This window comes from Phycodurus eques, chromosome 11 (genome assembly GCF_024500275.1).
Source record: "Phycodurus eques isolate BA_2022a chromosome 11, UOR_Pequ_1.1, whole genome shotgun sequence".
In the NCBI taxonomy this organism is placed as follows: Eukaryota; Metazoa; Chordata; class Actinopteri; order Syngnathiformes; family Syngnathidae; genus Phycodurus; species Phycodurus eques.
The window spans coordinates 18165315-18309493 of record NC_084535.1 but is presented as its reverse complement, the minus strand read 5'-3'; the positions used below and the strand labels follow the sequence as shown (position 1 = coordinate 18309493).

General features: G+C 41.1%; 3 protein-coding genes across 15 annotated transcripts in view; 1 reads left to right on the top strand and 2 right to left on the bottom strand.

The window, feature by feature from the left end:
• Positions 1-11619, top strand: part of LOC133409534 (signal-induced proliferation-associated 1-like protein 2) — a 104385-nt gene extending 92766 nt beyond the window's left edge. For 4 of the 7 annotated variants that reach the window (XM_061689663.1, XM_061689661.1, XM_061689668.1 and 1 more), the window contains 5 exons: positions 1845-2064; positions 3333-3464; positions 5555-5684; positions 8803-8878; positions 10088-11619. In XM_061689663.1, the coding sequence (XP_061545647.1) occupies positions 1845-2064; positions 3333-3464; positions 5555-5684; positions 8803-8878; positions 10088-10234 (705 nt within the window). In that variant the 3' untranslated portion in view covers positions 10235-11619. The remainder of the gene's footprint in view (positions 1-1844; positions 2065-3332; positions 3465-5554; positions 5685-8802; positions 8879-10087) is intronic. The other 3 variants (XM_061689664.1, XM_061689666.1, XM_061689667.1) reach the window with 2 other exon arrangements.
• A 55970-nt stretch (positions 11620-67589) lies between these two features.
• On the bottom strand, positions 67590-125457 carry disc1 (DISC1 scaffold protein). Of its 7 annotated transcripts, none has more exons than XM_061689889.1 (16): positions 125290-125457; positions 124863-125042; positions 115825-116681; positions 114784-114853; positions 113194-113350; positions 110869-110953; positions 107214-107446; positions 106196-106288; positions 104640-104694; positions 100328-100430; positions 97413-97601; positions 85475-85535; positions 80175-80418; positions 78180-78224; positions 72689-72815; positions 67590-69473 (listed from the first exon to the last, which is right to left on the bottom strand). In XM_061689889.1, the coding sequence occupies exons 2-16, from the start codon at positions 124933-124935 to the stop codon at positions 69280-69282; spliced, it is 2586 nt and encodes an 861-aa protein (XP_061545873.1). In that variant the 5' UTR covers positions 124936-125042; positions 125290-125457; the 3' UTR covers positions 67590-69279. The 7 variants fall into 7 exon arrangements, with proteins under 7 accessions (XP_061545873.1, XP_061545875.1, XP_061545876.1 ...); XM_061689891.1 differs by having other exon boundaries at positions 125311-125457; XM_061689892.1 differs by having other exon boundaries at positions 72689-72812; positions 124863-125456.
• Positions 125458-127691: 2234 nt separating this feature from the next.
• tsnax (translin-associated factor X) lies at positions 127692-143966 on the bottom strand. Its single transcript, XM_061690651.1, has 6 exons — positions 143660-143966; positions 143111-143197; positions 139503-139617; positions 137582-137712; positions 130929-131038; positions 127692-128754 (listed from the first exon to the last, which is right to left on the bottom strand). Exons 1-6 carry the CDS (start codon positions 143673-143675, stop codon positions 128377-128379), a joined length of 837 nt encoding a protein of 278 aa, XP_061546635.1. The 5' UTR covers positions 143676-143966; the 3' UTR covers positions 127692-128376.
• Positions 143967-144179: the final 213 nt, after the last annotated feature.

Below are 144179 nucleotides of genomic sequence, written 5' to 3'. Positions count from 1 at the left end.
GTCCCTTCCACAGACAGGCTGCCTATTGTGCGGTTGACGTAAAGGAAAGGCGGTTTGCAGCTTATTCTACCGCACGGCTTCTCTTGTGGGAAAGAAACTGGCAACTGAATAGGTGGTTGTCCAACACATCCTCCCAAGTGGCACGTCAAAGGCTTCCATGTACCGCTTATTGGCTTTGTCCATTGAGGAAAAAGTCAGATAAATCAGGAAAAAAAAATAGATGGATGTGTTCGTGCACCTGATATGAGCATGGCCATTTAGGCAGTGACAATAACCATTGGCACCTGGAAACAGATTAAACGTTATCAAAAATATATTTTCTTTAAAATGTCGACGTCAGGACCACAAATCCCATTCTGATCGAAGCCATAAAGGCAGTAAAAAGCTGGTTTATGCAACGCTCTATTGCACATGTTTTTATTGACTCCATTTATTTGTGCTCTAATCTGAGCTACTTTTGGTCCATGCGAGGGACGGTTCTGAATCCTAGTTAAAGTTGTTTTGATGAGTGAGAACTTTACAGGGTTTAATCTTGTCGATTTGGACGGGAGAAGTTGCAATAACAGACAACCTTGTTAAGTAAAAGTCTCTGAGTGCTTGTAAGGAGGCAGTGTGTGTACACTCCTTTGAATTCCAGTATATCTTCACTCTAAAGATGTACTTGTTTGTTAACTTCTCACTGCGGGGTTCGTGGCAGCGCTGTCTTTGAAATAGAGATGGCTGGGTGTTGGCTCGCATCGAAGCCAGTCAGTGATGGTTACAGTTGGGAGGCTAAAGGCCGACATTTACCCATCTGGCTGACAGCCCTGCATATCATCTGTGGCTACTTTTGATGCCTCTCCAGCAATATTTATGTAAGATAAACAGGCCAATGACGGATTGGGTTGCTCAGTGTGGTTTTGCATGTTTCAAGAGGAGATCCCTGTCAAAATTCTGGCCACGGCCTTGAAACTCTGTGTGTATCCATTGTGAAATACTGCTCCACAAACCGACATCCCCCTCAGGAGGAAAATGCTTTTCCAACTCTCATGCCGTGGTTGTTCTTAACCTTGTATGGTGATTGCTGCACTGGCCTTTGTGAGACCATTCTCAGTCTATTGTGGAGAGCACACACACACACACACACACACACACACAAAGCAGTGTGCACAGTATATGCCACCAAAAGTAAGTATACACTAGGCTCAGCAAAAATGTGTTTGAGTAGACTCCACTACTGATAGTAACTTGGTAAAAACCTACGCCAGAAGCATTTAACAGAGCTGCAACACTTGCAATGTACAGGCAAGTATTTTGTGATGGAAATTAAACTGTTCTATTCTGTTGTATTATATTGTAGATTTAAGCAGAGTGGAACCTCTGATTTGTTTTTGTTTGATCTGAAATAATGTGAAGTGAATTAATCCAAACTGTCATAAAATATAAAACTATCATAAAATGCTTAACTGTAAAAGCAATGTCTTCAGTTGAATTTTGACACGAGTGTAAAAACTAGTTAACCACTGTTAAGTGTAAACTGTAGAAACAATAAAATGTTACTTTTATACTACGTGTGCCGACGAGACGCGTCCCTTCACATTAACACTTAGCACAGCTGACTTTTTGGTGTGCATTGTGTTCCTCTTTTACGATGAATGTTGACTTTAGCAATATTCTGTTGAGCAGCCAAGATATTTGTACCGCTTTCCTGCTGCAAGTATTCCTGTTGATTACTGATGTTATCACCTCTGTTATCGCCTTAACCTCCCGCTGTGCTGATTAAAGCACATACAAAGTGTTTTGGTCTTCTCGGTGACACCCTTTTGATAAGTTGTTCTTTTTGTTTTTTATTTTGTTCCACCCAGCTATCTGTGACGGGAAGTCTGTCACCGCGTCATTCCCTGTACCGGACATTATCGGACGAGAGTGTATGTAGCAACCGCAAAGGCTCATCCTACGCCAGCTCCCACAGCTCAATGCTGGACCAAGCCATGCCTAATGACATCTTATTCAGCACAACACCACCTTACCACTGCACACTGCCTCCTCGCATGAGCCACAACCAACCGCAGTCCAACCTGAGGAGTAAGTACAAGCTTGGTACAGAAGACACAGACTGAGTAAATATAAAGTGACACAATATTTACTACAATTGTGTGGTTTTATGCAAACAAGTCATCATATTGAATTACCTCTTCTCAAAAGCGAGGCTCTCTTTCAGATGAGAGTCAGCATATAGGTACTTGTTTGAAGAGCTACTTGTATCAAACTATTTCACTGGCCCCGCCAGCAGAACACTTGAACAAAACTCCTTGGCATCGCCACCTAATTGGAAGTCTGTGTTAGGTGGCATGATGCCTACAAGAGGCTCGCCACGCCGCCTGCAGCCAACCGACACCTGTCACCGCTGGCTCATCTTGCCACAGCGGTCTCTGAATATATAATAGTAAAGAGGTGGGATGTTTCCTGCTTGCACCACTGCAGGTCTTTGAGCTCAGCTCCGACGTGACTTGAACATGCCCATGTTTCCATCCTAGGGTGACAGTGTGTGTCAGACGCGATGCTTCATTCACTCATCAGTCACTGTCTGCTTCCCCTCTCTGTCCCTCATGTCTCATTTCCACATTATTCCTCAGCCGTCACAGGCTTCAGCTGCTAAACAGAAAACAGCTTTTGGGGGGGGGGGGGGGGGGGTGCTTGGCTCCTTAGCCTCGTCTAGCTGTCATCCTGATGGATTCCTGATTGTTTTGAAGGGTGGTTGAGAACAGAGGCTGTCACTTATTTTCCAGTCTAAAACAGCTTAATTTAGTAAACAGTGAATCCCTCAACCTGCTGGCTAAATAAAACGGAAGCATCAGCTTCGGCTCTCTCACGGTCTCTCTGTGCTTCCCAATGGTGGCCTTTTGATTGTATTGGATATTTCTTAGCGTTGAGGCTAGTGTGAAGACAGTTGCGGGGAAGGGCAATATGGAGTGAAACATGAGGATATTCACTTTGACAAGTAATTTATTGCCTTTCAGTCAGCGTTTTGCTATTGTTATGCAGAGAAGTTGGTTTAATGTCACCCCACGCAATTGTGCACAGGCTTTCTCTCTAAAGTTAGTTTGCAGTTTGAGGCATTCAGCTTCCATATTGACTTAAATGCCAGATTTTAAATGAGCTGTTTAACTAAGCGTACTTTAAAGCTTGGTGTTGTTGATATACATCCTAATGAAGTGAGATTCCTACTCCCACTCCACCTGATGTGCACTCCCTTCCTGACCCTTCACATATGACCTGTTGCAAATTGATGGGCAACTCCAAGATGAGCACCAGGCCTAGACACTGATCTGGGCACCCGCCTGTCTCTGCAGATGAGTTTTGGTTCTCTGACGGCTTCTTGGCAGACAGGTCCAAGTTCAGCGACCCTGGCCTCGTGCCCCTCCCAGACACTGCCACAGGCCTGGACTGGTCTCACCTGGTTGACGCAGCAAGAGCCTTTGAAGGTAACCTGCCTTCCTCAAGCTGCTAGCGCCCCGTAGACCCCATCTGCCTTTTGTCTTCGCTGCTTAGCTTATGTGTTTGTCTGTCTGCAGTCTGCAAGAACTTTCTCTCTTGCATGTGTGGGTTTAGAATAGTGTTTGTTTCTTCCTGTCTCTCCCTGGAGACAACCTTTGGGAATCGTTTGCTTTTTACCCTCTTCTCTAAGCTTCATTATGATTTCTGTCAAGCGATTACGCTTGGAAATGAAGCCTATTTTTTACACTGTAAGCCAAACACATAACTACTCAGTAAGTAATCAGCCTTCAGGTGGACTTTGGCCTCTTTACACAGTGTGGTCGTTTCATGGAAATTGGTTGTGTAGCTTTTTCTCTGCCAAGAATAGTGCTTGTATGGTGGTAGACACCTCTCTCCCAGATTCATGGCATATACAATGCGTTAAGCAGCGCGCCATTTGCAAACTTGTTCTGATACTAATATAATAATAAAATTCTCTTCCACTCCTATCCTCTAGGGGTTTTAATGTGCATTGCAAACTAGTTGTCATCCACAATTACAGATACATTACATAGATTCCTGGATGCTCCTCTCCCCCAGATACAAATTATAATTTAATATGTTCTTCCTTGTTCAACTCCTCATCAAAGTTAAGTGAAATAATGTTTTTGCATAATAATGTTAACATACGAAAAGGAGCATGGCCTACAAAAATACCTCGACCAATCCTTTTTTCCCCCCAGTTTATAACCAACTGTTGTCTTCTCAAGATGTGCACAGTGACTGGTCCCGATCAAATCAGAAAGCGCTTTGATGGCATTTAAGAAGTGATGACACGTGTCATAATTTCCTCATGGTCAGCATCATGCTCTTTTTATTTCGTTCAAGTTAAAGTACTTTCTTTTACCAGCCTGCTTGCTAAGTATTTCCCATTTGTCACAGAAACGCCAGCATGCCAGAACTCCCTCTGACCCCAGAGTCCACTGAGCGTGCAATGTAGCATGTGACTACTCATTTGTCATAATTAATAGTAACTCCGGATTCAGATTTCTCTCTGATACATTTTCTGCTGCATTGCCCCACAGCAATGCATTTAAGTGGAATAGAAACAGTGACGATTATTCGGGGTCTGACAGGCAGCCCAACTGGACAAGAACGGCAGCGTGTACGGATGGAGGCTTGTTGTTGGAGCAGATTGTGGCTCGAGGCTTTTGTTGTGTCGTGTACATGTATGCTTAACTAGCACAGCTTGGAGCAATGCATTTACCGCAACTACTCACTTGGACCCTCAAAAACACGCGCAGAGGTGATGCACAAGCGGTTTACTACATTTTAGCAACACAAATATTTCAATAATATTTCAATCGCCGCACTTTTCAACTTTGTTTCATCTGTTTGTCCATTCAAGCTGGACGATACGTTCCCCAAAACACACAAAAAAATGCTTTTCTGTGTCTTTAATCAATCAAATAGATTCGTTGAATTTGAAGAAAATATTCATTCATATGTAAATGAAGGCTTGGTGTCCTTTTCCTGGTTCGTCTGAGCATCCACCTCCAGACTCAATTAGCTTTTTGTCTCTGACTGGATTAGTGCAACATTAAAGGAAGGGTTTTTCTTAATCTTACCTATGAATATGCAGATTCCCCTATCTTCTGTCTCACACCATGGGCGCAGGACAGAGAGGATGCTTTTACTCAAGAAAAGAGCATTATGCCTCAAAAACTGAGCAGTCCAGAGCGTAACTTGCTAAATATGGCTTTTCCGGTGGGATTTGAGGAAGCTTAACGGCCTGATACGGGAAAATAAGCATGCTTGATTCCTCTCAGCCCATTAAGAACCAAACAGCTGCCAGAGGAAAACTCTGAGGGGGTGGACTCAATGCTCTGTTTACCACCTTGTTCCATATTGTCTGCCTCCTAATCGCTCTGCGGGAGAGTGAGAGGCTCTATGATGGTTTTTCCCCCACATCCTTCAAACAAAAACATACTTGGCTTGAATGAGTCGCGCTCTATTCTAACCGGAATATGTGCATTGTTTTTTTTATTTTTTAATAGATGCACATTCTGACCTAAAATGTTACCTGTTGTGCCTGTAGACCAGCGTGTGGCATCTTTCTGCACCATGACGGACATGCAGCGGGCCGAAGCACTGGAGCTATCAAGAGAACTGACCAGGCGTGTTGTGGAAGCGGAAGGGGCGGCACTGGAGGCAGAGTACGTACCGACGTGAGCGTAAAAGCCCAAGCAGCCACTTTGTGAATGACTTGATCTGCTCTCATTTACAACCAACACTGCTCTCAATTGGCTGTACTTAAGTGAGGACAGGGGAAGCTCGATTTACGAACTTAGTTGGTTCTTTAACGTTCTTTATAAATTGAAAAGTTAGTAAATTGAACATAATTTTCTTAAAAGAAATAATGTTAATATGAATAATTGCCTCCAGCCTTGACAAAATTGCCTATTTTAGTAAAGGTTTGTGCACTTTGAACACAATAAATCTCCACAGTACTGTATATCAAACCTTTGAACACAATAAAGCTATACAGGACTGCATATAAACAATGACAAGGGGTGATCACTCATAAATCTTTTTATTACCCAAGTTAATAACAACAACAGAAACAAGCAGAACTGTTCTCCTGATCCAAATGCAGCTGATAGTGTCACGAGTCCCTCTGGTGCACTCATATCCAGTTGGAAATCACAAAACCCCTTAATTTTAAGTTGTTATAATTGTGAAGAATAAAAAAAATTAAATCCACTTTACATTGACTTCTTGGCTTGCATCATATTCTTCTCTTAACAACAAGTCGGCATGTAAGTGCCTCGCCTACAGGCAAATGAGCCCGGAAATGCTGTCACTCGCTAGATGTTTATGGGTTGAGCCAAATGAGCAACAGGTTTTCGACTTGGTCTAGAGGTTTCTCTCAGTCCTTTCGGAGATACTTCACTCCCTCGGTCATGTCAGCAGCAACAAAATTATTTTATTTTTTTTCCACAATAGTGACAATTATGGAGTTGTTTCTTCCATATTGTAGTGCATCTGCTAGCAAGCATTGCAATACATGCCCCATTGATATACTCCTCAAAAATAGTCTTTTTTTTTAAGTCCACAGTGAGTCCCTCCCTCACGCCACGCTTGTCCATTGCTTTTCTTGGACCCAGATTGAGTTAGCAAAATGTGAAAATAAAGGCGAACGACATCAAAAAGGCACATGACGCACTAAGCAAAGTAGTGACCGGCTGGGAGCGGTCCGCTTCCCCACGATGGGTGCACCACACAGCTCAAAATGGCTGCACCGCCCGGCACAAACTCGGTGAATGAAATGTTCTCGCACTGCAACAAGGTTCGGCCATCGGGCAACATTTTTGTTCAATCTGTGGTTCATAAATGGAATCGTTTGAGTATTGAGGTCTTCAAAAATCGGGGTTCCGCTGTCTATATAATGTATTCCAGTATACTGGTTGTTGTCACTACACAAGAGCTATTCAATGTAATCCATGCATAGTTTTCACATAAAATGCCGCTGCCTAACCTTGCTCCTTTTGTTTGTAGTCACATCTGCACATATGCATGGAATAATATAATATTGTTCACAAAATATTGGTTCCTGTGCTGCCCTGTTGATAGAATGGCTGCTGTTCATTTTATTATATAACCCATTCGTTTTTTCTGCTGCTGACTATTGTTGTTGCTGTTTGCATTCATTGCATTTGCAGTATTCCTCCTCTTTTGCGGTGATACATTCCATAAGGCAACATGAAAACTGAAAATCCCAACTCTAAAAATGTGCTTTTCAGTAGTTTAAGCCCAAAATTAGGGTTTACAGCTATTCAGAAGAATACAATTGAGTCAAATTGGATGTCACAATATAATGGGGAATCCACAAATAAAAATAAGTGCATTCCAATAAGAAATTGGTGAGGGATTACTGTATATTAGGGATGAAACAATATTCACGATACCGCAATATTGTGAAATTAAAAGTGATTCAATATCGTGGTGGTCTTGCGTCAGTATAACATAATGAGCCGTTGTGTTTAAAATGTAGTTTTGGGCTGGCTATATGCAGCCACACCGCTTAGCCAGGCTGCTGGAGCCAGACTACATCGCTCCACTTCCTCATTAAGAGTATAAACGCACCCGATTTGACACGTAACCCACGTGACCATGTGGGTACATCACAAAAAAATACACTGATTGGCTGACTGGCCCACGTGACCAAAAGGCTGCGTTGGGAGGGATGAAGAAACAACTCGGTGTCGCGAGTTTCTCCCAAGGCTTCAGTGTAGCCACTATGCCGATCTGAACATTGCCTCGCAATCGAGAGGCGCCATGTTGTTCACGCCAACCTCCGTCCCAGCAAACGCTGACCCACGGGCCGGCATCGGCTGCTAGTGGACCTCCAGTTCGCATCCCTGGCGGTTGCGGACCGCCACCGGAAAGCCCCACTATCCGGCCCTCCGCCACCGCTCCCCCTCGAAGAAATGATCCGCCGAATTATTTAAGCATATTGTAACAGCAGCGCTCTTTGCTGGTATACTAGTGAGTGTCTATCTCAAGTCGAAAGTCTTGGGTGAATGAAAGAACATCACACGGAGAGAGAATAACGATTCTGACTCCCCATTACAACATATCCCTCCTCCTATAAATTACAGTAGTCCCAAAAATGAAATAGGTCCATTCCGTCCTAGTAGAGATATCAATGCAAAAATAAATCTGACATACTTCCCTCTCTTCAAATGAAATGTCCACATTTCAAATGAAAACATTACAGAGGCTGCTCAGAAAAATAAATAATCCTACAATATCACTAAACGGATGATTCTGATGCCTTTAAGAGTGCTCCTGCGTTTATGACTTCAATTGAATTTTTGGACTCAAGCAAACTACTGAAACCTCTTGAGGACTCGGCAAAAGTCAAGAAGAAGAAGAGCGAGAAAAAGGTTTTTCGGTTCTCCTCCTTTCGCCTCTTTGCCCCACCTGTACCATGAACCTTCCTGCAATATCGTGAGCTTTCCCTTGTTATCGCAATAATTATCGTATCCTGAGATTAATACCGTGATAAAACCGAACCGTGAGCTATAGATTGCTTTACATCTCCCACTGTATATATGCAGTATATTGTACCGAGAGTTTGCCATTCACATCTGCCTATATAGTATTTATTACTCATGTAAAGTTGCCTTCTACACTCATTCTTCTGTCTCATTTGCTTGGTTTTGAAATTTTGGGATTTCTTGATAATGTTATTCTTGTATGCTGCTGCCGTCTACTGTAATTCAAGAATTTCCCCATTGCATGACAAATAAACTTTTTTTCAATTCTATTCTCGCTCTGCAGCTCCCCATCTACACTCACTGGAAAAGTGAACCAGCTAGAGGTGATCCTAAGGCAGCTTCAGCATGATCTCCGAAAGGTAACTTCACTCACATCAAAATGTTTCTCTTTAGCTTTTAACCGTCGTTTGCGCCCGATGTCCATGCCAGCCCAGCTCAGAATAGACTCAGGAGTGGCCTGTGAGATCCTGCGGAATAGCAGCTTGTCCCTTTTATTCAGTAGCCTGCTTTTCTTGCCACTTTGTATCAGGCCTTCATGTTTCCCCACTATAATCACTCGCTTAGAAAGATGGGAGGAAGTACACTTTTATCAAGCTAAAAAGGCTGCTTTGCTATGTTAAATTCTCTTTTATGATGAAAACCATTTGTAACGTCGGCACTTTCATCCACCTCTTCAAAAAAAATGGTTAGCACGTCTGCGTCACGGTTCTGAAACTAGAGATTGAATCTCAGCTCTGGCCATTCTTCCCGTTCTTGCTTAGCTACTCAGCCTTCCTCCCACGTGGATGTTAGGTTAATTGAATCAGAATCAGAATCAGAATCATCTTTATTTGCCAAGTATGTCCAAAACACACAAGGAATTTGTCTCCGGTAGTTGGAGCCGCTCTAGTACAACAGACAGTCAATTTACAGAACACTTTGGGGACATAAAGACATTGACAAAAAACAATTGTGCAAAAAGATGCAGAGTCCTCTAGCACTTAGAGCAGTTCGAACGACTAATATTGCAATAGTCCGGTGCAATGACCATTGTGCAAAGGGCGCTGAGACTTCAAGAAGTGTATGCGGTATAAAGTGACGAGTAGTGCGATAATCTGGGACAATGTTGGTTGTGCAAATGTTACAGATACTCCTCAATCAGTGTGCAAATGGAGCAGATGCTACTCTGGCATGAGTGGCCAGTATATGCAAATAGTGCAGCAGTGGCGAGACAACTACAGTGAGTGCACGAGTAATACGTAATTGGCCCCACAGAAAGACTAAAGACTAAATTGTCCACAGTGTGAATGAGATCCTGAAAGGTTGTTTGTCTTCAGGTGCATATAAAAAAAATTAGCTAAGGAGACTTGTTTTCATTAGCATTGGTTTGCCTCTGTGCGAATTCTTGTCTATCATTTTGAGCAATCAACGTAGTATTATTTTGATAAGTTGGTGTTCTTCCTAGGATGTTTCCTCAAAACCTTTTGGTGAAAATCCCCACATGAGCGTAATACAAACGTCTTCAAAATAAATGGCCAATTTATGATCGTCGCCATTTTTTTAAGTGCTCTTCTTAACTGTGTGTTTAGGAGAAGGAGGACAAAGCGATGCTGCAGGAGGAGGTACAGCACCTGAGGCAGGACAACATGCGGCTGCAGGAGGAGAGCCAGACAGCATCTGCTCAGCTCAGGAAGTTCACCGAGTGGTTCTTTCACAGCATCGACAAGAAGCCCTGAGCTGGAGGTGGACGAGGTGGACGTCGCACACTCGACTCCTACTGAAGGCTCCCAGGCTCGTCGACAACACTCGTGAATTGTCCTGGGAAGATTATAGAAAGAGCTCAAGTATGGAGAGACATCATATGTGAGCAGCCCTCCTCATATACAGTGCAGAGCTGTCTGTGTGTGAGATTAACAGTATCTCCATCACGCCAGCTGAGACTCCTCCTGGGAAATCCCCTCATCTCCGGTTGCGGGGAGGAATTCTTCCACGAGATCCTCTTACAATAGTGGAATGTCAAGCTCATTTACTGTAGTCAACTTGTAACCTACCTACGTACTGTACATCGCGTCAGTCTACTGTACCTGCAGCTGTACTCCGCTCCACACGCTGTCACAGCTGGCTCAGAAAGAGGATTTCATGAAATGGTACACGCTCATCAGGAAATCCACTCCTGGGTGAAAAGTACAGCGGAATAATGAATGTACCTCAACTTGAGATTTTTTGGTTCCCTAAGTGACTAAAAAAAGGGTTTTACATTTGCGCCTTTTTCTTTCTTTTCATTTCAACTCAACTCCACTTTTTGTTCCTTCAGTGTTGTGATGAAGTGTCACATTTCGGCAGCAGTTTTGATGTTCAAAGGTGCTTTTCCCTACACACGATTGTCGGTAGTCTCCATTCACTGTCACACTGTCCTAGCAATAACAAGTTGTAGTTATGAAACTGTGTTAGGAATAAAACTTTGAAGAAGTTAGCACAAACATGAAGCAGTTGTATTCTAAAGCAGGAGATTGTGCCTAAAACTCTTGGGTGTAAATCGGATTGTTTCTCTTGGCTTTTCTAAACACATGCCTTGTCTGTGGCTCACTGATAGAAACGTGCGTGCATGCGTGCGTGTGTCTGACTGTGCCCGTGTGTGTGAGACTGTGTAGTTTATCGCAGAAAAATGTGTTCTTATGCAGTGGTTTTCAAGAGCATAAGACAAAGCGCCAGTGAACCACAAATACAATGCCAAATGTGTTTATTTCTGTACATATTGGCCACAGAAGTGTCTTGTATTTAACACTGTTATTTAAGCTTATTTAACCTAAAGTTGTTTATTTTATTAAGGTTAATTGATTTTCTTTTTCTGCACTAAGGAGATATAAAGCTCTCTGTATGTTGTAAAGTGTGTAGCTAGGCAGGGCAAAAAAAAAAAAAAAAAAAAAAAAATAGAAACATATATTTAAATATATAAATGATGACGTTAGAGATTCCAACATTTGGATGCTGCTAGATTACAGTTTGATGGTTTGTATGCATTTAAACATGTCGCTCTGTCTCATAGTCGGTCGGGGAGGAGGAGACACTGGTTGTTGCTTTCGTGTTTTGGTCTATTTTTTTTAATAAATGTAGATGGAAATATTTGTTTTTAGAGTTTCTTTTATTCATTTAATTCCATAAAATTTGGAGAGAGGAAGAACCCATTACACTTTGATGAGGATCTGGATAAAAGTCCACAGTCCATCCCCCAGATTCATAAAGACCAACTGTCTGTTCCTCATCTGCCAGGGACCAGAATGTAGGCTGCAAACTAACAAACAAAATAGACTTTTAATGGCCCAAAGATAAATTCGCTTATTACCTTTAATTGAGCCATTTGACTGCGATAGCTGGCAACAAAACCAAGGTGTACCACACCCACCTCTCGCCCAAAGTAAGCTGGGAGAGGATCCAGTTCGCCCAGGACGGATGTACGTTAATTGTAGCATTGCTAAAAAGATGAGCAAAGGCGGCCTAAGAGTGGTAATGACATGAACCTCACAAGGTCACCGAGACTGCTCAGAGAACTGGAGGCACAAAACTGAAAGGGAATCAGACAAATTGTTGTGTTGGGTCAACAAGATGAATGGGTAGAAAAAAAGGAATTAAAAAAGAAGTGCTGTTTGTTCGTTCTGTGTTTAAGTTGTTTATCAAGTAGCCACTGTTTCTTGATGATGTCCATGTGGAAAACAATCAAAATGCCTTCTGTGCTGTTCTTTGCCTCTTTTCATGAAAATAAAATGTGCTCTTCTGCTAAAACTGCTCTTATGGAAACATCCACGCGAAACTCTTCAGGGGTTACAATTGCTTTAGGGCTTTCCGAAGCTTGAAAAAATGTATTTGCAGTGAAAATGTACTGTCGTATTGTGGCCAACCCAGCTGCCAGGCATTGTTAATAACACCTGACGTTGAGATCTTAACTGTTGCATTAAGAAAGATGTGTAGCAGTAAGACACAACATGTCTTGAATGAAGGTAGTAATGCATTTGTTTATGTGGAAAACAAGTTTTAATGAGTCTTCTGTGTTCATATTAGGACATACAAAATAGATGAACATGAAATTGTAATGTGTTTATGAGATGCGAGTGGCTTTAAATAAATGGCAGATGTTGCGTTCACTGCAGGGAAAGCGAGGACCTGCTGCATAATTAATCACAAGCCCCTCGGAGTGTTCACAGAAAAACAGTCCAATTTGCCTGCCACTTCCTTCCAGGAGCCTCCAGGCCGGTACAGCCGGAGTGTGTGGCCTAGTATGTCAGGATGTTCTCAGGCAGCTGGTGCATTATGGTTAAAGCTAGAGCAAGTCGTCTTGTCCTGTCTTTTATCGGTCTGTCTGATGCTCATGTGTGATGGAGTTGGACGCACTCTCATAATACATCCATTGCAAACCGAGTGAGCTCATGACGTGAGGACGAGGCTTCAAAAATGAACAGACCTGCAGAGGTCATGTTACCAGACCGCCTGCGCTGACTCCCTCGGGAACCTCGTGATCGCTATCTGACCTCAGTCCAGCAAGAGATGGCAGCATGGCCGTGTTCGTGCATGTGGAGGCGCTCTGGTTCTGAGCAGTGAGATTAAGTAGATAATCTCCATGCGTATGCACGCTGCCAGGACAGCAGATGGGGGGCCGCTCCGGCCCAAGGTGCAAGTGTTGCCAGTGTTGTTTCAGATGGGGGAGATTTGCAGGCGGGCGCTGCGAAGGCAATGATCGGGAGTTCAAACGGCAGCCAAAGACAGGTGCCAAATGAAGCGAGATTCTGAGAAAGCTGGATTCCAATTCATATGCGGAGACAGGCAGTGGCAGAGTGGGACTCATGTTGACAAGAAGAAAAGTTGAATCCAATTGGCTAAAACCTTCTCTAACTAGACCTTACAGTCAAGGAAATGTTTGAATGTGTGAGCGGTTTATGGAGCAAACCTCAGCACTTCTCCATATCCGCACATACACTCACACACACGCTAGAAGCTCACCCCGAAAAAACAGCATTTGAGAGGGACACGGTTCTCCCTCAGCAGATGCTCTCGCCTGCTGTGAGTGTCACCATAGTTGGGATCATGTTCCCCGCAATAGGACTCAAAGTGCCCAAAGCACAGCTGACACAGTGCAGAAGGTGGTGCTGCGGGGAGGGGGGGGGGCGGAGGTGGTGGGGTTTGGTGTATCTATCGACCATATGAAGGTCGCCCTATGTTAATTGTTGGTATTGTATCAAATCTCCGCATCAGTGTTAAGATGGAAAAACAGCAAGGAAGGGAAATATTCATCAACATATTTTTGTCAGGTTATTTTAAAAAAAAACTGAAAAAAAATGGTGGGAACCAACCTAATCTTTAACATGATTCATAAAACTTAACTTCATGACATTTTAACATCAGGCAGACACACAATGTAGATGCACACAATGAAAGTCGTTGACAACAGCCAAATAACTACAAAAGAACCATCCATGTCAATCTACATACAGTTGCTTGTGCATTGCTTTCCATACATGCATCCATTACAAAAGTTCAACCTGAGTTTCAAAATTTTGCAAAAACACACTTGAAATCTCCCAATTGCATGTGAGAAAATGTGTTATGGTCCAATAAAACCAAGGTTGAACTATTTGGCCATAATTTCAAAAGTTATCTTTAGCGTAAACACAACAGTGCTCATCACCAAAAGAGCTCCATACAGTAGCTTCAGCGAAGCATGGTGGTGGCATCATCATGTTTTGGGACTGGAGGGGGTTCTGCTTGAACTAGGGTCTTAGTCAAGGTGGAAGGAATTATGAACAGTCATAATATGACTCAAGTAAAAGTAAAAAGTCGTCATGCAAATATTTACTTGAGTAAGAGTAAGAAAGCGCTCAATGAAAAGACTACTCAAGTATTTGTAGTGTCCGGTTGGGACTCAAAACGTTCTTTTGCAGCAGACGAAGTCTGTTAGTTCCATAATTGAACAGTATTGTTTACTGGTGCAATCAACAGACAGCGAATGGTAGCCTACCTGTATTTCCATAAATAGCAACTGCTGTTTACTTGGGCGCTGGTCATGTACCCGTCTCTCGAACATGCTATACTGATTTTGGTACAGTATTCGGTTGTTTTTTTTTGTCGAGCCCTTTCAGTAGGGCATCAAATCATAACGGAGGTGACAAAAGGAAGCGCACTAACCTTGCAGCTCGTGAAAGTGACCCCGACTAGGCACCATGGCACAACAGCTTTTTCCAACCAACACGCCATTATCCACCCTCCCAAGCACCAGCGATCACGGCACTTTTATGGCAGTATTAGACCATCACAGCAAGGTCAACTTTAAAACTTTTCAAACATTTTCCAACTTTTTTACATTTATTTATAATATTTGTTTACCGGTGTTTTTAGGCCACAAAGAAAGGTTATTCAAATCAACGGCCATACGGCTTTAACGGACATTCCCCTTATTAGTCCGTTAAACCAATGTTGCACTGTAAAACATTTGTTTATATAAATATGATATGACATGCATCAACACGAATGAACCCTAAACATCGGCTATCGTCATCTTTGGTGTCTTTGTGGTGCCATCTTGTGTTAAACAAAAGATATTATAGACGTTTAAAGTTCCTTTCGGGGGCTTTGCCATTTGCAGTATCGGAGCCAGAGGGACGTGCTTCGACCTCTTTTGCGGATATACCAGATTTTATGACGGTGTGAAAATAACAAACCTAACATACATGTTTTGGGGATGTGGGAGGAAGCTGGATTACCCAGCGAAAGCCCACAGAACCACCGGTTGAGCATGTAAACAAATCGGAGGATGGTCGAAACTCAGATTAGAATGCCGGACCTCAGAACTGTGAGGTAGGCGTGTTAGTCACACGAAACCATCAGGATCTGGACTTAAATCTTCCTCCCAGTTCAGCGAGGACTGGCTGAGTAGTTTTTGGGTATTACTGCCAACAAACATACGAATACAGGCTGAAACATAACCCTTTTGTCTGTAGCCAGGCCAGAACTCTCAAGTGATGTGTGCCTGGGAGGCGTAACAGCAGGATTAAGTTTCTCAGTAGGATTGCTTATCTGTCATCTCTCCACTTTGAAACTCCCTCTGGCCCTCTGGGGAGCAGGCAGGCCTCATCCCTCCCCTCACAGACAGACAGAAGCGGAAGGAGCTCATCCAAAGCAGCATACAGTCAACTCTGCCATTCGCCTCTCAGATCCCAACAAGCCATTGCTATACATGTCAATCAAGTCACAGGTGAAAACCCTCCTAATGAGACCAGAGAAGGGTGGCACCCTATAAATGATGGCCACCCTGCTGGCCCATCTGGCCTCAAACACATCAGAAGGAATGAGAGAGGAGGGAAAACCTTTTCAAAGGTCATGCTTGTCTCTTGTGGTGAACGTGTAAATGAGTTCGAGAGACTGGAACAAATAGATACAACAGGGCGGAATTATCTCGGTGTGCATGGATGTCCTTGTCTCTCGTTCCTTTTCAGCCTTCGAGCGACGAGCAATGCAATCGATTCCCAATCGGCGTCCTCCTCCTGTGTGTGGGTGGCTTCTGCTGAGGAGGTGTTCATACGCTAATTTTTTTAAACATATTGATTATGCAAAGTTGCACAAATCTGGGTCCCGGCCTCTGTGGCGATAGGAAGGGTCATGGGAATATCGATATCCACGGGGCGAATGCAAGCTGTGATAGTGGGGGCGTTTCACAGTGAATAACAAACAAGCCCCATTGACCCATCATGAGCTATCAAAGCTTAAACTGGAGCCGTGGTTGATTCAACGCGTGGGAGCAGGACACCCGACGCAAATTGTGATCAAATGATAGTGGAATGAAAAATACCATTAATCATTTTTATGCATGCTTTCCCATCAAACTGTATAATGTGAAGCAAGCTTTGGCCACATGAACATTATTATTACCTCATTGATTCTGCACCCTTATCAGGCTTCTGCACAAAATCCGATGAAGCTCTATCAAACCCACCACTGCATGCTATTAGTGAAGTGTCACAGCACCATTTGGACTGTTGATTTAGTACCCTGGAGTAGTGCTTAGCACATCTACCTCACAGTTCTGAGGTTTGGGCTTGGAATCTCAGCTCAAGACTTATGTAGATACTGCAGAAATACTGAAAGTAGCTAAATGCATTTGCTACAACTTACAGTAGATGTACAGTATGGATCCAATAAAGTCCAGATGTGAAAAGAGTGTGCCGTATTATGTCAGTAGAGCAATGATGATGACGTAGTTAATGTTCTTTACTTGTCTCCTCAATGACAGAGTATCACAGTGTATGATTTGGACTCGGTAGGCTGAAGTAAGTGGACGGGCAAGAACAACTGCATCAGTGGTTCAGGCCAGACGAGCAGCAGACTTGGCAGATGGGAGCAGCCATGTGTCAGCACTGATAACCTCAAGCTTGTGGCTCAACAATGGCCACCATCTACTTGAACATCTGGCTTTTGGACTGTTCTGTCTGCTCAATTCTGTTCAGTTCCCTTGAGAAGCTGCTTGATGATTTATATATATATATATATATATATATATATATCCATTTTATGAGCCGCTTCTCCCCACTAGGGTCGCAGGTGTGCCGGAGCCTATCCCAGCTATCATCGGGCAGGAGGCGGGGTACAACCTGAACTGGTTGCCAGCCAATCGCAGGGCTCATACAAACAAACAACCATTCACACTCACATTCACACCTACGGGCAATTTAGAGTTGTCAATTAACCTACCATGCATGTTTTTTGGGATGTGGGAGGAAACCCGAGTGCCTGGAGAAAACCCACACAGGCACGGGGAGAACATGCAAACTCCACACAGGCGGGGTCGGGGATTGAATCCTGCTCCTGAGAACTGTGAGGCAGATGCTCTAAGCAGTCGTCCACCGTGCCGCCCCTTTTAAAATTATAATATTAAATTGGTCCAATGGTAGAGCAAGTAATTAACATATCTTCCTCACAGTTAAACATGTTTTATTTTAATTTGGGCTCAGGTCTTCCCCGTGTGGAGTTTGCGTGGTCTCCCTATGTTTCCGTGGGTTTTTTCTCCCACATTCCAAAAACATGCATGTGAGGTTAATTGAAGACTCTAAATTGTGCAGATTTACAGTGGTGATTGATTGGTCAAACAGTCATAAGTGAGGTTGCTGAATATGAAAAAAAAAACATGGAATATTGCATATAATACATCTCTGAAATCAGTCAAAAAGACGACGTCGAAGCGACTCTTCAAATTATCCAACAATCCATCTATTTTCTATAGCTCTTGTCCTCATAAGGGTCGTGGGTGAGCTGCAGCCTATCCCAGCTGACTTTGGGCAGGAAGTGGGTTAGACCGTGGACTATTTGTAAGAAGTGGCTTTATTTTATTTGCTATAAAAAAAATAGTTATCATTTTGAAATTGTTGGCTAAATGCAACCTGCAGTTAAACACTTAAATGTCATACTTCATGGGCATTCAACTTTACATGCTCCGCTGTAAAATGATTCCTCTGAATAGTTCATTATCCGCTTCAATAAGTACAAGCTAAAGTTCACCTCTTTTCGGTTGAGTGAGTGACATCTTAATTTATGACGTGGAAAGAAAAAAATTGAAATTACACTCAAGTGGGATGAAGGAACCCATATACTACAAACTCACCTGATTTTTCCCTTGAAATAACACTTTGAATACTTGGGTATGATTTGTTTTTTCATCCATGAATGAATTGTGTGTGAGTGTATAAACAATCAAACACTGAACTGGACTTTTCCAGCTCAGGTTACACATGCACAGAGTAATTAAATCCATGAGCAACGCCTTAAAGTGGACTTTTGACCTGAGGCATTATTTTGCATCGATTCCCAATGCGATCAATACGGTAGAACATAAGAATGAAATGCAAACACCCGTTTTCTCATGATGAAAACATTCAATCTCAGCAACACAATGCTTAATGTCACTCCCTGGAGTGATATCACACTCATGATGCCGCCTGTCTAATTGATGTGTATATAATTACAAAGACTCACAATCCAGCAAGTCAGCGCTTTCATCACCGAGGTTATACACTTCTCACGTCTTCATCATCTTTGAGATAAACACTTGTTGAAGGCATTAGGCTGCCAGCGCAGACACACACAAAAACAACCACACTTTTTTTTTTTTTTCATCCCTTTCCTCTTCTCGGGCTTGTGGCAGATGTAATTGTTGCCTTCCTCTCCCAGCGTCTAATCGTCATCCTTCATCTCATGCCATGTGACTATACTCCCTCCCCGGGGAGCTGCAGGGCAGCGGTGGCTCATGCAGCTGGAGGAGCTCAAACCACAACAGTAACTGCAAGGAGTGAGGTCATATTTCCATCCCACCACCCACAATGCATTGCTCCATGGTAAATGGTTAGATCAACATGAGGAGGAAATAGAACATTGGCAGACTGGCCTCAGATCAGCTGGACATTGTGAACTTTGACTTTGTATATTGTCGCCTAAATTTACACTTCACCCTGAGCGTAGTGATCCCACGAGAACTAAGAAATTGTAAACTATCGCATTAAATTAAAATGTATTCAACTGTGTACCCTGTATGTTCTTTACTACAGTTAACAAGGATATTTGACTTCTAAAGCCGTCAATGGCAGTGGAGCCGCATGATCCCTGGATGAGTGCCATACATATACACACCTACTTACATTGTGATGCCAATGAATGGCGGGTTCAGTTTAAAAAACTCCAAAAACATGGCCGACATGCTGTGCTATATTTAGAAAAGACATAAAGGGGTTGGGTTAGGGCTGACTACAAAATACTAATTGACAAAATGGTGCAGAACCTTTTACATAAAAATTATATTATGATAAGTTAAAGTGCCGTCTTTCAGTGTCTATTGGACTTTATTCTTTGGAGAAAGCTCTACTGCGAGAACAGGCTGTTTGGATATTTCTAAAAAGTTTGTCTTCTTACTTTTCACTCTTGTTTCATTCACAGTGTTGAGATGCTACACTTTGGCTGACAGCTTCAAAAGTGTATATACGTGTGTGCGCATGTGCGTGTGTGTGTGTTTGTGTGTATGTATATATATATCCATCCATCCATTTTCTCTACCGCTTATCCTCTCTAGGGTCGCGGGGGCGTGCTGGAGCCTATCCCAGCTATCAGGGGTACATCCTGAACTGGTCACCAGCCAATCGCAGGGCACATATGAACAAACAACCATTCGCACTCACATTCACACCTACGGGCAATTTAGAGTCTTCAATCAACCGACCACGCATGTTTTGGGCATATGGGAGGAAACCGGAGTACCCGGAGAAAACCCACGCAGGCACGGGGAGAACATGTAAACTCCACACAGGCGGGACCGGGGTTTGAACCCCGGTCCTCAGAACTGTTAGGCAGTCAATCACTGTGCCGCTCTATATATACCAGTATGTTTTTGTGATGTATGCGTGCGCGCGTGTGTGTGCGTAGGTGTGTGTGTCTGTGTGCATGTGAGTGTGCGTGTGTGTGTGTTGGGGGCGTGTACGCGTTGTTTGCCCTTAGCTGTCATTCTCCTCAATGTATTGTGCAGTACTTTCAAACAGAAAATGAACATTCTAACAGGGCTTCACCTTCTCAGACACACAGACATGTTTCTGTCCTCCTTCCTGCTTGTAGTTTTCATCTCAGTATATGAACTGATCCAAGGTGTGGAAAATGTGCATTCCAGGAATAATAGCTCTACTGAAATTATTCCAAGAATTTGAATAATTAAATAATTTAAATCATTTTACTAGCGTGACGTGTCTTTTAACTTGGACAGTTGGATAATATGCTGTAACATGACTTCTGGCTCTATTTGTTTTTGTGGATTTTCTTTTTCTTTTTCTTTTCTTTTTTTTAAAAAAAAAGCTAAATTCCACTCCAAACCATAATATTATTATGTGGGATTATTGGACTTTGGACCTGCATTTAAAATCATGAACATCTCGACCAAAGACAAAATATCACTTCTCAGGTTTCAATGCATTAGTTTTTTTGTTAGAAGGGATGCCCAGGCAGTTATATAATCAATAGATGGAAGTGTTGGCAATCCCTCCACTCTTTCAGGCATCATGGATGCATCGTGGAGGCATCATGAAGCATCATTATGCCAGAGTGTGGCTGATGTAAACAAATTGCTGCACTGCTCCTCCAGTCCTTCACACTATACAAACAACATACAAGATCTAATAAGCCACCATCTGCTACTACAACAGACCTGGCACCTGGCAGCGTGTAAGATGAAGTCACATCATATATTCACACATTCACATTCATGATGCCCTGTGCCAAAAACATTCTTATGATGATCCCATGCAGTTCACATGCTAACACTGTGTCGTAGCAGCATTGTCAGATTTTAACAGATAATTAGCAAGTCAACAAGGAAAAGCTTGTTTGGAACCTGTGATTTTGTACTTCACTGCTTTGGGTGTTTTTTTTTATTGGCGAAACATATATACCGATAATCCTGATTTAAGCATTTTTCCATTTTTAACCTGTTCTACTCAAAGTCAGCAAAGGTCTGATTATCAGATGTCACTAAAAGAGTATCCCGGACGATTATCCTGTGGTGTAGGGTGTGTTAAGGATGTTTTCAGGCTCATCAGGCCAACAATCATAATTCTTAAAAATGTTTCGCTATTTATGAACGCAGATCTTTATGGGCCATAGTCTCCTGTTCATAAGTAAATCATTTTTTACATGTCGGGGCTTGTGGAATTTCCATCTACGCGTATTCTTCCGTCCAGACTTCTGACACACACATACCCCATAATCTGGGAATGAGTGCGGAAGCACTAAAGAGGCATGATTCACTGACATTACAGGCTGCCTGGAAATCCTGGAAACATGTACAAACCACAATTCCAATGAAGTTGGGAAGTGTAAATTATATATAAAAACAGAATACAATGATTTGCAAATACATTTCAACCTACCGTAGATTCAATTAAATGCAATACAAAGACATTTAATATTAAAACTGATCAACTTTATTGTTTTTCTTTTGTAAATATTCACTCATTTTAAATTTGATGCCTCGAACATGTTCCAAAAAAGCTGGGACAGGGGCATGTTCACCACTGTGTTACATTGGCTTTCCTTTTGACAACACTCATTAAGCCTTTGGGAACTGAAGAGACTAATTATTGAAGCTTGGAAGGTGGAATTCCTTCCCATTCTTGCTTTTTTTCTTTTTTTTTTTAAACCTATCCTGTTCAGCTGCATGGCCTTGCAGAATGGTGCATCTGTATGCCTTTGTGCTGAAACAGGTTTGCTGTGCAACAGGGGTTTGAAATACTTCCTCTGCTTATTTTAATTTTTATTTTGTATTATTCTGATGTGCCGGCACGGTGGTCAACTGGTGACCACATCTGGTTCACAGTTCTGAGGACCGGGGTTCAAATCCCGGCCCCGCCCGTGTGGAGTTTGCATGTTCTCCCCGTGCCTGGGTGGGTTTTTTCCAGGCACTCCGGTTTCCTCCCCCATCCCAAAAACATGCGTGGTAACCACAGCAGAACAATCGTGAGACAGTCTAGATATTTGAACAACAACAGTCATTTGTACAACCCCAATTCCAATGAAGTTCGGACATTGTGTTAAACATAAATAAAAACAGAATACAATGATTTGCAAATCATGTGCAACCTAATACACTACAAAGACAAGATATTTAATGTTCAAACTAATAAACTTTATTGTTTTTTTAGCAAATAATCATTAACTTTTAATTTTATGGCTCCAACACGTTCCAAAAAAACTGGGACAGGGTGGAAAAAAAGACTGAGAAAGTTGAGGAATGCTCATCAAACACCTGTTTGGAACATCCCACAGGTGAACAGGCAAGAGTGCGGGTACTAGACTGGCCTGCCTGCAGTCCAGACCTGTCTCCCATTGAAAATGTATGGCGCAGTATGAAGCGTAAAATACGACAACGGAGACCCCGGACTGTTGAACAGCTGAAGCTGTACATCAAGCAAGAATGGGAAAGAATTCCACCTACAAAGCTTCAACAATTAGTGTCCTCAGTTCCCAAACGTTTATTGAATGTTGATAAAAGAAAAGGTGGTGGAACACAGTGGTAAACATGACCCTGTCCCAGCTTTTTTGGAACGTGTTTTTTTTTTGCTAAAACAATAAAGTTTACCAGTTTGAACATTAAATAGCTTGTCTTTGTAGTGTATTCAATTAAATATAGGTTGTATTCTGTTTTTATTTATGTTTAACACACCGTCCCAACTTCATTGGAATTGGGGTTGTAGATGGAGGGTGGGGGGGTTGGGACACCCAGTGAGGACATGCAACAACTAACCAAGAGAAGAAGATAAGAGAGGACAGAAAAGGGCAGAACAGGAAGTGGGAAAATGAGCGAGGCAGTGCTACTGACGAGTGGTGCGCTGGCATTCTTTTTTAGTGTCTAAACACCTGTAAGAACCTGTGAGTTGATATGTTAGTATAACCTCTGTTGTTGTTAGTAAGTAATTAAAGCCTATAGTGTGTCTATCGACCTTATTAGTGAATGAACACCATATCACATGCTAAATCGGATAGGTAATTTGTTTCAGATTTTGACAAATGGGTTTGTTGTTTGAAGAAGAGATCCGTTTTTAATTTCGTGATATAATCCATAATCTTAATTCTCTTTGCCTGTGAACGAATTCCATTATCATGAGTTAAACATACAAGCACAAGTAGCATGCGAATACATAAGCATACGGTGGGTGCAGGGAAGGGGGCGTGAGCCTTCGGTAAGCGGGGGATGCCGTAAAGAAGGGATAAAGTAGTACCAAAGAGAAAAATAAGTAAAAAGACAACAAGGGAAATGACCCATGTCAGTGAGTGGAGGGTGCAATAGGAGGTGCGCAATTCCCCTTTTTTTTTCCCTAAACAAATTACTACACAATTTTCTACACTACATACCAAATATTAGCACATACTTGAAAGGAATACTCATCTATTAGAAGAGCCAAGGGGTGATTTTGGAATCACGGAATGGTTGACCGTCTGTGTATAGTTTGTCCACAATCAGTGAGGCGCTTTTTCCTTGTTGCCGGTAATTCTTCATTAGAGGGTATAGGAGTTTGCGTCGCTCGTTAATTTTGCGTGGAAACTGGTCATTCATCCCGAACTGCCCTTCACCTCCCGCCCTTTTCACTTTACAAAAACTTTCTGCTGGAAATGCTCGTATTTGGCAATGATTGGACTGACTCCCTGCTCGTGGTCCTCCTAGCCTGTGCACTCAGTGGAAGGCGATGTTAGTGAGTGTCTCCTTCAGGATTTTCAGCACTGTCGACATGAAGTTTTTTACTTGAGCCTCTGGATTATCAGGTGTACTCTCAGAAATGCCGGAAAAGATGAGGTTATCCCACATGCTTCATGACTGTAAGTCTAGGATGGCTTCTTTGATTTTTTTGTTTTATTTCTTGAGAACTTCTACCTCCATGGTCATCGTTTTCATGGCTGACTGAAGTTCGGCATTGTCTTCTTTTAGCTCTCTGACTTGTTGGTGCGTGAACTCCAAGATGGTTTTGAGCTCCTTAATCTCCTGATGCAATAGATCAAGAAGTGATAGCTTCTTATCAAAGGAGGAGAGCACTTGAATATGGACAAAGTTGTAAATCTTCAGTGCTAGTAGGTGAGTTAGCATTTTGTCTTTTCAGAGGATTTCTGTGGTCATCATGGTGGGCTCCGCTAGCTTGCATGAAGAAGCGATTCAATCTTCAAGTGGCTTCACGATCGCATTTTGGCGTCAGCGGGGATTGGAAAAAAAGTAATCTGACCGGTCTCGAATCCTGAATCTGGCCAGTCCGAGACCGAGACGAAATCAAGAGATTTAGGAGTCCGAGACAAGCCCAAGACTTTCACACTGTGGTCTTGAGACCAAGACCGAATCTCGAGTGTTACAATACTCTAGTCTACAATGTAGTGGTCATATAAACTACAACATTGCTACTACTACTACATAATTTTAATGGGGATTGCTTTGAAATGCTGTGATTTGATGCCATACAGATGTGGAAAAAATGGCCCAAAATTAACCCGAGAAAAAGAGGGGTTCTATGTCATTAGGTCCGAGGGGCCTGATTCTACCAATATAAAGATTACAGCAACATAATAGAGCAATTGTTGTTTCTGTCTTTATAGTTTTAACCCCTTGGTATTAATAATAATAATTTTTGGATTAAAGGAAAGTCATGCAGCTCAGTTTACAGCGTCTCTTGATTGTTTAAGAGCTGAAATGCCCGTTAAAAGGTGTGAATGCCATGTCTCTTTAAAGGCTAACACACAGAGGCGAATGCTCACCTGACATTGACTATTTAGTGTTTTTTTTCTACTTTTCTGTGAGGCACAGCTGTCAGCGATATACTGTAATGGTGTCTTTGTTTGAATTTCAGTATAAAGGAAAAAAATCTTCCTTTGTCTACCTATGCTGCGTCCAGGGCACCAACAAACTCTGGGGTTTATTGTCAGCCTCCAGGCTCAACTGATGCTGGGTTTCCACAGCAACAGATGCAGGTAACATGCCCTGTAGCCATGTTGTACAGTATAAGAGGGCCATTTTCTGTCCTTGCTTTTTTTTTTTTTTTTTTTTTTTTTTTAAGAGCGTTTTTGTGTTACAGAAACTAACAAATCAATACTTCATCTCGAACAAACTCCTAAGTGGTAAGTTGCCACAAGCACAGTGTTCATAGCCCTCCTTCTAGCCTTTTTCAGCCATTTCAGTAGGGATGTAAGCAGGTGAAAGGTCAGCATCAGCAAGGAAGAAACCTCCTGGAGCTAATAGATACATGCTAGGAATTTTATTTTTGATCTTTAAAAAAAAAAATGCTATTGTTCACGGTAGTGTTGAATGTAAAATAATAAAAGCATTGTCTTAACATTCAGACCTAGAGGCTCTTTAATAAGTTACATCAATCATTTAGAAGCACTGTGTAGTGCTCTGACTTCAATCACTGATGGTTTAGTGGTTTACTTGCCTGAATTCTTCAGCATGGGTTTGATTCCTACTCAATGACAGCATTTCGCAATGTGTGTGTGAATGGTTGCCTGTCTCTATCAGTCCAGGGTCGTCAATCTTATGTCTGAAAAACCCTGCAACCCTGAACATGATAAGCGATACAGATAATGAATGGATGGACAGTCTATTATAGGTGGACAACCCTGGACACCACTCTTGTGTTTGCATTAGTGCTAATATTACTATTCAGACCTATTTACAGTAATTTATACGCTATAGTAATTATTTTACCACATAATGCCAATCAACCCATGCGGCTTGCACCGAAGTCAAGCCAATGTACAATACTTTTCACACATAATCCTATAACACAAATGAGTTTAAACGTGACATATTCTGCGTTTTCTCCCACAGTTTTTGCGACAGTTCCCAGGTGTTAGTAGGTTGCTTTTGAGTCGTTGAACATTGTCTTTTCCGTAAGATGTCCTAAAAATGTATTCAGTAGCCTAGAATATCATTCATTATAGTTTTGACTGGAAAGGTCAAAAATTGTTTCCGTCTAAATTTTGTCCCGTTTTTCGTACAACCACCGTTCGGCCATTAATTTCGCGGGATCAATACTTGCTCATGCGAAGTATTTCCTAAATTGTGTGTAAGGGGTTCAACAGACAGCAAGGCGTGTCTGATGAGTTCAAAGAGTGCCCAGACGTTTGTCTTCTATGTCTTTGGATAATGAAACAGTTTGACCACACTTTCTTGGGCCACGTGATAAAAAGGTTATTTTGAAGGCCTGACTTTTGACACGTTGTTATGACATTTTTACCCCAACTTGTCCTTGTGTTGCCACACAGACAGGTAGGCTTGTTATTGCCTTGAGTTGTTAATAAAAGCTTGCATTGTGAATACGCCTTGCCATCTGTTAAACCATCCATCCATCCATCCATCCATCCATTCATCCATCTTCTACCGCTTATCCGAGGTCGGGTCGCGGGGGCAGTAGCTTTAGCAGGGACGCCCAGACTTCCCTTTCCCCAGCCACTTCATCCAGCTCTTCCGGGGGGATCCCGAGGCGTTCCCAGGCCAGCCGAGAGACGTAGTTTCTCCAGCGTGTCCTGGGTCGTCCCCGGGGTCTCTGCCCGGAACACCTCACCGGGGAGGCGTCCGGAAGGCATCCGAATCAGATGCCCCAGCCACCTCATCTGGCTCCTCTCGATGTGAAGGAGCAACGGCTCTACTCTGAGATCCTCCCGGATGACCGAGCTTCTCACCCTATCTCTAAGGGAGAGCCCGGACACCCTGCGGAGGAAACTCATTTCGGCCGCTTGTATCCGGGATCTCGTTCTTTCGGTCACGACCCACAGCTCGTGACCGTAGGTGAGGGTAGGAACGTAGATCGACCGGTAAATCGAGAGCTTCGCCTTTCGGCTTAGCTGTCTGTTAAACCCTTTTTACACAATACAACAGAAAGTTCAAGCCATTTCACAAAGAAGGAAAAAAACAATATAGACAACTCAAGAAAGATTACATTTTTTTCCAGTTTTGTTTATGTAAAGCTATAGTTATTTTCTATAAAATGTGTTTTAAGATCAAGGGAAAAAGAGAAGAATCATTTTAGCTCATTGAAATTGAACCAAGTGACACTATTTATTATATTCGTATGATGATGGTGTTATGTGTTTTATAGTGTACTTGCAAGGGCTGTGTTTGTCTTTTCACACCACCAGCTCAGCAGTGCTTCTGAACAATTGTCATTATCTGAGGCTGCTGCTGATTAAATGCAGTCACGGTCGTATGAGTTGACTTCTTGGTCTTTGCCAGCTGCGTTGCACTCAGTCTGAGCACTGGCATACAGACCTATTAGCACATTCCTCACATGGATTAGTGTCATTCCCGAGCGGTGGCTGCAGAATTGAATGCTCCTATCTGGGCACCTATCCAAATACTTTATTGAACTATATACTATGCGGTGAAATGTATGCACCAGATAAACCCACTTTTGGAGCAGTCTTGAAATCAAGGGGCAGTTATCGAAAGACATCTGAGAGATGGTTTTGATAATAATAATAATAATTCCCTGTGTGGAGTTTGCATTTTCTACCCATGCTTGTGTGGGTTTTCGCCGGGTACCCCTGTTTCCTCCCACATTCCCAAAAAAATGCATGGTAGGTTAAGTAAAGACCCTAAATTGCCCTTAGGTGTGAATGTGACTATGAATGTTTGTTTGTCTATGCTTGTTTATTTATGACCTGCGAGTGACTGGAGTCCAGTCCAGGGTGTACACCGCCTCTTGCCCGAAGTCAGCTGCGATAGGGTCCAGCGCACCTGTGACCCTAATGAGGATAGACAAGATGGAAAATGGGTGGATGGATAAAAAGTGAGTGAGTCTTCAAAATGATGAGTAAGTTTTTAGTTTCAGCCAGCTGCCTAATTTTGAGACCAAAAACATCCTCGCCCCTTTTAAGAGTCTGCATTAAGAAAACTGTGAGGGTGTCCGAATTTAGGTATGCCTTTTTACTGAAGGTTGGCTGAGATTATTGGTACCATCCCAAATGTGGAAGGCAAACGCAAAGCTACTGCCAGCACCCAATTAGTATAATGCTGGAAGAAGACAAGAGAGGAAAACTGTCATCTTGTCATCCTATAGGCAACAACCGCTGACAACTAGTGACAGTTTGTTGTGCAAGAAAGTAAATTTGGACCCCACACTTTCTATGAGGCAGTAGAACCATGCAATGTTACACTTTGCATTCAGTGGCTATATAATTTTTTTAAATGTTTTTGTATTGATTTAACGCACGAGGCAATCAGCTAAAATATAGAATGGAATTTATATATATGATTGAGGGGAAAAAAACGGGCAAAATATTTTGTTTATTTAAAAAGATACGTAGGTTATTTGACAATGAGATAAGATAAGCATCCATCCATTTATTTTTGTTCGCTGTGGGTAACTGGAGTCCATCGCAGCTGACACCCTGGGCTGGTCGCCATTCACAGAGCACATGTAGACAAATAACCATTCACACTTACACCAGTGGACAATTTAGAGCATAGGTGTCAAGCTCAAGGCCCGGGGCCCAGATGCGGCCCGACACATCATTTTATGTGGCCCGCAAACGCAAATCATACTCGTCAACTTCCGTGATTTTTGCTCAAATCTGTACCCAAATTCCAAATTGTCAATAAACAATAATATTGAGATATTGCATGTTTCTGTTACCAATCCCTTCTTCTTCAGTAACTTAAACAATACTTGAACAAAACATTATCCTTGTCTTCTGATTTCAAAACTAGTTATCCCTCAATTTGTTGTGTAATGGTAATATGTTTTGGTGATTAAACATTTATATGGTGTCACTGTTCTAGCGGTCCTCCGAGGCAAATCATAACTACAATGCGGCCTGAGACAAAAAAAGAGTTTGACACCCCTGATTTAGAGTATTCAATTATGGAGCTGTCATAGCAAAAAAGAACCCATGCAAGCACGGACAGGACAAGCCAACTCCACAGTCCACTGTGCTACCCAATAAGATAATGTACTACTATAAATCAAACATCTTTTGCAGTGAGAGGGCTGTTTCCAATACAATGTCTTATACAAATATTTTTTTTGTTCACTAATACAGTTTGACTCGCACTTTTTCTGCAAGGACAGTCAGACAATTGTAGACGGGATTTAATGACTGCAAAGGTTGTAGGCAGTGGGCCAGTAAAATCCAGTCCCAAGCAGCGTAGGAAGCGAGCAGAATGAGGCTGAAAGAAAAGGAGCAATTCGTGTAGACAGTTGAAAAGAACAGTCGGTGTTCACCAGTGTCATGTTGTGATACAGCATCGGAGGAAGCTCTCATCTCCATCCAAAACCTACAAAGAGCCTGACAGTAAGATAGCACAGGAGGGAGGGAGTGGACATGAGCTCAAGGACAAAGTTGCATAGTAGGAAGCATTCACATTGCCATGCCACTTTGGGGTGGGTGACTTTGCAATCTTACACTCAAGGGACGTATACACAACACTGTTTTAAAGGTGTCGCTTTGACCGCTGGATTTGATTGAAACATTTTCAAGACTGCAAACATTTGACGTAGGTGACTCAAAGTGGACGCTTTTAAAAATGCCCCCTTAATATTTAATATATAGTATATTAATACTATATAATATATAATATATATATATAAAATATATATATTAATATATAGTTAAGACGGCAAGCATTTATCTGGATGACATGTTAAAAGGGTTCACTATTCATATGTGTCAAAACCAAAACAACAATGGAGGACTGCAGTGCTACTGTTGTTGTCTGTGTTTTTTCTTGTTTTTTCTTTTTTTTTTTTAGCTGTCTCCAGAAATGTGTGCATTTAGTACACTGCTACTGTGACCTGTGGAGATATTTGCATACATCAAATCCAAAATCACACGCATTGGCCAGTAAAGGCCCTGTTCACATTGCAGGAAAATCTGATTAGTTAGTCAAATCTGGTTCTGAAGCTCTACTGCCCTCACTGTTTGCAAGTGATCAGATCTGATTTTCAGTATTAGTTCTGGTGATGCGGAATACAATCGCAAAAGTAATGTATGTATGATTTACAAGTACATACATGGACATAAGTACTTCAATCTGATTCGTTGCACGCTGAGGGTGCATTTGTAGAAATCCCTTTTGTAATGGACTTTGAGGTACAGTACCTGCACATGTAGTCCAGATCAGTTTTCCCCAAATCATATTTCATCTGTTTTTTTACTGTTCAGGCAAAAAAAAACAAAAAAACAACTGTTGTCAAGGACAAGCAGTTGGTGTGCATACACATGTTTTTTTGTTTTTCGTTTTTTTCAGATGCAGTGCAGCTTTCAAACCTCCGGACTTCACTGTCTGAAACCAAAAGGTAAGTAGAGCTGCATTTGGTTTTGGCTTACAGTACGTATTTTTAAAACCTTTCGGATATTTTGATGAAAGCATGTCACAGACATATTATTGAAAAACCTTGGAACTATTTTAAAGTGGAAATAATAATAAGATCGATCACATGTATGTATTACAAAAGCTTGCAGCATCACTGTACCAGAGGATGATAAAACGTGCACTCTTTTTGCCCTTTATCAGATGCTTTTTGGTTTGACAACACAAATGGCAGCCCACAGGTACGCTTACCTGAGCGTCACTTCTCATTTAGGTCAGTCAGGTTTAGTTTATCCGCAGCAACAGTTCAGTGGCCATGAAGGAAGAGCCTTTAGTACCATAGTGGATGTCTATGCAAATATATACTTGATATCTCTCCTTTAACTTCAGTACAGATGTGTGTGTGTGTGTGTGTGTGTGTGTGTGTGTGTGTGGTAACATAAAAATGTGTTATAAGGGCAGTACATTTCATTGTATTCTCTCTATTTCATTATTACAACATTCTGTGCTGATTGGCTGGGAGAAATACATTCTGTCTGACTGTGGTGAGGCATGTGTGGTCCGTTTTTGAATACTCACCCAGTTACCAAATATGGTTCCTTGCCTGAAGCCATTTCTGGGTCAAGCCTGTACCCTCGAGGCAGATTTACTGATCTTAGAAGTATTCTGGCTAAAAAAAAAAAAAAAAAAAAAGAATTTGCTGGCAGCCATTTGAAAACAGAAAATCTCACAATGAAACGACTCTGAAAGTAGGATTTAGGGCCAATTGATTCCACGGGCCCTACAGCCAAATGTATGTTTTCACAGTCTTGCTGAACCAAAATAACCGTCAGTGTGACTGATGACCAGTACAGTTCTCACGGGATGACTCAAGTGATATGTTAAGATGAGAAAAGCTGCTTTTACAAAACCTGAAACGTTTTTTGAATTTTGTTTTTATTTTGTTAAGTTCATGATCATAATTTGCTTTATTATCAAATAGCCAAAACATTTGGACACTAAAATCTGTGCAAAAGTACTATAAGGCCAAAATATCTGTCGATCTGGGATCTATCTACTGTATGTTGTTATAGTTAATATCATTATAAGTTAAAATGGTTCTTGTTTTCATTCGTGCAGCAGACCTGTCGTCTTCTTTCTCACAGTCAAGGGTTAAAGGTGGCTCGTGCGGCATCTTTGTGTTGTTGTATCAACATTCCTCGCTGACAGCTTGTCATGCTGTTTTTTGTTCTTTTCCCCCCCAGAACGAGGACTTTCCCACCCTGTGAACGTAGATTGTATGTGACAGTGTGGAGACGCTTGTTTGGAGGCAGTGACACCACACATTCACGTTCCTTCAGGCCTTGTTTAGAAGACATCTGGGTCAGCGGTTATCGGCTTTGGAGCAAATGGCTTCTTTGGCAGCTTCCTTGTCACCTTCTTGACTGTGCCGTTCTGCTGCCTTGTTTTGCACAGTTGGTACAAAACAGATAGAATCCAATGTGAGGGAACATAGTGTTTCTTGACTGATGGGAACTACTAACATATCTGTTACTGGATGAATGTGTTGTTGCCATCCGCCTTGACTCTGGATCACTCAGAAGTGCACCACATGACACGGGACAATTACTGTGTTACACAAAAGCTGCTTTTCCAGCTATGTTTTCAGGGACTTGTAGTTCTTGGCACTTCAGTCAATGCAACGTTGCCTGAACTTCTCCACCTATGAAGCACAAGGCAAACAAACAAAAAAAAAAAGTCAGTCAGCTGTCTTAGTGAAATTATCTATCAGTTCATTGTCTGTCATTGTCTGTATATGCCCACCGCCAGAGACCCAATCCATGCAAACTCCACACAGGCGGGGCCGGAGATTGAACCCGGGTCCTCAGAACTGTGAGGCTGACGCTCTAACCAGTCGGCCACCGTGCCTCAGATTTATACTTATTTCATAGATTTTAGTTTGAGTTGCACATTTAATGGTTCTTATGATTTGTTGCTCCCAGATATCTCATTAGCACACGTCACAGTTGTAAAGGGTCAGCAATGGGCTTCTTGCAGAGCCCCTCATCAATCATCAGTCCCAAGCCAGGCGAGATGTTTGTCAAGCTGCTGCCCTTTTACAGGTAGACATAAATGATATAAATCATAAAGTAGACGATCCATTTCTCAGAATCTGGAGATTTTTCAAATGAGGGACATCAACGCGACCTTTTCCCAGCAATCCGTCCTGGTAGATTTGACACCGTGAGATAACTTTATGGCTTGCGAAGGTGTGGTTTGTCTCTCTGCCAGCTTTGTACTTCATCTTCATTAGAGAAAGAAAAGATTCAATTCTGATAAATGGCCTCCTTCAACGAGCAGTTCTCTTTTAATCATAAAAAATGTTGAGACTCTCCTGTGGACACAATATTTTCTCTGACGGTGAGCATAGACACCAGAAACAGTTATTATGAGAAGACCTGCATCAAAATGATGCTTCTGGACCCACACAAAGACAGTAAATTAGACCAGTTACCAGTTCTAATCAGTTTCACAGTCTGAGGACAGTGAATACAGGTCATACAGTAAGCACTGCATGGAGGTCCAAGAAACCATTTTTTTTTCACCTTAGAGAGAGGAGATACGGCGAGGCCCCCTGTTAGAAGCTAATTACTTTTTTCTCGGGACATATTTAAACACTGTTTTTTCTACACACTGCATCGAACTCCAGAGATGATGTCATTGACCAGGCAAGCTAAGAGCTTCACGCCAGCTTTTTCTACTCTTGTGGAAAGGCACGAGCAGATTCTTCCTCTCAAGCATTTGGAGCATGTCAACATATAGATTGACAGATTGTCTCATGCCAGTGGGGGGGTCTGTTGGTAATGAAGAGATCTCATGCAAAGCTGTGAGCCGTCATGCCTCCCACCCATGTCGAACCCTTTTAAATCCCCCTCTGTGCCTGCAGGGGCTTCCAGAGACAACCCGCACACCACGCACAATTACCCTTCAAGCTGTTGCCGAGCACAATTACCATGCTCTTTAGTAAAACCACACACGGTGAATGGCAACAACATATGGAATGGCCACTTCTGCCGTTGAGCAAGAAAAAGTTGAACTTGTCCTGGGTGAGAAAAAAAAAAGTACTGCTTTCACACTGTCTTTGAGGTTGCATATTTTGGAAATGGCTGTTCTGCACTGTAATCTGACCGGCTTCTCTTGTCTTGCAATTATATATAATTGGTAGCTTGCAAGATTTGGATGTTTGGAGAAATCTGTTACTCAAAGTGTTGAAACAGTCACACAATGTTACAACAGTAGGACATTGTTTTGATTGTTGAACATGAAAGACATAAGCCTGTTTTAGATTTTTTTCGGTCGGTTTTGCGGGTCTTCAATGGAAGACTGAAGTCTTGTGATTTATTCTCCGTTCCTATAATGATATAATGATGTTGGAAGATTTGATTTTAGAGACAGTTGAACCTCTGTATCAATTCCGAATTTTTGGGAGAAATATGCCTCTAACGTTGCACAAACACATCAAATTATTAGCTTTGAGCATGCCGTTTGCGTTTATATTGGCTTCTTTGTTCCAAAAGATGAACCAGTGTCACGGAAGGATGTAAAGCGAGATGTCAGCAAAGCTTGTGTGAGGTCAGTTCAGCATTTGTCAACGGATGAACTTACGTCCTTTTTTGCATTTTTTTGGTAATACTTATTGCAAATGATGGACCGGGGCCAACAAGAGGTGTTGAGAGAAGAAGATTAATGTACTGTTATGTGAAATAAGCAGACTCACATTCAAAGCAGTAAAAAAAAAAAATAATAATAATAATAATCAACAATCGTCTGTTTTCCTTGATTCACCCTGGATGACTGTGAATCTACACAGACATAAAGATTAAAAAATAAAAAAATAAAGTTTTTAGCAAGCACAGTGGTATTTTTGACAGATAGTTTGATTGCGTGTTAAAAATGGGCGATTATGCTCTTTGACTAATGATATACAAAATACATATCATATTTGTGTACTTTTTTTTCCCTTTTTTTTTTTTTTTTTACCTCAGACCAACTTACTAACTAATAGTGAGTTGATAAGAACGTGCGTGTGTGACCCAGTTTGTCTCCCAGTCTTAAGTCAAGGCTAGTTGGAATGAGGGGTTAGTAATTTAATTATAGCTCAAGTTTTTTCAAGTATACCCATGGACCAAATCCACTGAAATTTATCATCATATTTTAATGTCTGATTAACTCATCATAGATGGTTCTCTCCCTCCAATTGGTTTGAATTAAATGACACTCTGGGACTAAACAGAAGTTTGAATTCATCCATCACGGTTGAAAGGCAGATGCGAATGGCTGAACTTCAACCTTTTGTACTTGCAGATGTGAGTGAAAACATCTTGAACCAAAGTAATCAATCAAATGAACTAATAAGAATGATGAAGCACAAGAGTTATCTTTAGAATAGAAACTCAAATGTTGGGAAGGATGTGGGGGAGGTTCCGACGTGTTCAGGTCCCCACATGTGCAGCCCTTTGAAATGTCCACGCTCTGCTTGGTGCCATAAATTATTAGCGGCGGTGTGGTGATTAATTTCGGTTCCAGGTCATGAATTGATTGGACAAGCCTTTGGGGAGAATCGCAATGATTGAATGGGTCCTGTTTCGGCCGGAGCGAAGGGGCTTCTCTGACTCTGAGGGGACACAAGGTCCTTCTCTCAGTATCTGTCTGCCGGCTTTTTCTCTCCTCGGAGATCATCCACAAATGAATATAAATCAGCAACCTCTTCGCTCACCTTCCCCCCAGGTAGGAAAAAGGAGAGAGTGTGGTGGCGCAGGTGCAGCCGAGCGCTAAGCAATTGGGAGATAAATGAATAGAATATGAGCGAGGGAGCACTTTGTGCTCAAGAGACAACATCTGTGTCGGAGAGATCAGAGGAAAAGCAGATATGGAAAACCGCTGATTACAAACACTTGGAAAGACACATGGTCGTCATGTTTTCCTACTGACATCTGAAGCAAATCCACAGATGTTTAAATCCTCTCAATATGTCATCTTGATAAAAACAAAACCTTCTCAGAATGTGGAAAACAGTCAGACAAGAATGGAACGTCATTTTTTTTTTTTTTTTAACCTTGCCATGTATCAGTGTAAAAACGTATTCGGAGTTCGACTGGTTGTCATCTCAGTTGCAGTCACGGTGACGTGGTGACCCCTTCTGGTCTGGTGCCCAGTACGTGAACCTAGTGCTTCACAGTAACTTGCGTCTACCTTCCCAGGCACTGTCAGGTTGCAGGGTAAAAGCCTGAAGAACAGCTAATCAATCAAAGAATATCTTTATACCTCTTGTAATTTTGCTTGTGGACAACTGCAGTTTAAAGGAGACATCCACTATTAGCAAAGATATTCTGCGTTTTCTAAGCTGTTCCCACGTCTTGATATACAGTATCTGTGACAAGCTTTTCTTTAAATACCTAAAGGATCCATATTTACAGAACACTTTTCACCCTCTTATTTTCTTTTTTTTTTACCCTTTTTGAAATCATCCACTTTTGAGGGGGCAGTCCTGTTTCACATAAATGAGCCAATTACCCCAACCCCTCTACTGCTGGGTGTAGCCCCTCCATTACCATAATGACTGATAGAGCTAGATGGTAATTACTTGTTGAGTCCAGGACCTGAAAAAAAGCCCATGCAAACCATAATGACACTAACGGCAGTGATTGTATTTTCCCACATGGAGGTGGCAGTTCTTAACTGTTAATTAGCGTGCAGATCCATTCATGTGGCGCACGCAGCGGACATGAATGGATGGCGGCAAAATTGTGACACAAAAAAACCCAGCTTGTTCTCCCACATATTTTCCGAAATAGGCACATCAAATATTGACTTTGTTGTTTAATTTCACACTTAATATGTGAGAATGCACATATTAATACATTACATCACTGAAATTCTCATGACTAACTGGAAAAACTGTGTGGTGGTGGTAATCTCCTCTTATAACTACATCATTATCCTGTCAAGATCTGTGTTTCGGTGGTTTAGATTGATTTTTTTTCATGTAATGGCTTGTTTTCTTTTGACCCATCTCTTGTCTTGCTCGTTAGGTTTTCGTTGCCACCTGTTCTCGTTAACCCCGTTCCTTGCGTCTATCAATCAGCTCCCTCCAGCCACTCGTGTCTTGTCCAGGTGTTCCTTGTTGTCTTGTCAGTTTGGTTGTATTTGGTTCCCTGTTTTTTCAGTCATTCTGTGTTGGATCATTGTCATCATATGTCATGTTTCCTTAGTCACCACAACAACAAACATGACAGCATGTTTCTTGCTGTGGTGTTTTTTTTGTTTTTTTTTGTTACTTTTAATTTAGGTTTTTGGACAGTATTGCCAGTATTATCTTCCACAGTCTCCACGTTGCTGCGATGTTCCTCTAGCTTGCTGCTCACAGTCTCCTCTTGCCAACAGCCACATGCCCAGAAGTAAATACGCAGGCTTCGTTCTCCTCCATTGTTGTTGTCTGTTAGTATTTCTCGTTCAGACTGATGTGTATTTAGGAACAAGTTAAATTTTACATTGTTAATTGCAGGAAGGTGTTTATTGCCAGCATTACTCTTCATAGTCAGAGTTCGTGAGTGACTAACAGTTGCCTGTATTGTTCTGTCATGAACGTAGCACATACTATACAGACTTTGAGGTTAGTTCCTGATTTATTTCGACGACGGTCCCCTCCCTCGTGTGTCTAATGTCCACTTCACTTCCAGTGTTTTCTTTCCTTTGTGATCAGTCGTCTGTGTTTATGGCTGGATCGTTCCTGCTATGTGTTATTGTCTAACTGCCTTCCCGGTTACTGTCGCAATGCCTATATAATCTGTCTCGTCTTCATGTGAGTATCTAGCCTGGATTTTTTGGGGGTTTGCTGTGTTGGTATACCCCCCACTGCCTAACCCCTGCAGATGCTAACATGCTTGTTTTTAGTATTGTCATACAGATGTCAACTGATGCGATCTGAAGCTCTTATTCAAACTCAATTATCGGTATTGGTTTAGGTTGAGGAGGTTTTGTTTCCATCTGTGCTTGTTTGGTAGGATTTACACAAAAACAAGGTGTGTTGTACTCACAAATTTTGTGAAGGGGTTATCTGGCATCTGGCCCCGCTGCATTTCTGTCTGGTGCTAATAAGGATGAATCATGTCATCTTTAATGACAAAATGCAAGCATATGCCCAACATATATATATATATATATCTGACCTTCGCGCTTGGCCTTTTGTTTAGTGTCAATCGACAGTAGGTAACTCAGATCAGTGCGAAGCGCGATGCAGGGGACAATGTTTTGATGTATTGCAGTTTGTATGCATTCTTCAGCGGAATCTATGTTTACCACAGAGAGCCGTTTCCTACGACAACTACGTAACCCGATTTTGTTTGTACATCGAAATACAAAGTCTGTCACTGGCGTATGGTGACGGAGCAGTGAATTCATAATTAGAATATATAAAACACTTATTGTCTGTAAATAAATGAAGTGAAAAACAGAAACAAAAAAGAGAACATTTCCTTACCTTGACCCCTGTCAATGGCTTTCACATTTGAGGTAGGTTAAGTGGCATATGACAACGTATTCTACGGCGTATTATTCTAAAACGCTACGAATGCATGATGGTCAGTACAGTTCAGATGTCTGGTAGGAATCACTGGGAGGAAAAAAGTCTGGCGTGGACTAACGATGTAATGACCCACTTAAAACCCACCAATGGGACGGAAGTATCCATCCCATCAATTATTAAGGCACTAGACAAGGAATCAGTGCAGCTGTGATAGAAAGTGAAAATTTAGGTGTGTGAAACTTTCACGTGAAATGTTATTAACTGTTCAATCACTGGTCCATATCTTGTATGTAGGTCAGGCAGCGGGCCTACAAGTGGTCTGCGGAATACGTTGGTATTGCTGCAATACTGATCTGTCGTTCTACACATGAACGCTTTTGAATGATTTGACCTTCGGTGAGGTACACCATCTACAATATGATCATGCTGCCTCGCTAACACCTCGGGAAATCAATCGTGTCAAGTGCTGGTAATAGGCCAGTGATGAGTACCTTTTCATTTCAAAACATGAATAATTTAAATGTCTTTTTAAAAAGAACGCTTTCAACTAACCACATTGCTGAACTGTGGCTCCAAATCTGTCCCCGAGGCTGTTTTCCCCGCAGTGTAGCATGTATGTCCACAGGGTAGGACACCATGCAGTCGTTCATTGCTTGGACACCACTAACCACCTCTAACTCAGAAGCCTGCAGCTATTTTAGTGGACAATAGTGACGCTACTGTTTGCCTTGAGGCAGCTCGCCATACGGATTAAGAGCAGGAGGTATCACCAGTTAAATGGAAGTGCCATATGTTTTCTCAAAGATTTTCTTTTTTCCCGAGAAACAATAAAAGTGAGGTCACAGCTCACTATTAAGCCTACTTGACGTCCACTACTGTTGATTTTCTCCACCCACAGACAGAGAACAGGAAGTCAGGCAGACAGGCACAAAGGAAACTATCTATCTATCTATCTATCTATCTATCTATCTATCTATCTATCTATCTATCTATCTATCTATCTATCTATCTATCTATCTATCTATCTATCTATCTATCTATCTATCTATCTCTGTCTGTCTGTCAGTCTATCTATCTATCTATGCAATGCATCAATTCACTAAGAACATAAACAAGCGTAATCAAAAGCCATCGTTAAAGTGTTTGTCTTGGTTTATTGTGCAAGGTTAGGCTATAGACTGAAGGGTCCTCCCCTCCGCTTTGCACAGCTGGCATTATTGATTTTCATTTTTCAATGTGCTGACAAGAAGAATGAAACACATCCATTGTCTTTCTCCTCTCGTCTTTGTTTCTTGATGCTAAGTGAGGCCAAGTGTTTTCCCAACTCACGAGAGTGGCTTCTGCAACTCAAAAAGATCGCTCAAGGAACATGGTGTTTTTAAACAGTGTAAACGCAGTTGAAGATGAAGACCCTACAGAAAGAGACTGCTCTCAGCAGCAGCAAGATAACACGGTGATGCATGCTGATAGTTGTATGTGCAGCAAAGCAAGATGGGTGTCAGCCTGCACCCTAGATGTCGATAAACCCAAAGACGATATTTCCTCATCACTCCTTTTATATAGTGTCTTTATTAATATGTCAAAATAGTATCTTTCCATGAAAGATTAAAAGACACACATTGACTTTGTATGTCTTCATCTCCATTATGAATTATCCTGTCGTGTCAAGCAAATCTATTGTGTAGAATGGAGACATATATGCTGGAGTATTTGGGGTGAAGCTCAGGGATGGCGCATCACTGACTAGCACGCAATGGCATCCTGAAAGTGGGCTACTGAGGAAGAGAAAGCTTCAAGGATCCCTTCTTCAGCAGATGGAGGTATGTGTGAGCAGGGCAGGCAATTAGGCCCACTGTAATCCTCCATCTGCCTTCCTCCATCACCAGCCTCCAGCCCAGAAACGAGGATCAGGCACTGTATACACGGTCCAAAAACCTGACAGAGCATAATGATAAATAAGACAGTCTGCCATTTTATCTTTTAATTGCACCATTTGTCTTCATCTATCATCTTCCCCTTATCACTTTCCTTGCCTATTTCTGCTTCTTTCTTCCACAAGCAGAGCCATTTAAGTATTTTAAATGCACATCCACAGCTGTCGCCACAACTAGTGTAGTCACTTTGAACATGATTACTCTCTTGTGTGCCGCGAACATCAATGTGAACTCAACGTGACCATCGCTAAGGTCTCATGGCTGACAGAACACACCAAAGAGGCTATCAGAATCCTAGTGGCATGCTAAACAGCACTGCAGATGGGTCACAACGCAAAACACACAAGAGTGCTCCAGAGGCCTCAGTATACAGTACTGTACCTTCTCTTTGTCGTGTGAGGGTGAGTTACTTTGCAAAAGTGTCCCCTCTTAACACTAGTCATTGAATAGTATTTCTATTTGAACGTTTATGGCGCGGCACGGTGTACGACTGGTTAGCACGTCTGCCTCACAGTTCTAAGGACCCGGGTTCCAATCTGTGCCTCGCCTGTGTGGAGTTTGCATGTGAGTTTTCCCCGGGTACTCCGGTTTCCTCCCACATCCCAAAAACTTGCGTGGTAGGTTGATTCAAGACTCTAAATTGCCCGTAGGTGTGAATGTGAGCGCAAATGGCTGTTTGCTTCTATGTGCCAATTCAGGGTGTACCCCGCCCACCTCTCGCCCAGAGTCAGTTGGGCTAGGCTCCAGAACCCTCGCAAACCTAGTGAGGATAAGCGCTGTGGAAAATGGATGGATGGACGTTTATGGTGTCAACTTTGCGTTAGATCAGCTTCTCCAAAAGTTAGACGTGGTCTGAACAGGAGAAGTTTAGGTGAACTTTCTGCCACCGAATTGTCACATGACTCGAGCGCATGTCAAAGAACACACCCTTGTGGCGTGTGTGTACACCCATCTTGTCGCCAAATTGGCAAACACATGCAGCGAACCTTGCGCTTGCATAAAAATCAAGATACACCTGTTTTTGTACTCCACTGTCAATGAAAATAGAGCCCTTTATGTTTGTCCCTTCATGAGGCTTAAAGCAAAAATATGTAATAATCTGGCTATAAAATAATAGCTCGAAAAATCATTCCAACAGCACACATCAGCCAACAGACTCATGATACGAACACCGTCCCTATAATCTGCCACGGAAACACAGATTAGCTACTGTCATGGTAGGACAGGATCCACTCGTGTTTTGCAGCCACAATATAGATTGATTGATTTACTGATCAAATGTGAACTCCCATGTGTATCAAATAAGTTGACAGAGTCGACGTAAAAAGTGGTTTAGGTCAGTTCAGAAAGCAGACCACAGCAGAAAATGCTATTATAACTTTAAGGTTAAAGATGAGCCAGCTGAAACTGGTAAAACTACCAATATATAAACACAAATCTGTTACACCATGCATGTGACAGCATTATTTCAGAGGGTTCTCTTATGCTTTTTAATTGACAACTTTTGGTCCAATGCTAAATATGCCAGTCTGAATGCCAGGACCAAATATGTTTTGCCAAAAGCATGAATGTTTGTTGAGTCTCCTGTATTCACATTGTATTATGAATTGTGTTTGTTTTCTCTGCTCTCTGCTGTGCATGCAGAACTTTTGAATAAATAAATTGGTCATTCATTCAAGTGCCAATTTGTGTAATTATCTCTTGGTCACTGCATGGAACAAAGCCAAAGTACAGCTCAGCCCAGTTTATCCAGGATAATTGGAATGTTTTGAAATCATAAATAATTATAGAGTTTCTCTTGATTGGATTAAAATGGAAATAAACTGGCCTATTTCTAAACACCTCCATCTCCAAGTTTAATTTCATGCTGAACAGAAAGGAACTTAACACCAGTATGTCTGTAAAAGATGTGACATTTGCTCGACCATCTCAGCTGTCACTTCTATTGTCATTGAATCGTCTGTAAGTATGGCCTTTGTGCGTTGGGATGTCTCTCTCACTGTGTAGTTGTCACAGTGTGTGGCCTTTTCAAGCATTTGACAGTTGAATTAAAGGTATTATGGGTGGGGGGTATGATAGCAACTTTAAAAGCACTCAGTGCATCCCTAGTTCCTAATAAATGGCACACACACTGCCTCATGGAATCAAGCATGGACAGAGAATGTTCTGTATCGTGTGACAAAGATGCAGAGTTGTCTGCAGAAGCAGGATGTTCTATGTATTATAAAGACTGCTTTATTCATACCACCCTCCCCCAGGGAGAGAACAAGCCCGGCTCCATACATGAGTATTGCTACGGCCACCAGTAGTGCATTGACCTCCTGCAATATTTGTAGGTCATGCAAAGTACAACTCCTGCCTCAGGACTGATCCATTGAGAGCCAACAACAGGAGATTGAATGAACATACTAAGTATGCATGCCAGTCAAATATATTCATTTTTCAAATGCCTTTCTACTTTCTGCAATATTCTTTTGTGCATCGTTATGAATGATCTAATCGGGATATAAAGTTGCAAAAAAGGGTGTCCGAAGTGATGCAAAGTTAGTCAGTCAGCTAAAAGTGTCTTCTCTGAGGTGAAGCCTTGTTTTCTCAACTGTGAATATGGTTTGACATTTTCTCTGTAGCTGTAGATTATATTAATTTGATCAGCATTGGTTACAAACTAAAGAATTGGGGTGTGCGGGGGTAGCAGACTGCAAAGATTGAAAAAGAAATACCATTCCATCTCCTCAAAGAGTGGTCATCCCACTAATAGACATCCGTCCATCCATCCTTCCATCCATCCGTCCATCCATTCTCTTCCGCTTAGACATCATGAACCAATTAGTCTATGGTGTGTCATTCATTTCAAGGAGTTATGCTTTATTTCCCAAATTTAAATTCCCAGGTGTCTTAATAACATGTTTATGACATGTTTGGTCAAAATGCCATTAGGATCAAGAATTATTATACACCATTTTTCTTATCTTGATGAATTTAGCACATTTTTCGGGGTTGGCCTCATCTCATGCAAGGCAGCGCTCATCCCACCTCATAAACTGATGGCCCAACGGCAAGCACAGATTTCTTTCCCATGATGACTGGGGGCGGAGCCTGAACTTTGCAACTACAGTGGCTTTGAGGACAGACAGCCTGACATCATCTCGCAGGGAAGTGTATTCATAATAGCGGGCTGGATGTCACCGGCGAGTGTGCATTGCGGCTAGCTCCTAGCTTTTATTTGCACAAAGAAAAAGACCTGAGTGTGTAAAAAAAGGCAAAGTTTGATGAAGACAACAAGAGCATTTTGACTTGTAGAGGCAGCTTTCTAACACTAAATTGTGAGTATGCGGCGCAAAGACACACCATCAAACACGAACACCCACCTCCGTCACCGTGGCAGTCAAGTCAGTGCTGCTTACGAGAAGCTAATGCCGATGGTGAACGCTAATGCCCAAAAAAATACATTGTTTGCTGTCTGCATCCTGTCTCGCCCCAGTAATATTTTATACAGCTTCCTGTATGATTTATTCTTTGTTTTTTGTCCCTGTTCCCATGAGTTTTGACGTATTCCTGGTAAGCCTCCTTTCACTCTCTTCCCATCACCGTAAACCACATATTTCCCTAGTCTTCACTTTTTGTTGTGGTGTTTTTGTTTGCTTTTCACCTTGCCCCAGAGTTATCAGTTTTTTTCCTACCGGTTTGGTAACGATTTTGTTACCCAATATTTGCTCATTTTGCATTTAACAATTATATTTGTTACTTTACCTTTTTTAAAAATTTTTTTAAATGAAAACTATTTTAATGAACTATATGCTCTGTTACCGCTTTGGGGTCGAACCTGTCACAAATCGTAACAGTGTACGCTGATCATCGCTTGAAAGTGGCTCTGGATCTTGGCCAGCCTAGACAGTCATGTTGTGGGTGCATAGACCCGGTGTGGGAGTGGCAGGCAGTTATTCAGATTCAGATTCATTCAGATACAGGCCGACAACAAAAGATATACCGTACATGGTTGTTTAACACACTTGATGAGTGAGCAGACACTCATATACCCAAGTAGTTGTATAAAAGCCATTAAAAAGTCAATTGTCTATACTATGTAAACACGTCCCTCGAAAAGGTGCCTTTACCTCTCAATTTCTAACCAAAACTGCAGCACCAACGTACATTAATAGGCCAAGCCAAACAAAACCCCTTTATTTCTTTCACGCCTCCCTACCAGTTATAAATCTCATTAATTACCCTGAACGGACAATAACATAGCCATGAAAATGGTTAGCAATGACACGAGGAGAGCGTGAAAGAAATGCAATTTATAATGGGTGAGGAGAATCAGAATGTGAACTCGAAGTGTCAAACACAACCAACAGTCTGGAAAACCTTGAATCTGTTGTGGCTTCCAAAGACAAAATGTAATTTTACCCAAAGTCATATGATGTAACCGTGATTAACTGCAAAAAGGTCTACTTTTGTCATGTAAACATATTTATTCAGTTAAAGCAGTAGTCCCTAACCCCCGAACCGTGGACCAGTACCGGTCCGTGAGCCATTTGTTACCGGGCCGCGTAGAAGGAATGACCAATTTATATAATTTACTTTGTATTGTGTTTTCACGTGTCAAATGTGTTTTATTTTGGAAAATGACCGGAGCTTCTCCACTGCAACAGCTGTGCGTTGCAATTGACACGTCAAGACTGCACAGAGCGCTGCAGCAGTTCCGTTTCCCAGCCGACCCGCTCATGGCAGCGGCCAAGGTCAAAAAACGAATCATTTCATAACTTGAATCAGTCCATTACGTTCACTGCAAACATTTGTTCTTTTGAATGAAACGTTCACAAACGAAAACACTCGACTGTACATGTCGGTCACGTGATACGTTACTAAAAATAAGTCCGCAAACTCGCAAAAATGAGTAAAAAACAAACATCTTCAGAGAGCTTATTTTCAAAAGGAAAAAGGCCACCTGAAGAGCCAGAAGAAGAAGAGCCTATGACCTCAAAGAAAAAAAAAGCTTCTTTTATCCGTTATGGTGAGTTGTGTTTTTCAGGCATTTAACATTCACTTTTAAACGGGTTGTGTTAATTTAATTTTGCTATATATATATATATATATATATATATATATATATATATATATATATATATATATATATATGACTCATTGGGGGAAAAAATGCCCACTCTAAACTGGTCCATGCTGCAAAACAGGTTGGGGACCACTGGCTTAAAGTATTGAGATTGTTTAAAGTAATGCAAAGGGAATTGGTCCAGAATGTGAAAACATGCACATATCACACACTATTAACCAGAAGTGGAAGTAAGTCACATTTGTGCAAGTCACAAGAAGGTCTCAAGTCATAACCTTCAAGTCTCAAGCAACTCTCAAGTCACTGTGGGGAAAACAAATCAAGCAAGTCAAGTCGAGTCGCCACTAAATTTCAAAAGTCGAGTCAACTCATTACTTGGTTCAAACACGTTGCAACATATTGCATATTGGAGTGGTAATGAAATGTTTTTTTTCACAAATCATAACGCACACCTTATAAAAGTTAAATGAAAAACAACTGAGATTATGATTGATTGAATTCATTGCACTGAACTGTTTTAAAGTTGTATTTCAAACTTCAATTTCACTCAACTTTATTTCTGAACAAACTATTCTGTTTCCTTTATGGTGACAGCCTTGTAAATCCTATGTTTCTTAAAAGATCACCATTAAACAAAAGCCATATAGAGCAGCTGAAATAAGTACTTAACACATCACTTTTTTTCTCACTAAATATATTTCCAGAGGTGCTATTGACCTGAAAATTACAACAGATGTTGGGAACGACCCAAGTAATCCATACATACAAAGAAAGTCGAACAAATAAGATCAGAAATTATGTTGTGTGTAAAAATGTGAAATGACCAAGGGAAAAGGTATTGAACACACAAAGGAAGGGAGGTGCAAAAAGACTTGGAAAGCCAAGACAACACCGAAAAATCAATAATCAAACAACAATCCAGCCCCTTGTCAGTGCAAATGAATATTAGCTGGTTCAGTCCTAATGATGGCCTACGAAAAGGTCTCATTGCCAAGGTGTGAGTCAAGACACATCTCATGATGAGTAAGAGCTGTCTCAAGACCATCGCAACGTAATTGTTGCAAAACATAACAATGGCATTGGTTACAGGCACATATCTAAGCTTCTGAACATTCCAGTGAGCACGGTTGGGGCCATAATACGTAAGTGGAAAGCCAATCATACCACCATATATTTGCCTCGATCAAGTGCTCCTCACAAGATTTCTGACAGAGGAGTGCAAAGAATTGACCAGGAGCCAAGCACCACCTGTGGAGAGCTCCAAAAAGACCTGGAATTAGCAGGTACTGCTGTCACAAGGAAAACAGGCCTTGGCCTGTATGCAGGCTAATCACGCAAGACCCTACTGGTGGGAAAAAAAGCATGTCAAAGCTTGTTTAAAGTTTGCTGAACAACATTTGGATAAGCCAGTTTAATACTGGGAGAATATAGTCAAGTCGGATGAGAGCAAAATTTAACTGTTTGGATGCCAGAAAGCACACCACGTTTGGAGGAGAAATGGCACTGCACATCACCCTAAAAACACCATACCAACAGTGAAGTTCAGAGGTGGGAACATGATGGTGTGGGGTTGCTTCTCAGCAAATGGTACTGGTAATCATCACATTATTGAAGGAAGTACGAATGGGCAAATGTACCGAGACATTCTTGCTAAAAATCTGCTGCCATCTACGAGGATGATGAAAATGAAACTAGGGTGGACATTTCATCAGGATAATGATCCAAAACATACTACCAAGGAAACTCTCAACTGGTTTCAAAGAAAAAAATAAAGCTGCTAGAATGGCCCAGCCAATCACCTGACTTGTATCCAATCAAATATCTATGGAAAGAACTGAAACTCAAGGTCCATAAAAGAAGCTCACGGAACATTCAAGATTTGAAGACTGCTTGTGTGAGAGAGCAATGAATGCGACTAGTTTATCCATCTTGAAGGAGAAATCTTGAAGCTGTCATTGCAAAGGAAGGCTTTTGTACAAAGTATTAAATAAATACCAGTTGGTGTTATCAATACTTTTTCCCTGTGTCATTTCACATTATTACACCTAACTTATTTTCTGATCTTATTTGTTCTACTTTCTTTGTATTTATGGATTACTTGGGTTGTTCTCAACATCTGGTGAAATCTTCATGTCAATAGCACCTTTGGAAATATATTTAGTGAGAAAAATGGTGATGTTAAATGCTTATATCAGCCGCTGTATAATAAATAGTTTCACAATTTTTTATCACCTTTAACGTGACACATAATCTGTACAACTCATTTGAAAAAATGGAAATCTTTTCAAGAGGAGTAAAAATAAACAGGAGACTAATGTGGTTAATAAATAATAATGGATAATAAATATTTGGGGAGTGGAGAAGACCACATCCATCGACTTGAATCGATTCTACAATTTTGCCCTTAAAAATGGGTTTAAAAATCATATATCAATCTAAAATACTCCAACTTTGTACTCTCCCATGCATAGGAAAAAAAACATAATAACAAACAATTGTTATAACTCTTGCGCAGGCACTACACTAGTGTTCTTGGCACAATCAGTTTCTACAGGTTGATATCAGACACAATGGCACATTCAGAAGAAGCTTATTCGGAAGGCAACCTGTAAAAACACAATCACACAGCCATCACGGTATACATTTAGAACATTCCACAAGGTTTGTTCTGGTTATCATAAACGTGGGACCTCTTCGTCATTTTAATGTCCACATGCAGTGTCTCTAACCACCACTGGGGGTGATCATCTTCCATTGTTCAACAGCCATCAATCACTTCCTCCCCCAATCAGCTGTGGAAGTCATAAGGAAGTTTTATGGCTTCAGATGATATAAACCAGGTTTCCTGTGTCTTGTAACAGCAATCTGGCTGGTTGAGGTTAAGGAGGCAGGAATGCAACAGTTCTTGGGGTTGCCATGGCAACCGGGCCATAGTCGCCACAGCATTAAATTGGAATTGGACATGGAGATCTGCAGTGAAAATTCAAGCATGTTGAAAATCAGATTTCCAGTGATACCGAGGTGAGTGCTGAAGGCTCGCTTCCATGGATGTCCACCCTGAAAGCAAGTAGGTCAGAGTGACAAAGACCATCACCTGAACCAAAGGCTGGCGGACAAACAGGCTCATATTGTCTCTCTGGAGCTCCACAGCTTTGATGGAGCTGTCAGGTGTCTTTAGAAAAGATGTATAAATAGTGCATAGCTGCTCCCAGAGCTGGAGCGCTGCCTCCCTTTGAGTGTCATTAGGCCCATTTGGAGCAGTAATTGCTTATAGCGAAGCAGTCAACCACAGCGCTGACGGATGGAAGGAGACGACAAGACTATTTTTGGTGAAGCTGCCACGGCTGCACATTGGTGCACTTTTAAGACATTTTCTCATTAAATCTACCCCACAGGTAAAAAAAAATATCAGACCACATACCAAACAGAAAAACGGCATATAAAACCAGATTTTAACTAATCTGATTTAAAAAACCACATCAATATTTAAGATTCACTGATGGTGTAGTGGTTCCGTGCAGACAGCGTAGGTTCAGTTCCCACTGAGTGGCTGTGTAAATGGTTGTTTGTCGCCTATTGACTGGCGACCCCTACAATGTGTAGTCTCCCTATTGCCCGAAGTCAGCTGGGCTAGGCTAGTTCCCTCCAAACCTGAAAAGGTGAAGTAATATATAAAATGGATGAATTAATATTTCGGCTATCGCAGTCTAATTACCTGATGACATATTGAGTCTACGCAAAGGCCGTCTTGGTAAAATTACTACACACAAGGCTGAAGCAGGCTGATGAAATGGCAAAGGCCATCACAAAGAACAATACCTCTTTTTCAGTCCTTTGTCTTTGCTGACGAGGGAGTTAGCAGCTCGAAGGTTATTTTTTTTTACCTCACCTGTCCTCTGCCTGCTCAATGACAAATAAACCCAGCGGGTCGGCTCTGTGTCTTGCATCTACAGATGGCTCATTGGTGCTGATAGGGCACTCTGGAGAGCACACATGGATGTGCAGAGGGGAGGGTGCGTGCACCAGTGTGAGTAATAGTAACACCAATCCGGGGGATATCGGGGGAGTGAAGGAGGCAGCTCCATGGCAACCAAAACAAAGAGAGGCCAGAAGAGCTCCTAAGGAAACTTGCACATGCATGTTCTTGCTCTTATCACAATGGGAAGACTGACAAACTGCCGCTGACACTCCATCACTGCTGACGGGTTCCATTGATTCCGACACTCATAGCATCTCTGCGTATGTTCTGTGTTCTTGTAAAAAAAAAAAAAAAAATCTAAATAAAATACACGTTCTGTGGTATGTAAACTATTGCCAATCTCAATTCATTTAACCCAAAGTATTTAGCTTGAATTTATTTTGCTTGCTCATGCGGGGTTCAGTTGGTCTTTTAATGAGTGAGGAGTGTGGCCTTGGACCTACTCCAAGTGTAGTGGTACACTCACCTGACTTTTGTGCGGGCAGCGTGGGTTCAGTTCCCACTCAGTGCATGTGAGTGCGAATGGTTGTCCGCATCTGTGTGTGCCCTGTGACTGGCTGGCAACCAGTTCGGGGTGTAGTCCCCCTTTCGCCCAAAGTCAGCTGGGATAGGCTCCAGCACCCCGCGACCCTAACCAGGATAAGCAGTGTAAAAAATGGATGGATGGATTGAATTGAATACTGCAAGCCTTTTAGTCACTGCATGCAGGCAGCATGGGTTTAGTTCCCAGTCAGTGACGGTGTTAATGCAAGTGTGAAAGGGTGGGCATCCAACCCCTCCCCCCTCAATTACTGGTTTTCAAGGTTGAAAAAGTTTGTTGTTGCACTGTTCACGGTTGTACTAACGACCGGAAGAAATTGAATCTGTGGCTGTAAGGGCAATGTTTTGAACATGCACCTGAGCCAGACATAAAGAAAAGCTACATAAATGAGATTACCGCCACTACGTTTATGGAGACCATAGCTGTGTCACAAGCAGTGTTGCCACAGTTACCTTGAAAAAGTAACTTCGTTACTTTACTGATGACTTGAGCCGAAACGTAACTTAATGACTTTACTGATTACTTGATTTCAAAAGTAACTAAGTTAGAAAAAAGTAACTTTTTAGTTACTTTCGGCAGCTGCCAAGTGGCAGTAATATCACTTATCCACAGTACAAAAAAGCATTAACTTAACCAAACCCATTACTTGGTAATGTACACCACAAACAATTACAGGCTAATGTCATCAACATGAACCAATAGCTTAAAAATTAGTGTAATTAAATGAGCAACTTAGTGCAGACTTGACATGCCAACACAGTACAGTAAGTATACCTAAACATAAACAAGCACTCCATTCTCAGTATACTTCTCTAAAGACTCTTAACTGATAGATGGATGCCGATTGTGGTCCATGAAAGCAACAGAGTGTACGTGTGTGCGTGTGTGTGTGTGTGTGTGCGTGCGTGCGTGTGTGTGTGTTTGTGTGAAAAAATACAATCCATCAGGTTAAATATCAGCACAAATCAGAAAAATGATAAAATGATGCTACAAGCCCCTAGGAAAAACCTTTTATCACAATGTCACAATTTGCTACAGTTGACCAAAACACTGTCGGGAAAACGGCTCAGCAGCTGAAATCATCAACAAGCTGTCTTGACTCAAGATAGAAATGGAACAGTCCTTAAATAGTTCAGGTCTTACCTGGAGGAAAGGAGTTATTTTGTATCCATTGGAAGTGTTCAATCTCATCGAATAGCAATGACCTATGGGGTCCCTCAAGGGTCAGCTCCTGGACCCCTCCTGTTCAGCCTGTGTATGCTACCCTTTGGTCAAATTCTTCAGAACCTTAATGTTGACTATCCTAGCTATGCAGATGATACACAGTTATATCAGTGTCTCCAGATGACTACAGTATAATTCAGGTGTTGCGTCACTGTCTAAAACAGATAAATAACTGGATGAGCCAAAATGTTCTTCAATTAAACCACAACAAAACTGAGAATTGTTTTTGGCAGTAAAGAAAAGACGATTGCTATTAGTTAATACCGAGAGTCACTTTCTTTAAAAACCAAAGACCAAGTCCGAAATCTTAGTGAACTGATAGATCCCGACTTGACTTTCAACAGTCAAATCAAATCAATTAATAAAACTGCCTTCTACCATCAGAAGAACATATCCAGAGTGAAGGCTTGCATGTGCCAACCAGACCAGGAGAAGCTCGTCCATGCTTTTATCTCAAGTAGACTTGACTATTGTAATGGCCTTCTGCCTGGACTCCCCAAAAAGAGCATTAAACAGCTGCAGCTCATTCAGAATGCTGCAGCTCGGGTTCTGACCAGAACAAAGACGTCAGAGCATATTACTCCAATTCTAAAGTCTCTATACTGGCTCCCAGTCAGCTTTAGAATAGATTTTAAAGTTCTGCTAGTGGTCTATATATCACTAAATGGTTTAAGTCCTGAATACATGAAAGAAATGCTAATGAAATATAAACCCAGTACGGCTCTGAGATCTATAGACTCATGTCAAATAGTGGAGCACAGAGTCCAAAGCAAACATGGTGAAGCAGCATTTAGCTATTATGCTGCACAAAAATGGAATGAGTTGCTAACAGAAGTGACGTCAGCCCCAAGTGTGAATGTTTTTAAGTCCAGGTTGAAAACTCTTCTTTTTTCGTTGTGCTTTTAAGATAATTTCAACTTTCTTATTTTTCACTTTGTTTTAAATGTTTAAGCTGTTTTGTTTGTTCCCTTTGTTTTTAAATGCTTTTTATCATCAAGCACATTGAGTTACCTTGTGTATGAAATGCGCTACATAAATAAATAAATTTGCTTTGTTTTGCTTTGTTACTTTGTATCTTGATTTTTGGGACCAGTTATTTTTGTATTTAGATTTTTCCATGTGCCTTGTTTGCGTTTTGCATTCTGGAAAACAAATCTTTTTTTGGTTCCTCTTGCCTTGCCTTCCTGCTTCCCTGCACTGGGGTCCACCACGTTTGTCAACATCACCACAAATCATGAGAAATGTGGCTGAACAATCTTAATTTGAAAAGACAAAGCGTACCTGTGCTCCTCTCATTTTGTGGACAAAAAGATACGTACATCCATTGTGTTTGGACATTTCATTTGACTACTAAATAACCAGCTTGCAGGCCTGCAGCCGCAGGCGCATCATTGTTAGTTGGACCTGGATGAATACATGTCAAATATGGCTTAGAGTTTATTTTAAAATTAATGTGGTTCACCCTTTTCAGCTCATTATTCTTTCTTGTGCCCACATTCCACTTCCTTGTCTTTCGCTGTCTGACAACATTCTCTACCTAAATTGAAAATATATACATATACAATGTTTTTATGAAGTAAAAGTATTGTACATCATCAGAGGTGGGTAAGTTATATTTTTACTTCAGTAAGCTTTTTGATCAATTGTACTTTCAATGCAAATGAAAAAATTGCTGTAATAAATTGTAATTTTAATGCAAACTACTTTTTACTTGAGTAATATTGTCTTTAAGTAACAATATCTTACATGAGGATTTTTGGGCTTGTCTACCCTTGTCAGTACATTATTTAATGCAATAAAAAATAATAATTAGGAATAGCAGAACAATCAACATTTGACTTCTAAATGACGGCAGCATCGTGGTTGCAAGATCTGCCTTGACCTGTATTTCACCTCATGTTGAAACAAACCCAGGCTCTATGATGAGGGACTTTTAGGGTTGAGCTCTAACGTTTACTTTAACATAAATAAGATTGTGTCCGTCTTTTAATAAAACGCGGCCAACCTTATTACTGTGTGGGTAGTGATATGCCTCCAAGCCATCTGAAGTGACAGTTGAGAAAGTAGCTAAAAATGCTACATAGGTGATCTCTGGCCACTTTTTCCATGTCATCCTCCTTTCTCTTTTAAGCTGCGACAACTGGTGTTTACATCTGTAAAGCTCATAGAACGTGGACTAGCACAAATAGAATGTAAACAAAACACCAAATGGGAAGTTGTGCCCACAATTCACGCAAAGGCTCATGGGGCCTAAGAATAAGGTGGATACAGTCTTAAACTTAAACACATTAACACACAACTACAGTATGTGCTATGTGCAAAATATACAAGCTAAATACATATTTCATGAGTCATATTTAATATATAAAAATGAGATTCAAGGGCGGCACGGTGTACGACTGGTTAGCACATCTGCCTCACAGTTCTGAGGACCGGGGTTCAAATACAGCCTTGCCTGTGTGGAGTTGGCATGTTCTCCCCGTGCCTGCGTGGGTTTTCTCCGGGTACTCGGGTTTCCTCCCACATCCCAAAAACATGCAGGGTAGGTTAATTGAAGACTCTAAATTGCCCTTAGGTATGAATGTGAGTGCGAATGGTTGTTTGTTTATGTGTCCTGCGATTGGCTGGCGACCAGTTCAGGGTGTACCCTGCCTCTCGCCCGGAGATAGCTGGGATAGGCTCCAGCACGCCCGTGACCCTAGTGAGGATAAGCAGAACGGAAGATCAATGAATGAATGAAAATGAGATTCATGTCAATTATGCATGAGGAGATAAAGTCAGAGTGCAGCACTTACCAGCAGGTCTATGACCTGTACAGGTCATGCAAAGAGATTCCCAGCGGTTTTCCCAAGGGGCTCCTCAAGTTCATTACCTCCTCTGCAGGATGAATTCTGTCACAGAAAAGGTCCTCAGGGAGACACCACAAAGTGAGCTCATGACTGTGCAGCTCTGCTTGCCAGCTCTATGCAGGCTCTATATTAGCAACCTGTCAGATGTTTATGAAGACACCTCAACTATTGGTCCATGTTTGACTTTTTGTCCTTGAAGTTGCTTGAAGACCTCACTTCATATTGTATGTGATGTTGCAACAAGGTTGGTTGGTATGAGGACAAAATGTATTATTTAGGTTATTTGGAGGAGGTCGTCCTCTGCAAGTGTGCCTGGACCCAATCATGGAAAATGTCAGATTGCTGTTGTTGCTATGCACACAATGCATAGATGCAAAACGTATATTCTCCATGATACACATTTTATCAGTGCAAATATAGACAGTACATGAGGTTGTAAAAAAGATTAAGATGATCTGGGATGTGCATTAAGGGTTACACTCTATGAGCTGGTTCAGTGTAATCCATACGGTTGTGAGCCACTCTAATCAACTCGTACAGCAGGAAGATTTCTTTGTTTGAAAGAGCTTTCAACAATGCATCACATTGATACTGCAGTAATATGGGTAATAGAATGGGACACGCCAACATTGTCCACCTATTTTATTCTTCAGATTGATTCATTTGAATGCACTGCATTGGCTTTACATGATCTTTTTAGGTGCTAGTCCCTTTCAAGTGTTAACTATGTGAGGATGCTGTATGTAATGTTGTCAATCCAACTCGGCAAGCATCAGGATGATAGGATTGTACGTGGCATGACCAATCAGTGTCCTTTGAGGGAATAAAGGTGACAGTAGATTTCACAAAAATTATGAAGCAGCAGTTTTATCAAAACTTAACCCTTTTGTTCTTTTAAATAGCAAATACCTCTGTTGATTTTCTTCTTATTTATTTTTTATTTTTTTGCTTGAACAGATTTTGATTTATCATAACATATGGCAGTGTGAGTTTAATTCCTACTCAGTGGCGTTGTGAAGATGAGTGTGAATGGCTGTCTCGTCTTTATGTGCCTTGCGATTGACTTGCGACCAGTCTAGGGTGTACAGTAGTTTGTCCAAAGGGAGCTGCCATAGGCTCCAACCTGAACAGGATAAGCTGTATAGAAAATGGACAGATGGATTGTGCTTGTCAACTAAGCATTATCTTTATCTTCAACGTTTTGATCTGAATGTGTTGTAATGGACTTTGGAAAAAACATTTGCATACTACAAATATTTTTATTATGTCACCACGTTTGTGTCTTGCTATACGTCTCACTGTAGTCCGAGGGCGTAGATAGGATTTTGAACGAGGGCCAACCAAGCTGTCAGAAAATGATTTCAACTCGTTGAGTTATTTTTGTGTAATTAGGGCTTGAATTAGCGCTCAAGTACTTACTGGTAGCCTATGGACCAGTGGTTTGCACGAAAAAAAAAACATTGAAGAATTTTTATTTGAAATCGAGAGTTTTTTTGTGCAAATCTTTAAGGTCAGCTTGATTAAAGTTTGTCTCCCTCTGTGTCAGAATCAGAATCATCTGTATTTGCCAAGTATGTCCAAAAAACACACAAGGAATTTGTCTGTCGCCTCCTGTCTCTCCTTGCCGTGTCCCTGCTTCTTCTGTCTGTATTCCTTCTCTTTCTTCTCCCTCAAGTAATCTGTCGCTGACCCATGGCAGATCGTCTCTTGACTGACTAAGGCCTTTTCACTGTCATCAGGAACTGCCCGCAGGCCAGGAAGATAATGTTAATTAGGGCTCGGGCTCGCAAATCCTGTTTGATTATTTTAAATCTATGGAACCGGTAAGAGAGTACGCTGGCACGTTTTAACTGTTTTTTAGTTGCCGTGTCTCCGTACAGATGTTTTTCTTGTTTTTCATCCATGCTATCCTTTCAGCTCATTGGAGAGATAGGTTAAATGCAAATCTTCTTCAGCGGAGATCTCTTTTTTTTTTTAAACACCTTTATGGCGATCTCGGTGAAGCTATAATGCGAACATGTGCAGAAACGACAGACACTAAGTCAAAATGGCAGCAGCCGTAAAACAACATAAGTGGGAGCATTGCAGCGCTCGTCAGAATAAAGTAAGAAGTACTTCTTACTTTGAATTGTTTGATTTTTTGTAATTCTTTGATTTGTTTTGAATTTTAAAGAATTTTATCATCATCATTTTAAATCTTATTTTTATTTCCCTGAACAATTGCTTATTAAAATAATCTATATACATTTTAAAAAAAACATCTTTGGACTCCTTGGACTGGTCGCCGGTCAATCACAGGACACATACAGACAAACAACCATTCACATTCGCATTCACAAATGAAAGCATTCAATTAGCAATGTATGCACTACAATACATGTTTTTGGAATGTGGAAGGAAGCTGGAGATTCGAAACCAGATCCTCTCAATGTGCTAAACACTACTTCCTGCAGATACGCACGGTAAAATAATACAGCGTTACTAAGTGCTAACATCCCTCTCTCGACTTCCTGTCTCCTCTTTGCTTCTGTTTCTCTTTCTGCCACCTGCCTTCGCTCCACAGCGGCACTGTGTGACAGTTCAATGCCAAAGGCGAAAACCAGGGCAGGATATTAAAATGAGCTATTCTGGAAACATCCAGCGCCCCCCGTGTCAGGGAGCGTAAAGCAGTCATCGGCTTAAAAAAGCTTGTCGTCCACAAGAAGACGCATTCATCCACTTGACAGTTTGTTGGTGTCACCACACAACATGTGGCACTAATCCTCTCTCAAGCTCTGTGCGGTGATGAATATTGATGCGTCCACGCGAATGGATCTTGTCTGTGTCCTGTAGCTGCGGGTCTGCTTATCTAGCCTCGCCACTTCCACTTCATTTGGATAATTCACAGTGGACGGTCGTCATGCCACAAGTAATATTTCCCCACGTTTGCAGCTGTACGATATGATTCATAATGCAATCAAGGTCAAGCGTTCACCAGCCAAACATTTCACATCCACTTTGTTCTGTTGTTGTTGGTTGTTGCAGATTCCCAGCTTCCCTACAGGAATCTCTTGTCTCTGTCAGTCTTCATTTCTTCCTGTCTTTTTCTCCTCGCTTCCACTTTTAATTCCAAATGGCACTAATGTCCTTGGGCTGCTCTTCTTGATTTATTTGTGATGCTGGAATGTTTTAACATGGCCTACAGAGCTGCTCTTGATACATTTAGGGGAAAATTGCACTCCTTAAAGCTAAATTGATCGAAGTGTCTGTTGTCAAAAATACTATCTTTTGGAGCGGGAGGGTTATGCACAGGAACATTTTACAAGCAGTGTGAACAAGAATATTTGAGCATTCAGTAGATGTAGTCTGACCCCAGGTATTATAATCCTCACTTAACCCAACTGTGACCCTTTTTAGCTGGAACGAACAATGTCAACATGAGTCACGAGTCAGTCAGTCAGATGTCATACAAAGTACCAAACACTCCTCTGTAAGTATTAAAGGAGAAATAATCACATTATAGGGCTTTTACAAGTGACTTAAAATGTTTGTGTAAATAGTTGGAGCTCTGGATCTCTCTCTCTCTCTCTGTTTCTGAAAATGTGTCTCGAAGCGAGTCATTCTGAATTATGCCAAATTGTGACATCTGGCAGTGTTTGTTGGCTTTTCAGAAGTCTGCAGAAGTCTCCAAAGTCGAATCACAAAACGTTGCTAGATTTGTTGCCGTTGATTTTTTATTTTTTTTTTTGTAATAGTGGCTGAAGGATTAGGAGGATAAGGAGTCATTAAATATCTATACAAACTGTCCCAAATGTAACTGTAACCTTCCTCTTTTTCTGTTTGATTTCAAGTATCATTCGGACAGAAATGAGGCCTTGACAGCTCAGGCTTAATAGTTTTTCTAAGGCTAACCCTCGCGCATGGCTAACGGAAATGTTTATAATATGTTGTCTTCCGTTCATCCATCCATCCATTTTCTGTACCGCTTATCCTCACTAGGGTCACGGGCGAGCTGGAGCCTATCCCAGCTATCTTCGGGCGAGAGGCGGGGTACACCCTGAACTGGTCGCCAGCCAACCGCAGTAATGTGTTGTCTTTAAATGTGAAATGGTGTTTATAAACATATTGGAAAATAAAGAACAACTGCCGCATTTGATGAAACGTTTAAAAAAAAAAAAAAAAAAAGGTCATACAAAACACAATCCGCTCGTGATTATCCATACTTCTTGGTTCAAAACTGACTTTAAAACACGTAGCAGACCTGCTTTGATGGGATCAAGTTTCACACTTGACTGCCTGCTGCCTGTATAATGCATTTTATTTCGCCATTTAAAAGTGCACATTTAGTTAGCGACGCACAACGCTTCCCCTTGGCATATTATGTTACTGCGCTGGTAATTGCCTTTGATGACTGCCGCATAGTGAGTAAACTGTTCACAGATCTTTGCTACTCACCTTTATGTTTTCTTGTATGAGTATGAACAGAATAAAGCACAAAAACCTGCCCTACGCAGAGCCACTGTGTTTTTCTTGTGAGAATCACACACTTTACAGTTGATTGGAAAGATTTGATTTAAATCATCCATATGTATAGTAATTGCTGGCGACCAGTCCAGGGTCACATCCCAAATGAGATTAAAGAAGCTTGGACAAGATCGGACACTGCAAGGTGAAAACCTCTCACATCAGCATCTGTAAGTCTCAAATTTAGGCCAAAGTCTTACCTTAAATGGAACGACCCTGCCTTGGCAGAAACTCCCCCATCACTCACCAGCAGGATCATTAAAAGCCTTCCCCTAAAAAAGGCGTGCAGCTCCATCCATCAGATGAACTGGTGTTGTCTGCTCTTAATGTAGCGTCTGTCTACAGCCGAGACAGTGTGGAAGACATTTCATCCTTCCACGGGCAGCCACATTCCCCAGAGGGCCGTGAGGTGAGCCGGTACTCCTTAAATGACCGAGCACTCCCTGGAGGACGTACTAACAATATGTTTTTCCTGCTTGGACATGGAAGTGATCAATTCTCTCTCCTTGCTGGGTGCAAAATGGGCCGTGTCCCATTCCTCCGGACAACACACACACAAAGCAGAACATATGACCTTTCACGCTTGAACCACTGTTTCCCCAAGGGGTTCAGGTTGGCGTTCCATATGTGTCTAAACTCTTTTTTTTTTTTTGATTAAGTGGTAAAATGTCTGAGTAACATACTGTAATCTATTTTCTTCAAATTAAGGCACCTTTAGATTCTGCTAACCATCCATTTTGTATACAGTTTGTCCTCTTTAGGGTCAAAGGTAAACTGGAGCCTCGATCTGACATTGGGCGAGAGGCAGGATACATCTTGGACTGGTGGCCAGCCAATTGCAGGGCACGTGTAGCCGAATAACCAGTCACACTTACATTCACACCTCCGGGAAATCTCAAGTCATCAGTGAATTTGACGCTTGTTTTTGGAATGTCCGGCATATCCGAAGAAAACTCACACAAGGAATGGGAGAACATTCAAACTCCACACAGGAGGGCCTGAGACTGAGGTGGATGTGCTAACCACTATGCTATTCATGTTCCTCCATAAGTTTAGGGCTTATTCTGGGGTCAGCTATGGTATTCATTTGGGTTTCAATGTTTTCGGGTTTTGGAGAGGCAGCATTGTGCCATTACATTATTGCTGGTTTTAATTGTAGTTTGTTTTTTTAGATGAAATTTGTATTTTTAATAAGGAGACGAGGGAATTTTCATATCATAGCAATGCTAAAATGCCAAATCTAATGATGACCAAAGAGATTTGCACAGCACTGAAGGTACAATAAAGTCACATTGATTTATACCTTGACTTTTTGTCACAATCTCAAGGGGAAAAAAAATATGTAATATATACTGTATACTGAATCATTTTAAGATTAACTGCGGATGGCAATGTAATCTTAGTACTGTACATCTCAGTAGATTTCTCTGTGGGCCTTGAGCTGAAAGAATTTCTGAAACCCTGCCCTCGCCTAACATTATTTTTGCAAACATAAGTGGTTAGCTGAAAACAAAACAAAAACAAATATCCAATGGTGTGTCATATGACTTTGAAGGGATTACATCACAATGTTTGTTGCAGAGGACAAGTTTCAGCTTTTAGAGGGGCTGTTTTTCACAAAACCACAAACACACACACAAGCACTTTGCACAACCAGTGTAAACAGTTGTCTTTCAAGCAATTTTTACCACAATGTGTTGTTTAAACACATTTTTGTAACTCCCTGTAACATGTGATAAATATATTTATGTCACGGTTTAAGCATCTCTTAACCCCATGAACATTTTCTACCTTTAAAAAAATCGCTGTATGCTATTGAAAGATACAGTACATGTTGTTGGTGCTGAATAAGCTTAGCGTATTGAAAAGATGCATAAAAATGTATGTAAAAAAGCACATACAGTCAACTCAAGGTGGAGTGACATCCATCCATCCATCCATTTTCTTTACCGCTTATCCTCACTAGGGTCGTGGGCTGCTGGAGCCTATCCCAGCCATCTTTGGGCGGGAGGCGGGGTACACCCTGAACCGGTCACGAGCCAATCGCAGGGCACATAGAAACAAACAACCATTCGCACTCACATTCACACCTACGGGCAATTTTGAGTCTTCAATCAACCTACCATGCATCTTTTTGGGATGTGGGAGGAAACCGGAGTGCCCAGAGAAAACCCACGTAGGCACGGGGAGAACATGCAAACTCCACACAGGTGGGACCAGGATTTGAACCCCAGTCCCCAGAACTGTGAGGCAGATGTGGTAACCAATTTCTAACCACCGTGCCGGCTGCACAAACACTCCCTTCCATAAAATACCAGGGGCGCGCAGGCCAGTCAAGCCCGTCCCTTTCTTTAACCTGGCCCATCTAGCGTTAGATTTACGTTACATTAGCAAGAGTACTGTAATACTGTATTTGTTGCATTCAATTTAAATTAGCATTTTTTTCATAAATTTGATTAATCCAAATGTATTGATTTTTTATTTTCTATTAATTCATGTCATTAAATTAGTTAATACAGTTATTGTGAATTAAAAACATTAAAATAAAGTATTTTACAATTCTCATTTTATTTTATTAATTGTTTTATTCATCAGAATAAAATTTATTGTAAATGAAAACAAAACATTGAAATACTTAAAATCAACTTTTTTACATCCTTTTTTTTAAATTTTACCTTATCTACGTCCTTTATAAAAAAAAATATAAAAAAAAAATAAAAAAAACCTGCCCACCCTGCAATAGTCATAGTTTCGCGAAAGCTCGGACAACAGTCAAAGCTGATACCTTAGCCCAGGCATCCACAATCCATTCACATATGGTGGCGTAACTCGCCCGGCGTTGCCTCCCAGTCTTAGTTGCACTTGGTTTTTCACAGCCGCTGTGAGATGGGCGCGCATGGAGTCACAGATCAACAGGGTGACGTGTGGAGAAAAAGATACGGTCTCTTTACGTACACCTCACTCATCCACTCTCTCATTTTCTCCTCGTCCATCCAACCCTTTTGATTGGCCTTAACAATGACTTCGGCTGGAAACTTTTCTTTAGGCAGCGTCTTCTTAAAAATCACCATAGGTGGCAGTTTCTGTGCATTACCATGACAACCAAGCACAACAATAAAAGCCGACTTCTCGTGCCCCGACCGTGCTGGTCCCCTTCTTCTCTACAGTGTGGTTCACCGAGATGTCGAAAGTGAGCGAAATTGATGTGGTTGGGCAGGATGTGTTTGTCGGCAATCTTTTTACTGCAGTAGGAGCGTAAGATGGCCATCTTTTTGTAATCCGCCGGAGGTTGCTGCGCCACGGTAGTCCTTGCCCAGATGGATAGATGGTGCCATTTGATAAAATGAAAGCACCTCCTTGAAAATGTTCAATTTTCCTTTCTTCTGCAAGCGTTATTGCCCTCAGTCGAATGGTGACTGTAGAGACGCTTCTCGCGGCTGTTCTTTGCTCATTAATCCATTGCTGGAGTTGGTCTTCCAACTCGGGCCACCTCGCCTTGTTTCCGCGGAAACTCAGCTTCGTCTTCTTGACTTGGCGAAGCTCGTTTTCCTGCTTCCTCCACTTGCGAACCATGGATTCGTTGATTTTGAATTCTCTCGCGGCTGCTCGATTCCCATGTTCCCCCGCATAACTGATAGCTTGCAGTTTAAACTGTGCTTCGTAAGCGTGCCTCTTCGTAGGTGCCATTTTCGAGGGTCCTTAGCCAAACCGATGTTGTTTTGCACAATGCACATACCGGCGCTATATACCTACTGGGGGCGTGCCTTTAGCGTCCTCCTTCACGAGCAACCTTCCCCCTTTACGTCCGCATGCTGTCCTCAGTCACGTCCGCCTTTCCTCTATATAAGCAGCGTGTCGGCAGGAAATGCTCCCAGTCAGTCAAGCGGAGCGCTCATCAAAGTCACACATAAGGTGTGCCGCATTATAAGGCGCCCCGTCCATTTTAGAGAAAATGTAAGACTTTTAAGTGCGCCTTATGGTCGTGAAAATAGGGTGTTTGTTTTCGATTTTCAAAAATGTTTACACGAGTGGAAAAGGTTTCCCCACGGCCACCGCCTCTCATTTTGCCTCCACTACACTGGCACGGCTTTGCATGCTAGTTTGCAACTGCTTTTCAGACTTCAGCTAAAAACATGAAATGAATCTATTTGCTTATACTCCTTTCAGAAAGCACAAAATTGACATGCAACCCTGGGGACATCCGGTTAGTAGATCAGCTTCGAAGTCTATTTGCGTAACTAGTGCGCCCGTTTTTGCACATGCAAATCTTAAGTAAATTAAATTATTTCATTGTCTCGTTATCTTTTCAGGTCATCTACGCCTGCTACCTAATCTCATTATTCTCATTTTAAGTGGTTGTACAAATAAAGGTGGATCGTAATAAAGGATCAATGTTAGCCTGTGGCTTTTTAGGGCTGTTTACACAACACCATTTTTAACTGAAAACAGGTAACAACTGTGTGGTTTTGGCTGATTATTTTAAAATAGCCTGAAAAGATGAACATCTCAAAATTGTTCTCAAAATGGATTACTGCAAGGACAGTTTTGATTATAAACACTGCAAACTGTCATCTGTGACTATGGGGGAAAAAAGGTGTTACGTGACTACACATTACAGCCAAAACATGTCACGTTTGTTATGTTTGTGCTTATAAAACTTCTCCAGCAAAGTGTACATTTACTACATCGCTACAACATCCAGTGGAGTTGCACTACTTACAGGTGCATCGCAACAAATTTGAATATCATGGAAAACCTTTTATAATTCTGATGATTTTACGTTAAAGTTAATGAAACACAAAATCCACCATCTAAAGAAATGTTAATATTAGATTCAACAAACAATCAAAATTATTAATAAAGAAATTAGGTAGGTTTTAGGAAAAGTATTTTACAGGTGTTTAATGAATCTATACAATTTGAGTTTCACTTTTTGAATTGAACCACTGAAATAAATTACACCTCTAGATACTTTATGTCAACATGCTAAAACCACATATAGCCAACAAAGGGACTTCTAAGATGGTTTCAGGGAGGGGTCTTCTGTGTTTTATTTCAGTTTACCCGCTATGGGTCAAAGGTTCACCGGTGATTTCTCACTCACTACTGTTTTCATTGTGCTCGGGGGCTTGAAGAATGTCAGGAGGGAAAAGTCTCCACCAGATGGGACAAGACAGTGAGGTGCATGCTCTGGTGAGTATTTTATCCCCAAAGACAACATTTTGAAAGAATAATAAAGGAAAAATTACATTACATTACAAAAAAAACTTTTATATCGCTTGTCCTCATTGGGGTTGTGGTCTGGTGGGATCTTATCATAGCTGACTTTGACCGAGACACACCCTTGACTGGTTGCCGGTTAAACGCAGGACACATTATGGAGAAACAACCATTCACACTCACATTCACATCGATGGACAATTTAGTCTTCAATTAACCTAACACGTATACGTGGGAGGAAATTCCTGGCGAAAACCCACACAAGCACTGGGAGAACATGCAAACTCTACACAGGAAGGCCTGAGCCAAAATTGAACCTGGAACCTCTCGACTGTGTGGCAGATGTGCTAACCACTTGTTCCACTGTGCTACATGTAGTAAATCTTCCTTTAGGGGAAAAATAATACCAGAGTTCTCTCCCTCAGAGCTCTGGGATCGGAGTTCTAATCCCGACCCCGCCTGTGTAGAGTTTGCATTTTCTCCCTGTGCCTGGGTGGGTTTTCTCCACATCCCAAAAACATGCGTGGTAGGTTGATTGAAGACTCTAAATTGACTGTCGGTGTGAATGTGAGTGCAAATGGTTGTTTGTTTTTATGTGCCCTGCGATTGGTTGGCTGGTTCAGGGTGTACTCCGCCTCCCACCCGGAGATAGCTGGGATAGGCTCCAGCACGCCCGCGACCGTAGAGGGGATGGTTGCAATTGTGCAAATTATATTTCAGCCAAGGCAAAAAAAAGTATTCTGTATAATGAACAGTATACTAAAATAATGATGTCTCAATTTACTCACAAATTTACTTACCATTGTGAAATCTGGGTCTGTTTAGTTGAACACAAAGCTGATGTAGGAATGTTTGCAGGAATTGAAGAATTAGCTTGAAGAAACTTAAATCATAATTTTCAGACCGATTGAGTGAAATGCAATAGTTTCCCGCTGCACACCTGATAAGGAGCACACGTGTGCTCTAGTACACTGGTTCAAAATCACTGATGTAACTTTAATTTATTACAAATATAAAAGTGTGAATTTGCTTTTTCTTCCCAAGAAACTACCACGCCCAAGATAGAAAAGCCTATCGGAGACAGAAGGCATGACCGACTATTTTGGAATATCTGCCTCTGGGGGAAAAAATGCCCATCCCTTGTTTGCAAACAACTGGGCAAGGCTAGCAAACAAAAGCAGAGCACGGGATCTTAGGAAAGAATTGAGAAACTTTATATTTATTGCCTCTTTTTGTTTTTTAATTGATTGCATTGCAAAAAAGAAAACTTCCTAACTGATAAATTTAGTGTTATGGCAACACACTCTATTACGAATAAGTCATGCTACGATGTAGCCAACGTAGCAGCCGTGGCTAACATTGGCTTGTTTACAGTGCTAATGCGAGCTTAGTATTGCTAGCACTGCTATTACGTTGAGACTGCACAACGTTCTCTGTCATTATGCATTATAACTACGCACTTTCATAATTGCATGCTAGTATGAATGGCCGTTTTTGAGAATTTGGTCAGACTCGGGAGGGGGAGGGGGGAAAGCAAACTCACCCTTGAAGAATATTTTTACCTCAGTTTGGTTTGACCACAGAATAGTTCAGGTAATTTCTTGGAGCCTCAGCTGTGTTTTTCATTTGTTTCAGTGCCACTGTATAAACAGCTTCCCTGCAAAATATGCAGACTTGGCATAGAGACATTCTGCAATTAAATTATTGAAGATGTTTATTGATTCTGCATAAATCTTCTTCCTGCCTGATTGCGCAGCATAATTTATTCACCAGCTGAGTGATGAACTCAGTTGGTTTGAACTCGCGTGGAAAGCCTGAAAAGAGTTGAAGTGAAGCTTCGTGTGCACAGAGATGATCAGACAGTTGTTCTTGGGAGAAATGAGCACCACCAGTTGTGCAATGGCCAAAAACCGGCGGGCATGAAATCCATCTATCCATCCATTCTCTCAACCACTTATCCTCACTCGGGTCGCGACCATGCTGGAGCCTATCCCAGCTGACTTTGGGCAAGAGGCAGGGTACACCCTGAACTTGTCGCCAGCCAATCGCTGGGCACATATAAACAAACAACCATTCGCACTCACATTCACACCTACAGGCAATTTTCAAGTCTTCAATTACGCTCACAATAAATTTGGGCCTGCCAGGTCGGACCGGCATCTGCCCCCACCATCGGAGCCAACTCACCACCAGGCGGTGATCAGTTGACAGCTCCGACCCTCTCTTCACCCGAGTGTCCATTCAGGAAGTCACGGCAGCCGGCTGGGAGAACCTCTCCACGTCACGGAAGTGGCAGCAGCGTTATGACGCTCCTTATCAAGTGGCTAAAAGTTATCGCAAACCACATCGCTGGGGTCACTAGCAAGTAAACTGAAGCACACAAGTTAAAAGATATGAGATTACCAAAAGCAATAAATACAGATCAGCAAGGACGAGAGGAGTGCTGGGTCGTGACCACGTGACCACCCACACCGCTGCTGGCAGCCAACGGCTCCCTGAAAAGAGGAGGTCATTTGCGGCAATTTTTATTATTGTTTTTGTTTACACAGTAATTATTGTATAACTATTTTAAGCTACAGAAACGGAAGGTAATATTTTTAGTAAGCGTTTTACAACTACGCTCTGCCTATTGCTCAGAAAAATGCCTCATTTTTGGTGCGCCACCAACTGGGCCAGGGTGGGAAATGAATTGGGCATTCACTAAAGATAAAAAGAATAAACTATTGAAGAATACAGCAGAATGTTAGAGGAGCTGACAGGCTTAATCAGCATTTTATCATCTCCTCTAGTATTGGATTGGGTGAAAATATTTTTTTTCAACAAAAAAAAAGGTTGTGGATTTCGACTTTAAGAATCTTTAATTGACCTGACATCAGTGGTGGGAAAGTGACAAAATACAAATACTTATTTACTGTACTCAAGTCAATTTTTCAGGTGTCTGTACTTGAGCGTTTTGTTTTCAAATTACGTTTTACTTTTACCCCCTACATTTAAACAACAACAAAAAAAATTATACTCCTTTGTTCCTGCTTTGTCAAAATAGGCTTGTTACTACAGGTAGTTGAACCGCCGCGGATGATAACGCAAGATAAAAAAAAAAAAAAAGACGTAAACAGAGGGCGTAAAGTTCAACGCTGATGGAGATCTTGATTAATTGAGATTCATTTTTAAACCGGAAAAAAGGACAGCAGAGACATGAAGGAATGTGAACTGGGGCGCATTAAAGACATTGATGGAACAGATTCGGAGAAGCTAGATATTCTCCATCCGTGGCCTTACTTAAGAGAACAGTTTGATGTCAGCTCCAAGATTGATTCATGACAAGTGAGTTGTGTCTTGTTCAAACTAAAAACCACCAGCTTCTGGTCTTCAAAAAATATGTTTCCATTGTGCCATGTTATCAAAAGAGGCATTGTATTCAATTGGCAATACAAATTCTGTTTACTTTTGCACTTAAATACTTTCCAGAGTCTGTAATTTACACATGCTTTTGTGATGTGAAAGGAAACCTGAGTACCTGGGGAAAACCCATGCAAGTAACAGGAGAAACAAAATTCCACTGGAAGGCTGGAGCTGAGATTCTAACCCCAAACCTCAACTGTGAGGTAGACACGATAACCAGTGTACCACCATGCTGCCATTATAAAATATTAGAAAGTTAATACTCTTCAAATATTTGAAAAGTCAGAACTTGTAACCAGTGGCGTGGCGGTGGCCACTCGGAAGAGGGCATCCCCATGTTGTGCATAGGGGGCATACACTTCTCCTGTGCGCCCCGGGCATCAGTGGAGCTATGCACGCCACTGCTTGTCATAGTTATTGTTCTGGATACTATAATAGTGTGCAGTGTACCTAATGAAGGGTCCAGCGAGTGTATACAACAGTAAACCCATACAATAACCATAACCCTCATCCCAAGTGAGTAAACATATTGTCTTTCTACTCTACATGTTTCTGTTCCAAACCATCTGGATTCCCCCCACAGCCATTGTATGAGACCAACTGCCTAATGGGCCTCAGTGTGGTGCCACCACCGATTCTATTATGAGGTGGGCTCGTTTCAGAGGAAGGCCTGTGTGTTGTGCGTGTGTGCACGTGCGCACTGGGTCTCTAGAGTCTGTAGGCTGCCTCAAGCTGATAGATGGTGAGTCTTCTGGCTTGGAAAATGCTTTTCAGCCTGTCAGCAGCATGAGAGAGGCATTGTGGGAGGAGGGGGGCTGGGAGGGGGGGGGGGGGGGGGGCGCCTGCACTAGCACTCAGCTGTGTTTACAAGGCAAGGCTGCGCACTCTGAAGATGATTCCGCCCAGGTCCGCTACACAAGACTGGCTCATACGGAGACAAAGCAACAGCACACCACCTTCACCACTGCACACCCTCTGCCACTTTGTCTTCCAATTAGCTACAGCGCCGCTGCTGAGGTGAGATAACAAAAGAAGCTTGTATCCTCTACAGACCTCACTAGAGGAGCTTTATTAGCGTATTGATAGCGTCGACATGTCAACACTGCCCCCACTTGCCTGGAAGGATGCCCACACGTTCTCTGTGAGGGGCCATCACCAAAGTGGCTACAAAAGGAAAACAGCAGGACACATTATCAGGCAGGACGCTATATACTGTAATTAGTGAGAAACAATGGGCAATAAATAGCAATTATGGGAATGCACAGTAAATTAAAAACAAGATCATCCCATGAAACTACAACAAAAAATGTTTGCAATGAACAAGATTTCCCATTGGTCACCATGCAGTCAGTTGAGCAAACAGCTGTTTTTTTTTTCTCTGCCAACTGATATTTTATCCTTGAAATTTGCTTCTATACGTGCAAATATTTAAATAACAAACGCATAATGTACTTGTTTTATATGATTGTATTAGGGCCACAATGAAAAGAATACAAAATGCACACAAAAAAAGCTTTTGTAACATGAATTAAAAAAATTAAACTTTTTTTAAATGTTACAAGAATCTTAATGAGAAAATTTATTTTAAAAAACTCAATACTGTATTGATGTGAAAAGTCAAAATATTGTATATGACAAATGAGAAAAAAAAATTTTTTCAAGGATAAAGTAATACATATTTATTAGAAAGAACATATATACCTGTGTTTTAATGAGGACTGTTATTAAGGATGCTGTCAAGTTAAACTTTACTATAAGAGTCGATGTTTTGCCACACAAACACCATCGTCAATGTAATTCGTTCAATGTAATTATGTAAACGTGTGTCTGTTCCTGAGAAAAAACTACCAACACCAAAATCACCTTATGTATGGTGGATGTGTTTGATCAACCATACAGGTAAGTGTTTCTAATATTCAATATTATCCAATGAATATATATTATATATTATATTATATATATATTATATAATATAATACAGCTTTTTTTCTTTTAACTTTACAACTTTTGTTGACGTAAATGTACGTTTTAGTTTGTTTTTATCAGTGTAGCCCTAATACTCACAAAGCAGAGTAATTGCATTTTCACAACTAACAACAGTGTTCAAGTTAGCACCACAGCCACAAAATTACATAATGTCCACTTGTAAAGAACAAAATACAAAAAGAGCCACAAGACCTAAACACTAACCTAAGCACTTCTGTGCATGACTATAACCATGTAAAGGATCTCTTAGATTGTCTTCTTGGTCCCACAAATAATCAAATAGTGGTGTAAATTTGGGGGTTTGATCTCTGTGTTGGTCATTTGAGTTTTATGATTGGTAATTTATAACAAAAGACCAACCCTTCATTGAAAACTACACTTGCAAAATAATTTCTTTTTTTGATATCTTAACTGGAACAAAATTTGCCTGACAAGCCCGAAGACACATACTTTGAATTGAAGTGTTATATCCCTGCATGTTTAAAATGTGTTTTTCAGCAAAGCAAGAACTGGAGACTTTGAGCAGTTCCACAGGGGGGCTGCTTGCAAAATGCTCTGAGTGTGGCTTTACATGAAATGGGGATGGGGTCAGTTCTGCTGCAGTGCAGGTCAGGCTCCCAGTTTGAGTGCTCACAAAACACAACAGGCATCCGCTTCAGATGTCCCAGCTGTCACTGAAGTACTGGTCCTCTTCCTCCTCTTCTTCCTCCTCCAAAATCCCATTTTCCACAGGGTCGTCTTCGTCCTGCGATTCATGAACATGCACCTCCTCCTCGACTTCCTCTCTGAGCAGAGCGAGCATGTTTTGCAAAGTGGTTTTAACTTCCTGAACTTGCTTCTCCAGTGACTGTGCGGCGTGGGTTAGGGAAGACTCCGTTGGAGTTACACACTTGCATTGAAATCGACATAAGAGACACAAATATCAGAAGAAAACGCGGCACTTGCGGCTCTAGATGCTTAACGGTAATAGCAGTTACCTGATAAAGTCATCAATGTTCAATTTGGCCACCGAGCTGATTACTAGGACAGATCATCACGCCGTAGTCGATTTAACCCCATGCACTTGAAGAGTGAATTGGAGCAATTCGCTATTCATGATCTCATCAGTGGTGCTGGGTGGCAAGTCCCATGCAAAGCGACTCTACAGCTGCATTATTCATGAGCCATCAATGGCCGGGATAGAGGCTGTCATCACAGGGGACTTGTTTAACCTGCTTGGAAACCCAAATCAAGCCTGCGAGGGTCCGGCTAAAGCGTTAAATCAAAGGGGCGGTCTGACGGGCAGATGGAGCCCGATGGCTCGTTTTACTGTTTCAATGGACACAGATTGTCTCCATCCATAATTAAACGGTCATTAAATATAGCCCGAATTCCACAGAAGGTTCGGCAACACAGCACAGTGAAGGTTGTTGAATATGTACTTCAACCATGGTTTATGCAGGGTGCCCACAAAGTCTCTTCACGATCAAAAGAAATAATACAAAAGCAATTGATAAGAAATATTAATCAGACTTGTACTTAGTGGCTATCAAATTGAGTTTTAACCAATGAATTTGTTTATTTCAGGGACCCTGTTGATGAAATAGATTTTGTTCATAGTAATTTCTCTCCTTATCAATTTTCACTCAATCCACACTAAATTTTGTAAACCGGCTTATGACAGTTACTCGAGCAAGTAACGTTTGGAAGCAAGAAGGGTAAAAATAATCATAAAACAACTTAAGGAGATATCTGCAGTACGTGTGCCCAAAGCATCTTGAGCCCAAACGATTACTAACCACAAAGGTCAAATATAAAAGCATTTAGCTAAAAAAAAAAAAAATTTTTTTGAAATGCCACAAGCCTCATACCGCAATTGTGAATGACTTAAAATGTTATACACAAGTCTAGCTCAATGTGTCCGACAAAATGCCCTTTAGACAACAAGACAGTCATAATGAATTTATTGTTGTAATTTGCATGAACTTATATTCAGTCCTGTGACATATATTGTATGTTCTACACACAATTATAAACACAGAGCCACACAGGACATGCACATCCATAGAATTTGAGTGGGATTGGTTGAAAAAACATGATGTTTTTGCAGTTAATCGTCCGTACTCGGGTGGCACGGTGGGCGACTGGTTAGAGCGTCAGCCTCACAGTTCTGAGGACCGGGGTTCAATCCCCGGGCCCCGCCTGTGTGGATTTTGCATGTTTTCCCCGTGCCTGCGTGGGTTTTGTCCGGGCACTCCGGTTTCTTCCCACATCCCAAAAACACGCATGGTAGGTTAATTGAAAACTCTAATTTGCTCGTAGGTGTGAATGTGAGTGCGAATGATTGTTTGTTTGTATGTGCCCTGCGATTGGCTGGCAAGCAGTTCAGGGTGTACCCCGCCTCCTGCCCGATGATGGCTGGGATAGGCTCCAGCATGCCCGCGACCCCAGTGAGGACAAGCGGCTCAGAAAATGGATAGCTGGATGTCCGTACTCGCTTAATCATCATAAAATGTTGTCACGATGTTCTATGAATTATTTTGAGCACAACAAATGCCAAAACCCATCCATTCATCCATTTTCAAGAGCACTTTTTCCTCATTAGGGTTAAGGGTGAGCTGGAGTCAATCCCAGCTGACTTTGGCTTCTCAGTGGGGTACACCCTGGACTGGCAATCACAAGGCAATCGCAGGACACGTCACAGCTATGGAAAATGTTGAGTCTTCAATTAACTTTATCCTCTAATAATGTATGTTTGTGGAATGTGGGAAGAAGTCTGAGTATCCAGAGAAAACCCAAACAAGCCCAGGAAGAACATGCCAATTCCACACAAGAGGGCTGAGATTCAAACCCCGAATCTCAGAGCCACCTTGGTGCCAGATGCCAATTACCTCAAAATCACTGTGGTTGAAAAACCACCATCGATGTACCGTACAGTATATACCACAAATGGCAATGAGAAAAATTTTCTCTGGAATTTAGTCGTCTGTCCTCACAGAGGACACACAGAGGCTGAGGTTTTAATCTTCTAATTTCTATGGCACCGAGAGCATTATCCCGGGTTTGGTTCCTGTTCAATTTGTACGAATAAACAACAATATTGTCCTTTTTCCTCAGTGACCTCAAGTCTTTACATTGCTTTATGCAAGCGTTAACATACTTCCAAGAAGCAAAGATGAATGACACTGAAAAATGCAAACACAGAGGTAGACAAGGGGCGAGCCAGTCTGGTTTTGACAACTTGCTAAAAGAGCAAGAGGCCGTACTAACCATGATAACATGATGGAAGACCGAAATATCTGATCAGACATGAACAGAGTGCAGAAAAGAAGGAACAGGAAAACGTATAACACTGATCTTTGACTTTGAAATGTAAAATTGATTGAATGTATGGTGCCTTTTGTACAATGTAAAGACTTGAGGCTCATCTTCATCCCTGTTTTGGACTATCAATTGTTTGAAAACAAATGAGGAAAAACACAGTAATCTACATCCAATCAGCTTTCTAATTAGCACGGAAAATGAAGCAGTGTGACCTATAATCAGCTTCAACCCTTCCATGTGACTCATTATCATGGATATTATAATGTTCTCCAAGCCAGATTCTGCAGGCAAGAACAGGTGCAGAGTGGATGGATGGTGAGTGTATGTATGTGTGTGTGTGTGTGTGTTGGGGGGTTAGTGAAAAAATGAAGTTGAAGGTATGAAAGCTTTGTAGTCAAGACAGTGACATTCCTCTATTTGCCACAGCTTTGCCCCTGTCTGCCTACTTTAATCTCGGTGCCCGAGAATGGCAACCCGCATCGACGACACTCCAATAACCTCACTTGGACTTTTACCATGTTATTTTCTAGGTGGCACATCATGCCTGTCAAGAGAAATATTCTGATCCCCGCTCAGCTTCAATTACGCAGAATGTCAGATACGACAGCTTGAGCTATTTATTCTCCACCTAACATTGGAGAGCTAACATTTGGTAGCGTGCAAGTTGGTAAGCCTCCAGGAAACTGCAGGTCTCAAAGATGGAGAGAAAGAGAAACATTTATACTATTTTTCACATCTGTATATCTAGAAAGAAAGGATATCAGCGAGGGTCTGATCCCGGCTCAGTATGGCCGTCTGTAAATCGTCCTCCAGGGTCATTAGTCTGTCACTGATCAGCTCACAGCGCTCGGCCAGGTCTGCTGCCTCATCATCGCTGGACACATCCTGCTGGCAGAAGGCAACAGTGGATGAAGGAAAGATGTTTGACAACGACGCCTGCCTATTACTATAGCGACAATACTCATCGCTATCCTCTGCGTCTGGTGGACGGTTGGAATGGAATAATGGCATTGATATTCATTTCCATCCATCCATTTTCTTTACCGCTTATCCTCACTAGGGTCATGGGCTGCTGGAGCCTATCCCAGCTACCTTCGGGCGGGAGGCGGGGTACACCCTGAACCGGTCACCAGCCAATCGCAGGGCACATAGAAACAAACAACCACTCGCACTCACATTCACACCTATGGGCAATTTAGAGTCGTCAATCAACCTGCCACGCATGTTTTGGGCCGGGATTTGAACCCCGGTCCCCAGAACGGTGAGGCAGATGTGCTAACCGGTCTGATATTCATTTCAATATGGAACATTTATTTGAATTCAAATTGATTGCGCTCGGTCACAGAACAAAGTTGAGTTAAACTTGATACATCACTGTAGTGTAATATATTGATGATCATTATCCATAACGAATACACTAGGGAAATATGTGCTCATGCAAGAGACCTCCAAGCTGGTATATGTAAAACTTGACCCCTCTGGAATAGCCATGGGTCCCAGAGAATTATCAGACCAACGTGCACTGTGTTGGTATCTGATAACCCTCCAGACATCGTGTATACACCGACTAGTCACAACATTTTGACCAATTGTACAATCTAATGAGATGCAATACAAGAGCTGTATCAAAACCTCTGCCTTTACAAGGATAAAAATGCTCAGTTTTGATTGAGACTCTGAAAAGTATTTAATTATGTTTATTATTGCCCATATTAAGTACTTCACAGTATTGAATACATGCAATTCATCATACAGGGAGCTGAGTCTAATATTTTGATTCTGTTATGTAGCTAAATGAGGTAGGCAAAAAAATAGCAACACCTCCCAATATGATGCATTGGAATTCGACTGCGAACTCCAACCAGAGTAATTAACATATTGCTCCGCTAATACCTCTCAGATTGTGTCAGTTCAAATTTGGGATGCATACTTGTATTCTTCAAAGAAGCTGTAATGAGCCATGGTTATGCATATCATCGAGGATTTAATAAGTTACAATATGCACGATACAGAATGTAGAGGAGAACTATGTATCGTAACACCAACAAATGTGTGTATATATATATACAGGAATAGCTAGGATGTGTTTAAATGCGGTAGTAAGGGTTCTTTAATATCTTTTAATAAAAGTACTATACTTTAGTTTGTAGAGAACCACCATGGACCAGTGTTTCTTGAAAAAGGTTTAGTTGTGTATCAATGATAATGTGCTCTAACGTGATCACTGAAGAGCTTTGAAAGGTTTGCAGATATAACATGGCTTTTTTTATGTAAATATTAAATAGCTTTTTTTGAGTCATGTGTCCTCAATGTTTGTGTTTGAGCTTACATACGCTCTGTTGCTGAATGAACCTCCAGTTATAAATGAATTTTAGTGCTTATTTTTGGCTGACATCTTGCAAAATTTCCATGAGAATGTTGTTGAAATGTATCTGATCCAGGATGTTTATTTTGAATGGGAACCCTGGAGAATTGTTGGACAGTAAACTAACACAGTGCAGTAGGGCACTTAAGCATTGAGGGAACAGAGCCGGCCATAATTAGAGCAGCGTCATTTGAAGACACTGTGTCCTAGTTTTTTTTTTCGGGCAAGGAGAACACGTACACACACACTCACACATAAGAGTAACCAGAGACACTTAAAACACACACACACACACTGTTCCTATCAAGAGAGTCACATCTGACTCATGGCTGCAGGTAGAAAATATCAACTCCCCGCAGCTCAAAGGTGTCACAACAATGTGAATAGAGTCAATTCTCTGCATTGTGCACAAAAAGCACTCCCTCTTAGATGATGCAACAAACATGTACAACAAAGAACAACTAAAAGCCAGAGGCACTACACCGTGATGTACCAGCCATCTCCAAAGCAATTGAGATAAACCAAACAAAAATAGCCCAGGTAATGATTGGAGATCATGCTTTCAAGATAACATTATTCTCATGTGTGCGGCAGTTTAAGTGTATGTCCTTCCCCACTACATATGAAACTAGGATTCATGTCCTCCATCAACAAAAGGAAAGCCAGTCGAGCTAAAGCGTCACTTTGCTGTTTGTTTTCAGGCTGTAAAGGTTAGCAGCTTCTTTAGCAGATAAGAGCGCCGTGTTTGTGTAGCGGATTGATTCCATTCTCCAGCCTCCAGTCGCTCTTGCCAAAAGTCAATAGGACCCGAGGAGAGAAAGCTCAGTGTACACACACTGTGACAATCTTGATAGGTTTGTTTGTGACTTTTTCCAAAGAAGATATTCCAGCATTCAACAGCCATCATCGTGATCAGCACATTGCACTCTTCTTGCTGTTGACAAATGTGATCCGTGACCCAAGTGAGGATAAGCGGTACGGAAAATGGATGGATGGATCGATTTCAGTGTCATGTGCATGCCGAACTGCATAGGTAAGACTTGTCAGCACCGGCACGGCATAGTGGCAGTTTGATGAACCTTTGCGCTAATGTGCAGGGACCCCCAGTAAACAAAGCAGGCGTAATCAAATTATGTAGAAATGCAATACTCGGATGCACGCAGGCCTTGTCATCGTTATCTCGGCAATCAAGACTCGAAGGCAGCATGTAACTGTTGTGCTCCCCAGGGTCCTGTTCAGTCAGACAATATAAAATGCATAAACATGGCACCAGCTTTACATTTGTGATTTAGGTGACTTAAAAATACTATAGAAAAGAATTTTAATGTCAAAACTACGTACATCAAATACATAATAATAAACTCCTCTGTCTGTTCCACATCTCAGACCACCAATACAAGCTTGCTTAAATGCTCGTCCCACAAGCTAAAGTACAAATACTTATTTATGGTATGGTATCTGTTTATTGTCAGTCCTTAATTTAATGTATATGGAATACACAATTTTAGTTAATAATTTTATTATTTTTCAAGGATCAACATTTTAACACTTCAATGAATCAACTAATATACTGTAATACAGTATATAACTATAATATAGCATCCATCCATTCATTTTCTACTGCTTATCTAATCAGGGTCACGTGTGGGCTGAAGTCTACCCAAGCTGACTTTGGGCGAGAGGAAAGGACTGGTTGCCAATCACAGGATTCTTCGAGACAGACAACCATTCACACTATCAGTGGCGGTCCTCGTTTGAATGGCGCCCTGTGCAGGACCCCCCAATTGCACCCCTGCATCCCCAACTTGAAAGGACTTTATATTTTCTTTAAAATATACTAAATTATAAACAAATAACAGCAACAGCAAAGAATATTTAGGATTAAGGAAACAGAATTTAAAAACACATTTTGCATTGCATTTTTGATGCTGACTTTCCAGATGCCTAGTGGCATGTTTGTATGTAGTCATGGTAATTACTGTACGTGTAAATCATAATGTTTAGAGGTTGTTTGTGTTTTCCCATAGTAATAGTAGTTGTATGTGTGTTTTATTTACCTGTTGTTGTGCTGTTTTTTGTTGTACTGTGGATGTGGGTGGTGTTCTTTGTGGTGACACTCTGCCCGTTTTTCATAAGTGGCAGGTTTGTTGCCAATGCCTACGGTATGTGCTGCTGTTGCTCAATGAAAAGAGCCTCTTATTTTGCGCAGCCAACAGTGCGCCCGACTTTTTCTTGGTCGACTCAATGTCACCCCAATTACAGTCACTTTGTAACGAGCAATCTTCTGGGCGGGTTGCCAAACATAATAACCAGAAACCGCCACTGGACGTCATGTTAAATAATCAAACTATTCATTTATCAATTTTCATCCATCCATCCATTTTCTGAACCGCTTATCCTCATTGGAGTCGTGGGCGTGCTGAAGCCTATCCCAGCTAACTCTGGGCAAGGGGTGTGGTACACCCTGAACTGGTTGCCAGCCAATCGCAGGTCACATATAGACAAACAAACACTCGCACTCACATTCACACCTACGGGCAATTTGAGTTGTCAATTAACCCACCATGCACGTTTTTGGGATGTGGGAGGAAACCGGAGTACCCGGAGAAAACCCACGCAGGCACGGGGAGAACATGCAAACTCCACACAGCTGAGGCCGGATTTGAACCCGGGTCCTCAGAACTGTGAGGCAGATGTGCTAACTAGTCGTCCACCACTTATCTATTTTCAATATGGCTTATTCTCATTAGGGTCGGGGGTGAGTCGATACCTATCCAAGCTGTCTTTGGGCAGGAGGCAGACTACACCCCGGACTGGTCGCTATCCAACAATACCGTAATGATTTGTTAATAATTAAAAGTGCATCACTTGGATGTGTAAACCCAGAATCCCATCAGAGCAAATGGTCACTACATACTAGTTTTCCGCTGCCATGCAGAATGAGGAGGGTACTAAAAGAACCTTGAGAGGATAAAAGAACAATTAGAAGACATTAGAAGGAAATTGAGTAGTGCTGAAACACACACACGCACACACAAATCAATCTCCATTGGGCCAGCGGGCCAGCAGCTTGGCAGCAGCTAAGTGGAAATCATTTACTTAAAGTCATTACGGAAAGGAGAAAGAGGTCAGAATGTGTTCTTGCCAGAGAATTCAGCTCTGCCACAAAGCCACAGTAATGTCGTCAACACCACCAGGATGAAGTTAGCATCTAATTTTTTCACTCACTAATGGGACTCACAGTTTGTTTTGCCTTTATGCATTCATATGAACTTGTTTTCTAATAGCTACTGTGTTTCAAATCTAGCTGGCGGAGGCAAATCATTCCAAACAAGCTGTTTATTTGCCTTTTTCATTTAGATAATTAAGATAAAATTAATTAATTTATCTTAATTAATTAAGATAAAATAAAATATTTGAAATGCCAATCAATCATAACAATGGATTTATCATTACATCAATGCCCAGTGAAAGTGTAAATAAAAAATAAGCACAAGTGTTGTATTTTAAATACATCAGCATTTAGGTCCAGTCTTAGTAACTGTCCAAGACCAGTTAATTCTAACAGATTTTTCATCTATAAACTGCATTATCTGCACAACAATTCACATTCCTGTACAGCAGCTGTAAATGAGCATCAGCATCCATCTAAGTATTTCAAATAGGGGCATGATAAAAATGTTGAATACAAGTTTGTAAATCTGTAAAAGAGAGAGCGTTCACATGCAGATCACTATTGATCAGTCGAAAATGCATCTGAGGTCATGTTTGAGTCAAGGTCAACTAATGGATTGTTCTGTGTCCCAGCACACCAACATTAATAAAAGTGACACTTAAATTACAGTGAGAACATTCAGGCACACAGTGACGGTATTAACATGACTAACCTGTGGGCTATTATCCTCCATGCAGAACAAAAACTCCTCCAATTTCTGCAAAAAAAGGGAAACATTTGTTGAAGCCACACAAACGTAAATCGGCTCATGAATTATTAAAAATGCAATTTACATCGGTTGTCTCCTATATGTGAGCAGCAGCAACATTGTAATGATGCTGGAATTATTCATCAGCAAATGTGACGAGAGAACAACAGACTAAATGACAGCAGATTCCTTTGTTAGTATTCAAAGTGAGTTAATTATCTAGTGCAGGCCAACATATTGTTTGTGGCTTCAGGTTATATGCTCATATGTACACGTATAAGCAAAGGTTCAATTATAAGTTTTAATTAAAAAGTTGTGCAGTTATTTAGGTTATGTTTTTCAATAAACATGAGTGAAGTTCACCTGCACTTTCCTGAAACTTTCCCATATACAGGCAGCCATCACATTTTTGGGCGTAGCGGTTTAATATCGTAACACCAATTTATGGCATTCCATTTCTTTTTAGAGTAAAACAGTAATTTTGCTGTCACCCCACCAGCTGATTTCATTCATTATATCTTATCCCCCAGCAACGTAATCAATCTGTCACATACTGTTTTTGTGGGACTCAACTGATGAGACTAGTTGTCTGCAGCTTTGAAAACATGTCAACTGAATAAAAATTACAGAGACAGTTATTATTTTCTTGGGTCTAAAATGGCTGTAATAAAGTATCAGCTCTAGTCGTTTGTGTTATTCATGTGTTGTCAATGCAGTCAAACAGTAGGAACAGAATTAAACATACATGAAATAAATGGTTATGTATTTTGCTTTAGATTGTGCAACTATACAAAATAAATCCTGCTTATAACTTGGATGTTTCCATCATAGAAGATTGAGGAGTGAACCGTGCACAGCTTGGTTGGCTCTCTCACCTTTGACTTCTTGGAGAAATGTTAGGACAGGCTAGACTTTAGCAGGGAAACAAAAGCAGAGAGAAACAAAAGGAAAGCAGAAAGTAGATTTGTGCGGTTCACATAATGCAATCAGACAGAGCAGGTAAAGAGGACACCGGTGCAAAATGTAGATGTAGGTTCGTGCAAAGCAGGACCGTTATAAGCTACAACCTAATGGGAGGGCAAAACATGACAAAACTGTGAAGGTGGACTAGATTTCCTATATCAACTATAGGCACAATTCACGATTCATTTGTCAATTTCAATGCCATTTTTAAAGTACTATTTTCAATGACCAATTAAGGAATTAACTGATTATGCCCATCCCAAGTTCTCAGTGGCAAAACTGACAAACTTGTTACAGTCTGAGCAACTCATGTTGAGATAAGCAATGTGAAATTCAGAATGTGAGCTGCTGCTGAAAAACTGCAAACATTACATTTCTGGGAGCCAATATAACAAATATAGCTTTGCAAAAACATGTCTGGCAAGTGCTCCCTTTTTTCTTCTTCTTATTTTGATGCCTGCTGGCTATGTTGACTTTGTTCTTATCTCAGACGAGACTGTCAGACTTCGTGGGTGGAGGCAAGTGTGAGGAGAGGAGTGAATGATTCGGGCTCTGCCCTGGAGCAGCGGCTTCAAATCACTGGTCAAATAGCACCCGTGCACACGCCTCATGCATCTCACTAACAACGCACGTGGTCATGAACAAATGGCAGAATCTGTAGAATGAAGGGCAATGTGTCCATATGGTTGCCTCTCAAATGTCTTTTTTCTTCCACGGCGCAAACACTGATGACACTGTGTGCTCATCTTACTGTTGCCCTACAAAATTAGCGAATGTTTTGCCCAACAAATGGTGAAAGTGAAACCTCATTTGACCTTTTAGAGGAAAGCATGTGTGTAAGGAACCTGCAAAAGCTGAAACGTCACAAAGGGCCATGGTTTTGAGATGTAAATCTCATTTTACATGCGTGGCACCGCATGTAAACACAGGCATTACATACTGTATACAGTAGTTAATAATACATTTTGTTGTTAAGAAATGTAGAGGCTGTGTTACCTTGGTGAACTCAGAGTTCTGTAAATTGGCCTCGGAACACCAGCGGCCGCCTAAAGCAGTCAACATGGCGCAGTCTTCTTCCTCTTTGGGGCACATTTGAGTTGAAGCATAGCCAGTTGTGGTGAGATGGTCGTCCACGTCCGCTCCACTGCAGATGGATATCCGTAGCTGCAAGCCTCGTAAGAACAAGTGACACGCCTCCAGGTCGGCCTCCCAAATCCGCTCCAAGCCTGAGCAGCTACAGCTAATGTCATATGAAAATGGGAAAATATGACAATATATGCTGACCTGAGACAAAATTATGTTTTCTTTCAGCATTTTCATGCAAGCATGATGACAAAAAAAAACAAGCCACAGGTGCTTCTTGCTCATATAAGAAATAGCAGTATTATTATTCTTATCATTGCAAAGTAAATTGTATTTTCTAAGACTAAAAAATACACTGAGCCTGTGCACATTCGCAAATTCACTTTTGCATTGATTTTTGGGGGGGAAGTCTGTCCTCTGTTATTTGGTGAAAAGGAGACACAGAGCGCTGCCTTGAGATTCAGGTAAGAGTTTATTTTGTTCATAACCCAAAACACTTGTATCTCAAATCAACTTTCCCCTTGGCCACCTGGGGGCAGTACAATACATCATCCATCCATCCATTTTCCGTACGCTCACTGATGTACGAATAAACATGAAGTCGGTCAAAAATCCTCAGTGTGCCGCTGCACACAATTTTGAATTGTTCCCCATCTGCCAAACTGCTACTTGTTATAAAGTTAGTTGAGTTGAACTCACAGCCACCGTACAACGTTCATAATCTCAAATATTTACTTGCAATTCAAAGCAAAAAATCGGCTACTATCTTGAAAAACTCATAAGTCAGGTACCCGTATCTCAAGGCACCACTGTACACGGTCCTGGTGTGCTGTGACATCAAGCACATAAAAGTAATTCAGTAGTTGATCAATAGTAATTGATCAACTGCTGTGCTTTCCTGTGTGGAAGCAAAGCCTATTACAGCAAGAAATCTAATCTAGTCACTTTAATAAACATGCTTCCATCCATTTTCTATTCCACTTGTCCTCATTAAAGTCACGTTGAGCTGGGTACTTTAAAAGACATCATCTTTCCTAACTTTATTTCTATGTATGAGTTTTGTCTACAGCACCATCTTGGTGTTGATTAGGGTGATCCATCAATCGGAGATTTGCATTAAACTTTTAAAGCTACATTTCTATCAATGAAAATAATCCATAAATGATTCACCTCAGATCTCTGACCTTTTTATGAGCTTTTTCTTTTTTTGGCTCTTTGTCTTTTCCTGACCTTTATGTAATGCATCATTTCCAAAGATGTGTGGCGGCAGGTGACATTTTGCCAACCAAATGTATTGTCCTTGTTTCTCTCTAGTTTTTAATCTCACTTGAAACAGAATGGAAGAATGTCACACTGAAAAACAACCTTTCTAGGATTCCATCATGTGCAAGAAACAAATGAAAGGTGACAAGATGTGGAGAGAAATGTAACTTTGTGATGCTTCAAAACATCATGCCAGTGGAAATGTCCTCCATTTCAATGAACCCCTTTCTATTTTCAGCCCTGTCACAAACAGTCAGAGTCAAAATGATAATACAAAAAGACAAAAAGATGTCTTCTCTAAACGAACAAACTTTAATGCTAGTTTGTATTTTCATAACAGTAACATTTTGGAAATAACTCCATCATCATTATAATACAGAGACAAATTCTAAAGCAAAATGTATGCAGACACTGAAATGTCTCCCCCTATTTCGTGCTCTTCGGCAGTAATGAAGCTCCTGAAAATGGAATTCCACTCTTTTTTTCCAGCTCATCTCCTGCCTGAAAATTTTGCCAGCTCTGTGCCCTGCCAGTGTCCTGCCCATCAACCCTTGTGTAACCTTCATTTTGGCGCACCGGTGATAGGAAAACCGCTCATCCCAATAGTCCTGCACTCAGCATTTCAGCACTCAGCACTGCTTCTTCACAATTGTGTTAAAGTGGGCTGCACCCATTGAGCCATGCCATTGTTGTTATTTTACCTCTGTTGAAGAGGTATGCACACACAAATAATTCAATGTGGGGAATTATTCCGAAATTCTCAAAATGTCAAAGTTGGCCACATCGATCAAAAAATGTCCTTTCACTGTGACTGCTGGTTTTAAGATATTTAGCTATATAGTCACCACACTCACCCAGCTACAGAGGAACGATTGTGACTTGAACTATGGAAAGGAGGAGCTGTGTTCTTGCCCAGCTTGCAGCGGGACTCCAAGACCGCCCTACAGGGAATAGCCGAATGGCGACTTACATCTTTAAGTCTCAGGCCACGAAAAAAGAAACTATCTTCCATCTTATCGCTAATGCAAAAAGATCGGAGGATTAATGTTGTGGAGTTTTTGCGAGAGCCAATGCTTGGAATGAATTCTTCCCAGCACATCAGGACTGTAAATAAACTAGGACACATCAATCCAGGTAATGTTTCCCATTAAAACAAATGGAAATGCAATTAATCCGTTCCAGACACAGAACGACCATTATATTTACCATATTTTGAGCGTGGTGTGGTTAAAAATAAATAGTCTGTGAAGCACGGAGCCAATGAGGTTTACAGTATGTAGGGCGAGAAAAAGCACAACATTCGGAGCCTTCCGCAGCCATGCCAAGACTGTTCGTAAACCACGAACAGTGTCTAACCCGAGGTCATTTTTCTTTTAAAAAATTGTTCATAAACGGATCGTTGTAAACCTAGGTTCCACTGTATACAGTTCATACAGACACACCCTTCCTTTTACAAAATCCATAAAGTGCATTCAAATTTGTTAATTAGTAAGGAATGGGAGACCTTATTGTGTCAACATCTCACATAGCACCCGCTAAGCAGAGGTGGTAATAACATGGTGAGAACCAAGGCGGTGACGATTGAAAGGAGTGTGATGGATGATGCATGGCGCACTGAACACTTTGTGAGGTGGGTGGCTTGATTTCTGGGGAGGTTTTTAAAGCAGCCAGCCGAGCAACCAGGGTTGCTCTGTTCAACACAATTCACACTTGACAGATGCTGCTTGGATGCTCCCAGAACGCTCTTAGCTTGGACACAAAAGGCATGTTTTATTTTTTTACTGTTTTAATAGCCTTTGTATTTTGTATATCATTTGCATTACAGGTATACCACAAAAAAGATAAATGGCACCCAAATCTAATGACTGACTTGGTCCTCTGAACACAATCTTCTTGCCCTGGTGACACATTTACAAGATCGGTGAAGCTTTGACATCCGGTTTTAGTCTTTAGCGAGGAAGAGATAATTGCTTTTTTTCCAAAAGCATTTGTCACCGCGGAGACCAGACATCTCACCGGCACTTATATATTTCTCCCTCCCCCCAAAAGTCCCTCCATCTCACCTCCCGTCACTGCAGCACTCCATCACCAGTGATATACATTAAAGCAGACTGGTAACATTTACAATGGATGATGGATGCATGTGTATACTTTATGTATGTGGGGTTAGGCACTGCACGTTTGGTCCAGCAAAATATGTGTTACTGTTCCACACGGGAGGACAAAGAATCGACTGGGCCTTGCCTGGAGCACATTCTTGAGCAAGAGAAAAGTGTAAGAAAGTGACAGGCTTGCTGCCTTTAAAAGATGTAAGCCATTGTCTGGGGAATTAATCATGAAAATGTGTATTAAATTTAATAAGATCACACTAACAGACACAATATAATCCTAATTCCGAGCTCGTGCTTAGCAACATATTTTATCTTGCCACCTCTCTTATGCGGTTAAGGAAATCCTATTTTAGCAATATTTTGTAATCCATTCAATGTTATTGAAATATACATCACTGGGAATTGACTTTAAGCCTAATATAAGTTAGACGTGGCAGTGAATTTGAAATGCAAATGCGGTTTCATCCATCCATCATCATTAATTTTCTGAAAGATATTATTTAATTTAAATGAAATTGTGCATTTGTATCTTATGTTTGCAAGGACACCGTGGTTGCACAAAGCAACATCAGCGATACGGCTGAACTGTCCTTGCTAGGATGCTAGTATAGTAGATGGACATGAAAGCAGGTTAAATATCATACAGAGTATTGATTTAGGAAGCATGATACACCTGTTTCCATGTTCTCCCCATGCTTTGTATGTTTATTTTTTTTCCTGGTACCCCGGCTTCCTCCCACATTTCAAAAACACGCATGTTGGCTTCACTGAATGTCCATAGTTATGAATGTGACTGTGAATGGTTGGTTGTCTATATGTGCCCTGCAAGTGACTGGCGACCAATCCAGGGTGTACCCTGCCTCTCACCCAAAGTCAGCTCATGCATCAGCGCACCCGTGACCCGATGAGGACAACCGTAATAAAAAATGGAAGATGGATTTAATGTTGGCACGGTGGATGACTGGTTAGAGTGTCTGCCTCACAGTTCTGAGGACCGCATGTTCTCCCTGTGCCTGTGTGGATTTTCTCCGGGCACTCATGCATGGTAGGTTAATTGAAGACTCTAAATTTCCCGTAGGTGTCAATGTGAGTGTGAATGGTTGTTTGTTTATATGTGACCTGCGATTGGCTGGCAACCAGTTCAGGGTGTATCCCGCCTCCTGCCCGTTGATAGCTGGGATAGGCTCCAGCACTCCCGCGACCCGTGAGGATAAGCGGCTCAGAAAATGGATGGATGGATGGATTTAATGTTCATTTTGCAGTCACTAATGGTGTAGTGGTACATTCGCCTGACTTTGGTGTGGGCACCGTGGGTTCAGTTCCCACTCAGCGACGGTGTGAATCTGAGTGCGAATGGTTGTCCGTGTCTATATGTCCCCTGTGATGGCAACCAGTTCAGGATGTAGTCAGCCTTTTGCCTGTAGTCAGCTGGAATAGGCCCCAGCGCCCTGTGACCCTAAACAGGATAAGCGGTACTGAGACTGGATGGATGTTCACTTTGCCCAAAACTGGTTCTGGACAGGAGAGAAAAGTTCTAAACTGATCTTTTCTGAGGTACATATTGTAATTAAGGTAAAGGAAATCTGTAGAAGGGGGCGTAGAAGCTGTCGAATAACTCATTTGCGAGACAGAGATAAGTGAGAAAGGCTCTGGGAAACAAATCGCCTGAGAAAAGGTGTGACAGCATGAAATGGTGGATGAGCTGATTAGGACAATGGAGGTGAGTCCTTGGGGAAGGTTGTTCTGTTTGTCTTCATTTTTCCCAACTCCTGTTGAAAAGAGGGCTACCATGTACTGTATGTGCTAACATAACAACAACAAAATTGGCAAACAACTTACCTGCGCAACCTGTCCTCCAATAGCTCACTATACTTGACGGCATTGTCTTTCAGCTGGTTTTCTACATGGAGAGAAGACAGGAAGAAAATAGCACTCAATTTATTTAAGTTGCTACACAGGTGTCAGGGTGTCTAGCAACCAATCACAACTCTAATATAATTACAAGAAACTGTCCTGAAGTATATTGTAGATCATCACAGTTGCTGAGGCTATTGTTTGAGAGAACAAAAGAAGATTAGTTGTCTTTGTTTCAAGATGAGCACACAAAATATGCACTCAATCTTGAGATGGCTAGAAGGCAAGAGAAGATGTTTTCAGGTATATTATATGTCCTTATAATCGCACCAGTCTTTCTGCAGGGCTTTAAGCTGGACGGCAAGCGCATCTTGTTTCCTGTAGCCCCCTGCCAGCTTTGAGTTGTGCCTGAGGACGCAGACGCCGGTTGGCTGAGCGTTAGTTAGGAGATAGGATGAACGCGAAGGCAATCCGAGCGCTGTTAATGAGCTCATGTATGAAACATGAAAATATGCCCCCTGCAGCAGCACATCTTTAAACACAATGGGATGCACTTATATCAAATTGCTCTCTCTCTGTGAAGGGTTTATTGGAAAATACTCCTGATTTATATATTTTGTTCATGTCCAATAAAAGGCTTGATATGAAGATATAAGAATGATTCTAATCTAGTGTGAGCCCAGTTGCCATAAATATATAGTTTGTTTCATGGACTACCCTTTGTACTTGAAACACATTCACCTTTATTTTGAACTTTTAATTTATCAGAACTTTATTGACATGAGGGTTGAGTTCGGCATTTGACTACATTTCTGTTATTGACTTTTAATGATTGTTAATGGCATGAGACAATCTCTCACTGAATCAGGTTTTATGGATGGGGGGCTTATCCCCAGGAGATGCACAGGATGTGAGGGAATGTAGCATGCAAGCACAAAATTTCACAACTGAGAAATTGCTTTTTAATGTTTTGGGACAGATTTTAAAACACTACAATACTGTAGTGTTATTTTTAATAGCATTAACCGCAAAAATTGAAAAAAATATGTACACATTACACGTTACAGTGTATGCCAGTGGTGTCAAAAGTATGGTCCGCAGCCCAGAACCGGCCCATCAGGGTGTCCATACCGGCCCACGAGCATTGGCAAGTTTAGTTCATAGGTATATAGCGCCAGGGTGTGCATTGCGCAAAACAACATCGGTTCGGCTAAGGACCCCCGAAAATGGCACCTACAAAGAGACACACTTGCAATTTAAACACAGTTTAAATTGCAAGCTATCAGTTACGCGGAGTAATCGAGCACCCGCGACAGAATTCAAGATCAACGAATCCATGGTTCGCAAGTGGATGAAGCAGGAAAACGAGCTTCGCCAAGTCAAGAAGACAAAGGTGAGTTTCCCCGGGAAAAAAAGAAAAACAAAACGCGGAAAGAAGGCGAGGTGGGCCGAGTTGGAAGACTAACTCGAGCAATGGATTAAAGAGCAAAGAACAGCCGGGAAAAGCGTCTCTACAGTCACCATTCGACTGAGTGCAATAACTCGGAGCTTGCCATCATTCCGGGAGGCCTGACGAACCGCTGGACATCCGTGTAAACAGGGCGTTCAGGGAAGTGAGCGGCATGGGAGCCATGGATGACAGATGGCGAAAACAGCTTTACTAAGACAAGGAGGCAGCGCCGGGCGAGTTACGCCACAATTTGTGAATGGATTGTGGATGCTTGTTCGAGCTTTCGCACGGCAACGAGACTGACTCGAACCTGCCGTGTTTGATTGAGAACTTGCCCAGCTGTTTATTTCGAATACAGAAGATGAGGACTTTGATGGATTTGTGGATGAGGATTGATCAAAAAAATAACGTGAGTACATTGTTAAATACTTCAATAAAGTACAACCGAAGTCAGTTTTTCTCCCGCTGCCTTTTTAAAAACATTGTTTTCGCTTGCATGCATGCTACCGTATGTTTTAAGCTAGCGTATGTTTTACCATGCCTGCGCCCAATAATACGGTGCGCCTTATGTATGTGTTAAATGCGGAAATAGACCCCATAACTGAGGCTGCGCCTTTTAATACGTTGCGCCCTATGGTCGTGAAAATACAGTAGTCTACAAGCTACATTGATGCATGCTATTAGTTAGAGAGGGGTTGTTAATTGTTAATGTGGACTAATGCTAATCTCATACAGATTCATTAATAGTCAACTTCGTGACTTTTAAATAAGCAGCTAATTTAACTTTCTGTTTTGCACTTACTATGGATATGTATGTCCTTAATAGACAGCTAATTTTGCCTTCATGCTTTCGTTTCACTCTGTCAATCTGCCTGTATACATTTAGAAGGCAGGGGGATAACTGCACTTTCATTCGGAAAAGTTCCCACTTTAGTTTGTATGATGTGATGAGTCAGTTGAGCCTTCCAAGATTTCCAGATGGATCTGGAAATTTATGTAAATTTAAAATGATTTCTAAATAAGTTGTTTTATAAAAGGTATATACTGTTTATAGATCTACTGTGATCTGTAAGTTGCAACTGTTAATGAAAACCGATTCCTAATATTGTTGAAATTGCACTCATTTTTGTTATGACATTTGAAACTGAACAAATGATTTGAAACAAGATTTGAAACAAGATAATAATATGTAAATCTGAATATTTTCCCAAATGGAGTTTCAATTATGTGCACCCACAAAATGGTAAAAAAAATAAAATAAAAATGAATTGTCGTTATTTATAGCTTACAGTTTAAGGCCACGAATATACTGGTCCGGCCCACTTGGGATCAAACTGGAATGAATTTGGCCCATGAACTAAAATGAATTTGACACCGGTGTATGCAAGACTGCAAAAAAAGGTCACTGTGTGAAATTCTTCATGTACTAATTCTACTATCAGAGTAAACTGAAGGTCAGGTACCAGTGCTTCTATTTAGATCCCAGTCTGTATGGCGACAAGAAACCTAATTGGTGTTCTGAATCATGCTGTAGTTTGACATGCAATTTGTATTATTGTCTCGATGGTGGTTATTAGACAGCGTCGGCTCCAGGGTGAGATAGGCTCCAGGCAGGCACAACAGGGAGAAAGGAAAAATGGTTGAGTAACACACACAAAGACAAGCACACACACTTCGGTCCACACTCCTGTGCAAGCACAGTGCAGATAGCCAGGCTATTTCTGGACGCTGCATGTATGTGGAGAGGGAAAGGGAGAGATCTTGCCTGAGACAGTGGCCAAATCTCCTCATATGGTGTGCGTAGACAAGGCAGCTCACTTACCACCTCTTTAATTGCTGTGTGGTATCGTATCCAGCCTAAATGTTTCCCATGTCAACTTTCATCCATACATTCAATTCATTTATTAAGTAGCATGAAAATAAATTGCCACTGAATTATACATGGGGTGGGAGGGCTTTAAGCCTGACTTTGGATGGATGAAGGTATGTACAAATGAGAGATGACGAAGTGGGCTCTGGCTTGAACAAGAGCAAGAGCCAGAATTCGATATAATTTATTGCAAACAATAGAAAAAGACAAGACATGAAGCTAGGTGATGCAGACATGAGTATACTGACTTCATATTTCCTCCTATGCTGATCCTGTAATATGCTGACGAGAGTCAGCGCGCCATCTTGTCGCCATGCCAACCGCCAGCAAAACTAGTGAGCCTTTGTGGGCATTAGAGATGAAAGAAAGCTAATAGAATGGGTCCAGGCATCATCAGCAAAACCTACCCCTGTGCGGAATGAACCCAAGCAATGGGTGATATTACAACTTCCTGTAAGTCTGCAGGAGGCCTTGTCATTTGGCAGACCATGCGAATAAAACCAGTACTAAAAAGCCATTGAAGACGAGAGGAGCCACTGCTGTAGTCCCTGATATATGAGGCCGAGCTCAACCTCCCATTGTGACTGTGATCTCAGCAGGTGCTCCAAACAATGATTTCAGATCCCAAAGACTGGCTCCAGAAAGCCATAAATCATAATAAATGCATATCTACTGATGATGCATCACTTAATGTTCCAAATGAGCCATTTGCTTTGACAGGTTTCAATATTAATTTTTAGTTGAAGTGGCTCAGTAAAAAATAATTAGCTGTATTCGACAGAATTTAAAGTTGATTAAAAAGTAGATTAGCGGTACAGTGGATGACTGGTTAGCACATCTGCCTCACAGTTCTGAGGACTGGGGTTCAAATCCCGGCCCCGCCTGTGTGGAGTTTGCATGTTCTCCCCGTGCCTGGGTGGGTTTTCTCCGGTTACTCCGGTTTCCTCCCACAAACATGCGGGGTAGGTTAATTGAAGACGCTAAATTGCCCGTAGGTGTGAATGTGACTGTGAATGGTCGTTTGTTTATATGTGCCCTGCGATTGGCTGGCGACCAGTTCAGGGTGTACCCCGCCTCTCGCCCGGAGATAGCTGGGATAGGCTCCAGCACGCCCGCGACCTTAGTGAGGATAATCGGAACGGAAGATGAATGAATGAATGAAAGAAGTAGATTATAATGCGTCGTATTTATAGAGACAAATCAAATAGAGCACATTTATCGCACAGTGATACACAAAGTAAACAATGGATTATATGAGCATTTGAATAGCGCCATAATTGAAAATGAATAATACAGTAATTTCCTGACTGCCTCTTAACAATACCTAACATCTGTGGGGCTTCCATGTTGTCGAACAAATTAGAGGCGTCTCTGTGCTAATGCAACACCAATGATATGCGTGTTACAAAAGCCTGTGCATAATAAGGCAAAGGAGCAATTGTGTGTCTTTGTAACTGAGCTGAAGGCAGTGGCTGTGATGAATGTGTTTGAGCTCAGCTCAGGTTGTTTGAGAGCAAAGCGCTGCAGGTAACACGAACACGCTTTGCATTATGCGCACACTCACAATGCACAGTGTAGATGTATCTGAATGGAGCAGCAGCCCAGCAGCATTGGCAGTGAAGTAAGGGGGCACAGGCTGGTATTGCACACACACTCAATAACCCATGATAGTGTACAGCTTTGGGACCACAAAGCATTGCAATTCCCAGACAGCAGCTAGCACAGAGAACATACTGCAGGACTATGCATGAATGCACGCAAGGAATCCAAAAGGAGTCATTGACCAAAACATGTCTATGTGCATGAATGGAAGCAGTTTATATTTTAGCAATGCACAACTGCCTTAAATGCTTTACATGCTGTCATTACCACCACCGAGGGCATTTTTTAATTTGAAGGATTATGTAATAAAAAAAAGAAATCCTCCCACTTGGGTCCAAATATATACTTGTATAACAAAAATAAGTTTCCCCATTACCATATAGACACTTCCAACATTTAGCCCGCTTCCCAGGTTAAAGAGTCTAAGTGTCATCCTTGACAGCAACCTATCATTTCTAGCTCACATAAATGGCTTCATAGAGTCCAAATGCTTCCTTTCCCGCAGTATAAATCACCTTCGCCCATTCAACTCTTTGTTCACAGCCTGGTCACTTCCCAGATGTATCATAGCAATTCCATTCTTTTTGGTCTCCCTCCCAAATACCTACATAAAGTCCCCCAAATGGTCCAGTATTCAGTTGCTTGATTCATTACAAGAACCACCTCCTTCCACCGTATCACCCTAGTCTTACAACAGCGCCGCTGGCTACAAGTTAAATTTGGAATATGTTTCAAAACTCTCATGCCTACTTTCAAGGCCATCCATAACCTGACTCCACCATACCTGTCGTATTAGATTACCACCACATCTCACACACATCCATCCTCATCCTCTCTCCAACTCACTGTCCTGCTTGCCTGCCTCATCACTGTTCCCCTTTTCTGGAGCTCACTACCATCTGACCTGTGCAACATACTCAATTCCCTTTCCAATTACTTCTAGTAATGTTTTTTACATTGATGTTCTTGTGTTTTCATTTTTATTTTATTTTATCATGATTTACGGTTTGATTGTGTGGCGCCCTTGTGTGCTCTGAAAAGAGCCTTTAACATATATAAATATATTTTTGGGGATATCTTTTCTTCAGACAAAAAAAAAAATTCCAGTTAAGAGGAAATCTCTTACTTTGCTGACAGTTTGGTGCTGACTGTACATATTCACCTATCCATGACGGTACATTCACATCGGGGGCAATCGTCAATGAATTCAAATCTGAATCAGAATCGTTTTATCGCCATTGTTCGTGAATGGTACATTCACAACTAGGATTTTTTCTTGGTACGATGGTGCAACATAAAACATAGATGGTACTAATAAAAAATAACAACAATATAAATTCTAATATAAATCCACTAAAAAGAAGGAAAATGAACAATGTGCAATAAGCAGAATAATAAGCACAGGGTGTAGGTGTGCTCACACCTCTGAAAAAAGAACAACAGCCAAAGAGAATGTGATCACATGTAAAAACGTTCTCCATAATCCAGGCTAGCGCTACAAATGTTACACGGTCAAAATGTAGTCTCATGCTCACTGTGTGACACTTAAATAAATAAATAAACAAATTACTATACCAGTCTGATGGATATATGATTTTACAATTAGCCGTTCATTAGTAATTAACTCACGATGCAGTGGAAAAAAAGATGTTGTGGATTTGTTTTTATAGTGATTCCTGTGGGTACACAACATTGACATATCTGACATGTTACACAATGGAAAGTCCCATCCCATAAGCAATCACAGGAAGAATGAAGAATGCCAAAAAGAACGTCAGAAACAAAAAGCAGGAAACACTCTCCCGGGTCCACTTAACCACTTTATCACTCTCAATCATACCCAGCCTCTTTTGGAGAAGTGCTGTCATACCTTCCATCAAGTTTTCAATATAAGCACCCTAAAAGTGGCAGGGTAATGAATAAACCATATACGGATGCCCTCGACATTACTATCAGCACTCCATTAAGAGGAAAATTGGAATTGTGTAATAACTCTGTGTGGCAGTATTTGGATGTGCACTTCCACTGGATACATAGTTGACTGGCCAGAGTCCAAAAAAAATCCAAAAAGTACAATGAAGGTGACTCAGGAGAGAGGGTTCAGGAAGACTAGCTGGTGAAGACTAAGAAGAAGAAAAGCAATTCATTGAATGCGCAACAGAATTTTAAACACTGGGAGAAGACTGTTTATGTCTTCATCAAATTCAACTCAAATGACTCCATTCTTACCAAGGAACACTACAGGAATACTAAGAACAGTATTAAATAACCATTACCAGAATACTTAAGTAAATTAAACTGAACACACAGCCAGCGTTTCCACGTCTCACTGTCCACACTCCTGGGGGTCACTTAACCTTCTGGTCCAGTCTTTCAATTAGCCATCCATCCATTTTCTGTACCGCTTTATCCTCACAAGGGTTGCGGGCGTCCTGGAGCCTATCCCAGCTATTTTCCAGCGAGAGGCGGGGTACACCCTGAACTGGTCGCCAGCCAATCGCAGGGCACATATAAACAAACATACATAAACATGAAGGCAACAAACAAACAAACAAACAACCATTCGCACACACATTCACACATACGGGCAACTTAGAGTCTTCATTCAACCTACCATGCATGTTTTTGGGATGTGGGAGGAAACCAGAGTTCCCGGAGAAAACCCACGCAGACACGTGGAGAACATGCAAACTCCATACAGGCGGGGCCGGGATTTGAACCCCGGTCCTCAGAACTGTGAGGCAGATATGCTAACCAGTCGAGCACCGTGCCACCGTCTTTCAATTATTTATTTGCAAATTTAGCATCACTCTAAATCTCTCTTGGGGCCAAAATTATACTCTCTGCTGGGAGTGAAACCTCGGACTATAATGGATTTGGTATTCATCGACCCTCATGCCAATGGCAATTAGGGACATAATGGCTCCAAAATCTGAAAGCACCACCATGAACACTAAGGGGAAGATCACTCAGACACTCAACAAAATGAAATAATTTCATAAGACTATGGGGCTTTTTGAAGGTGCCATGTTTTATCAAAACAACTTTTTCTAGTATTTGGGATGTAATATTGGCTCTAAGGTGCCTTGATAAACGTGAAATATGAATTAAAATCGCCCGTGCATTCCTGAGTTTCAGACGTTTTTCGGCCGAGAGGCCTGAAATCAGGTCATTCCAATTTCTCCAGCTTATCTATGTCACTAGCAAAGATATCTGCCTACCTCTCTGCCCTTGAGCCAGTGCTGTCAACATAACAAACACATGTGGTCTCACAAGTAGTGAGGGTTGGGTCTTCTACACGGAGGCAACCAGTCAGAGGAAAGGGGGCGGTCTTAGCCAAATTGCGACTAAGCGGATGCAAACCTTGGTCAAACAGAAGTAGCTGTCAGAGGGGCCATTTCTGGGCACTCGTATGACAAAACCAAGGGTTTTTTTGAAGTGAAATTGACACTTTATTCGTCCATGTTAGAGACTCAATCTATAGAGGTCGAAATAGCCCAAATATGGGACCTTTAAAGGCTGTACATCCATTTGTATTGTAATGAGATATATCGAGTCTTATTGGAGTACACTAAATACAGTAAATATCTCGGCCGCCACCTTGACATTAAAGTCCAAAAATTATTTTCAACCCTCTCCAGCCAAAGACTGGTAATGTGCTGTTTGTAGACTATCAGGTTCCTGCTCGTGCGTGCCAGACCCGTATTACCAAGTCGGCTGACAGTTTAATGAGCCCCTAGTTTGGTGTCAGCAACACATTGAGAAATTGCTGCTGCTTCCGTATTGTGTACGCCCACTTGAGCATTTGAGCGAGGCAAAAAACCAATCATTAGCTCGTCACCTCGTCCCACATAGTGACGCGTTATCCACCTGATTCCCATTCCTTTGTCGAGTCTGAACATCCTACTTGCCTTCTTTGTGTGGCTCTCAGTGCTGCATTGTGCATACTGAGGCACAACATGTATTTAAGATACAGCCGTATGATATATAGATTGTTGGGGTTGTCAAATCTTTGTCTCGCCATCGATGTGGATGCGAATGTCTTTGGGCAGCTAAAATTTGCAAATTTCAATTGCCACAACTTGTCACTATTAGAATGACTAAATATCATTAAAATTAAAATGTGAAACAAGGACCATACAAAAGAAATTGGAGGCTGTCACAATGAAAGTGTGCCCCCTAGTGACAAGCATTCAAGAGCAGACAATGGTTCAACACTAATGGCCAGGCTATAGTAACTAATGATCTGGATAAGAGAGGATGTTAGAAGGCTGATTGAACACACAGGGGTTGCTGCAATAGCTTCACTACCTGCACTAGTGTCTCATCACTTTCCCCATCCCCCTCTTTAGGCACCCATTTCAGTGCCTCATACAGTGACGTGACCTTTATGTAAGAGATGTGCCTGTGACTGATGGATTGGAGGAGCACTGCAGGTGGGTGCCATCAAAATGCAATGCCAAGAGGCCAAACCTCTTCGTTAGCACTCCAAAAAGCCAGAGGGTTGTTTTAAGCAACATTCAGGTCTCCTGTAGCGCTGATACGTTACGTCGGCAGCGTGTGACTCAAAGGTAATTGGCTCGTTCACACAAACTAAAGTGTATTTCCATCGTTCACACCCCACATCCTCTTAATAGCTGCCAATACTGATGCAAACTAATTTGATGTTTGAGTCCCCAAAGACATGACAAATTTTCAGTTCCTTTGCGAGAAAAGTCACCATTCATTGATGTCCTAGTCTCAGCATGGAGCAACATAAAAGAGGAGCTCTCTTAAAAGAGTAATTCACATCGCTATTCATATTTAAAGAGCTGTTTTCATTGCTAAAGGGATTTTTCCTATCAAAAATGCAACAAACGTTCAGTGTTCATGCGAAGAAACCTTTAATTCTTAGTATTTTATCATTATTATTGTAATTTATATACATAAATATATGCATATCAAAGGTTTCACACACTGTATATATTGGGTGTATTATAATTCTTCATTCTATACTTTGCACTAATTGCGCAAATATTGCTGTAGAATAATTAGACTATTTTTATTACTAACCATATACAAACATGCACCATCACATCTTAATCATAGGTGAGGGTTGTCTTGTTTGGATTAGATTTACATTTCTTTTAACTGTCCTCAAGGTTGCCCTTTGTATTTGTATCCATTGATCTATCTACCAATCTACCAATCTACCTATCTATCTATCTATCTATCTATCTATCTATCTATCTATCTATCTATCTATCTATCTATCTATCTATCTATCTATCTAATCTAGTGTAATAATAGTCTATACACTTGGTGAAGAAAAGTGCGTTGAAATATACAGAAAGTAGGGAAAAACATTCCAACTTTTCACCAAATACTCTGTACAAACAAAGTTAAAATGACAACAACAACAAAAGGTCGGTGATAAAACATCCAGTGGCACTTCTGCTTCTAAGAGTTAGTTTCAGGTCGTGCACACTAAATGTGACTACATTGAAAAATATTCAGTAGTTTGTAACTGTAGTAGTCCTGACACATTGCATTGCCTTCAAAAATGCTGAGAGATTATCTCACTGAGCCACAGGGGGAAGAAAAGCCAATAAATAATTGAGGACTTGATTTTAAATTGCAGTAAACCTGGTATATACCCTGCAAATATGCCCTCTTGGGGCAGTGAGGAGTTTTGTGGACAACATCATCATATGGAAATTGCATGCTTGGTAACTGCTTGAAAGCAATGACATTAACATGACATCATTGTTACCGCAACATTGGTTTTCTGTGTTCATGATCTTGCATTTGATCCTCTTGTAGAAAACCATCGGAGGAAAAATCACACGACTAGTTAGTGCTGCAAAAACAAATGTACAAACCCCAATTCCCATGAAGTTGCAAATTTCCTCTGTAAAGTCGCAGTATTAAAACTAAACACTAGGGTCCGCCACAGTCATACATAATTACTAAAGAACAAGTAAACCTAAATAATAATACTGCAGTGTCAAAACTATACATACACCAGCGTGCATCACAGCCTAAGTAATTACATACAATAAAGGAGTAGATGAATTACAACATTTTAAATGTGAACCTAAATATGATGTAAACTTATAAATAAGATTTTAAAACTATCCATCCATCCATATTCTGAGCCGCTTCTCTTCACTAGGGTCGCGGGCGTGCTGGAGCCTATCCCAGCCATCATCGGGCAGGAGGCGGGGTACAACCTGAACTGGTTGCCAGCCAATCGCAGGGCACATACAATCAAACAACCATTTGCACTCACATTTACACCGACGGGCAATTTAGAGTTGTCAATTAACCTACCATGCATGTTTTTGGGATGTGGGAGGAAACCGGAGTGCCCGGAGAAAACCCACGCAGGCACGGGGGGAACATGCAAACTCCACACAGGCGGGGCCGGGGATTGAACCCTGGTCTTCAGAACTACCGTACCGCCATATTAAAACTAATTGATGGCTATTCTAAAACACATCTCATATACCAAATTTCACTGTGAAGGAATTTTCTAACTTTTACTATACCTATGTATAATGCATGCTGTTAACTTTTTAAGATTTTTTGGGGGGGAAAAAGTTGCATTACCAGAAATTACAGGAATTAATAATGGTTGAAAATGATTTGCAATTCATTGTATTCTGTTTTTGTTTACATTGTACACAATGTCCCAACTTCATTGCAATTGGGGTTTGTAAAATGGGGACTCATGTGTTTGAATGCCTGAGTATCAGCATTTCCACACCCATTAAATTTTTATCAGGGTATGTTCTGACTGTTTCTCTTTGTGTAGAACCGCAAATTGACCTTAGTGCCTAATTAACTACGCAAATCAGTAGCTGTAGGTCTTTAAAGTGAGTCATAGCCTTGTTGACTTTTAAAAGTCTTCTAAGACAGGCTAAATCTGCGTGATTATTGTTTCCTCTGGTTATTTCCTATTCCTGCGACAGCCTTCCTCCTGGGGGACAAAAGTCTAATCTGAGTGCAGACAGACTCACCATGCTGCACCTCCCTGTGCTCAAGCTCCTGTCTGAGCTGCTGCTGCTGCTCCTTCATCCTGGCCAGCTCTTGGCTGCTCCCTGAGCTGAGACTGTGCAGCCTGCTGGCCAGAGCCTCCAGTCGCTCCTGCTCTTGAAACACTGCCTTCATCTCAGCCTTCAGCTCCTTGGCACTGCTGAAGTCGTTACCTGCAGCGGTGAGCCACAAAAACACGTTATTGCCTACACCTCTCATTAATGAGTGACTTATATTAATGGTGTAATTAAATTAAGTGAATGTACAGTGAAACCCTTAAGGTTGAGCACATTCCAGGACAATGGTCATCCTCTGATGTGTTTGGATTTAGAATTCATTTTGCTTAATGCTTCCGGGCTTCGATCTTCACCGGGCAAACCGCATCAGGGAGTTATCGGGGAAAACAAAAGGTGGCGGGATATGCTTCTATATCAACGAAAAATGGTGTACTGATGTCACGGAGCTCAGCACACACTGCAGCCCAGATTTAGAGTCACTGTTTTTGAACTGCAAGCCATTCTACTCTCCTCGTGAGTTCGCATCTTTCATTCTCGCCAGTGTTTACATTCCTCCTCAAGCTATCACGAATGCCACACTGCTAACGCTTGCTGAAGAAGTAAACGAAAGTGAAAGAAAACACCCAGACTCACCCCTCATTATTCTTGGGGACTTTAACAAAGCTAAACTCAACCACAAACTCCCTAAATACAAGCAGCACATCGACTGTCCTACCAGGGAAAATAACATTTTAGACCACTGCTATACTACGCTAAATAACGCATACCGTGCCATATCTCGTGCAGCTATGGGCTCATCTGATCACTGCTTAATTCGCTTAATACCGACATATAGGCAAGAACTTAAATGCGCGAAGCCTACGGTGAAAACATTGAAAAAGTGGACCAGCGAAGCAAAGATAGAACTTTACAGCTTCCTGACGGGCAGGACACAGCAGGTGAGGCTGGGGGACACCACCTCATCTACAAGCACCACCAGCACCGGGTCGCCCCAAGGTTGTGTCCTCTCTCCGCTGCTCTTCTCTTTCTGCACGAACGACTGCACCACAACGCACCCGGCTGTCAAATTCCTGAAGTTTGCAGATGACACCACAGTCACCGGCCTCATCAAAGACGGTGACGAGTCTGCATTCTGCATATCGACAGGAAGTGGAGTGCCTGGAGCTGTTGTGCGGCCGATATAACCTGGAGCTGAAGACGCTCAAGACTGTAGGGATGATCGTGGACTTAAGGAGGCACAGCTGCCCCTCACGCTGTCCAACTGCCCTGTGTCAACCATCTAGACCTTCAAGTTCCTGGGAATTACAGTCTCTCAGGACCTAAAGTGGGAGATCAACATCAACTCCGTCCTCAAAAAGCCCCAGCAGAGGATGTACGTCCTGCGGCTTCTGAGGAAGCACGGCCTGCCACAGAAGCTGTTGAGGCAGTTCTACATAGCAGTCATCGAATCAGTCCTGTGTTCTTCCATCATTGTCTGAATTGGTGCTGCTACAAAGAAGGACAAAATCCAACTGCAACGGACAATCAAAACTGCTGAAAAGATTGTCGGTACCCCCCTACCCACCTTTAAGGACTTGTACGCTGCCAGAACTAAGAAAAGAGCATGCAAAATCCTCTTGGACCCTCCAAATCCTGGTCACCACCTCTTTCAGCTCCTTCCCTCAGGTAGACGCTACTGATCAATGCAAACTAAAACAGGCAGCCATTCCAACAGCTTCTTCCCCCTTGCCATTAGCTTCTTAAGCAGTTAACTTACAATTCCACTGCAACATGGTGCCAATTCTGTCTTGAGTTTGTTGTCTCATTTCTGTCGGGCCAATTCTAAATTACTCGTGCACTCACTGTAATAGTCTCACCACACTGCACTATTTGCATATATATATATACCAATACTGGCCACTCATGTGCCTGAGTAGCATCTGCAACATGTACACAATCGACACTGTCCCAGATTATTGCACTCCTAGTCACTTTAAACAGTGCTCATTTCCTGACGTCTCTGTGCCCTTTGCACAATGGTCATTACACCGGACTATTGTTCTATTAGTCACTTCAAACCACTCTAATTGCTAGAGGACTCTTCACATTTTTGCACATTGTCAAAAAAATAAATAAAATTGTACCAGCATTACCACATTACTGGTAACCTTTTATCGTTCAGTGACTTGAGTTTTTTATGTCTTTATGTCTCAAAAGTGTTCTCTATCAATTGACTCTCTGTTGTCGTACTAGAGCAGCTACAACTACCGGGGACAAATTACCTTGTGTGTTTTTGACATACTTGGCAAATAAAGATGATTCTGATTCTGAATTATAATGTAACTGGTGTCAAACGTGCAGAGAGTTTATTGCTTGTGAGATGAGTAATTTTGTATAAAAAATACAAAGCTAATTTTCCAGCCTAGATTACGTTATTTTATTATTATTGTCAACTCATTGCTTTATAATTGCGAGGTTCTGGGTTTGAATCCTGGTTTGGGTCGTCCTGGGTGGAGACTGAATGTTCTCTATTCTCTGTTCTCTATGCTTGCATGACTTTTCTACGCGTACGTCAGGCTTCCTTCCACATTCTAAAAAACATGCATGTTAGGTTAATTGAAGACTGTGATTGCCAATAGGTATGAGCGTGAATGGTTGTTTGTCCATATGTGTCCTGAGATTGGCTCAGGTCCAAGTCCAGGGTTTCCCCGCCTCTTGCCCAAAGTGAGTTGGTAAAGGCTAAACAAAGTAATTAGATGCTCACTGAGCTGTAGTCTTATAAGATATGCTGAAGTCTTGCATTACATAATAAATGGATACATAATCAATTTTTGTTTTGGGCAAATGTGGAGGTTCCACTGTAAATTAAGAATGTATGTACATTGGAGTAAGGGCGGAGTCACCTGAGATGGCAGCCAGTTTGGCTTCATGCAAAGCTAAGAGCTGAGTTTCAGTCTCGCTGACTTTCCTCCTGAGGCTGCTACCCAGCTTCTGACTCATGACCACCTAGAGAAAGAAAAGAGCCGGGAGTGGGAGGTTAGTCACTAAAAGGCACATGGATCCCAAGGATGCACGGTTCATTTCCAGCTCTGTTTCCATTTTCTTTTGCAACTAATTCTTACAAGACATCAATTCGTTTCAGTTCTTCTACGGTGCCTCTTCTTTGAATACAAAGCAGACCCTGATGTTTTACATGTCTCTAACCTTTAGGAAGACAAAGACCTCTCCGCCTTTCATGTGGATGTGTGCAAATGTGAAATCGCTTTAGCAGATGCCATAGGAATGTCAGAGAGGACAGAGGCACTGAATGTCCTGCGGGACATGACACCTCAGCTTTTGCAAGCTGATGGCTACTGATAAAACCTGTCTGGCCTCCATCAGCCCTTTAAATTTCTGTTTTTATACAGTGTAGAGTCGACAGCCAGATACAATCCCCATGACGCAGCTCTCATCTTTTGAGGAACTATATTCATGACTCAAAGGGACGGAGCAGGATTTGCCTTCGTGTTCCCTTCTTGAACCTGACACAGTTTTATGCTACACTTTGAAAAGGCTGTCAAATAAGTTGTTTTTCTAAGGCAGAGCATCTCCTGGGAGTCTTCTTCACACAGAAATATAGAAATCCACCAGCCTTGCATAATTCTATTTAAAGTTTACATTGAATGGAAGCTGCTTTCATCATAAAGGGAATTTATGTCACTCGTGATTTAATTTCAAAACAGACAAATTTGAAAGCAAAATATACTTTTAATAAACTGATTTGTTTTTTAATTAATCATTTTTTAATATGAAGTGTACCAATAAACTACCGGTAATCATTTAACGTCAACAAAGTGCAGCAGCGGTGAAAGTCTTAAAAAATGTCTTCTGAAGAACTTTGGGAGCACCACCAACCATTTAATGATAAGTTTGTCAAGAACACAGAAAAATTTTAATTGTCTTTATAGAGCTCCCCAACTTTTGTACTGCACCACACCCTTTCAACGTCCAATCATCCCTCTTTGCAAATGTTTACTGCCTCTGGTGTTTTCCACATTAAGCATAGAGATCAGTAAGTGAGAAATGCAAACCTATGAGGGGCATGCAAGGTCACTCTCAAAGTGAAACTGTGACAGATCAGACTTGCCTGATAACCATAAAGAAGGACTCGAGTTGGTATTCATGAAATGATGTAGACGAGGTACCACTTAACAGCAATAAATAGGTTAACAATGGAGGTATAAATAATCTGTTAGTAAAAAATAACAGTTATGCATGACTTTCTCGCTACTACCGCACTGAAATGTCGGATCTACCATCACCAGTTCTCATAAATAAATAACTGGTACCGAAAGAGATGCTACTTCTGTTATCCAGTGAGTTATGTAGGCATACTAAGATCCATCCATCCATCCATCCATTTTCTGAGCCGCTTCTGCTCAATAGGGTCGCGGGCGTGCTGGAGCCTATCCCAGCTATCAACGGGCAGGAGGCGGGGTACACCCTGAACTGGTTGCCAGCCAATCGCAGGGCACATAGAAACAAACAACCATTCGAACACACATTCACACCTACGGGCAATTTAGAGTCTCCAATTCCTGCATGTTTTGGGGATGTGGGAGGAAGAAAACCCACGCAAGGCACGGGGAGAACCTGCAAACGGGGAGAACCTGCAAACTCTACACAGGCGGTGCCGGGGATTGAACCCCGGTCCTCAAAAAATATATAATAAAATAAACAAAGATGTAAGAAGGCTAACAGCTTTCTAATGACGTCCTGTTTCTAATGTAAACTGTGATAGTGTTCAAGACTTAAAAGGTTGTGATTTAAAACCCACGGTTGCCACAAACATTACTGTACACAGTCCATCAGGTTGTCACAGTGCCGTAGGACTCTGCTTTAGTTTTTCACTTTGCTTCTTTTTGTGCCGTAAGTGTTATTTCAAGTTTATTTTACGCTTAAACAACCTTGTTTAAAATGTAAGGTGATTTTTGGGTCCTGATTAATGCGAAGCGCTACCAGTTTGATATCCAATTCAAAAATAATAATAATAATAATTGATATTCATTGTTGTGGAGACACTAATAATGTTAACGATTTCTCACAATAAGTAACAACAATGACTTAACACTGCAGGAAACTGACATTTCAGTGTGCAACACTTTATTTCTATAAATCGCAATGTCCCATCACTGGTGAGCTATTCTTAGAACATGCCTGGACATAGTTGGGCTCAACTCAACACACAGTTTGGGCTCCGGTACCAGTCTTCTGGAGAGGGGTTGGACTCTCTTCCACGCTGAAGTTGCCCATTGGGAGAGGTGCCAAGCAGGTGTGGGCATACTAATTGCCCCCCGGCTCAGTGCCTGTATATTTGGGTTCACCCCAGTAGACAAGAGGGTAGCTTCCCTCCGCCTTCAGGGGGGGAATGGCTCCTGACTTTTGTTTGCACCTTTGCACCAAACAACAGCTCTGAGTACCCGTCTTTCTTAACATCCTTGGAGGGGTGCTAGCAAGTGACCCAGCTTTGGACTCCCTCATTCTTCTGGGGGACTTCAACGTTCACGTGGGCAATGATAGTGAGAAATGGAAGGTGTGACTGGGAAGAATCAATCTACAGTATGCTCCTACACTCACCTATAGTCACCAGCTGTGGGTTGTGACCGAAAGAACAAGATCACTGATACAAGTGGCTTAAATGAGTTTCTTCCGCCAGTTACACACACAAAGATTTTTCAATTAAAAAAATATATATATGTTTTATCTGCTACAAACCCCACACATAATGACAAAAAAAATTGGGCATTCACAGCAGTTTCGGTCGTCGTGTGTGGTGTGCTCTGAGAATCTCAACACAGGAGACCACACACAAAGATTCTATTGCACCGTCGAGCTTGAGGTCTCGCGTGATCACATGTAATCTCACAAAATCAAAGAATAAGAAACACTTCCAGATACGCGGCAATGTTTCCTGAGTGTTCCGGAAGGTTGCCGAAGCCGAGTGCCTTGTAAAATGGTGATGTCCTCAAAAATCTACTTGCTTTTGAAAATAGCTTGCTGTCTGAGAAACACACTTTTATACATAAAACAACATCGGGTAAGACATTTTGTTTTCATTCACGGTCGCTTGCGTGGTCCTCAGTCTTGGATGCTTCCTTAATTGGCTACATTCTGTTCCACATCATCATTCTTGGCGTGATGACTTGAGAGAAGTCAGCGTTCCCCACACACATTAAGAGTTTTGGTCCTAAATATTGAACACGTACATTATTTAAGATTGTTGGCCCCAACCTGTTCCGGACCCTAAACTTGGAACGAATGCACTCTTAACACACATCAGACCTAAGGATAATATTATAGGATAATCCTATAAGACATACGATTGTCTGGCATTTGACTTGGTTGGTCTCCAATTGGTCTCCAATTGTCTTTATGTGTGTATCGGGCCTTAGAGATAGGGTGAGAAGCATGGTCATCTGGGAGGGGGTCACAGTCGAGCCGCAGCTCCTCTGTATTGAGAGGATCAAGATTAGGTGGCTCGGGCATCTGCTTAGGATGCCCTCTGGATGAGGTGGACGGACGACGGACGGACGGATGGAGAGAGGGTGGGAGGAAGGGAGGAACAGAGGGGTGGAGGGGTGTGGGATGGATGGATGGATGGATGGATGGATGGATGGCATATACAGTACTCCTGTGTTCCTCTGTCATGAGACTTATATTGGATATTGTATTTCGAGTCTATCTACCGCCATCACTGGCTCCCTAAATGTTATGAAAGCTATTATAAGGGCTTTTTTCCCCAGTTTTTTTGTTGTTGTTGTTGTTAAGGCAATCCAAAATGCAATGGAGTCTTCCTTGGCCTGTGCTATACTCCAACATGTATTTTGGCAGACCAAGCAACAGAGAGAGGTGCTATAACTTCAGTGACTGAAAAGTTTGAGCACTCTTGACTTCTCGTTTTTTGTCATGGAAAAGAAGATGTCGCACAGATGCATTGCATTATTTTAACATGATACATTCAAAACAACATATTCTGATGATTCTGACCCTTCCACTACAATCATGGAGAGTTCACTGCCTCATCAAATAGAAATAACCACATGAATACAAACGCTGACATATTGTATGCAGATTTCTCAAGCTGAAGCTGATGCACAGCACAGCCTTTCAATTTCAACATGCTACTCATTTGAAATTCATACACATTCACTCATTTCCCCCAAAATAGTGCCTTACTTTGGCAGTAGCTTCCTTGATCGATAGATTCAATGCCTGCTCCTGTTCTTGGAGTCTACAAAAGGAAATAAAAATGTTACTGCACAATCAAATGGGTAATTTAATTGTTTTGTTTACTTCATCTACAAATGATTTTGTCTTGCATCTGCCCATCTGAAGGTTATCATGGAAATGTTATCATTCAAGACAGTTTCTGACTTTCTTAAGGTTGAGATAAAAGTTTTATTGCACTTTTCACACAGCAGTGATCCCTCTACACACTGAAGAGGTGTTTGACACAGACCAAAGTTATTGAGCATTGAGTCTAAAAAATTGTATTGTCGTGCTATTTATGTTAAATAAATTAACTCAACCACACAAACTCATCCAGCATGTATAATACACTTCAGTGATTCATGCTTTCCATTTCTATGGTGAAAAACATGGGCCTTATTGACTGACCTGTTACTGTAGATTAGTGTGTGAAACGTTAAATGATATTTCAATGAATGATGTCATTACTGAGAGTAAACATGTAAACATGACCGACTAGTGAGGTTGCATGATTCGATGCTTGCGACAGTAGTAAGCAGTAATAATTTAGTAGCTAACAAAACAAAGCATACAATAGCAGCATACATACATCTTGGGTTTTTTTAGGAGCAAGTTGACGGTCATCTTTCACCAACCGAGGAAAAAAAATCTTGATGGGTTTGACCTGCTCTTTTTTTCCATAAATGCAAAACTGCAACACAATCATCTTGCTGACCTGAATTACAGCACATTGAGATTTGCAGCTGAATGCCCAATCTGGGTTTAAAATTTCAATCAGTTCTGAGAATAAATGCATTCCATCTGAGGTGAGAGTATGTCAGATATGAAATTATGCCAGTGATGGTGGGTCACACCACCAGGAATGTGATCACTATAATTTACGTCTTTCTAATAAGTGGCGAGACAGAGGCATCCCAGAGTGCTCTCTTGTGAGCTATTACCATTCGAGATGCAAAGTAATCTTTTGCATCTGAGGAAAAACATGAGCATTTACAGCAGTTTCAAGCAGCTATGAGAGAAGAGTTCTTGGGGATGTAAAAGAATAGTGTCCCTGTACAGCATATTCTCTCTACATCTGAAATGTAATCATCCATCCATCCATCCATTTTGTGAGCCGCTTCTCCTCACCAGGGTCGTGGGCGTGCTGGAGCCTATCCCAGCTGTCATCGGGCAGGAGGCAGGGTACACCCTGAACTGGTTGCCAGCCAATCGCAGGGCACATATAAACAAACAACCATTCGCACTCACATTCACACCTACGGGCAATCAAAATAAAATTAAATCAATCTAATATTCACACGACAGTACTATGGGACACATTTTTGACTCGCTTATATACATGTACCAAACATTTTATTTGGTACGCCTGAGCAATCCATTGAGATCCAAGTTTATATGAGGAGTGTCAGAAAAGCTCCAGGACTGGTGTCATAAAAGCTATATTTCAAATCCAAACTACTAGTTTTTCCCTTCAATGTATTCTCCCCGGAGTGTGACACAATTCCCAGCCTTCTTTGCCACACCTGCAAGCACTCCTGGAAGTTTTCGTCTGGGATCCTCTGCAGCTCCGTTGTAAAGGCCATCTTGATGTCATCCACATCTTCAAATCGGATCCCCTTGATCGTGGGAAAGAGTGAAAATCACATGGCGCCAGGTTCAGTGAGTCGGGAGGTTGTTCCAACATGGCGATGTTCTTCTCAGCCATGAACTGGCAGATGCTCAAAGCGCATAGTATTGGTGTGAACCAGCCAGAGTTGTCCTATGGTACAACTCTCGCCTCTTCTCAAGCACTGAACGAAGCAAAAACTGCAGCTCTTTGGAGAAGTGCTGATTGATCGTCTGGCCCAAATTTAAGGGGAAAAGTCGTAGTTTGTACTTGCCCTGGAGCCTCGTACACATTCTGTGCTCCAACACATTATTAACTAAATCGGGTGTATGTTGTGTTATCGTGGTGAGTGTATACTTTACAACCAATAGTAGGCGTAAAATTAACCTCTTCATAGCCATTTAAATCGATATGTGCAACACAATACCTGTTTTTCTCTTTATTTTTAACTTGTCTCCGGACATACTGTAGTATGACTTACTGGCAAAAGACAACTTCATTACAAAAACACTGTTCGATGAATATGACATGAATGTATCAGGGAAGGAAGACTCCAGCTCTGTACTGACATATAACCAACTAAACATGCTCATTTGATCATGAATAATATGACACACGTTAACATGTATGGGCGGCTGCCTGCAGAGTTGTCACCACAGCTGACAGTTCGCTAGCACCTTCATCAGGTAGCTGACAGTACTGCAGGAATTGTTCCAACTGTGAGGGGTGAGGGAAAACTGAGCTACGGACATCTGACTGAAGAGACAATACTGTTGCTCGTTACTCTTGAGCACCAGCTTTTAGGCTAAATATTCAACACTTATTTTCTCCAATAGTTCTTTTTAAAAATGTGATCCTGATATCACATACTGTGGAGTTTAGATGTGCAATTTGTCACATCCCTAACATAACCAAAAATTTATATATTATCTCACCTGAGCATGGAAGCAGGAGGAGAGACCGAGATCTGGATGCGGTTCTTAGACATCACAAGATCATGAAGGCTTTGGCTCATGTCTTGGAGCTGGGCCGTGGTGCAGCTCCTCAGCACGGAGCCCTCCAGCTCCTCAGCCTCCATGTGCTGCTCCTCCTGTTGGATCTGCTGGTCCAAACATCGACTGCGATCCTTTAGCTCCGCCAGTCTCTGCTGCAGTTCCTTGATTTCCTCCTGCATTGAAATCATGTACAGAACTTCACCAAGCCACAGTCGGATTGTGTTATTTGCATTCTCAATGCTGGTATTTGAGTTTCACCTTAACCAAAAGTGTAAAAAATAAACATCTTGGAGGAGATGTCAATACACTGAATGTGACCTTCCTATAAAAAGGCTCTGAACATTTAATTTACAGTTTTGGGTCAGATACTGAGCAGCACTCGTGGTTAGCACATCTGCCTCACAGTTCTGAGGTGCGGGATTCAAATCTTGGCTCTGGCCTTCCTGTGGGCAGTACTCATGTTCTCCCTGTGCTTTTGGTATTCTCCAGGTACTCCGGCTTCCTTCTACATTCTAGCTGGCGACCAGTCCAGTGTGTAGCCTGCCTATCTCGCCTTGGGATACGCGAGTACATATACCAAGTATTGGGACCGGCCTTATTTCAATGTATCATGTACTCCTGAAGGCTGCCGATACCCGCCATTGATACTTAAGGCAAAAAAAATCGGACATCGAGTAAGCCCTCCTCGCCAGTAGTTGGTAGTATACTGCAGAGGTTTGACACGTCGGCAAATCATGTGCATGAGAAAGTGTTAGAGGTTAGTAAAAGAGAACAAAGAAAAGTCGCGGGTATGTGGGTATAACCTGTCGGCCGTACAAACCTCTATTGCCCTGTTCTTTTATTCTGGTCGAGGTAATACTTCAATGATTAGGCCAGAAGGAAAGTTTAACAATTTATTCGAAAATACAAAGTCAAACAATAAGGTTGGAGAAGGTTCAGCGCTGGGTTCTCCTGCACGTGGCTCAGAACAGCATCCGTACGGAAGCTTGGACCTGCTTGTTTTGTGGCCAAAACTGCTTCCCGTCGTGACGTCATGCAGTCTCGGACCTATCCTAGCTTCGCCTCAGTGTATGAGGTCCATTCGGAAATTCAGTCCGATGCTCCCATCGCGCCCCGAGACCGCAGCACCCAGAGACAGAGCGTCCTCCACTTTCTATACCTTTACTAATAAACGTGTTGGCTATTGCTAGGGATACGTCAGTACATCCACCATATTGAATGTGTCAGTTTTACTTGTATCGAGTGGCACACACACCAACAACGCTCTGAGTTCCCGAAGGTTCCAGGATGTGGAGAGTGCGCCCGGAGTGAACTTCCCAATACACCCTATGATGATATGATGTTGTGTGTTTGTTGTGTCGGTGCAATTAAGTGTAATGCAATTATATATTTATAAGGATATCTCAGACATGCAAACACCAAAGGCATGAAAAAGGTGACCAAAAAAAATATTTTAGGAGGGGTCTGGGGGGAATCCCCCGAGCCCCCGCAGATTTTTTTAAATTATTATTTTAACATAAATTAAGCAATCTGGAAGACTCTAACGATTACAATAAGACAAAATAATAATAATAATAATAATAATGATTATTCACGCAGAAAAACTTATTTACACCGCTCAAGTACATGTTGATGTACAAATTTAAGATTATAATTAAATTTGCCTCATTTCTTTCTTTCTCTTTGCTTTTTTGTTCTGACCTCCAACTTCAGCCAGGCCCATCTCTATCTGCACCTGATGCCTGCTTCAAGCTGTGCCACATGAATAGCATCCGCCTCTTTAAGCACTCTCATTCTGGAAAAGAATTGACGACAATCATTGTCTGTTTCACTTCATTTTTCACTGTTACCAACTTCAGTGGCAAATCACAAACGCATCCTCCAGGAAAATATTAAGCACAATATTTTTCTGTTTTTATTGGCCATTTCTGAATTCGAAGTTAGTTCAATCTGTGTTGTGACATAATCCTTAACAGCGCTCTAACGCTTATTACATTTAACATTAACATCAGTAAACTAATTAGATAATTGTAGCCGCGTTTCCTAATTAATACAAAATGTACTAGCGGATCAGCTGTTGTCGCCGATGTTACGTGTGCTTTGCGGTTCCACTTGGGACCACAACCGGGGCCCCGACCCGCGGCACCTCAACGCGAAAATACAAAAGACCAGCGACACAAATACAACACTGGCTGATCTGATGAACAAAAATGTTGCTAAAACTTATATAAGAGTAGCAATAGAGGATGTCCGCTCCAGAGGTGGGTAGAGCAGCCAAACATTGTCCTCAAAAGTAAGAGTACTGTTACTTGACACTAATGTGACTCAAGTAAAAGTAAATAGTACTCCTCCAAAAAATTACTTGAGTACGAACGAGTAAAAGGTACGCAGTGAAATTATTATTAATTATTAAGATAGTGCCAGACAAGTACTACAATACATAAAAGTAATTGTTTTTGTTCGTCTAAATATAAACAAGAATAGCGCGTCGTTGCCTTCAAGGTAACGACGACCGTCCCAACACGGCCGCCACGTACGCATGACAATAAGGGGGGCAGGCTTATCTAGTGTGAATACGGATGTCCGGGAAGCCCAATGGAAGACGTTGTGTGAGGTCATGTGACTTTCTTATGTCGTTTGATTGGCAACTACTTTTGTCGGGTGCGCGGCAAGCTACCCAGACGTGCTGCGCGGGGCAATTCGTCGGTCACGTGATGCAATGCGGCCGACAACGCCCGCGCAACAGCGGGCGTATAAAGAGGCATTAAGTGTGCAGCCAGTAATTCCTATCAGAAGAAATTAAGCTCTTTGTTCACAATTATCTGCTATTGTGTTAAATTAAATTTTACGTACCAAAAATACTAGTGGTATCGGTACTCTGTATCGGTGAGTCCTCGAATGAATAATGGTCCTGGTATCAGTCTGAAAAAAAGTGGTCCTATCGACCATCCCTACTCTCACCCAAAGTAAGCTGGGAAAGGCAATGGCTCACCCCTGACCGTAATGAGGACAAGTGGTGTTGAAAATGGATGGCTGGGTTAGATATTATCAAATTAAATACAATTCTTGAAAAATATTTGACTCCAATTAAATGGCGCCTCTCACCTAAGGTTAGCTGGGATAGACTGCGATGGATAGATGGATGGATGAAAAAAAATCTAAAGATAAAAAAAATCCCTTAATATTTCATAACTTTAGTTAACAATTTAGTAACAGATTCCCCAACTACAAACACGGACACAGCAGGAAGGTATCAAAATAACTTTTCAAAACAGAGACTGGGCTAACCATAGCAGTGGTACATTACCTGAAGAATGGAGCCACACTAATTTCATTCAGTTGATTGTTTTGTGCAAATTCTGAAGGGAAGGGGAAGAAGACATAAATAAATTTGACAAATCTGGGTTTACTTTTCCAAGCCATACCAAGTCGTGCTGAACTCTTAATGCTTGGATGAAAAGGGGTTTCAATGGGATCATAATGTGCTGTAAGGAGTATTGGTATTAAAGCATTAAAGATGCAAATTGCACAGATGAGGCATTAATGATATTTAAAAGAGCTATGACAGTCTGTGTGCTATTTGAACTAAAATTACCTCGACTGTTCGTTTTTCTTGTATGAAACGATCTCGGCTGCGCACTGCGTCCGACCGCTCTCCTGCATCGAATTCTGCTCCTGATCTGCTTGACAAAATAAAACACAGTCACCTCTGCAAGCTTTGATGGAAACAGAGAGCTTGGTGTCTGACAATGCCCCCAAGGTCATCTTTATCATTGAAAGTGTTTTCCTCAATCTCTGTGTCAGATGGGGGTCATCTAAAAAGAAAGATGAACTGCATGCTAAGCTTTGACTTGTTTTGCTTTAGTGTGACGTGTAGTCATTTCAAAACAGCATATCTGAGAGAAAAGGGAAACACGAAACTATTGTGTTTGCGCTTTAAGCTACATTTCAGGATGTAAGCAGCAGAGCCCCTGCTAGATTTCCTTCCTGTCACAAGAGTTATGTTGCACAAATCTCTATCTCTGCCTGGTTTTAGAACATTTACTGGAGGGAAGAACATCCTCTTGAACAGGATGAAAAAAACATTTGGACTATTTTTATCCGAAACCATTGATTGTGTTTACTGTGATAAAACAACAACTGAACACATGACTCTACATATGTGCATAACTATTCAGTTATGCACATATGTAGAGTCACGTGTCAAGGTCACAAAAGCAGGTCATTACTGTGTTTACACGAATACAAAGCATTGTTTTGTGCTGGTAAAAGAGTACGAATAGTAGCGGACAGATCACAATGTTCCTGTCTTTATTAGACTTTACTGTTGTTACTTTGACATAGTCATTTATAACAAATTATTTTAATGTCTATTCTGGGAACTGGGAACTTGAACTTGCGAACTGCATACAAATTTTCAGGAATAAATGGAAGTCTAGAGCAGGAAGGGGAACTAGTGGTTACCACGTCTGCCTCACAGTTCTGAGTTTCAGGGTTCAAATCTCAGCTAAGGTGGCTTAGTGTGTGGTGATTGCGCAATTTCCCATGTTTGTGTGGGTTTTTGCCGGGTACTTCTCTGACTCTCCTGTATATTCAGTTTAATTAAAGGCTCGTGTCCATACTGTAGGGTCGAATATGAGTCTGAATGGCTGTTTGACGATATGTGCCCTGCTTTTGGCTAGGAATCAGTTCACGGTTTACCCAGCCTTTCGCCCAAAGTCCCCTCAGTCATATACTGCAATTCACTTGCAACCCTAATGAAGACAAGCGCTACAAAAATAGATGAATGGAAAATTAGCAAAATTGAAGTGCAGTGGAAAAAAAAGAATTCCTGCGATGAGTGTGTCTGCGAGTGTGTCACAAATGACTGACACTTCGTAAATCACAAGGTTACTTGTATATCTTAGGCCTGGTACACACAAAGATCTCAACAGTTTTGGTTGTCGTGTGTGGTGTGCTCCAAGAATCTCAACACAGCAGACCACACGCATCAAGATTCTATTGCACCGCCGATCTCAAAATCTCACGTGATCACACGTGAGCTCGCAAAACCGAAGAAGAAGAAACACTTCAGGATACGCGCGGATGTCTCCCCAGTGTTCCCGAAGATTGCCAGAGCCTTGTAAAAAAGACCCTAAATTGCCCGTAGGTGTGAATGTGAATGCGAATAGTTGGTTGTTTATATGTGCCCTGAGATTGGGTGGGGACCAGTTCGGGGTGTACCCCGCCTCTCATCCAGAGTCAGCTGGGATAGGCTCCAGCACGCTCGCGACCCTAGTGAGGATAACTGTTATGGAAATGGAGTTTTGGTAGTAAATATTGAATATGTTCATTATTTAAGATTTTTGGCCCCAACCTTTTTCGGACCCTAAAATCGGAACGAATCCACTCTTAACATACATCAGACCTAAGGACAATCTTATAGAATAATCTTACAAGATTTAAGATTATCTGGCGTTTGACGTGCTTGGTCAGGAAGGGGCAAAATCGGCACAAAAACAGGCCAACTGTCTTTATGTGTGTACTGGGCTTTATTAGAGGCACAAGATGGAGCCGGAGACGGCTGATTTTTTTCACAGATCATATTTGTACTACTGTCAAGTCTAAATGACTGCTTCAACAAAGATAACAACAAATGTTTTTTAATTGCAAACTCCCTCTTTAACTACTTACTTACTACTTTTATATATTCCACATCCATGCTTTTGTTTAGACAATCAATTAAAGAATTTGCAACTTTGAATACTATATTTGCAAAATTTCCAGGAAAACTTCCAAAGGAAGGTTTCTGTAACATGTCCTAAAATCTACTGACAAATGTCTTCAAAAGTTACAATTAATTTGTGGAGACTGGAGTGACCGGTAAGCGTGGTTCTGCACATATTATTAATATACACATCAGACTCCTTGGTTGACTGACCTGGGCTGACTGCTATCTGCCCTGTGGAGGGCGCTCTGCATAACCTCTCTGAGTCTCTGGAGGAACAGAGCCACGCTGGGCTGTCTGGACGGTAAACCCAGCTTCAAAGCTCCTCGCTCCTTGTACAGCTCCTCCAGCTTTTTCCCAAATCGCTCAGCTGGAAAGGCACACACACACACATGCTCAATCTTGAACTTCAACAATACAGTCATACCAGAAGGTAAATGTGGACATTGCATGGAAGTATTTATTTATTGTATTTTTTTTGGCCTAGATTTGTTGATATAACAAGACTGCAGACATCATGCCTAAATTAAAAATCGGATTATTTGCACATTTTCACATTGAGAAATTAACAAAAATTTATCATTTCATATCTGTAAACAAACATAAATCCATCCTTTCTCTACACTATTGTTTCTCAACTGTTGTCTCCCTGGGACCCGTATTTTTCTCTGGTCGCTAAATTGCGACCCACTTACAGAGGTTAGGAACAATGAGGAATGTATTGTTCAAAAAAAGCCTTTGAAAACATGAAAATCATATTTTTATTATTTTAATATTTTATTTTTAAACAACAAGTTGCGGATACTGTTCATCATCCTCTAACCGGTCGGACACCATGCTGCCCCCACTGGGTGTCACTGTAGTTATATAGGGTCTCTATAATCATTACAAACAGCAACAATTCCGCTTTAAAATTTTGCACAGTACTGTATGTCCTCTGCAGTGCAACTACTTGAAGGTGAAAATTATGACGTTTTCAGAAAATAATATAACTATTTTTTTTTTTTTTTTTATATCCTACTCTTTGGTTTTCAAGGCGTCCTGATGGCTTTACTATTACATGTAATAGGTAGAGCTGGGTGCTTTGGGAGTACATATATCTGCAGGAGGCCAAGAGCAGATGTTGGTGTAGCTATTTCAGTCACAAGGTCCAAGAAATAGGTCAGAAATGAGACCTTTCCTCTATGTGTCTCTTGGTCAAACAAGGTCTTCAAAGTACAATTAAATCAAAAATCAAAAATCAAATCGTCCTAGCCTTGGTCAATTAAATCATATTAGATTTGGAGACCCAGAAGGACCTCTCTTGTAAAGACATTTCTAATATACCTTACTTCCTAAATTCAGTTATATTAGTGTCATCTCGGTCTGTTTCTGTAAGTCACTAAAGTCGGTCAAAGGTTCAGTGTGTCATGACAATCTTTTAACTGTTTTAGGTCCAGAGACACTGCGTTATCACATTTCATCATTTTCTAAAACTAATTCATCTACCAAGAAATCCCCATCCTTTCTTCATCATCTTTAATATGGACATCAAAAGGTTTAGATGTCCACTATTATTAGAATGAACATGATGTTTGGTCTGGATATGTATCCCTTTTAGCCAGAAAAGGGCCCTTTTTTCTGTACTCTGACCTCCTTTCAGGAAATCTAATTAGGAGAGGCAATTACTGCAGAAAGAACAGATTGTGTACACAATTCTAATATCAATTTAAGCAAGATATTGTTTCATTCTGTACTTTTCAAAGCTCTACCCTGGTACAGCTCGCCTTATAGGCTGGCCTACGGATTGACTGAAAAGTTCACCTGCATCATAGTCATCATCCACAATGGCTTTTTGCTGCAGTCTCTGGAGCTTTAACATCATGGACTCGATCTGAGCAAGAAACACAGAATCACGAAGAATAAAATGACCAAGTGGTCCAGCGGGCAATGCCCTTTAAACAATCAGTGAAGGGTCAAATATTTGCGAAAGGATATTGACCGACAGATCACAGTGACATAATGAGGGTGAAATTCTTTAGTCAGATTAACGTTAAGATTTTTTTCCTCAAGAGATGGAAACATTCCATTGTGGACTATTATTAGGATGATATAATTTACTGTTTCAACTGCTTCTGCTCAATGTCAAGTTGGAGTTCAGAAGCAGCGACAGAATTTGTCACACTGTTAACTCAAGGGATTTTCAAATAACGACACATTTCTTCAAATGAAATTTAGGGTAGTATTACAGAAGTGTTATTACTTTTTTTTACTTTTTTTTAATGTGAATCTGAACTATTAAAAGCAGTTAGCTCAGGTGAGTTTAGCTTAGCATGACAGTAAAAGGAGGGTGACTAATTTTGTTTTCATATACTGTGAAGAATAGCTTGATTTCTCATCATGTACTCATGTCAATAACAATTTGAAGTGTGGTTGCAAACAAACCAAGTTGTAGCGACACTTGTTTTTTCTTTTCTTTTTGGGTTTCACGCTACACTAAGCTAGTCTGTTGCTACTTCCAGCGAAAACTAATTAACCTATTTCCAAATAGCAGGTTGCCATGTCACTGTCTTAAAGTAATTTAACATTAAGTTGACAGATAAAGCCAAATTAGTTTAGTTTTGTGGCTAAATTCAAATTTGAAAATGTTTGCTATGAATATTCCGCATTAATATTGCATAAGTAATTTTATTGTTACAATATTGTATTGTAATATTTTGCCAGACTGTTTGGGATCATAAGATCACACGCGGTGCATCCTGCCAATCACTTAAGGGTGGTATTAACAGGGCTCGCATTACAAACATAGAGCTATTAGTACTACTATTGACTAGAAACTTCAGTAAAAAGTGTGTCTTCAACCACCTTAGTGTGCGTTCGGTTGTTGTGGAGGCAGTTTTGTAGAACGTGATCATACTTCTTGATCAAATTGTCCCAGCCTTGGTCAGAAGAGGGTGTGGCGCTCTCGTATCCCGACGTGACTGAGGATGCAGAGGCGGTGTCTGAGTCAAGTGACAGTGAAGAGGTGATTTCTGTATCCAGGCACGGAAAGCCGCCATCGGGGACGGACGCTGACACCTCCCTGCTCCCCCACACATGTTCCCCCCAAAATCGTCCACCTAACGAGAGTGTCTCCCTTTCTTCATGGCTGCTTAGGTTAGAGTTGGAGGTGACCTGGGAGGACGGTTTAGACTCGGACTGATCAGGAAACAACGATGCTGGTTTAATTTGAGAGAAATTAGGCACTTCTGTGGCTTGAAGCTGCGGGTCACGTGCTGGTGTTGCAGGGGCCGTGAAAGTCCTGAGAGACTGTTGAATGAAACTGAAGCTGGAACTGAAAGACTCTTCCGGGGTAGCTGAATGCTGGAGTACTAGGCTGTGGTTTAACATGTGTTCACTCTTTGGTTGACTGGATGCACCACTGAAGGCACTGTCGTTGGGGAAGGGAAGAGGAATGTCATGGGAGCTTTTTTCAGGTTGTGCAATGTTCATTGGAGATATTTTGACAGCAGATGATATTATACCCTTAGTTTGACATCCACTCTTCCCATTCCTTATACAAATATCCCCATCTTCTCTTTCTTCCTTATCCTCCTCCTCCTCCTCATCTTCCGGATCATCAGTAGTGCTTTGTGGTCTGGACTGCTCCCCTCTCATGTAGCCAGGCCTCCAGTGGAGCCTCTTACGGCCGACGCTGCCAGCTGTCCCTGAGGCTCTGCCACCTGTCAACACACAGATTAACCATTAAGCTGGACAACACGGTCAAGAGGAAGATAAAAAGCGGCTCAGAGACAACATCGAGGACACGCTATGCCAAGAACATGTGGCGCTGAATTACTCAAGAATGTGAATTCCCATCATTGTTCAAACTAAATGGGCTTCGTGTTTGAAAATAAATACACAGCCAGATGTGTGAGAGTTCCCACGGTCCTGCTCCAGCTGTTGGGAAATACCAAAAACATACAGACATCTCCAGTTAAACCACACTTAACCAGCCAGCTGAGAGAGTTGAATGTTTTTATTTTAAAGCAATACCACTGTAGAACAGACGTTCAGACACTTTGGTGCATACCTTTTGTCATCTGTGCAGAACATCCATCCATTCATCCATTTTCAACAGCGCTTATCCTGGTTAGGGTCAAAGGGCGCTGGAGCCTATCCCAGCTGACTTCGAGCGAAAGGCGGACTCCACCCTGAACTGGTCGCAAGTCAGTCACAGTGCACATATAGACACGGACAACCATTCGGACTCACACCGTCCCTGAGTGGGAACTGAACCCACGCTGCCCGCACCAAAGTCAGTCGAGTGTACCACTACACCATCAGTGACTGTGCAGAACACCGTACACTATATTGACAAAACTACTGAGGCACACCTCTTAATCGTAGTCATCGCTCATGAATTTGACAAAGTTCTTACCAAGATATTTTGAACAATTCTATTGTTTCTGGTAACAGTTTGGGGGTATTTATTTTCTACACCTTTTTTATTTTTTTATTTTCTACACCATCCCAAAGGTTAAACACCTTTGGGATGAAATAGAACAGAGATTGTCACCTATCCGAGACCTCTGACACATTATACAGTATTAGCCTCCATGTCCACTTCCTGTAAGTATAACAGCCAGGCATCCCAGTACTTTTTCTCCTCTTAGAGCAAATAACATGAATAAGTCCTGGCACTGTAACTCATAAATTGTGAAGGTCATTCGGGATCATAAAAGTCTGATTGAGGCAAGTTGATATTGTGTTCACTGTTCATGAAATACTGCAATGGTTTGTTAAAACTACTGCCACAACTGTACCCTTACTTATATAGTGGTGAGTTGTGCCTTGAGATAGGAGTTGAATTCATTCCGTGACCACGCTCGTATCTCAGAACACTCGTATCATCTTTCCCCAATGAAATGAACGGAAATGCCATTAAGCTGTCCTAGTGTCCCCACCAAAAAAAATCACATATTTGTGTTTGTATTCATAGTTTTTAATAAGGAAAATAGCACTTTATAATATTTTACTTTATAAAAATATAGAGAAATACCATAATCAGATACAATATAAAGAATTAAACAGTTTGTGCACCATGGAATGCTGCAATTCAAATAATTGTGTTACTTCTTCTGATGTGCACCGGGAGGCAGTATAATACAGTCATAAAGACACATACGAAGAAGAATAGTACGACTGCTAGTTATGTGACTCAGTAGGATGCTGTAATATTAGTCATTTTTCATAGAGGATAAAAAATATAATCCTTGTGAGTTGGGGCTTCACAATTAATCACATTTTAATTGGGATCTAGAAAGATATTTACATTTAAAATACAGCTTCTGCTGTATATCTAATCAAGCACTTTTCCCAACCACCAGGGGGAAAACACATGATGTTTTCTGGACTTGTTTTGCATGCAGGGCAAGTGACGTTAAAGATAATAGCATATTTATTCAGTTAGCCCTTTTTTTATTTTTGGGTAAATTTAAATATAATTTATTCTAAAATGATAATCCATTCATTATAAAGTTTGATTTTGCACTGAAAACTTTACATATTGTTTGTTAATAAATGGTGCAGTAAGAATACAGATGTTTTTCTTAACATGATGAATAATTGTGATTAATAATCTTGATTACAATATTGATCAAAATAATCATGATGATCATTTTGGCCATAATCGCGCAGCCCCTACTGAGAGTATTGTTATATTATCTGTCTACATGTGTTGCTCCATCATTTGTGTTCAAATATCCCTTGTTAAAAGGGTTCTAAAACAGCCACTATAATTGCTAACCGCACGTCAATGGCATTTTCCATTCCTGTATATGTCAGCAATAACCTCGCTGGTAATTCTTACGGCTGTTTGGTTGTTTTAAATATGATTCTTTAAATATTACAAATATAATATAAATATACCGTAATATACATGTATTTAAATATAATTCCCTGTTTTATGTTTAGTTTGACAGTAAACTTTAAGTGGGAATGGCAATATACAGCTTGAAGCTTATTTTGTTCACTATTTGTCAAACTGTTGCTTATTCTGAAGTGAGTTGAACTGAGTTCTTAAGTTTGCACACGCAAGTCAATGCAAAAAAAATCGCCAGAATGATGCCTCACATCTTGAAAAACTCGTAAGTTGGGTCACTTGTATGTCAAGGCACCATTGTGTATACATATTAGTATATAGACATATTTTCTTTGAATTGATTTTAATAAAAATAAAAGATATGTTTCCCATTACATTTGATGCAGTTTAATAACTTCAAAAATTGTGGGTAAAACCATCACGTTCATGCACATGAACAAGGAGAGGTTTTAACCAGTTGTAGGCCCTTTTTAAAAACAAATTTTCTTGGCTACAGGGTCACAAATATCTCGTATTGCCACACACAATTGGATTTAAAACAAATCTGTCCAAAACTCAGTTTGTAATAACAAAAACCTACGTTTCCGTATGGACGAAAGGCCAAAATGTCAACGAATTGATCAAATGGAAATGTATGTGTGGGCATAGCCTTCATCTGAAAGAGGATCATGATGATGAATAGTGGCTTGTCCTGACACCTGCTCCACATGATTATACATGTTGTGTGTAGGATTCAGCGACAGACACAAGCTTTAATGGCCCGAATCAACGGGCTCTTTCTGTGCAGCTGCACTGTTCCCTTTTATTTCTGATTTCTCTACCCAGCGCCCACTCTCACACATTCTAAAGATACGGCGGGACACACTGACATAGACTTTTGTGCTGGACACAGAGGGGGCATTCTGTCATTGCAACACCCTTCTTGAAAACTCAACTATAAAGTCATTGTTTAACAGAATAGCAATTTAAAGTGATATATGGCATTTATATTTGTCCACTCTGACTGGAACTAAAATGGCAAGTTATTACGGGCATTATAGAATAACCACAGCACAACCCTGTGACCCGTCCCCATGATGTCAATGCTCAACCATGCCCATGTGACTGTGGGGAGCAGAGGCAACAGGAAGCACCATTTAGGGGAGTGTTGGGATATTACACTGAAATAGGAGAGTAAGTAAAAGGGTTTGCTCCCACTGTCCTCTCTGTCCACTGGGACCTCAAACTAAAGCTCAGGTTACTGCGTCTTTGTAAACGTGGCCACTGTTCCATAACAACTTATGTAACTTAACGCTGAGTTCTCAAGTCTAACTCGCCACCATGTGTTGTGATAATATATGCATCGCTGTATGGAGTAAAAAAAAAAAAAAGAACCAAACAAGAGCTAATATAGCAAAAGGGGAAGGGCTGTTGATTGCTGTGAAATAGCCATACTTCGATTACACAAAGAAGGTTCTTCCCAGTAAAAGGAAGGAAATGCCTCAGGGCCTCTTGTGTGTTGTATGTCTTTGATAAAGCCTTTTAGAGTTAGGACATTCACTGTTTCCTGCTTGGATTTTAGTTCAAACTATTTGCAAAGAATCCCAACAGAAAAATGAAAAAGGAAGACACTCACCACAAGTGACTCCCACATTATCACAAATCTGAGTGTAAGTGATTGCATGCCCAGAACAAGATTTGACCAAAATACTTGTTGGTCACTGTGTTTCAGTAAAATGGGGCCTGATTATTTACCTTTGCAGATAAAAGACACCCAGTTTTCAGGCCTCATGTTAAACATTGTGTCCCATTGGTTGTTGAAAGTGCTTAAACCAAAGACGGGAGGAATGCAGAAAGGATCTCGTAAAAGCAATCGTTTGAGGAACCAACTCAGCAAGACACACACACACACACACAGAGAGATCAGCAGATCAGCAAATCCACATGTCAGCAGGCTCCTGAGAAGCAGTGTGCCTCTGCAGATGTGCAACACCACACCACTTGTGACCCCACACTGTCTGTCCGTCTGTTGATATAACTATCATGGCGTGTGATGAGGCATTCCTCCAAAATCAGCTCCCCACTTCCTGTATTGTCACATGAGGACCACAATCCATCAGTGCTTTGTTTCAGTACTGGGTAGACAAAGCATACAAGTACACACCAAAACACATTTTCTACTTGTTCCCACTGTAGTTGAATGTTGTTTACATCCCATTATCACAGATATACAATAGGGCAGAAAGGTCTATTACCCTCAAAATTATATTAAATGTTAAACAACCAAATCATTTTTAAAAAATAAAAAAAAAATTAAAAAGTGGATCAATTATACAGATTACTTTGATTTATTAATGTGAATAAAAGTGTTAAATATTTCAATTGGAAGTGGGTAAAATTGTTGGATGGGTAAGCCAAATAAATGGTAATGTGGGTCTTAACTCGATGAAATAGAAACAATGTAAATAGCATTGGAAATAAATACATAAATAAATAATGTACATTTTTATCATGCACACAAAAAGAACAAGCCATATATTGTAATGTAATAATGTCGTGATAATTCAATAGTGGAGTGACTTTTGCCTCACAGTCACTCACAGTCAGGGGATCCAAGTTGGAATCTCTGTTGGAACAATACTGTATGAAGTTTGTATGTTCTCCGAGTGCTTGTGTGGAGTTTCTCCGGGTACTGTAGTATTTTACGAACATACTTCTGAGGTCTAAATTGTCCATAGGTGTGAATATGATTGTGAATGGTTGTTTGTCTAAGTACTTTGTGACTGATTGGTGACTGGGCTAGAGTGTACACCCCCTCTCGCCTAAAGTCAGCTGGGATAGGCAACTCTAATGAGCACCAGTGGTATAAAAAAAAATATATTAAAAAAAAGGGGGGGGGGGTGCTTTGAGGGACAGAATAAAAATGCTAGGAACCTATCAATCCCAATACTGTCCTGTAATATAAAAGCAGTACAATGTGGAATTATGTAATATTAACAGTAAGGTCAGCCTTTTCCTTGCAAGTCAAAATATGATGAATTTATAACTCATCAACTGTGGGAGGGAATGTCTTTGACCTGCGAAACCAGGATGCTTCACACTAAAAAACTCTGACACACAAAAAAAATACAATGATTTGCAAATCCTATATTAAATTGAATATACTACAAAGACAAGAGAATATTTGCAACAAAAAAAACAAAAAAAATAACATTCATCAGTTTGAACATTAAATATCTTTTCTTTGTAGTGTATTAAATTGAATATAGGTGGGAAAGGATTTGTAAATCATTGTACTCTGTTTTTATTTGTTTTACACAACATCCCAACTTCATTGGAATTTGTAATAGATGAATTAGATGATGATGATGATGACGATGTCGTTTCCAAGACCAAAAGTGTTCAAGTATGTTGTAAAAGTCAAGTGACAAAAGCGTGACATTTGTACCCCTTAAATTACAACTTTTTTCTGCACAAGTTACAGTGTGAACAAGTGAAACGTCACTGACAGTACTGTATACATTACAATACAGTACATGCAGTACATCCATCCATTTTCTATAGTGCTTGTCCTTATTAGGGTCACATGGAGGGCTGTTACTATCAAATATTTTTAGAGTCGATTATTCTATCAATTAATCCATCGTTTACTCGAATAATCAGATAAAAATTCCTTTTGCATTAAAGTTTATACATCAAATAATTTTTCACATTACTCTTTATTAACTGATTATTGTTGTTTATTTGGTATTGTTTAATGATTAAACAAAAACTACAATTAAGCAATATTAATAGAGAGGGAGTGATGTACTCACCAACATTTTTGAAAATAAGAGCTACTTCTTGGGTACTGATTAATGTGAAGGGCTACTAGTTTGATATACACTTCTAAGGCTGCTTCAGGTTCGACTACATGGCAATTCCAGGTTATTCATACTATTGCTGCAAAAAATATGTTCATAATAGATTAAACTGACTGTAATTGTTTTCCATAAATTGATTATGATTCAGTTACTGGTTTGGTCCGTAACCTCAGAAAATAGGGAAAAATGTTAATCATTGTTTTCCAAAGTAAAAGCATCCATCCATCAATTCTCAACACTTCTTATTCTGTTCAGGGTCGCAAGGCGCCGGAGCCTATCCCAGCTGACTTCGGGCAAAAGGCAGACGACATCCTGAACTTGTCGCCAGTCAGTCACAGGGCACAAATAGACACGGACAACCATTCGCACTCATATTCACACCGTCACTGAGCGGGAACTGAACCCACGTTGCCCACACCAAACTCAGGCGAGTGTACCACTACACCCTCAGTGACAAAGTTAAAGCAGATGTTTTCAAATGTCTTATTTTGTTTAAACACAAAAGATAACTATGCTTTCATGTCGGACGACAGAAATCAGAGAATATTTACTTTTGAGAGCCTGAAAGGATTTGGACAATTTTAAGTTAAACAATGACTCTAAACGATGAATCGACTATCAAAATAGTTGTTGATTAATTTGATGATGGATCAGTCGATTAATTGACCTCTAGTCACAGGTGACCTGGAGCCCGTCTCAGCTGACTTTGAGTCAGAGGCTGGGTACACATTGGCCTGGTCGCAACCAAAAAACCATTACACTCACATTCACAAGAGTGGACAATTTGTAGTCTTCATTGAACTTAACATGCATGTTTTTGGAATGCGGGGTGAGGCGGAAATCCACGCAAGGACCAGAAGAACATGCTAATTCCATCCATCCATCCATCCATTGTCTGAGCCGCTTCTCCTCACTAGGGTCGCGGGCATGCTGGAGCCTATCCCAGCTATCATCGGGCAGGAGTACACCCTGAACTGGTTTGCAGCCAATCGCAGGGCACATACAAACACACAACCATTCACACTCACAGTCACACCAACGGGCAATTTAGAGTCTCCAATTAATGCATGTTTTTGGGATGTGGGAGGAAACCGGCGTGCCCGGAGAAAACCCACGCAGGCACGGGGAGAACATGCAAACTCCACACAGGCGGAGCCGGGGATTGAACCCCGGTCCTCAGAACTGTGAGGCTGACGCTCTAACCAGTCGTCCACTGTGCCGCCCACCATGCTAATTCCCTAACTCCAAATCTCAAACTGTGAGGCAGATGTGCTAACTAAAGCCGTCACACTCATTTCAGTCACAGACAGACCACACGGAAGTGATGGTTTTCCTCAGATAGCTGTTATGACTGGGAAACAATATAAATGTATAATCACCTCATTGTATTATTACTTATATAGTACATAACAAATAGATTGAGTAAATTTGAAATCAGAAGTTAAGGAAAATAGTCTGTTGGACTATTGTAGAATTTATCAAAAAAGGGCTCTCAATGTTATTAAAAGTAAAGACAGTTTGCAAGTTTAGTCCAAATTTCAGCAAGACATGAAGTAGACACACATGACTGCAGTTGCTTTTGCGGCCAACATATATTGATGTGCCGGGCCGGATCTGACCCACGGGCCTTGAGTTTGACCACTGTGTGCTATCCACTAGTACACCATCTTCCCCATACGGACGAGCTATCCGTTTCCTAAAGCCCTTGTCCTTATGAAGGTCGCAGGTGAGCTGGAGCTGGAGCCAGCTGACTTTGGGTGAGAGGTGGTGTACACCCTGGACTGGTCGCCAGTCAGTGGCAGGCTACATACAAACAACCATTCACACTCACATTCGCAGCTATGTACAATCTACAGTAGAGTCTTGAATCAATCTAACATGCCTGTTTTTGGAATGTTGGAGGAACCCGGCCGAAGTACCCGGAGAAAACACACGCAAGCACGACATTCGAACCCTGAAACTCAGAACTATACATAGGTACTAACCACTAGCTAGCTCACTGTCATTCTACTCCTTACTGTATGCTGTAACCCTTCATACACATTTGTATTTTACCTATTCAGCCTTTTTTGTCCCTCACTAAGGCTGCTGATATCCTCCTTCAGTAAGAAAAACTAAATAAACAAATACAATTTTTAAAAAAAAAAATATATATATATATATATATATATTTTTTTTTTTTTTAATTATTATTTTACCTTCCATGACTCCTTGGCTGTGGTGATGCAGGGAATTGCCGTGGCATTTCAGGCCCAACAATCCAGCAAACATGGCTCCATGAAGAAGAAGAAGAAGACGACGAAGCAGCTGGTGGTCCAACAGTCGTGTGACGTCGAGCAGCTATGCACTGACACGGAGCATGACTGAGCTCACTTCCGCTGTGGAAAAAGTCGAGACTTCTTTGTTCAAAACTACCACTTCACAGAGCAACTTTTTGCTGCAGCACTTTAGTCCTTCGTAAACATTTATCCAATCGGGGAGTTTAAGGGATTTTTCTGATGCAAAAGAGTAGTTCAGTTGCGTGTGAAGCGGCAGTCAATCCAAAGAAAAAGGATGGTCTTCTAACGAATAACAATGCAATATCCGACGCGGTGATGAAAGGAGAAAGAATTGGCAGAGTTTTACGTGATTGTCGATCATGCGGACCATTGATCCGTCGATGGGCGAGCCTCCAGTTAGTTAGTCGCTGCCCTATGTCGTGTTGGAGCTCCCACGCCGTGAGGAATTTGACTCCAGCTTCCTTCAGACCGCCTCAATTTCGCAGCAAGCATCCTATGAATGTTAGGAGACGCATCACCGCATTTCACGCTGCAGCTCTGCACGCGCGCGCGCGTGCGCACTCATTGTTGTATACTATGAAAATTTCAAAATGTTATATTCTGAACTTTGCGACAGTAAAACTAGGTCTTAGTTTTTTGGTTGCTTTTTTACATTAAAAGTGAAATTATTATTATTTTTTAAGTCATTTAGCAATTGTGTACAATTAAGAGTAGTATATAGTGTAGTGTGTTTTTAAATGTAATGAATTAAGACCCAGGGATCAGGTAATAACTTGATTTGGTCTGAAGTATCTATCATCCATTACTTATGAAAATCCCCTCACTTGGCAAAACATATACGTTACCTACACAATCTTATCCAATAAAATAGCTTTATCAACACCAATACTAAAATAATCTCCATATTTGATTGACATTTCACAGTTACAGTAATTTAAGATTTTCAGTGGCAGTGGAAAGACTCAGGAAGACAATAATAATTCATCATTTTAACCCGTTATAAATTTAGTTCAGTCTCTATTTTGTGTTTTGCTTTACTTTTTCAATGCTACTTTTCCTTTATGTACTTTGTGTATTTGACATACAGTATGTTTTCTGAAGCACTTTGGGGGCTTTGTGAAAGGTTCTACATAAATACCGACATTTTGCTTGCTTTCTTAACAATAGGCATATTGTATTATGATGGTTGTAGTTTGCAGTGGCGTAGAACTGTATATAGTATCCAGGTGTTACAAATACTCAGGTCCCCGAAAAGAAGAATATCAGAAGCACCTCTCAGTACTACACCTCCACTGAAAAGAAAACAATCAGAAACATGCCGTTCAAAAAATATACCCCACTACGCTGTCCAACAAAATTAAGTATCACATTTACAAGGGAAGAACTATTGATACTTTTAAAAATTGATACTATTTAAATTCCTAGTTAAATTCAAAAAGTCAAACTCATTATGAAGATGCATAAAACGCATTGGGAAAAAACTTTTCAGAAAGCCAGTTCCTATGCAATGTCTATAAAAATCCTTCTGATTGTTTCTATGAAATATTTTAATTTCTTGAGATGATGAAATTTGGGTTTTCGTTACATGTAAGCTACAACCCTGAAAATTTGGGGAAAATAAATTCATGAAATATTTCACTGTGAGTAGTGAATCTATATAATCTACAAGCTTCACTTCTGACTAAAAGACTGTATTCTGATTTAATGACATTGAATTGTATACAGTATAGTCAGTCAGGTGTACCAGTAAAGTGTAACGTTATAGTTACAAGGATTGCTAGGGTTTTAGTTCAAAGGATTGACAGCATATAAACATTTTTTTTTACATTGAGCCCATAATATGATGAACTTCAGATAGTTTTGCAGTAATGGCATAGAGGAGGAGAGCACAATTCTGAGACTATGCAGACAATCAAATCCTTCCATCCCTCTCTTCCCTTCATTCAGATTGGACTCAAACTGATGGACAAATCACTGACGAAAGGCTCAGTTTCTCAGTTAAACAGGTGCTGCCGGCACTCCTTGGCCATGTGCACACTTTGGATAAGGACAAGATGTGGGCCAGCGCCGAATAAATGTCCTCGCCTTGCATGCAATCAGATCACCTGCTCTGTAGATTAGAAGCACTTAATGTCCTTTGACAAGCAAAGGCGCTAACTGCTTACTTAGAGGACACTTCATGACCCGAGAGGTTATTAAGTTCAATTACTCTTAACAGAAGATATCGCAACATAACTAATCCCCATATCCAGCTATAAAAAGGATGTGCTGCATACTGTAGATGGATGGATAGATAGAAAGATCAAGTTTGAGACTTCAAATTGAAAAGAAAGCTTTTTGTCAAATTATCAGTGGACAAGAAAAACATTTATGATTAAACTCAGTTGTGGTTGATTGTGTGCACATTTGCAACCAATGGCCCCTAGGAGGACCCGGGGATTGAACCCGGGTCCTCAGAACTGTGAGGCTGACGCTCTAACCAGTCGTCCACCGTGCCGCCTAGCTCTGGCCATATAATTCAAAACTTGCTCCTTTAAAGGTAACATGGACCGCTTGTATTGGATGTTCAGGTGTGCCCAAACAAAGGCCTGTATTATTTTATCTCGCTGGGTCAGCATATGCACACACCATCACATTACATCTCTCCTTGCATGTGTGCATGCGTGTGGTCTGGTTTTTGGGATCAAAACGGGTATGATAAATTAAAAGTTTCGAGATAACAATCATATACAGCACAGGAATACAAAGTACTGATACCTAACAGCAGATGGCAGACTTTATTCACACTCCGGAATACACGCCCATCTGAATGGAAGGGGAAACATGCACAACTGGATAAAGACCAAACTATCAATCAACACCCGAATCTTAATTTATACCCAGCTCTTCCTTAAGGTCTGCAAGTTCTCAGACGAACACATACAAGAGAAAACTCCAAACATATAAAATTTGGACATAATCTACAGCTACCATAAACACAAGTGATGTCTCATGGATGAAGAGATAAGAGGGGAGGGACATGGGGGGGGGGGTGGTGGTCCTATGCCAAGAATACAGGGGTTGCTTGACGTTATGTATGTGCGCACGTGTATATCAGGTGGCTGCCAGCGAATAGGCCTGAACAAAGGTCACATGCTCTATCTTGGATTATCTGTGCGTGATAGTGGAAGGGAAGGGCTGAAGAGCGAAATAAAATAAACACGTTATCAAATAGACCTTAAGTCTTGCAAAGCATGGCCTACATGCCGCAAAACCTTTATCCGTATAAAACGACTGCAGTAGTCAAATCTACATAGAAAATAATACATTATTATTGTATTTGTAACAATATTTTATTGTCGTATGAAAAAGTAAACCCTGTTGCTAAACATAGAGCCCATTTAGAAGTTGAAACTTTTACAAGGGCTAACTAAGAGGAAAGGTTGTAAAAGAATTAGACCACAGCTTCTTCTGGGTCCATGTGAGTGTTCCGGCTGGAGAAGACATCTGCCAGCATATGTTTAGGGATCTCAGAACCACGAACTCGCAGGGTGTAGCACGCGTCCTCCACTTTGCCCAGACTCTGACGCAGTGTGTGCAGCTTCTTGGACACCTCGTAAGGGCCCGTGTTTCCAATGTAGGAGAAACCGTCATGGATCTGACGCAGGAACTGGCTCAGCTTGAAGGGCGTGTCGATGTCACCGTTGCCCACGCTGCTAATGCACAGGCGCATCAGCTCACCTGTCAGGTCAGCCACACCCAGCAGGTAGTCTGCGGGCATCACCTCGAAAGTCAGGACTTGAGTTTCCGATGACAGTGTGTCAGCAGAGCCCTGAGATAGGACAAGAGACAACAAAAGTGTTAAAAAGGAACTCAGTTGAACAACCTACAAATCAGTACTTTCACAATTTTTACACAATTATGATTATATCAAAGAGAATTTACCTTCAATAAGGACACTATCACAGCGCAATGATCTTGCAAAAAATATTACAATTATAATTCACCTTGAAAACATTACCCACCCTCTGTTTTTATGTAAGCTGTATTGCATTAGTAACAGCAATGAAGAGTAACCAAGATACTGTATGTTAATACAAGTACAGACCCTTTCAAAAAAAATGTAATATCATGGAAAAGCTTATTTCCATAATTCCATTAGAAAAGTTAAACTTTCAAAGATTATAGATTTAGGGCCCGCAATTTGTTTATCTTTACATAATTTGGTATGTCAAAAAACCCACAAAATCAGGAATTAAAAAATATAGAATACTGTGAAGAAATCACCATTCTCAGTTTTTGTAGCGAAAAAGACAAATTAGGGTCACATTAAATCAATCAAAATATGGTACTTTCAAAATGATGTGTTAATCTTCAATACAATTGGGTACCCCTTTGCTTTAATCACTGCCTCGATGCGCTGTGGCATTGCGGCAATCAGCCTTTGGCATTGCCTGGGAGTTATGGAAGCCCAGATTTCCTTGATGCTTGCTGTCAGTTCTTCTTTGTTTTTGGGTCTGGTGGCCCTCATTTTCCACTTGATAATACCCAATAGCTGAGTAGCATTTGTTTTTATAAACTGTATTATAAATGGCACTAAAATGGAACTTGGAAATGCGTAGACCTCTGCTAGTGTCTGATAGGTAGCAGTAATACCAAAGAACTTCTGTAAAACACTTTTCATTATGACAAATGAAGTTTTGAATTTAAAGTGATTTAATGGCATCTACCTTGGCTGATGTCACATTCCTCCATGAAGTTTGGTGATAAACTTTATTGTTTTCAGCAAATAATCATTAACTTGGAATTTTATGGCTGCAACACGTTCCAAAAAAGCTGGGACAGGTGGCAAAAAAGACTGAGAAAGTTGAGGAATGCTCATCAAACACCTGTTTGGAACATCCCACAGATGAACAGGCGGGTGCCATGATTGGGTATAAAAGGAGCGTCCCTGAATTGCTCAGTCATTCACAAGCAAAGATGGGGCGAGGTTCACCTCTTTGTGAACAAGTGCGTGAGAAAATAGTCGAACAGTTTAAGGACAATGTTCCTCAACGTACAATTGCAAGGAATTGAGGGATTTTATCATCTACGATCCATATCATCATCAAAAGGTTCAGAGAATGCAAAGCAAAAGCCATTTATGAACAACACCCAGAAACGCGCCGGCTTCTCTGGGCCCGAGCTCATCTAAGATGGACTGATGCAATGTGGAAAAGTTTTCTGTGGTTCGACGAGTCCACATTTCATATTGCTTACCTGCAGTCCAGACCTCACTCCCATTGAAAATGTGTGGCGCATTATGAAGCGTAAAATACGACAACGGAGACCCCGGACTGTTGAACAGCTGAAGCTGAACATCAAGCAAGAATGGGAAAGAATTCCACCTACAAAGCTTCAACAATTAGTGTCCTCAGTTCCCAAACGTTTATTGACTGTTGTTAAAAGAAAAGGTGATGTAACACAGTGGTAAACATGACCCTGCCCCAGCTTTTTTGGAACATGTTGCAGCCATAAAATTTAAAAAAGTGAATGATTATTTGCTAAAAACAATAAAGTTTATCAGTTTGAACATTAAATATCTTGTCTTTGTAGTGTATTAAATATCGGTCGACCATGATTTGCAAGTCATTGTATTCTGTTTTTATTTATGTTTAACACAACATCCAAACTTAATTGGAATTGTACATTTAGAAAGTTGCAATCAGTCTAACTTAGAAGAACATGTGTGTGGAAATAAACCGAATGCTTCAATGTGTGCAGATGTGATGCCACAGGGATTAAAATTAAAGAAAAAAGTTAGTTTTGGAGTCCAAGCTTTAAGGTAATTATGTCTGTAAAAAACTTGACCTGGAGAAATTCTACACAAGAACAGATACAAAATGTAAACCTGTGAAGAGTGGCATGAGATCCTCAACCTTCGATGCAGCAATATGCCACTGTGCTTACCTAGTTTAAATCATTATCCACTTAAATCTAAGAAATTCAACACTGTTATAAATATACCTTGTCTCCCATCATGAACAACAGCCTAGCGTTGATTTCCTCCAGACTGATGAGGCTGCGATGACGGATGTAGTGCTGAAAGGATGCGGCCTCCACATACTCCTGGATTCCTGATGCGTGAAACCCACATTGAAATGAGTCACTCACACCAACCAAAACTGCAGAATAGCCCGAAAATATACAGTACAAGTAAGGGATATTGCGCTTTTGGGTGAAATTTCCCTGATGAAACTAGCATGCACTGTAACTGTTACAGGTGAACTTAATTCGACCTTTTTTAAACTTTGTCCAACTGTTGAACGTTTCAGTACTTTTTGCACAACTTGCTGTTTTCTAACAATGAGTTGAACAGCACAATTCACACAGGCTGTTCTAAGAGGGAAGTGGCCACTAAGCATAGTGTCATAGAGTGTCATCAGCAAGTAGCAACAGAGATACAGAGAGACTGGAAGAGTCACAGAAAGGTATAACAGTGCACATCCTTGGAATTAAACAAACACACCACTTGTAAATTTTGCCGTTAATGCTCCTTTACAAAAAGTAGTAACTCATTCAACAGTTGGATGTACATTCAAACGTTTACAGGTCAGATTAAGTGTACCTGTAAACAATTCGTGCATTTTAGATTCAACCTAAAATTTCACCTGAAAACCTTTGTGATAATGTTGCACTAGATTTACACAAACTGAATACAGTAGTTTAAAAGAGGAAAAAAAAAGGTAGATTGCATATCAAGCCGAGTGTGCGTAAACACTACCGGCTATCTGCAGTGTATAGATCACAAATGCAGATAGTGATTCAAACCTGTTTCCTGCAACAGTCTGATTTGAACAACAGTGGCCATTTTTTGGGGCAGGCTGAGATGACCCCTCATTTGTTTTCTGGCCCTGTGTAAACAACAATCAAATAATCACAGGACGGAAGACTGTGTCTGAAGTTTACTTTTGAAGCGGCAATTGAACTTCAAAAAGGGCCTGCTATCGCACTCAGGCTAACCACAGAAAGATACCCACAGCTGGGACGAAGATGTGCTTCGTCTCTACTTAAACTGCTTTCACTGGGTACCAAACATACTTACAGCATTTTTTTGTTTGTGCTGACATTTTGCAAATATCACGTAAAGAAGAAATTGTTGTTGTTGGTCATACCCTCCTTATTTACATGGAGTAAAGGTTTCCAACTCAGTTTAACTAATTGGGAACAAAATAAATACAGGGTTGAGTATTTTTTTCCATAGTTTTAAACAAGCATTAGGACATAAAGGGTGCAAATAATTTGGCAATTCTGTGCCAAGACGAAAGAAATCAAGCTTTTTGGTATAAGTAGCCTAAAATAAAACAAGTACCTACTAAGAGACAGAAGCAGTCAACAGAAAGGAAGATGCATTATCCCATAAATATTTAGGCATTTTACTGTACAAAAGATGAAAAAATTATTAACTTTGAAGTGACTGATGGATGCTATACTCCTTTCAAGTAAAATAGCCACGGACTGTAAATTACTATACAGTGGACTCTGAACGTTCAATGCCCCAAAAGTGGTACACATTGGAGTTCAAGTACATTTTTCTGTAAAAAATATGCAGAAATTCTTGTGAGACTTTAATTTAGTGAGCATCTAAATTGTCTTTTGTATTACAACAAAAGACAGTGGAAACAAAGACGACCAGTGATATACAGTGCCACCAGAAAGTATTCACACCCCTTCACTTATTCCACATTTTCCTGTTAGAGATTTATTCTAAAACTGATTTGAGTATAGTTTTCTTTATAAAAAAAAATAAATAAAAAAATCTACATATAATATCCCATAATGACAAAGTAACAACATATTTTCAGACAGTATTGCTAATTTATTGAAAATGTAAACAAAAACATAATAGCTACATACAGCGTCTGAACTAAGTATTTAACACTTCTCACTAAATATATTTCCAAAGGGGCTATTGGCATGAAATTTTCACCAGATGTTGGGAACAACCCAAGTAATCCATACATACAAAGAAAGCAGAACAAATAAGATCAGATATAGTCTGATATAGTCTGCTTTGATGAGAGCAAAATTTAACTCTTTGGATGCGTTAATGCACACCATGTTTGGAGGAGAAAAGGCACTGCACATTCCCCTAAAAACACCATACCAACTGTGAAGTTCAGAGGTGGGAACATGATGGTGTGGGGCTGCTTTTCAGCAAATGGTACTGGTAAACATTATTGAAGGAAAGATGAATGGGCAAATCTATCGAGGCATTCTTGACAAAAATCTGCTGGCATCTACGAGGATGATGAAAATGAAATGAGGGTGGAAATATCATCAGAATAATGATCCAAAACACACTGCCAAGGAAACTCTCAATTGGTTTAAAAAAATAATAATAATAATTACAATTTTTTTTTTTTTTTTTAAAGCAAAGCTGCTACAATGGCCCAGCCAAATCACCTGCCTTGAATCCAATCTAAAATCGATGGAAAGAACTGAAACTCAAGGTCCATAAAAGAAGCCCACGGAACCTTCAAGATTTGAAAACTGCTTGTGTGGAGGAATGGGCCAAAATCACACCAGCCTCTCGCCCGAAGATAGCTGGGATTGGCTCCAGCACGCCTGCGACCCTAGTGAGGATAAGCAGTACAGAAAATGGATGGATGGATGGGTATTAAATACCAGATGGCGTGTTCAATACTTTTTCCCTGTGTCATTTCACATTATTACACAACTTAATTTCTGATCTTATTTGTTCTACGTTCTTTGTATGTGTGGATTACTTGGGTTGTTCCCAACATCTGGTGAAATGTTCATGTCAATAGCACCTTTGGAAATATATTTAGTGAAAAAAATGATGACATGTTAAATACTTATTACAGACACTATAAGTATTAACACCCTTGGCTTAATATTTTGCAATCACAGCCTCAGGTTTTCTTGGGTATGTCTCTACGAGCTTGGCACACCTGTTTTTGGGGTATTTTCTCCCATTCTTCTCTGTAGATCCTCTCAAGGTTGGTCAGGTTGGATGGGCAGTGTCGGTGGACAACAATTTGTAGGTCTTTCCAGAGATCTTTGATTGTATTCAAGTTCAGGCTCTGGCTGGGCCACTCGAGGACATTCACAGGCTGCTCCTGAAGCCACTCCTTTGTTATCTTGGCTGTGTGCTTTGGGCCATTGTTGTGTTGGAAGGTGAATTGACGCCCTAGTCTGAGTTCCAGAACACTCTGGAGCAAGTTCTCTTGAAGATTTTTTCCATATTTGGCAGCTGTCATCTTACCCTCTATGCGGACTAATCGCCCAGTTCCTGCAGCAGGAAAACAGCCCCACAGCATGATGCTGCTGCCACCACCATGCTTCACAGTAGGGATGGTGTTAGCCAGGTGAGAGCAGTGCCTCTTCTCCAGACGCTTGCAATTCAGGCCATTCATCCATCCATTTTCTGAGCCGCTTATCCTCAGAAGGGTCAATTCAGGCCATAAAGTTCTATTTTGGTTTCATCAGACCAGATAATTTAGTTTCTACAAGGTCTGAGAATCCTTAAGGTGCCTTTTTGCAAACTCGAAGCAGGCTGCCATGCCTCATTTAGTGAGAAGAGGCTTCCGTCTGGCCATTCTACCATAAAGACCAGATTTGTGGAGTGCGTTAGCAATGGTTAACCTTCTGGATGATTCTATCTCTCCAAGGGAACACTGGGGCTCTGCCTTAGTGACAATAGGGTTCTTGTTCACCTCCCTGACCAAGGCCCTTCTTCCCCGGTTACTCAGCTTGGTCGGATGGCCAGACCAAGTGCTTTTCAGGAACTTCAATGCTGCTGAAGTTCTTTTGTAGCCTTCCCCAGAGTTGTGCCTTGACACAATCTGGACTCGGAGGTCTGCAGACAATTCCTTAGACTTCATTGCTTCGTTTCTGCTCTGATGTGCACTGCCAACTATGAGACCTTATAGAGACAGGTGTGTTCCATTCCAGATGATGTTCAATCAACTGAATTTACCACAGGGGGACTACATTCAAGTTGTAGAAGCATCTCAAGGATGATCAGTGGAAATCAGACGCACCTGAGCTTCAGTTTTGAGTGCCATAGCAAAGGATGTTAATACTTATGTACCCATTATGTTTGAATGTTTAATTATTTTTTTTTATTTACACAAATGTCTGAAAATATATTTTCACTTTGTCATTATGGGATATTTTATGTAGATTTCTTTTTTTTTTTGTGTAAAGAAAACTATACTCAAATCAGCAACCCCCACACCCCACTCAGTCTGGCCACCCCACTAAAATCGGGCTAAAACAACCACTGTTGTCCATATCAGAGAAGTTAACATTCATTTCAACCGTCAACATTCAAGCTTGCTCAAATAAAGACACAAATTTTTTTTTAACTGTTGGTCATTCTGCGCACCCCAGCCCTAGGCTCAATCCCACAGCCACACATCCCCACTGCTTAAGAATTGAGTGCACTCGCCTAGTAGGATAAAAGGCCCAGTCTCCTAACCCACCTGCTAGTGTAGTTAACATAACTTGCCGCACAGCGCTAGCTGGCATCCGATATATTAACACCGATTTGGAGAATCTGACATAATCTGATGTGTACAGGATATGAAAAGAAATGGGACAACTATGCATTAAGGCAGGTTGAGCTCATTTCTACTAGAAAACTGCTCACATTATTTCATTTAAGGATATTAATAGCAGGTTACTTTTGGTAACTAAGACACAGAAACTAAAAGATAACTGCAGATTATTAGGATCTTTTATATACAATCTATAGCATAACACGCCACATAAAATGCTCTAGACAAATTAGTACGCCCCAAATAGATTTGTTTAAAAACCCTGAGTTTCATTTCAGAATGAATATTTTCTATGGCACACTATACTAAAAATACTCCCACAAATGTGGGTCATTTGTTTCACGAGATTTGGCGTGTTTACAAAAATATTGCAAAAACAACAACAACAAAAATTTTAAACTAATTCACAAGAATTCAACCATAGGTCAGTCTATGCAACTGCAAAATTCTGACAATAGTTTGTGTTCACTGAGGAATTGTTAAAAAGCATACAAAGCATTCAAAGGAGGTTTATTCATTTATGATGAACGTTGCGCTAGAGTAGTTAGTATGTTTGACTGGCAGAGTGATTCACACTGGAAATTCCCCACCACTTGTTTATGCAAGTCTTCAGCTAAAGAGCTTATCAAAGTGCAGCGTTGACCTCTTATCAGCAGCAATTCGGTTCAGATTTTGCCCTCAATATCGTTAATGGCCTCTCTATGAAAAAAGTGGAGCCATTAACATATGCCTGGAGACTCCTTGTCCAGTATAGCCGCAAAGCCTCTACACTGAGCTGTAATAAAGATGATAAAAATGGAAAGGGGAAAAGAGTCTAATTGGTGGGAACTGCCACTGGTCACGTCGCAGAGGATGCAGCATTGATTCAAGAGTGACTACAATCTAAAAATGACTTCCCTCCCACCCCCACGAGCTAGATAACAGCTCACCATCACACTAGTTTGCCTCCAAACTCTGCAGACATTTTGGCTACGCTAACAAGAACCGAGAGTGATGCAAGAAGTGGAAAAACAACGTTATCAGAGGGTGTTCCTTTCAAATGCCTGCACCAAGGTCACGCTCTCACACAAAGTTATTTCGCGATCAATTTTAAGCACAGGAGGCAATACTGGGGTGCACAACAGGCTATTTCTACTGAGAAGTCTTGCTTCGTTAACTTTATTTAATGCTTTACATTTCAGCAATGATTGATCAATAGAGTATGTTATCTCTTATGGATACAGAACTGTATGAATGTCATACAAGATGATACATAGGGAATCTTATAATAAAGCTGTGTCCAATAAAGTAGACTAACAAAAGCCAATGCAAATAAGGAATTGGATATTCTTTTTTTTTTTTTCTAAGGACTAATTGAGCACTTGACTTTCCATAATATTTGCAAGCAAACTAACATGATTTAGTTTTCTCAACATCCTGCCAAAACATTATGTAAAGGCAGAATATTTGGTACAGCTCTTATTTTAGATATTATATTGTGCAAATGGTCAATGTTGTGGATGGTCGATATACTGTATAAATAACAAATAAGCAAATTCTTGAAATAGATCACAGGTACGCAAGTATTATTCTGTTAGGGAAGCCATAAGTGGAAGAAAAGTACGACAATTCTAGGTTTCCAAGATGACAAGGGCCCTCGAAAACAATATTTTTTAATTGCATCATTTAAGTGGTAGTGGCGGCACGTTGGACAACTGGTTAGCATGACTGCCTCACAGTTCTGAGGACCCGGGTTCAATTCCGGCCTCACCTGTGTGGATTTTGCATGTTCTCGCTGTGCCTGCGTGGGTTTCCTCCCACATCCCAGAGGTGGGGTACACCCTGAACTGGTCTCCAGCCAATCGCAGGGCACATATAAACAAACAACCATTCCCACATACATTCACGAGCAATTTAGAGTCTTCAATTAACCTACCATGCATGTTTTTGGGACATGGGAGGAAACTGGAGTACCCGGACAAAACCCACGCAGGCATCGGAAGAACATGCATGCTCCACCAGTCAGCCACCGTGCCGCCCATGTTGAACATATCTTTTTTAAACCTCTCCAATATGGAATGTTAGTTGTTTTTTTTAGAAAGATAAACAACTCACCTGCAGTGAATGCTCTGTGAAACTGATAGATGTCCTCTCCTTTAAGCTCTTCGGCAATCTGACCAATTTTCTGCCTCACTCCATCCAGTTTCCCATCTGCCTCATTCAAAATGGCCTCTGCATCTGGAACACTTCCAACCCAAAAAGAAACTCAGAGCACAGTAAGAACGGACCTTCTACACTTTACCTTACAAGTAAGCATCGGACCTTGTGTGTGACTTTTGATTTTCCTATTCTTGCACAACAAAGTGAGAGGCTGGTACAGTGGTGTTTGTCCCTTTCCCGATTTCATATTTTTTTGCATGTTTGTCACACCTATAACTTTCCCATCAAACAAAATTAAACATTCGTCAAAGACAACACAAGTAAACACAAAATGCAGTTTTTAAATTGTTTTTATTATTAAGGAGGGGGGAGGGATTTTAAAAATAAAAAAAAAAATTAAATCTACATGGCCCTGTGTGAAAAAGAGAAAACAATTGTCAAAAGTCAATAGTGCACATTATACATAGGTATAGGGGCAAATGGAAAATGTTTTTCACATTTTATAAATGTATGCCGCTATCTAGTGGTTATGAAAATGCCATCGCTACCTAGTGGTTATAAAAAGAAGTGTAGCCTACACTTTCATTCCAGTATGACAGGGGGTACGTATGACTGCATAATATGTACAGTTCTGCTCATAAATTTACATATCCTGGCAGAATTTGTGAAATGTATTATTATTTTTTTTAATATGACTGATGACTGAAAAACAACCATCATTAATTTCTTTATGGTTATGTTTTGTTTAATGATAATGTGTTTCTGAAATGCTTGACCGTTTAATTTTAATCCCATTAAAATAATTTAAAATGTGTTTCGCCTAGTCCTTCATGTTTTCTTTAAAGAATTGCACCCATCTTACAAATTCTGCCTGGGTAATCAAACAAATGAGCACAACTGTGTTTTTCTAATTCCATCCATCCATTTTCTGAGCCGCTTAACCTCACAAGGGTCGTGGGAGTGCTGGAGCCTATCCCAGCTATCATCGGGCAGGAGGTGCGGGTACACCCGAATTGGTTGCCAGCCAATCGCAGGGAACATACAAACAAACAACCATTTGCACTCACATTCACACCTACAGTCAATTTAGAGTCTTCAATCAACCTACCACGCATGTTTTTGGGATGTGGACGGAAACCGGAGTGCCCGGAGAAAACCCACCCAGGCATGGGGAGAACATGCAAACTCCACACAGGCGGGGCCGGGGATTGACCCATGTACACCATTTGTGTATATGGCTCTCACTGTGGTTCGCTTGAGTCACAAAGCTTTACAAATGGCTTTATAAATTATTCCACACTGATAGATCTCAATTACTTTCTCTCTCATGTGTTCTAAAATTTATTTTGATTTTGGCATGATGTCTAGCTTTTGAGGATATTTTGATCTACTTCACTTTGTCAGGCAGGTCCTATTTAAGTGATTTCTTGATTGAGAAAAGGTGTGGCAGTATCAGGCCTGGGTGTGGCTAGAGAAATTGATCTCTGGTGTGATAAACCACAGTTATGTTTTAACAGGGGGCGCAATCAATTTTTCCACACAGGGCCATGTAGGTTTGGATTATTTTTCTAACTTAATAAAAAAACATTTTTAAACAACTGCATTTTGTGTTTACTTGTGTCGTCTTTGACTACTATTAAAATTTATTTGATGATGGGAAACATTTAAGGGTGACAAACGTGCAAAAAAAAATTTTTTAAATCACGAACGGGGCAAACACTTTTTCACACCACTATAAATGACTTGCCATGTGTTATTGATGAAACCCAAATCTTACCAACCTTAATGTCTTTGTTTGTTAAATAGGAAAACACAAAAACAAGTCCTATTTACAATTTAAAACACTGAAAAATGTATAAATCTTGATCATGCATACCTTGTCACTCTGTGTAAAAGAAAAATTGTCCTCTTGCTTTCAATGGTGACATCTCGACTGAGCTTAACAAGACGCTCGTATTTGTCGTGCTTGGTGTCAAGCTCCATCTGGAAAACTTGAAAGAAATGGGTTTAATGAGACATCCTTAACCCTTTAACCTTTGCATTTTGCCACCTTACAACCACAAACTTAAATGTTTTTATTGAGATTTTATGTTATTGACCAACAGAAAGTATTACATAATTGTAAACTGGACGCGAATGATACACAGTTTTCCAAAGTTTAAGCAAATAAAAACCTGAAAAATGCATTTGTATTCAGCCCCCCTGCATCAATACTTTGTAGAGACACCTTTTGCTGCAATTACAGCAGCTCTTTTGGGGTATGTCTCTACCAGCTTTGCACATTTAGACAATGACATTTTTACCCATTCTTCTGTGCAAAATAGCTCAAGCTCAGCTAGATTTGATGGAGAGCGTCTATGAACAGCAAAAAGTCTTGCCACAGATGCTCAATGGGATTTAGGTCTGGAGTTTAACTGAGACATTCTAACACATGAATATTGTTTGATCTAAACCAGGGGTGTCAAACAAACGGCCCACGGGCCAGAACCGGCCCGTCAGGGGGTCCAATCCGGCCCGTGGGGATGGAGAACACATTCACTATTTTTCAATAAAAGTAACTTTTGTTGCTAATTTTGTCCCATGGAGGGTCCACTGACAACACTTAAATGACATTGATGCACTTGTGAAGGCCAAACGATGCCAAGTTTCAGGAGCACACTGCAATTCTGTGAAAATAAATACTTCCTGTAGAAATGTTTTAAGACATTGAATATTACAAAATTTCAGTCAAATTCTTCACTTAAAAAGAGGTTGGTTTGTTGGTAACTTTTGGGGTTTTTTTTCGATACACTGCCACAACTTAAATTTTTATGTATACATTTACAAAGGATGCATAATTGAAAGTTGTATGCTCACTGATTCATAATACTATTGAAATAATGTTTAGTAAAAATTTCTGACTGCTTATGATTTGCAACAAGATAATGAATAAATGTGAATATTTTCTGAAACTACTTGTAATTAGTTGCACCAAAACAATGGGTAAGATTTTGAATAGTTGTTATTTATGGATTTCTAAGCCACAAATATTGTGGTCCAGCTCACTTGAGATCTATTTGGGGTGAATGTGGCCCACGAACTAAAATCAGTTTGACACCCCTGAATTCTAAACCATTCCATTGTCGGCGCCATAGGGGTCGGGTGCAGTGTGAGCCAGGTGGTGGCCAAAGGCAGGGACCTTGGCGATCCAAACCCCGGCTACAGAAGCTGGCTCTAGGGACGTGGAATGTCACTTCTCTGGCAGGAAAGGAGCCCGAGCTGGTGTGTGAGGTCGGGAAGTTCCGAATAGATATAGTCGGGCTCACCTCCACACACGGCTCAGGCTCTGTTACCAGTCGTCTCGAGAGGGTTTGGACGCTCTTCCACTCTGGAGTTTCCCACAGTGAGAGGCGCCAGGCAGGTCCGGGTATACTTATTACCCCCCGGCTCGGCGCCTGTACTTTGGGGTTCACCCCAGTGGACGAGAGGGTAGCCTCCCTCTGCCTTTGGGTCGGGGGATGGGTCCTGACTGTTGTTTATGCCTATGCACCAACCAGCAGTTCAGAGTACCCAACCTTTTTGGAGTCCTTGGAGGGGGTGCTGGAGAGTGCTCCCGGTGGGGACTCCATCGTTCTGCTGGGGGACTTGCTCACCTGGGCAATGACAGTGAGAGGGGCGTGATTCAACAACTTCCATAAAGGCCAGATTTGTACAGTGTACGACGTATAGTTGTCCTGTGGACAGATTCTCCCACCTGAGCTGTGGATTTCTGCAGCTCCTCCAAAGTGAACATAGGTCTCTTGGCTGCTTTTCTGACCAGTGCTCTTCTCACTCGCTCTGTCAGTTTAGGTGGACGGTCATGTCTTGGTAGGTTTGCTGTTGTGCCATACTTTTTCCATTTTCGGATGATGGATTGAACGGTGCTCCTTGAGCTATTCAAAGCTTAGGATATGTGTACATAACCTAACTCTGCTTTAAACTTCTCCACAACTTTATCCTTGACCTGTCTGGTGACTTCCTTGGGCTTCATGATACTGTTGTTAACTAGTGTTCTCTCACAAATCACAGAAGCCTTCACAGAACAAGGGTGCTGTAAACAGAGTAAATTACACACAGGGGGACTCTGTTTTCTCTAGTACGTGACTTCTGAAGACAATTGATTGCACTGGAATGTATTTAGGGGTATCAGAGTACAGGATGCTCTATAAAAAATGCACACTCGGGTTGCACAATATTGGAAGAAGAAGAAAAAAAGAATTAAAACTGGCAATAAATATATTGCAATATGAAAAAATTGAGGAAAACTAGCACAAATGTATATTTTCCCCACTCGGATTTATTGTTTTGAGAGTTTATAACAGGTACAGTAGAAAAACTATGCCCAGTTGAGTACAGAGGTATACTGAGGTCCACCTGTATTTAAATGTACTTTCGTATTGAGCAGGTTAATAGTCCTGTCAGACTTAAATTTAGAAAATAATTTATTTTTAATGGTAATTTATACTGTAGTACGTACTGTATTAGCTGTTAACACATTCCTAACATTACTCATTTGTGTTTCATCAATCTATTAGTTTACATTTACATGTTTTAACATAATATGCATTCTATATTTGAGCACATTCGTTACCGTGAAACACGTTGTGCATTTGTTGCATTCTGAAGAGCGATACATTATAAGCAGTCGTGCAATTGTTTCCGTGTCCTCATTAATAGTTATATAAGAAGTGTATAACACAGTGGGCTGCTCCGTTTGTGTATCAGAACTGTAAGGCAGACGTACAAATCAATTGTTGATCATGCTGCAGACAGACAGATACTGTAATAACCCTTCATATTGTTCGAGTTCTGTGGTTAATAATAAGGCATTACAATATAAATTGTAATTCTCCTCCTCCCGACACAATATATACAATATATATTGTAATTCTCCTCCTCCCGACACCCCGCATCTCAGTCGTGGTGGCCGATATGGAAAGAAGAAGACTGTGGACTGTATGATAAACAATGACCTCCCACTTATTTTCCTCTGTGTTTAAGATAGGAAGAGGTCTGTCAAATTAACACGTCATGAGGGCTGCTTCTTCAAGCCATCAGCAATCTATGTTTGCTGATTATGAAAAATTGTTGACTCTCTAGTAACTAACATTGATTTGGCAGAGTAACTGTAATATGACTACTTTTCTGAAAGAAATAACACGTTACATTGCTCGTTACGCAAAATGGTGGCCATTTTGGAGTAACGTTACCAGGCATCACTGATTGTGCAGCTCTTAATGGACAGCACATTTTTCAGATTTACATTTGCTTCAAATTTTCAAAACCCTATATTTCATTCGACTACAAAATTATAAGATACTTTGTGTTGGTCTATCTCTTGCGCATACAATCTTGACAAAATACATTCCAATTTGTGATTGTAAAGTCACGTGAAAGAGTTCAAGGGGTATGAATACTTTTCCAAGGCATTGTTAAGTGATATTGATGCAAAGAGAATATGGTTACCTCTGAAGGCTTCAGTGACCGATGAAAATGGATCGACACTTGCCTCACAATGCTGAGCCACATCATTTTTCTGTGGCTGTCCCTCAGCTGTAAACGATGCAGAAAAGGGCTGTTTTTTTCTCCAATGCCAAATTCTTGTGACAGCTATCTGAACAACTCTCACGCAGATCTCGTGTACTGTGGCTGAGCTGCAGAGTCATCGACGATCCCTTTATTTTGCTATTTAATGCGCAGCTTTGGTCTGGTGAAATAATAAGAAACCGACTTGCATTGTCCTACAGATTAAATTTGAACATGTGTTGCAAATGTCCTCGACGTTAATTCACACTATGAAGTAATAACGCCCAAAAAACATCAATACATTGCAGTACAGTACTCAGTGGAGCAATTAAAGAAAGTTCCTTTTCACTGAGCCGAATGGAAACTAATAAGCAGTCGGATTCATAATGTAAACAATGGCTATTAACTTAGAACGTAGAAACTATTGCACGCGCGTCTGACGTTTTCATGCCAAAGTGAGGAATGATTATTCGCAACGTCTGAACTTACCTACTTGCTTATTCATACCGTCACCGTGTCCGTAAAGTACAACTGAAGCAGAATTGTGATTATTTTCGACGACTGCTAACGTTAAGAGTGCAGTGTGTATAATTATAACAGGCACCACAGCCGTTTACGCTATAGCCTGACTGGGCTTAATTAAATAGTTCGTTGGGTGAAGTTGTTGAGTTTGTATTCAAAAGTAATAATTACTAGCGCATTAAAACACATGTATGATAAATATTCAGGAATTCCATACGAAATAAATTCTAATTATGTGGATTTCTTTTTCAGGCAGTCGGACTGCCTGGCTGGGCTTTTGTGATGTTTTGTGCGTAACAGGAAATGGAGGAAGCGTTGCATTTTGGGATATGTATTATTTCAGAAAGGTGGGCAGTCTGGCATTCGTCCAAGTGGGCAGTGCAATTCACTCAAGTCAAAAGTGCATAATTTCATCCACTTAGCAGGTGGTGTTTCATTTGCGTTGGTTTATTGGTTTGTTTGTGTGCTCCCTCCAGTTAGCTATTTT

Bases quoted from the DNA above. Each gene is read 5' to 3' on its own strand.
- tsnax (XM_061690651.1), bottom strand. The intron at 137,713-139,502 runs GTATGCATGATC...TTGGGTTGGAAG, and splicing joins CTTTTACACAGAGTGACAAG to TGTTCCAGATGCAGAGGCCA. The intron at 131,039-137,581 runs GTGAGTTGTTTA...TTCACGCATCAG, and splicing joins TCACAGAGCATTCACTGCAG to GAATCCAGGAGTATGTGGAG.
- disc1 (XM_061689889.1), bottom strand. From the start codon at position 124,935: ATGTTTGCTGGATTGTTGGGCCTGAAATGCCACGGCAATTCCCTGCAT. The intron at 80,419-85,474 runs GTAAGTTGTTTG...ATATGACATTAG, and splicing joins TTGGAGGACAGGTTGCGCAG to CTGTAGCTGCTCAGGCTTGG. The intron at 78,225-80,174 runs GTAACACAGCCT...CTTTTTTTGCAG, and splicing joins AGAACTCTGAGTTCACCAAG to AAATTGGAGGAGTTTTTGTT.